The following is a 144,179-nucleotide window of genomic DNA, read 5'->3' as shown; positions in this document are numbered from 1 at the left end:
TCTTTGGTCTCTTTGACTGGATCTTGTTGTTCTTTTTATTATAATTAGGTATTTATGTACAGAAGTCATTTAGGGATACAGTTTTCAAAATGCAAAAAACATTAACGGAATGTCGATGATTGTAAACCGTACCTACAAACAAGTCATCCCTACTTTTGACAACAAATTTTGATTTCACGCTTATTACAATTAATTTATGATTCTATTTTTTTAGTAATTTTACGTGTCCCGCTCAACTTTGTTTCCTGTTTTCAGGCACAATAATTTGACTTTCATGTGTCCAAATACCAAAAATCAGCCAATCCTGTGTCACGCTAAGACCCCAATGAGACCCACTGTGATGACTGAAAGGCGTTATTACATACATGACATACATACATTGTTTCTTTGTAAAATGACCGGTTATTTCAACACAATTCATGACAGGAGGAGATATAAATCTATAAGAATTCCCCCAATAACAGTACTAGTATACCTGTTATTTTCTGAAATAACTTGTTTAAATTATATGTATACCTTTGGTGGTAAATAATAATGTAAAATCTTAAATATACACCCTATCGCTATTTGTCTGTAGGCCATTAATGGGCATCACACAGGTTCTCGTAAAATTTTGAGGTCATAATACAAAATATCTGACGCCACAATAGATAAAGTGATTATTGTATGACGTTCATAGTTCGAGCGGGACAGATTCAGGATTAGCGATAAGGTGTATTGTCTCATACCTGTGGATGAGGAACCTAACTTGATGTTAATAATCAGTTCTTAATTTTATTTTAATTTTCAAATACAAAGATTTTATATTGTATGCACACTTTTGATTCTATACGCATTATAAATCAGTGGCGGATCCAGAAATGTTCATAAGTGGGGGCCCACTGACTGACCTAAGAGGAGGCCCGCTCTAGTCGCGCTTCAGTGATTCCCTACATAAGCAACCAAATTTTTTCCCAAGGAGGGGGGGGGCGGGCCCCTTGCCCCCCCCCCTAAATCCGCCTCTGTAAGGGACGACATCAAAAGTTCAATGTAGGATAAAAAAACTTAATTCAGATAGTTTTTTTAATGACCCCCCTACCCCCCCTCTTAACTTACTTTGGAAAAATTGATTGACCCATATAGATATATGTAAAATCGATGTAGGATAAACAAAACTTACAGCAAGTTTAACCCCCACCCCCAAACTATTTGAATTAAGTTTTTTATCCTTCATTGATCTTTTGATGACGTCCCTAAATGAAGGTTCATACAAGCTTTTTAAAAAACAAGACTTGTTAACACATGACAAACTTCAGCGCCGCCTGGTGTCTTAAAACTCTTAAGGTGGTATGGGAGTCTAAAATAAAAATGATAGAACTTGTTCATACTTTGCCAAAATGTAGTATCTATTGATACATGTTAAAAAATATTATAAAAATGATAGGTCACCGTGCATTTTTTCAAGCTAGGGGTCGTGACAAAATGACACATTTTGTATGGATTATACAGGAAAAAACACCATTTTGTGAATAAAAACTAAACGAAATGATAGATTTGTAAAATAAATTAGGAAAATATAGCTTTCAAACAATGCTTTGATAATATCAAAAGAAAAGATTGTGTCACTGTGCGTTTTTTCCGGCTAAAATACAAAGTAGGAAAATTCCATGAACAATCCAACAGAAAATGCACTGTTTTAGAGTTACCTCCCCTTAAAATGACAATTTAAAAATATTTAAAAACAACCAAAAATAATCTACACTTGTACATATATTTATATTTATAAGTTATATTCTTATAAATTGGATCTTTTAAATGTAAAAACACATGAAATATCTGCATTCTTGCATCAAATTTTGCTAATTTGATAGAAAATATGGACCTTAGATTCTCTGTTTTTTACAATCCAAGATGGCGAAAGACACCCATACCACCTTAACACTTTTTAAATGCACTTTTTAACTTACAAATTTGTTTCCATAAACAATTTTACCTTGAAGAACATAAAATCACTTAGTTAAATGATTAATTAAACATTTCTTCTGTACTTGTTCAGAACATTTCGTCTTAATGCGAAGAAGAAGAGATATGGAAACCCGGAAATATGTCCATCGACCTGTTGCTGTGTCAAAAATGTAAAAAATATTTTTAAAATGAGCTAAAATGAGTATGTCATTTCTTCACATGAGTCAGATATAACAGAAATATTTAAAACTTACCCTTAAAAAGCCTTCGAAATGACGTCTTCTTGGTTAAAACGAATGTGTTGGCAGTTTGTCGATAGCAGCAACGCGGAAGTTTTGTCAAAACGAGACACTGAATATCGGGATTGGGACAAGTCGGACCAAGAAAACTCGGACCACTTTTAAAGAAACTCGAATTAGATTGAAAGACAAATCGGACCAGTTTGAAACAATGATTGGACCCATTTAAGGACGATTCCAAATATTTTCAAAGACAACTATGACCAATGTGAAACACTGATTGGGTCCATTTAAAACGGTTGATTCAAGGAAAAAAAGGGGGTAGAGGACGTAAGACCCGGCTGCCCCCGTTTGATCGCCAAAAATAATAAATAATTTTTCACGCTATATACAATTTTTTTTTGGAATTGGGGAGGAGGGTGTCGTAGAACAACTGATTCACCTCAGTGAGGGTCTGGAATGGGGGAGGAGGGTGTCGTAGAACAACTGATTCATCTCAGTGAGGGTCTGGAATGGGGGGAGGAGGGTGTCGTAGAACAACTGATTCAACTCAATGACACATATAAATTCAGAAAGTAAATTGGCAATGTTTTTTTGTAGAATAGTATATTTGTTTTGTACAAGTTCAACTTGTATGCGAAAACAGTCATGTACGTGCACTTAATTTTCTTGTTGGCTTTATTTCAAGAAAAAAATAATTTACGTGTTCCCTTGGTAAATGCAGGAATTTTCACTTCCGCACACAAAAGTCTGCACTTTCTGATATGTCAAATCCTCTGTTTGCTAAGAATTTATCTCCTGTTAAAAGTGTCGTTAACAGTCGACAATTTTCAGTTATTTTCTGTTTACTAGATCGTCCGACCTCACGTTCACCCAACCTTTAGACAGACGGTATATAAGAGGGTGTGGATGGGGTATACAGAATAGAGAATAATGGGCAAAAATAAAGAATAGAGTAAAATGGGCAAAAAAGAGAATAGAGAATAATGGGGTGCTAAAATACAATGAATAACTGCAAAATTTGAAGAATTTGGGAAAAATATTCTGATTACAGAAAAGAACAATGTTCCGTCAGAATACAGTTATCAAGGTATTACAGAATAGACATTATTGTTAAAGATTAAGCATAACGAGAAAAAACAAAAATATATATATAGAATACAGAAATGAACCCGTACCCTATCCAACCGTTGACCAACATATAATGACATAGCTAAACAAATCAAATGAACCGTTGACCAACATATAATGACACAGATAAACAAATCAAAAACTTCACAGTTACTTGACCAGGTCTCAGCACGGGCAAGTAAATTTTAAGGTCTCTAAAAAAACAGTAAAAACAATGTCACAAAACTAGGAAACTTTCCATGTCACTTACTTAAGTGACAAGTAGACTTGTTTATCTGACAAGTCGACTTACTTAAGTGACAAGTAGACTTGTTTATCTGACAAGTCGACTTACTTAAGTGACAAGTAGACTGACTCACACCACATCTTCCTATATCTATTGTGTATCTGACAAGTCGACTGATGTAGTTTCACAAGTCGACTTACTTAAGTGACAAGTAGACTATTGTATATGGAAGCTTATAATAGTCACGAGTTGATCAGTTCTCAACTCAACTTGTTGACATAAATAAGTGGTAAAGTTGCATTATATCAAACCTTGTGTTCTTGATTGTGTGTACTTGTTTAGTAATTTTCTAAACTTTTCGACTTTCACAAAGTGTACTTGTTAATTTCTTCTGAACAAGTTGACTTTGACAAAGTGAACAAAATCGCCTTGTGTACATGGTCTTTGTTCACTTGTAACATAAAACTAGTCTGATAGTCGCATTGCAACACATCTTGTATACTTCATTTTGTGTACTTGTTTAGTTGTTTTCTAAACTTTCCGACTTTCCGAAAGTGCACTTGTTAACTTCTCCTGAACAATTTTATATTAACAAAGTGAACAAAACGTTTATTCTCATCTTGTGGTGTTGTTTTTATTCACTTTTCTTGCTAATAATGTTTACTTGTCGAGTTGTTTCTTACCTTTCTCATTTACTGAAAGTATACTTGTATTGTTTGTTTCTAACTAAGTGAACTTTTCACAAATAAACTTGCTTTGGAAATATTTTGCTAGTTTACTTGTTGAAAGTCAACTTGGTCTGAAATCTGTCGGCAGGGCTTGATACTTTAACCACGTGGTCTCAGTGGATATTTTGCGTACAACTATATTCTGTATGGGCGTCAAGTTGGTTACCTATTCCCTATTCGTTGCCTATTCGTTACCTATTCCCTATTCGTTGCCTATTCGTTACCTATTCCCTATTCCCTATTCGTTGCCTATTCGTTACCTATTCCCTATTCCCTATTCGTTGCCTATTCGTAACCTATTCCCTATTCCCTATTCCCTATTCGTTACCTATTCGTTACCTATTCCCTATTCCCTATTCGTTACCTATTCGTTACTCATTTGACTTTTAGTATCCTTCCCCCTTTTTAATTATGGCATGGACTAGTTTAATATGGCTGCCGTTACCATGGATCGAAACGGCACAATTGTGAAAAAAATCAGTTTTAGGTTTTTGGTAAACTGTTTGGATATGCTTCACTCAGAATCATCATCTTTTAAAACAATGTAGGTGCCCACTATATACAGGTGTTGGATGATTTTGGCGATCATTGGAACTACTAAGTTGCCATGGAAACTACACCAAAATTTTCAAAATTCTCAAAATGCTCAAACTTCATGAAACTTCACAGTAATGATGAGCAACATTGGTAGATGTGGCATTTGAAGTTGGAATTTCCAAAATAGGTCTTGTTACCATGGAAACAATGCAAAGAGGTCAAAAATTTCAAAAATAAGAATTTTGAGTAAACTGGATGAAACTTTTCAGGAATGGTAACTGGCATAGGCAGAGTTGGATGTTGAAGTTAGAATGTTCAAATTTGCCACCGTAACCATGAAAACAGCAAAAAAATAAAAAAAATAAAAATCTTCATACTTAATGAAACTTTGCAAAAATGTTACTAGACATCTGTAGATGCTCTCTTTGACTTTGGAATTGTCAAAATGGCTGCCGCTCACCTGGTAATAGGGGGAAGGGTGCCATCCGTTATTGCTAGCAATTACAAATCTAGTTGTTTATACTCTTACATATGGTAATAGTTCTAAATTTGTTGAGGATCTTTTTATGACCTATTTATATGTGTTTGAACTCAACCGAGCCTTTTACTTCATATTCGATACGCATTTGTTCCTTACTTGTTTTTTATACGTTCTACCTTTTAACTGCTTTATGTCCGTATGTTTGAAGATGGATCTTGGTTCGACGGGATGAAATCACCGTGTTGGCGCTTGCATGAAAAAGAAGATGTGGTATGATTGCCAATGAGACAACACTCCACATTAAACCAAAATGACACAGAAATTATCAATAATAGTTTACTGTACGGCCTTCAACAATGAGCATAGCCCAAACCGTGTAGTCACCTATAAAAGGCCCAGACATGACAACCTCATACAATTCAAACAACAAAACTGACGGCCGTATTTCATATACAAAAAAATAAACGGAAATATATAACAAAAAAACAAACGATAACTACTTAATTGCAGGCTCTTGTCTAGGGAAGGCACATACTAACATAATGTGATGGAGTTAAACATGTTAGCAGGGTGTACATCGTTTGGGAGCATGCTATTACCTTGTTTAATTCGTTCCATCACTCGCTTATAATTCGCTTATAATACGAGTATCTTACGTTGCACCTTTTAAAACATCATTTTCAATTGTTTTGTTGTCTCTGGTGGAAGATTTGGGCTCTTCGAAGTGATATAACTCTAGTGCATTTGTATCCGTTCCAGCGCTTGGATAATACCCTGTTAAATATTTGTTACTTATTCGCTTTTAAAAAGTTTGCTGTACGTTGCACCTTTAAGAAAAGGATTTTCAATTATGTTCATATCTCTGGTGGTAATAATGTGTTCTTATTGATGAAATACCCCTATTAGCGTGTATGTACCCGTTCCAGCGCTCAGATAATACCCTGTTACTTATTCGTTCCTTATTTGCATTTAATGCACGAGGTATACGTTGCACCTTGAAATAAATCGTTTTTTAATTGTGTTCATGTCTCTGGTGGTGACAATGTGTTCTTAGAGATGAAAGAGTCACCTTTACGGTATATAAATATTTATTTTGTATTATTCTCATTTAATGATTTATTTACATTTGTACTGTCCTTTTATTTTGTCTTGTATACTTAGTGTACGAATTTTATTTCAAGTTGTATCTAATATAGACACCTTGATATAATCTTGGTTAGCAAAATGACTCAGTTTTCATTTTCATTTCAAATACCATAGATGAATATTACAGAACAGTCAAGGAATAACCAAAGAAATGCATGATAAATATAAAAAAAGAAGTTATGTTATGATTGCCCATGAGACAACTCTCCACAAGAGACTAAATGACACAGAGTTTCAAGTTCATTGGACTTCAACTAAATCAAAAACGACCTTGACAAAAAACTTTAACCTGAAACTTGAACTATCATTTTCTATGTTCAGTAAGTGAAATTGGGTTTAATAAAAAGTCTAACTATCGTAGGTGGGACATAAAAATAACGGAATACAAATACAACAACAAACGACATCCACTGAATTACAGTCTCATGATTTAGGAAAGGCACACACATACAGAATTTGGCTGGGTTAAACATGTGAACGGGATTCCAACCCTCTCCGAACCTTAGACAGTGGTGTTAAAGTAAAAGTGGGCCTATCAATTGCACAGGAAATATCCAAGTGATTGTACAGTGAATGCGCAAGCGATTGTACAAACAACTTAAATATCCGACATTCAGAAAACGGATATAGTTGGATTTCTACTAAGACAATGGCTTTGAAACTTTAAAACAGGTGAGACTATATATATCTGAAAAAGTACATGTGTAAATTCTGGTAGCAATGCTTGGTTTGTCGATGGTTATTTGACATTTTTGATCGCTGCTCTGTGACAGTTTTGATTGTTTTACTCAGAGCTCCTCCATTCTACGGAAAACGTTTGGATGCATACATTTTTTTTTTGGTTCATATTTCCATATAGAGTGTTTTAGCTACCACATGAAGCAGAAACGTTAAATAGTAACATTATAGTTCATCAAAGTTTTCGTCAAGCAACTTGTTATTTTTCAAATGTCGGAGCCCCGCTTGACAGTCTCTCGAATGACCAAGATATTAGAAAAGCGTACAGTTCCGTTCCCACAATGTAGTTTCTTTTGAAACACAAAAGGACATATGAACGCACATACAATGTAACAATATGTTATTAGTAGATGCAGCCAACTGCAATGATCCATCCGAGATCAAACGACGTAGATGTCAACATAAAGCCTTCGACAATAAGAAAAACCATACATTTAAAAGCAAGTTATAAAAGGTGCGAGATAATTAAATACCAAGCCACTTTAACATTTTGTTTCCATAATATTTGATAATTTATAATATTTATTATAGATCTTTATTGCAAAAAACATGAAAACCTGACGGGTTAAAATGCAAACATAGTACATTGTATACGCAAGTGACAAGAAACATAACTATACATGATAAATGTTTTTAAAAAGTGAAGTTGATATTAATAACATATATCTATATATAGATTTATATATTAATTGATCAATGTGGACCTTATTTTCGCAATTCCATAGATTGCTTTATATAGTCTACAACACTAGACAAAATATCTTTATTGGGATCTAGAATAGTTTTAAGTTTAGAGTTTGAGTCAAGCTGGTTAAAATTAGGATAATGGGTTTTAATTGCATTTATAAGGGAATACATTTTAATAACTACATGTAAGTTGCTTTATATATAATAGTTCAAGAACATTTTTTTTAATATTTAGCGCGTTACCTATTCACTTATAATACGTTTGTTGTACATACATTGCACCTTTTCGAACAGGATTTTCAAAAGGGGTATTTCATCTATAAGAATACATAATTACAACCAGAGATATGAATTTAATTTAAAATCTTTTTCTAAAAGGTGCAACGTACAACAAACGTACTATAAGTGAAAAGGTAACGAATAGGTAACGAATAGGTAACAGGGTATTCACCGAGCGCTGGAACAGGTACATGTGCCCTCATAGGGTCATTTCATCTTTTAGAACACATTGTTACCACCAGAGACATGAACACAGCTAAAAAACGATTTATTTCAGGGTGCAACGTATACGTCGTGCATTAAAAGCAAATAAGGAACGAATAAGTAACAGGGTATTATCCGAGCGCTGGAACGGGTGCATATGCGCTTATAGTGGTATTTCATCTATAAGAACACATTATTACCACCAGAGATATGAACTTAATTGAAAATTCTTTTCTAAAAGATGCAACGTACAGCAAACGTATTAAAAGCGAATAAGTAACGAATAGGTAACGAATAGGTAACAGGGTATTAACCGCGCGTTTGAACGGGTACATGCGCGCTAATAGGGTCATTTCATCTCTAAGAACACATTGTAACCACCAGAGGTATGAACACAATTAAAAAACGATTTATTTCAGGTGCAACGTATACCTCAAGCATTAAAAGCAAATAAGGAACGAATAAGTAGCAGAGTATTAACTGAGCGCTGGAACGGGTACATACGCGCTAATAGGGGTATTTCATCTATAAGAATACATAATTACCACCAGAGGTATGAATTTAATCTAAAATCCTTTTCTAAAAGGAACAACGTACAACAAACGTACTATAAGTGAAAAGGTAACGAATAGGTAACGAATAGGTAACAGGGTATTAACCGAGCGCTGGAACGGGAACATGCGCTCTAATAGGGTAACTTCATCTCTAAGAACACATTGTTACCACCAGAGACATGAACACAATTAAAAAACGATTTATTTCAAGGTGCAACGTATACCTCGTGCATTAAAAGCAAATAAGGAACGAATAAGTAACAGGGTATTATCCGAGCGCTGGAACGAGTACATATGCGCGTATAGTGGTATTTCATCTATAAGAACACATTATTACTACCAGATATATGAACTTAATAAAAAATTCTTTTCTAAAAGATGCAACGTACAGCAAACGTATTAAAAGCGAATAAGTAGCGAATAGGTAGTTTAAACATATTTATTTATAGTGGATTGGGAAACAAGTTTTGCAACTTATATTAATCCCTTTCCACTTTGCGGGTGCGAGTGCTGCCTTGTAGCGGCATTAGCCTACTGTTTTTCGAAATCTACAAGGGTGTCTTTAACGTGCAAGAGATGTGGCTCTCTCTTAACACGGGCCAGCCATTTATCGTCCCCGTCCGACGGACTATCATCGTTTCCTCAAGACCATACTCGCAAATGGTGTCAAGGGAGAGCCGAAAATTTAGTTTCTGAAATTTTCATCCCAAACGGGAATCGAACCAGGAACCTTTGTGTTAGTAGTTCGATGCACTAACCACTACACCACAACTCTCTATTAACGAATATGTAACGAATAGGTAACAGGGTGTCAACCGAGCGCTGGAACGGGTACATGCGCGCTAATAGGGTCATTTCATCTCTAAGAACACATTGTTACCACCAGAGACACGGACACAATTGAAAATCCTTTTCTAAAAGGTGCAACTTACAACAAACGTATTATAAGTGATTAGGTAACGAATAGGTAACAGGTTAATTACCATGCGCTGGAACGGGTACATTCGCGCTAATGGGGTCATTTCATCTCTTAGAACACATTGTTACCACCAGACTTATGGGCACAATTAAAAATCCTTTTCTAAAAGGTGCAACGTACAAAAAACACATAAAAAGTGAATAGGTAACGAATAGGTAACGAATAGGTAACAGGTTATTTACCGAGCGCTGGAACGGGTACATGCGCGGTTATATGGTCATTTCATCTCTAAGAACACATTGTTACCACAAGAGACACGAACACAATTATAAATCCTTTTCTAAAAGGTGCAACGTACAACAAACTTATTATAAGTGAATAGGTAACGAATAGGTAACAGGGTATTAACCGAGCGCTGGAAAAGGTTCATGCGCTCTAATAGGGTCATTTCATCTCTAAGAACACATTGTAACCACCAGAGACATGAACACAATTAAAAAACGATTTATTTCAGGTGCAATGTATACCTCAAGCATTAAAAGCAAATAAGGAACGAATAAGTAGCAGGGTATTAACTGAGCGCTGGAACGGGTACATGCGCTCTAATAGGGTCATTTCATCTCTAAGAACACATTGTCACCACCAGAGACATGAACACAATTAAAAAACGATTTATTTCAAGGTGCAACGTATACCTCGTGCATTAAATGCAAATAAGGAACGAATAAGTAACAGGGTATTATCTGAGCGCTGGAACGGGTACATACACGCTAATAGGGGTGTTTCATCAATAAGAACACATTATTACCACCAGAGATATGAACATAATTGAAAATCTTTTTCTTAAAGGTGCAACGTACAACAAACTTTTTAAAAGCGAATAAGTAACAAATATTTAACAGGGTATTATCCGAGCGCTGGAGCGGATACAAATGCACTTATAGAGTTATATCACTTCGAAGAGCCCAAATCTTCCACCAGAGACAACAAAACAATTGAAAATGATGTTTTAAAAGGTGCAACGTAAGATACTCGTATTATAAGCGAATTATAAGCGAGTGATGGAACGAATTAAACAAGGTAATAGCATGCTCCCAAACGATGTACACCCTGCTAACATGTTTAACTCCATCACATTATGTTAGTATGTGCCTTCCCTAGACAAGAGCCTGCAATTAAGTAGTTATCGTTTGTTTTTTTGTTATATATTTCCGTTTATTTTTTTGTATATGAAATACGGCCGTCAGTTTTGTTGTTTGAATTGTATGAGGTTGTCATGTCTGGGCCTTTTATAGGTGACTACACGGTTTGGGCTATGCTCATTGTTGAAGGCCGTACAGTAAACTATTATTGATAATTTCTGTGTCATTTTGGTTTAATGTGGAGTGTTGTCTCATTGGCAATCATACCACATCTTCTTTTTTATGCAAGCGCTAACACGGTGATTTCATCCCGTCGAACCAAGATCCATCTTCAAACATACGGACATAAAGCAGTTAAAAGGTAGAACGTATAAAAAACAAGTAAGGAACAAATGCGTATCGAATATGAAGTAAAAGGCTCGGTTGAGCACAAACACATATAAATAGGTCATAAAAAGATCCTCAACAAATTTAGAACTATTACCATATGTAAGAGTATTAACAACTAGATTTGTAATTGCTAGCAATAACGGATGGCACCCTTCCCCCTATTACCAGGTGAGCGGCAGCCATTTTGACAATTCCAAAGTCAAAGAGAGCATCTACAGATGTCTAGTAACATTTTTGCAAAGTTTCATTAAGTATGAAGATTTTGATTTTTTTTTTTTTTTGCTGTTTTCATGGTTACGGTGGCCAATTTGAACATTCTAACTTCAAAATCCAACTCTGCCTATGCCAGTTACCATTCCTGAAAAGTTTCATCCAGTTTACTCAAAATTCTTATTTTTGAAATTTTTGACCTTTTTGCATTGTTTCCATGGTAACAAGACCTATTTTGGAAATTCCAACTTCAAATGCCACATCTACCAATGTTGCTCATCATTACTGTGAAGTTTCATGAAGTTTTGAGCATTTTGAGAATTTTGAAAATTTTGGTGTAGTTTCCATGGCAACTAAGTAGTTCCAATGATCGCCAAAATCATCCAACACCTGTATATAGTGGGCACCTAAATTGTTTTAAAAGATGATGATTCTGAGTGAAGCATATCCAAACAGTTTACCAAAAACCTAAAACTGATTTTTTTCACAATTGTGCCGTTTCGATCCATGGTAACGGCAGCCATATTAAACTAGTCCATGCCATAATTAAAAAGGGGAAGGATACTAAAAGTCAAATGAGTAACGAATAGGTAACGAATAGGGAATAGGGAATAGGTAACGAATAGGTAACGAATAGGGAATAGGGAATAGGGAATAGGTTACGAATAGGCAACGAATAGGGAATAGGGAATAGGTAACGAATAGGCAACGAATAGGGAATAGGGAATAGGTAACGAATAGGCAACGAATAGGGAATAGGTAACGAATAGGCAACGAATAGGGAATAGGTAACCAACTTGACGCCCATACAGAATATAGTTGTACGCAAAATATCCACTGAGACCACGTGGTTAAAGTATCAAGCCCTGCCGACAGATTTCAGACCAAGTTGACTTTCAACAAGTAAACTTGGAAAATATGTCCAAAGCAAGTTTATTTGTGAAAAGTTCACTTAGTTAGAAACAAACAATACAAGTATACTTTCAGTAAATGAAAAAGGTAAGAAACAACTCGACAAGTAAACATTATTAGCAAGAAAAGTGAATAAAAACAACACCACAAGATGAGAATAAACATTTTGTTCACTTTGTTAATATAAACTTGTTCAGAAGAAGTTAACAAGTGCACTTTCGGAAAGTCGGAAAGTTTAGAAAACAACTAAACAAGTACACAAAATGAAGTATACAAGATGTGTTGCAATGCGACTATCAGACTAGTTTTATGTTACAAGTGAACAAAGACCATGTACACAAGGCGATTTTATACTTTTTTTCACTTTGTCAAAGTCAACTTGTTCAGAAGAAATTAACAAGTACACTTTGTGAAAGTCGGAGAGTTTAGAAAATTACTAAACAAGTACACACAATCAAGATCACAAGGTTTGATATAATGCAACTTTACCACTTATTTATGTCAACAAGTTGAGCTGAGAACTGATCAACTCGTGACTATTATAAGCTTCCATAGGTTTTACATGTCATGAAATGGGCAAAAACGCTAAAAGATGTTTTAATTTTTTACAAAAAAGTTTCATCTTATTATCTGACAAGTATACTTAACTAAGTGACAAGTAGACTAAATTAACTGACAAGTCGACTTATTTAGCTAATTATGACGACTTAACTAAGTGACAAGTGGGGGCAGATATATGCCACCATAATATGGGATATTCTCGCAAATAATTTTGTTTCATAGGCAGGCCAAGAACATTGATGCCACAAAGAAATCTTGCATATCTCAGTTTTTATACCTTATATTTCATTATGATAAAAAGTAGGATACCTTTTAAAGCAGAAAATGTCTTCTATACCACTTTTAAATATTTAGAAATTGACTCCTCTCAGTGGTAAATTACACATTTTTCTGGAAAACAAAAGTTAAAGGGTTATAACAGTCACTCGCCAGTCATTATGTTCGTCTCTTTCTGAGCTGGTAAGACTTTTCAGATAATATTAGACTATGGTGTATGATATTTTATTTGTTGAAAGAGTGTATAATTAGAAGTTACTGTAGATACATGTATAATACAGGATATTCTAATATCCATTAGGACTTCACTAAATCCTATAGGATAAAGCTGTATAATCCTATAGGATATAAAAGTTCCATAAAGGCTACATTATTCATAAAGGATAATTTCTTCTCCGAGAAGGATGTGTTTAGTTCCATTGAACTTGTTAGGCTTATTTCGTTTTTGACGAGCATTGGCGTTAAAGTTAAAGTGGTAAATCGGTACTAACGCGCGGGTCATATTTATGTCACATTAAGAGCCAGTCTGTGATAAAACCATGCAAAATGGTCCAAATCCAAAATATTCCAATCAGGCTGATATCTTGTATTTTAGATACCTTATATGAAATAACTATTTGTGCAAAATATTTTGAAAAAATATTCAGCCATTTTTTGTGTATGCCGAACATTTGAAAATTGTCCATGTCTGTACTGAAAAATTGCCATTTTAAGCCTATTTTAGGGTATTTTGACCTAATTTTTTGGGGTTTTACAGAAAAAATTCAGCTCAATGATAACATATATCTTAACAAACAACTTGAAATGAAAGGAAATTATGATAATTCAAAAAGTTGTGAGATTTCGCAATACCCCTACTGACAGGTTGAAATTGCATGGTTTTGAAAAAGTGCCGATTGAGCAAAATTTGTATATTTTTAAAGGCTTAAATCTTGTAAGATCATGTTTTATTTTCAATAAAATGTTATATTTCATGAAGCTTATATATTCATCTACAAAATGCTAGAAAATGGTGCTCGGCAAATGATACCTTATTACGATAAAATAACAATTAAAGATAGGCGTGATGGCCATTTTGCCGATTTTTTGATTTTTTGATCTGTTTCAATAGAAACTTTAAAAGTATGTGATAGTCAAAATATAAGAAAAATAATGACTGAACTAATTTTAACTGGTTATATTAATTGAACAAACCAAGTTCAACTAAGTTTAAATTAGAAAATATACTAAAGGAGTTAACACGAGGAGACTACTTTTTGCCATTTTTGGCCCCTAAACTGAGCTTTTTTACAATATGTTTAAAATATTAACCTATTCCAACGAAAATAACTTTAGTAACTTAAAAATGGGCTGTTTTATTTACAATACTATGCACACTCATCAGGTAATATCACCATGAGTTCTTCACAAATTTGGCGTTTTATAATAGTCTAGTTTTTAGACGCTTTTTGTCTAAATTCAAAGTGGCCACAATTGAGTTTAGTCTTAAATTTTTAAAACATGTTGTATTTGATAATGATTCATAAATGTGAAAGCCTTGTACAATTATGTAATCTATTTCCAGAAAAGAGGAAGATTTAATAGTTTTGTGAATTTCATAGAATTGTGCCTCTTACCTAGAAAAGGGCTATATTTTCTATATTATGATACAGCTTTATGCCAAATAACTACTCCTAGAAGTTCCTGATAAAACTGCAACTGAAATTTTGTGACACTGACATGAACCAGTTAGTTATCCCTATGTCAATTTTGGGAGAACAGTTTCCTCCTAGAATGTAATCTCTAGCAATTTGAGGCTTGGGAATAAGACATGTAAAATATAGTTGACCTATTACTACCAGCTGAGACAAACACAAATATTTCAAATTGCAATAAAATGTATTTCATAACCACATGTAATAACCAGATACTCCACAGGGCACAGCTTTATACGACCGCAGAGATTAAACCCTGAACATTTAGGGCAAGTATTGACAGAGCATTTAAGCTTGATATAGCTCTGAATTTGGATTGGGATTAAATAGTTGACACAACACAATGAGTGTGGTCTTAGAACTTAAACTTAAAAACTTTAAAAAAAATTAATTCAACATTTACCTAATATGGTCCAATATCCAAAATCTAAATGCATGGTTATATTCAGGATATCATAGAACCCCAAGAATTCAATTTCTTGATGTCAGAAATCATATGATTTTCAATTTTAGAACCTCAATTTGGACCAATTTGATAACAGGTTCCAAATATTAAAAAAACTAAATACATGGTTAGATTCAGCATATTGAAGAACTCCATATCTTCAATTTTGTTGAAATCAAACAAAATTTAATTTTGGACCCCGATTTGGACCAACTTGAAAACTGGGCCCATAATAAAAAACCTGAGTACATTTTTAGATTCAGCATATCAAAGAACCCCAAGAATTCATGTTTTGTTAAAATTAAACTAAGTTTAATTTTGGACCCTTTGGACCTTGATGTAGACCAATTTGAAAACAGGACCAAAAATTAAGAATCTAAATTCACTGTTAGATTTGGCATATCAAAGAAACCCAATAATTCATTGTTTATGAAAGCAAACAGTTTAATTTTGGACTCTTTTTGGCCCCCAATTCCTAAACTGTTGGGACCAAAACTCCCAAAATCAATTCAAACCTTTCTTTTATGGTCATAAACCTTGTATTTAAATTTCATAAATTTCTATATACTTTTACTGAAGTTATAGTGCAAAAACCAAATGTCTTAGGATGACGACGACGATGACAACGACAACGTCATACCAATATAGGACCATTTTTTTCAATTTTTGTGGTTGTATAAAAAACAAATATACACAGATAAATGGTAAAACTGTTGAGCAGACATACACTTACCCTACCACGTCCACTTGTTTTTTTCTCCATTTGATGAGTTAAGCCATTTTCAACTGATTTTTATAGTTCGTTCTTATGATTTACTGTTATACAACTGTCCCTGGTTAGGGGGAGGGTTTGGACCCCGCTTACATGTTTAACCCCGCCAAATTATTCATGTATGTGCCTGTCCCAAATCAGGAACCTGTAATTCAGTGGAAGTCGTTTGTTTATGTGTAACATATTTGTTTTTCGTTCATTTTTTATATACTTAAGACCGTTAGTTTTCTCATTTGAATTGTTTTACATTGTCTTATCGGGGCCTTTTATAGCTGACTATGCGGTATGGGCTTTCCTCATTGTTGAAGGCCGTACAGTAACCTATAGCTGTTAATGTCTGTTTCATTTTGGTCTCTTAATTGTAGACAGTTGTCTCATTGGCAATCATACCACATCATCTTTTTTATATTGTCATTAAAATGGTAAGATTTTACTGTTCATATATATACAAGTAATATTATTGTGGTCTACCGGCGTAAAGAAAAACGTGCAAAATGGTCTAAATACAAGTTTTTAGTCATGAATGAACATGATGAAGGTATTAGCAAAAAAGAGTAAAAGTATGATAGATCTAAAAAAAAGTTTCACATAATAAAGTCATCAATTTCTATTTTAACTAAATATTAAAGTTACAATTTTTTTAGAGTTGAACATTTTTTGATAAAAACAAGCATTCTGCGAGTAATATGTGGCAATACATAGTCTCCAACCCGTTACAAATTCATTGTAATGGAACAAAAATTTGATCTATAATTTGTCATAATGTAAACTATATAAAAATATCGAGACAAAATCTTCCAGCAAAACGTAAAAACTTGAATTCTGACTATCTAAGTGAATTTCCTATGTCCAAAGACCAAAACTCTGCACACAAATATCAAACTGGAAAAAAATTGAATCACTAAATACCAAAGAAAAGAAAAAAAACATTCAAAATATCATTTTGTCTTTAAAAAAATAGTTATTTCCGTTTGAACAGAAGTCTTCTAATGAATAAGTATTTCATCAAAAATTTAATTCTAGAGAAAGGGCTTCAACTGAAGAAAGAGAAAAGATTAAAGCGTGAATAATGAATTTGACCTGTAACTTGTCATGATATATCAAATCAAAATCTACAAGCACAACAAAGTCTGATTTGCCGAACTGACAGATATACAGACTGGCAGACACGAAGTGCAAACATAAGTTCACTTAGACGTTAGCCGTTAGGGGACTTAAAATCAAAATCTCAAAGTACGAAAGAGATGCTCTTTGGAGAGGGAACATTCAAGATAATTTTGGAAAAGCTTTCGATTTTTGAAGAAGTAGGGTTACCTCAAATGTCTTTTATCTTGATTTAATCTGAGGTATAAATCAAAAACTTGTATATGGCACATTATATATGCAAACATAATTTTTTTCGTAGATAAAAAAAAAAGGCCACAATCTTTTTACATACGCTCTAATAGACACAACTTTCTAATCAAGACACTCAATGAGTGATTGGCCCTATAATTGGTTGCATTCCAATCAAAAGTTTCAAAGAGGAAATTTTTTTGAAGTACACGTATGTTCACAACTCTGTTTCATATAACAAGCTTTTTAAAAGACTGTCATCAATTGAATGTATGTCAAAACCAGGTGCTCCGCAGGGCGCAGCCTTATACAACCGCAGTGGTTGGACTCTGAACAGTTGGGGCAAATTAAATATGGTCACAATGTTCAAGCTTGATGCTGGCTGAATTTGGATTGTGATTGAATTTTTGACAAAAAAAAAGGTTTTTGTTACAAAATAAATGTGGCCAAAGATCAACAAATCTATTGCACAATACTGTGCAATTGAAGATTTCTTCTTAAAAATTTTGAAAATTTGAAATTTGAAAAAAAAGAAAGAAAAAAAAAAGAAATCCCTTATTTTTTTTAACAAACTTATTGAAACTTATTGAAACTCCTAAATACCCAAAGATTTTGGAAATATATATAATGTTGCAAAGTTATTACTACCAATTTGGACGAAATTTGAGATTTTGCATGTTTTTATGGCAGACTGACTCTTAACATGTTCTCCTCCTCAATATACCTTTAATAGTTATCAATGTTAAAAACTGACTTTAAATTGATCCATTGTTATAGTAGTAAGAAGGCTGAAATAAATGTACACGTAAAATATGTAAATATTTATTTTCCCTAAATTATTTCATAAGAAAAGGGGGAGGGAAATAAGATCAAGCGGTTGCTTAATTGATATAAAATACAAATTTCCTTTTATAGTAAATGTTCACTGGTAACTTAATACTGTAATTAAAAGACATCCGAACAAGAAGGGATGTTCAGATCACCGAACCCGGAGGGCAAGGCTATTTAAACAGCCTTTTTTGTGATGAGGTCTTTTATTTTCAATATGATAAAATTGAGAATGGAAATGGGGAATGTGTCAAAGAGACAACAACCCGACCAAATAAAAAACATCAGCAGATGGTCACCAACAGGTCTTCAATGTAGCGAGAAATTCCCGCCTCCGGAGGCGTCCTTCAGCTGGCCCCTAAACAAATATATACTAGTTCAGTGATAATGAACTCCATACTAATTTCCAAATTGTACACAAGAAACTAATATAAAAATAATACAAGACTAACAAAGGCCAGAGGCTCCTGACTTGGGACAGGCGCAAAAATGCGGCGGGGTTAAACATGTTTGTGAGATCTCAACCCTCCCCCTATACCTCTAACCAATGTAGAAAAATAAACGCATAACAATACGCACATTAAAATGCAGTTCAAGAGAAGTCCGAGTCTGATATCAGGAGATGTAACTAAAGAAAATAAACAAAATGACAATAATACATAAATAACAACAGACTACTAGCAGTTAACTGACATGCCAGCTCCAGACTTCAATTAAACTGACTGAAAGATTATGATTTCATCATATGAACATCAGGCACAATCCTTCCCGTTAGGGGTTTATTATCATACCATCATAACATATATGAGAAGAACATAACCCGTGTCATGCCATGATAAAATTTAGTAAAAGTTTTGACTAGTTTGTGATATCGAAAACCCTGGTGTAATAATTTGTCAGTAATACATAAATTTCTCTCGTTAAAATCTAAAACATTGTTACAAACACGAGCGAATCGTACAAGTTGAGATATATAAACACCGTAAGATGGTGACAAGGGAACGTCACCATCTAGAAACGGATAATTAACGATAGGAAATGAAAAATCATCCCTTTTATCATAAATTTTAGTATTCAGCTTTCCGTTAGTGATATAGATATCAAGATCGAGGAAAGGGCAGTGGTCATTATTAGTATTAGCTTTATTTAAAGCAAGTTCAGCAGGATAAATTTCATTAATATACATACTGAAGTCTTCATTATTGAGAGCCAAAATATCATCCAAATATCTAAAAGTATTATTAAATTTGTTTATCAGATGTTGTTTTGATGGGTCTTTGCTTATTTTTGTCATAAATTGTAACTCATAACAATACAAAAAGAGGTCCGCAATAAGTGGTGCACAGTTAGTCCCCATTGGAATTCCGATAATCTGACGATATACGGAATCCCCAAAGCGAACAAAAATGTTATCTAGTAAAAATTCAAGGGCATATACAGTATCAAAGCATGTCCAATTAACATAGTTTTTTTGTTTATTGCTACAATGAACTTATCATTGAATTTTAACTGACTGACAATCCGTCAAAAAATAAGGAGATGTGTTATGAATGTCAATGAGACAGATAAACAATACTTAGCAGAAAAATGAGGGGATGTAGTATGATTGCCAATGAGACAGATAAACAGTACTTAGTATAAAAATAAGGAGATGTGGTATGATTGTCAAAGAGACAGATAAACAATACTTAGTAGAAAAATGAGGGGATGTGGTATGATTGTCAATGAGACAGATAAACAGTACTTGGTAGAAAAAAAGGAGATGTGGTATGACTGTCAATGAGACAGATAAACAGTACTTGGTAGAAAAAAAGGAGATGTGGTATGCTTACCAATGAGACAGATAAACAGTAATTAGTATATAAATAAGGAGATGTGGTATGATTGCCAATGAGACAGATAAACAGTACTTAGGATAAAAAAAATAAGGAGATGTGGTATGATTGTCAACGAGACAGATAAACAGTACTTAGTATAAAAAAATAATGAGATGTGGTATGATTGTCAACGAGACAAATAAACAGTACTTAGTATAAAAAAAAATAAGGAGAAGTAGTATGATTGCCAATGAGACAGATAAACAGTACTTGGTATAAAAATAAGGAGATGTGGTATGATTGTCAATGAGACAAATAAACAGTACTTAGTAAAAAAAATAAGGAGATTTGGTATATTTGTCAAAGAGACAGATAAACAGTACTTAGTATAAAAAAAATAAGAAGATGTGGTATGATTGTCAAAGAGACAGATAAACAATACTTAGTAGAAAAATGAGGGGATGTGGTATGATTGTCAATGAGACAGATAAACAGTACTTGGTAGAAAAAAAGGAGATGTGGTATGACTGTCAATGAGACAGATAAACAGTACTTGGTAGAAAAAAAGGAGATGTGGTATGCTTACCAATGAGACAGATAAACAGTAATTAGTATACAAATAAGGAGATGTGGTATGATTGCCAATGAGACAGATAAACAGTACTTAGGATAAAAAAAATAAGGAGATGTGGTATGATTGTCAACGAGACAGATAAACAGTACTTAGTATAAAAAAATAATGAGATGTGGTATGATTGTCAACGAGACAAATAAACAGTACTTAGTATAAAAAAAAATAAGGAGAAGTAGTATGATTGCCAATGAGACAGATAAACAGTACTTGGTATAAAAATAAGGAGATGTGATATGATTGTCAATGAGACAAATAAACAGTACTTAGTAAAAAAAATAAGGAGATTTGGTATATTTGTCAAAGAGACAGATAAACAGTACTTAGTATAAAAAAAAAGGAGATGTGGTATGATTGTCAATGAAACAGATAAACAGTACTTAGTATAAAAACGGAGATGTGGTATGATTGCCATGAGACCATCCTCTACCAGAGACCGAATGACATAGAACGTAATAACATGTAATATTTCCCATTTAAATCCGAGAAAAAGGAGGAAGATATCCATTGTGCTTTAATAAAAAAAAAAGGTGTGTGATTACAAGTTAAAAAGGTGTGTGTGATTACAAGTTAAAAAGGTGTGTGTGATTACAAGTTAAAAAATGTGTGTGTTATTACAAGTTAAAAAGGTGTATCTGATAACAAGTTAAACAGGTGTGTGTGTGATTGCAAGTTAAAAAGGTGTGTATGATTACAAGTTAAAAAGGTGTGTGTGATTACAAGTTAAAAAGGTGTGTGTGATTACAAGTTAAAAAGATCTGACTTGAAAAGTACACTTTACTTTTTTTTATTAACGGAACAATTAAATTAAGAAATTAAACGATTGTCAGAAAAAAAATATAGTTATATTCATCCCATATGCTTGGAATGTCGTAGCTTTGTGTGATATCGAGGTGTAACTTATCAGGCACAACAAATTTATTTCTATTCATATGAATCCTATTGCACAGAAATAACAAATTGCAGTGTTGCGCCTCACAAATTTGAAAATAAATGGCAGATTTAATTGTTATCCTCTCGTAATACAGCCTATTCACAACTTTAGAACCTCGGTGGAAATGAACAACTCCAGTCACAGTGGCGGATCCAGAAATTTACATAAGTGGGGGCCCACTGACTGACCTAAGAGGGGGGCCGCTCCAGTCACGCTCCAATGATTCCCTATATAAGCAACCAATTTTTTTCCCAAAAAGAGGGGGGCCGGGCCTGCCCCCCCTAAATCCGCCTCTGAGTCATCTGAAATATTTCTGTTATAGTTTGTGGTCTTGTTGATACTATTACTTTTCATAATCTATATTCATATTCGAATTAAAAGAGTTTTTGAATTGTTCTGGTTTAAATCACATATACGTTAAATACAAAGACTAAAGGTCGTTTTAATAAATTAAATTTACAAATGAACTTGAAGTTTATTTCTAAATTTAGCCAATCAGTTAACGCGAAAAGTAAACGCGCGTTTACTTTCAAGTGCACGTAAAAATACACTTATAATTCTGTAGTAAACGCCCGTTTACTTTTAAGTGCACGTAAAAATAAATTTAACGAATTCTGAAGTAAACGCCCGTTTACTACTGACTAAACGGACACAAAGTAAACGCCCGTTTACTCGGGTAGACATTAGAAATTTCCATTTCGACCGCGTTAACGTAATTATAGTAAACGGGCGTTTACTTGTAAACGGGAAATTTAAAGTTAACTAACGAAATATGTGCACGCGGCGTTAACTTGCGTTTACTTTATGTAATGCTTGGTCTGCACCCAACTGTAGGTGCCCTTTTATAATTATATTGGTGAGTCATATCCAGTGATTAGGAATATATCGTATAATATCATATTTATATGTCTCTTTTCAAACCCTTAGAATCAGAAAACATGTAAAAACCATTGGTTCTGGTAAATTATCTCAAACTTGGCCGAATGTGAATGTTTGAAATGAAATACAGATTCCCGTGCCTGTAAGATAGATAAACGAGACTTTCACTTGTTGACAACACAGACTTTGAAAAATAAAGAGCACATAACACTTCATTGAAAGCATAAACAACACGAATCCCTTTTTATCAAAACTAGGGATCAACGCAGGTGTTCCGGGAGGGTGTGTAGTTTCTGACCAACTAGTAGCTCTGGTGATGTTGTAGATATTCGGTGATTAGTTGTTTTTAAAATTATCTTGATTTTACCATAATCGAGGAAAAAGAAAGGACTGTGGCAAGGATAGGACGAAGATTTTCATTGTCAGTTGTGACTCACATGGTATTTAACGGTCAAACAAATTCTGATGGCGACTCGAAAACGTTCAAATGTTTCCATTTATGTGATCTTTGATTAAATTGTCTTGCAAGCAGCATCCATTTTTCATGGAAACGCAATCTCTAAAATATTGTACAAACTGCAAAATGCAATTTGATAGAAGTAATTTCATTAAAGCGTTGTGTTAAATTTGTTTCATTTTACCTTTTTTTATGGCCATTTTGAATTGTCCGCCATTTAAAAAAAAATAAAAGTCTCATATAATGTCATGACTTACTAGAAACGTTAGATTACATTTTATATGTTTTAAATGATTTGGTTTGGATATAATTTGTTTTAAGATGTTCATCATTATGAAATATGGACTGATTGTCGGACATCTTGAACATGGCCCCCATATTATATTTTTCATAGTGGGTCCATTGCTTAAATTAACTACCTAATAAATATCTACAATGTTGTTAAGTTTCATGATCTTATCATCAAACCAATCTACTGTAAATTAAGAAATAATTGCGTTCCATTATTATTGCGTTAACTGAAGAATTGCGCTTTCAGGAAAATCTGCATAGAGATATGGGATATCAGAATGCGAGTTCTTATTATTTTGACACTCACTCAGTCGAATTATTGGCATTGACAAACAAAAAACACAATAATCTCTGAATTCACAGTAATAAAAAAAATGTATTACAGCGGTTCTCATATGAACCCTCGTTTATGAAAAAAGTGGGTCCAGTGGGTTTCTTGTCAACAGCACATTTGGACATAGACTGCTTTTTTTTCTTTGTCCTTTCCTAGTGTTTAAGATATTCTTGCGTTTTGTATTTCTGCTACACTACTATCCCAGATAGGGGTTTTGGTTGAGTGCTTACAAACATGTTTAACCCCTTCACGTACCTGATTCCCTTGTTTATCATTGATTAACGTTGGTTTCTGTCTGCCATACCGGATTTGTTTATTGTTTACTATTTTACAGTTAGGACAGTAATTAGAAGAAAATTCACATGACCGATCTGATGATATATTAATTTGGTGATGTATTATGGTTAGATAGGAGTCAATTATCATTCCGCCATTGTGTGATACAAAACAAATCCGGGTTACAAACTAAAACAGAGGGAAACGCATCAACTATAAGATGAAAACAAATGAACAACCAGAACACTGAAGTGCAACAAAAACAAACGCCAACAAACATAGAAACGAACATTTTGATAACAACTGCCGTATTCCTGACTTGGTACAGGTTATTTTAAGGAAGGATGGTGGGTTGAACCTGATGTAATGGATAGCCAAACCTCCAGCTTTATGACAATCTTAAAACATATCGCTAAATTGACAACGCTACGTGACAGAAATACAGCACAAACACACGTCACTGAATATATATAACTTATCAACGTATTGTATAGGAGTAACACTTGTTTAGTAGGATCTGCTTACCCTTCTGGAGCAACTGAGATCATCCCTCGTATTGCTCAGTCTTTAGTAGGATCAGCTTACCCTTCTGGAGCAACTGAGATCATCCCTCGTATTGCTCAGTCTTTAGTAGGATCAGCTTACCCTTCTGGAGCAACTGAGATCATCCCTCGTATTGCTCAGTCTTTAGTAGGATCAGCTTACCCTTTTGGAGCAACTGAGATCACCCCTCGTATTGCTCAGTCTTTAGTAGGACCAGTTTACCCTTCTGGAGCAACTGAGATCATCCCTCGTATTGCTCAGTATTTAGTACGATCAGCTTACCCTTCTGGAGCAACTGAGATCACCCCTCGTATTGCTCAGTCTTTAGTAGGATCTGCTTACCCTTCTAGAGCAACTGAGATCATCCCTCGTATTGCTCAGTATTTAGTAGGATCAGCTTACCCTTCTGGAGCAACTGAGATCACCCCTCGTATTGCTCAGTCTTTAGTAGGATCAGTTTACCCTTCTGGAGCAACTAAGACCATCCCTCGTATTGCTCAGTCTTTAGTAGGATCAGCTTACCCTTCTGGAGCAACAGAGATCATCCCTCGTATTGATCAGTCTTTAGTAGGATCAGCTTAACCTTCTGGAGCAACTGAGATCACCCCTCGTATTGCTCAGTCTTTAGTAGGATCTGCTTACCCTTCTGGAGCAACTGAGATCATCCCTCGTATTGCTCAGTCTTTAGTTTTCTTTGATGTGTTTTGTATACTGTTGTTTGTCTTTTGATTTGTTTTTCCATTTTGCCATGGCATTGTCAGTTTTTTTCATACATTGTTGTATGAGTTTGAATTTCTCTTTGGTATCTTTCGCCATTCCTTTAAATAAATCGGGATATTTGCTTTCTTATTAGAATTATTTGACATTGTGTTCATATAACAAAAAAACATTTTATGGTTTGCCTTATCAACATGTTTGTAAGAGTACACATTTTCTATTCTAAGATTTTGGCAGATTGGCTATCAACGTGATGGTAAGGATATACAAATAAATGATCATTTCATAGAGGCCTTGTATGTAAGCTTATCAAAATCTTGGTAAGGCTATATAATTTTCATCTCAAAGAAACATTGAGATTTATTGTTTGGCTCATTAACATATTGGTAAGAAAAACATATTGATGGTAATAAATAGCTATATTTATTTTATTCTCTATACGGAAAATAATTTTCAAAATGTGAGCATATGTTCATTTGCAAATGAAAGCTGTTCATGATGTTTAGTTCCCTTTTCTTTAGAACTTAAATAGACATTCTACATTGATTAGTTCATGCTAGGCCTCTAGTAAGGAGAAGTTCAAACTACAGTTTTAATTCTACATTCACGGTAAAAGCTGTTGATTGGTGCAGTGTGATAATGTTTACCACGTTTAACCCAATATATTGACGTTTAGCTTAATAATCTGGTCAATTTAATTGAATAATAAAAAGTACAAGAGACCACACCTAATACCAGGAAACTGAAACTAAATATCTGACAATGACTAATCAGAAAAAAATGTATAAAACGTATCGATCAACATTCAGATTCATCAACCTACCAACAGACACATCGGGTAATGTTCTAGATAACGGTGACCGTCAAACAGACAAATCCACCAATCTACCAAAAGACAACTCGGATGATTTTATAGATAACTCGGACCCTCAAACAGACTGTAAGTGGTGTACATGTGTACATTGAATTGGAATTTAAAGAATTACTTAATATATAAACAGAATTGGTACTGTGTGTTATATACTCCAGGATAACAACATAACTTGTATTTCATTATACATTAAACATATAAAACGTTAAAGAATAAAGTAGATAAACGTCTTCATTCCATAAAAAAAATAATTAAAATAATCACTCGAGACGAATAAAGAAAGATGTTTCGGCGACAAACGGAAAACAGTTTTTAAATCCATGTTTTCACACAAACATAACGTTTATAGTTTGCATGTAATTAACGTTCTTATCATCAAGTTCACAATAATCTGACCGCATTTTCTAATCACGTGTGCAATTCTACTGAAAGAAAACATGTGTTATGGCTTAGGCGATCTACTGTTCCAATAAAGGCAACAGTAGTATACCGGTGTTCAAAAGACATAAATCGATTGAGAAAAACGATATCCGTGATACAAACTAAAACCGAGGGAAACACATCAACTATAAGAGGGAAACAAAAGAACAACAAGAACACTGGAGTGCAACACATACAAACTAAAACCGAGGGAAATACATCAACTATAAGAGGGAAACAAAGGAACAACAAGAACACTGAAGTGCAACTCGGATGATTTTATAGATAACTCGGACCCTCAAACAGACTGTAAGTGGTGTACATGTGTACATTGAATTGAAATTTAAAGAATTACTTAATATATAAACAGAATTGGTACTGTGTGTTATATACTCCAGGATAACAACATAACTTGAACATTTATCATAACAAAAATTGTGAATTTTAACATTTTTATCTTAAAATCTCTCGGAGTTGAAAACAGAAACGATGTTTTCTCTATAGAAGCTCAGTTTGACCCGATGCGTTGTATAATACAATGTATTTCATTATACATTAAACATATAAAACGTTAAAGAATAAAGTAGATAAACGTCTTCATTCCATAAAAAAAATAATTAAAATAATCACTCGAGACGAATAAAGAAAGATGTTTCGGCGACAAACGGAAAACAGTTTTTAAATCCATGTTTTCACACAAACATAACGTTTATAGTTTGCATGTAATTAACGTTCTTATCATCAAGTTCACAATAATCTGACCGCATTTTCTAATCACGTGTGCAATTCTACTGAAAGAAAACATGTGTTATGGCTTAGGCGATCTACTGTTCCAATAAAGGCAACAGTAGTATACCGGTGTTCAAAAGACATAAATCGATTGAGAAAAACGATATCCGTGATACAAACTAAAACCGAGGGAAACACATCAACTATAAGAGGGAAACAAAGGAACAACAAGAACACTGCTGTCCAACACATACAAACTAAAACCGAGGGAAACACATAAACTATAAAAGGGAAACAAAGGAACAGCAAGAACACTGAAGTACAACACATACACGCTAAAACCGAGGGAAACACATCAACTACAAGAGGGAAACAAAGGAACAACAAGAACACTGAAGTCCAACACATACAAACTAAAACCGAGGGAAACACATCAACTATAAGAGGGAAACAAAGGAACAACAAGAACACTGAAGTCCAACACATACAAACTAAAACCGAGGGAAACATATCAACTACAAGAGGGAAACAAAGGAACAACAAGAACACTGAAGTCCAACACATACAAACTTAAACCGAGGGAAACACATCAACTACAAGAGGGAAACAAAGGAACAACAAGAACACTGAAGTCCAACACATACAAACTTAAACCGAGGGAAACACATCAACTATAAGAGGGAAACAAAGGAACAACAAGAACACTGAAGTCCAACACATACAAACTAAAACCGAGGGAAACACATCAACTATAAGAGGGAAACAGTGGACCAACAAGAACACTGAAGTACAACAAATACAAACTAAAACCGAGGGAAACACATCAACTACAAGAGGGAAACAAAGGAACAACAAGAACACTGAAGTACAACACATACAAACTAAAACCGCGGGAAACACATCAACTATAAGAGGGAAACAAAGGAACAACAAGAACACTATAGTACAACACATACAAACTAAAACCGAGGGAAACACATCAACTACAAGAGGGAAACAAAGGAACAACAAGAACACTGAAGTACAACACATAAAAACTAAAACCGAGGGAACACATCAAGGAAACAAAAGAACAACAAGAACACTGGAGTGCAACACATACAAACTAAAACCGAGGGAAACACATAAACTATAAGAGGGAAACAAAGGAACAACCAGAACACTGAAGTACAACACAGACAAACTAAAACCGAGGGAAACACATCAACTACAAGAGGGAAACAAAGAAACAACAAGAACACTGAAGTCCAACACATACAAACTTAAACCGAGGGAAACACATCAACTATAAGAGGGAAACAAAGGAACAACAAGAACACTGAGGTCCAACAAATACAAACTAAAACCGAGGGAAACACATCAACTATAAGAGGGAAACAGTGGAACAACAAGAACACTGAAGTACAACACATACAAACTAAAACCGAGGGAAACACATCAACTACAAGAGGGAAACAAAGGAACAACAAGAACACTAAAGTACAACACATACAAACTAAAACAGAGGGAAACACATCAACTATAAGAGGGAAACAAAGGAACAACAAGAACACTGAAGTACAACACATACAAACTAAAACCGAAGGAAACACATCAACTACAAGAGGGAAACAAAGGAACAACAAGAACACTGAAGTACAACACATACAAAACTAAAACCGAGGGAAACACATCAAGGAAACAAAAGAACAACAAGAACACTGGAGTGCAACACATACAAACTAAAACCGAGGGAAATACATCAACTATAAGAGGGAAACAAAGGAACAACAAGAACACTGAAGTGCAACAAAAACAAACTAAAACTGAGGGAAACACATCAAGGAAACAAAGGAACAACAAGAACACTGAAGTGCAACACATACAAACTCAAACCGAGGGAAACACATCAACTATAAGAGGGAAACAAAGGAACAACAAGAACACTGAAGTACAACACATGCAAACTAAAACCGAGGGAAACACATCAACTATAAGAGGGAAACAAAGGAACAACAAGAACACTGAAGTGCAACAAAAACAAACGCCAACATTTATAGAAACAACTGCCATATTCCTGACTTGGTAGAGGACATGTAAAGAAAACATAGTGGGTTGAACCTTGTTTAATGGTTAACCAAACCTCCCGGTTTATGACAATGTTAAAAAAATTGGTTCAATTTTATCAAAATAAGCAAAGAAATATCGCTGATAAATTATTCACTTCGACCTCATTCTTATACAGGTAAAAATGTTAATTAACTTATTTTTTAACCTATAACATGAAATCAAGCAGACCTGTAAAAGTCCAATTGCACGAGGTCACAATGTATTTATATTATTGTTTATGTATATATCTGGTTATGTGACCATCGGCAGTATTAGAATGTCATCTTGATAGTTAATAAGTTGGCGTGAAGACTAAAACACACACGAAATCCGGATTTATATTATCGAGTGCATGCTTTGTTAACTGTTTATTTCAGACTTGTATTTTTGGATATGCGTTTTCATATGTTCTAAATCAAATATGAGAATTTGAGTAAAATCAGTGAACATGAATTTAACAGCTAGTGTCCCTTAAAACAGTATACATAAAAATTATATCGTTAATCAAAATAGCAAAAAAAAAAGGTTTGTTTTGGTATTCCATGTGCTATCATGAACTACGGTATGTATTTGAAGTTTTTATTCCATTTTTTATATATCAATTAGCTAAATATTCCTGACAAGCATTTACAAAACAATGTGTATTAATTTTTCTTAACCTCATAGTCATGGCCAGGAAGTATTAACTATATAAAATAAATTTGATTTGCAGCGCCACGTAGTGTTTTTTTTTTCAAGAGTAAAATAAGCACTTAATGTCGATAAAGAACGTAAATATGCAACTTTTTGATTTGATTTTTATGAAAATTTTCATTTAATTGTTTGATAAAAAATAAGATCTGCCAGTTATTCTTACTACATATCGACACTATCATAAGCATATAAGCATGTATAAGTTATCAGGAAGTGCGAAAATATACCAGTTATATTGTTCAAAAATTAAAAAAAATCTTATGATACTAAGCGAGATTAAATAAGTATAGTATCTCTGTACAAGAGTGGTAAAGATAAAAACAAATTGATTTACCATATACTTCTATTTCATTTATGTCTTGCTGTTCAAACGCAATTTCATGACTTTCGGTTCATGACCATCATATAAGAAAACAGGAAGAGAAAGTTTAGTCAAAACGAGGCAATAATCATCAGCTCTTATATCAGTTGAACATACCCACCAAGACCGCTAAGTCAAAAACAGTATTCTACTTATAATATAATTATGTATTATGGTAATTAGCATAGGAATATTAGAATAAAAGGAGAGGTTTAAGTTACATTTGCCAATAAAATCCAATATCTTAATAAAAGGTTAACAGCTAAGTAAATGTAACAGCAATTATACATTTTGTTAACTTATTAATAAATAGAATGTGTAAATACAACAAAAGCTTTATTGAAATATATTAATAGTAATTTGGATTTACTCTCCATATTATCTAGGGGAGACAATGGGACATCATTGTCAAATACATTGATAAGATAACCTGAAAATTAAGAAATAGAAATGAACCGATTATTAATTCATCATAGAAATGAGTGACATTGTCTTTGTATTGCAGATCTTATATTTCGTAAATAGGAAACTAACATTAGGATATAGACGTGTATACTATAATTGTTGATATATAAATGGTTGTCGTGACTGGTTTAATTATATCGATGGGCTGTTGGTATTGGTGTATTACTTTCAAGAAATGTAGCTGCGAGCATTTATGAATGGTTGTTGTAACTGTTTTCATTATTTCGCTGGGTTGTTTGCATTGATGTAATACTTTCAAGAAAAGTAGCTGCGAGCATATGTGAACGTTTAAATGGTGCCTATCTGGCACTATATTAAACTTACTACAATGTACAATTGAACATGAATAAGAGCATTGCAAATGTTTATGTATTGTGTGTGTATTTTTTTTATCAAACGGCCGCAGCTTAAAATGCGGTAAAGGTTTTGCATATTGTTGAAGGCCTATAGTTGTTAAATTTTACGTCATCTGGATTCTGGTGGAGAGATGTCTCATTGGTAATCATACCACATCCTCTTATTTTTATGATATCTTTAAACGTTACTCAACTTTTCGATTATACTGTAATATACTAATAAAAAGTATTGTCAATAAGGGATAATATTTTAAAATTTACGTATGGTTAGATGTAGTTACGGTAAAGGAATATCACGCTTCGGATATATGGAAAGCAGGTAAGGAGGTAAATCGCTATACTTTGTATACACAGGTGCAAACAATTGAGAGGGTTTAAGCGTTTTAATAGGCGCCAACCTTCGCCCTACCTAAAAGTCTTGGTTAAAGTTGAAGGGAAAACGTTACCAGATGGACATCAAAGATACTAATTGCCTTAGATATAAAATCATTCTCCAACAATTCCCTATTTAAAATAAATAGTTATTCAGAAACAAAAAATTGTATGTTCGATATATCAGTATCTTTCTTGACAAATGCTGGTGTTTTGCTTTCTAAGTTACGACAAAAAAAAAAAACCAATCAAAACATATTGATCTTTAGACCACACATACAGTATATATTAGCTCATAACACACATGACACACCATCAGATGGTATCAACTTGTCCTCAATTAGTTGATGAATTCAAGCGATGTTAACTAAGTCGATTGAACATGTCCATGAGTGTAAATAATTTGTGTTTGAAATTATTACTTCCAAGAAATATGCTTAACCTATTTTTCATCGGTGATGGACTTAATCATTTAATTTAATTTAAAAGTAAAGAGAAAAACATCCTGCTAAAAGGAAGTTGAAACTTTCGTACAAATGAAACTTCTATCATTTTGTTTTATATTTAAACTTAGAGATGAAAAGTTACTGATAACAAGTGCAAAACGCTTATTTACATTAAACATGTCAAATACGGAAGAAATTCAAATCACAACATCCCTGAAAACTAATTATAAACTCATAATCATTTCAACATAGTTCTAACAAATAAAAAAAAATACATTTCTTCATTTCAATCTAGAATCAAGAGTTCTTTTATGTCATTTAATAAAAGTTACTTACTGCAGTAATGAGATTTATTTGCATTATGCTTAAGGAAAAGAAGGTCAAGTATTGTAATAATGATCATATATATCAATTATTTATGAACACTGTTACGCATGTCGTAATTCAAATTTAGAATTGAAATGTCGATTAATTATTTTAAAATTAAAGTGTCATGGAAAAAACGATACCAGATTAACACAAAAGATGATAATTGCCATGAATATAAAACCACTCTACAACAATTCATAAGTTTTCAAATAATTATGATAACTTATGAAAGTCTTTGTTTCTCCGATATATCAATAATCTGTAAAGTCTTGGACATCAACTTCACCAAAAACTACCTTGACCCAAAACTTTAATCTAAAACGTAATAGAAGAACGGACATACACACACTGATACAGACACACCGACTAAAAACATAATGCCCCTCTACTTATGTATATGGGGCATAAATAAACAAGAATGCCATCCATGTTGTGCTAAGCTTATCCCTTTTCATAATTTCAAATAATATAGAATACAAAACACTTATAAAAGAAAGGATGAACAGCGTGATTTCAACATAATTTGGCTACGCATACTAGCAATGAATTCAATATATTATCTACAGCTGTCATTATGCAAACACACTCTGTCATATATATTTATTACAGATATGAATAGAGAAAGCAACTGAAAAAATCCCGCTGATTGGAGAAAGAGGTCAACAATTAAAAGAAAACTGTTTGATGAAGACACTGGTGAGCCCAACACAAATTAGTTCTGAGGGTAAAATTGGGGGTCAAAACCATAGACCTCATCAGTTGATATGACTTCTCCTTCATCATAAACTACCTTGACCCAAATATATAAAGGTTTACATATGATGTTGTGGTCACAACTTAGTTTTATTCTACAACAGCTGTTCATTCATAAAGTTCTACTATACAAACAAATAAAAAATCAGTAGATTTATATTTTTATTTCAGGTATTCAAAACAAAGAAAGTGTACTTGAGAAATTACTAAAAACAGACAAGAGAAATATGGTGGAGAACTTCATCAAAAACTAAATCAGAGGTATTTCTGTTTTTTTATACTTATTTTAAAAAAAATATTTAGCATTTTCATGTGCAAAATTTACATCTTCCCCATTATTGAAATCAGCAACTAGATGTAAAATAATGGAACTAATCAACTCACTCACAATATTCTCCACACCTGCTACAGTCCGTATGAATCCAGATCTTTAAATTCATCTTTCTATTTAACAACCAATGATTATTCTTTGCCATTAGGAGCATGTGCATTTTGCATTTCTTCAAAAACGACTACATTGAAATTCTTTCAGCAATTATCTGTATTAAGGGATGTTTATATAACCAGATGGCTGCCTATTTAACATGTGATATGAACATTTGTTGGTAGAAGACACTCACAATCAATTTTTAGTGATTCACTTTATGACTGACTTCTTGTCAATTTCAAGTTTTGTGTTGTCTTTTCTAATTCATTTTAATTAAAGTTATTTCTGATATGATGTTCATATAAGGGAATATGTTGATATGATTGGTCGAGAGGGCTTCTAATATTGGCTCTTGACGTTATTTATTTTTCGATAGACGACTTTATCCGAACTACTTTTTGTAACCAATATAAACAAGATGGCGGCGACGTTAAAAATTATATATTTTTTTTCTTTTTGTTCATTGTTAAATTTAATAATAAAGACAAACATGCATTTGAATGATTAAAAGATATTTTTGTAGTTTATCTTTCATCAGATAGCAAATTTCATGGAGTGCATTTGTTTTTAATCAAAATATGATTTCATACGCCGGGCCAATTCAATGACACAAATATACAATTTTCGTTTGATAGAGGTTACAAGTGCGGAAATTAAATTTCTTATTTCAAATTTTAAAGAACTATCAGGATTAAACGCCTTTTAAAAGAAATGTATTGGTGTATAAACTGGACCAAGTCACTCACAAACATATCATCTAATCCTTTAAAAAGGCAATACATCCTATTATAAGTCAACTTTGCATACTTTTTTTTGGAATTATTTGTTACGTCAGTTGTGGCAGATGTTCCAAACAAAGATCTGATATAGACTTATGTATAGAACTACTCGATGATACAGATAAAACCAAAAACATAAAAAATACCAGATGTTATGAGAAAACAATCCTGGAAAATAAATCCTTTGCCAGGACTTTAGATACATCTATGGCAAAACTTCAGACAGCAGAAATGTTAATGAAAAAATGGAACATATACTTCTGGTAACCAAAGGAAACTGAAAAAATATCACAAAATTTAAAAGCTGTAATAATGTTTATAAATTTCTTTCTTATTTTTTCACAATTTTCCATACTTTCATTGACATTTCTGCTGTGGTACAGAAAACAGTTGTCTGATTGAAGAATATATATATCCTACATTGACTCTTAAAATTCAAGAGTTTATCTTAAAATGAGGGTACTTTTTCTAAACATGACGGCACTTTTTATATGGCCTTTCAAATACCTTTTCGATCCCTAACGTCACTAAACAGACATTTACTGTCGAAATCCGGATCTGGTGTACTAAAAATATAGACACCTCATGTTTGTGGCATATTTGTTTTCTGTTTAGCATTAAATTTATATTAAGATCCATTTTGTTACATCTTGTGATAAATTTTATTTTGCAATCGCCAATGGCAATCAGCAGTGTTAAAAAACATCAGTCGTTCGACCTGTTAGTCAAATGCGTTTTGTTTAAATATACTTTTTTGGTGTTTTGGAAAATGTTGTTTGTGCTGTTTTTAGACCCTTCTACAACGAAATTAGTTTTACATGCACACGTATAAAAATTGCGGTTTTTATCCAACGCAATCATATGTTTGAACGTAGTTTTCAATTCAGACTCGTTTACATATATAATTTAAAAAAAACATTTTTAACATGTGGCCACGATGTTCTGCCACAAACATACGGTGTCAATATTTTTTAGTACACCAGATCCGGATTTCGACAATAAATGTCTCTTTAGTGATGTTAGGGATCGAAACGGTATTTGAAATGCCATATATAATTTACCCTCATTTTTAGATAGACTCTTGAATTTTAAGAGTCTTAGGATGAACGGATCATATAAACCGGAGGGAAAATATGATACAAGCCGAAACGAAAAAATATAAACAAGTCTAAATTGAAAACTACGTTCAAACCTATGATTGCGTTGGATAAAAACCACAATTTTTATACATGTGCATGTTAAACAAATTTCTTTGTAGAAGGGTCTCAATACTGCACAAACAACATTTTTCAAAAGACAAAAAATATGAAAGAGAATACTTAAACAAAACTCATTTGACTATCAGGTCGAATAACTGATGTTCTTTAACCCTGATGACTGCCATTGGCGATTGCCAAATGAAATTAATCACAAGATGTAACAAAATGGATCTTAATATAAATTTAATACTAAACAGAAAACAATAAACTTGTGGCCATGTTGTTATGCCACAAGCATACGGTGTCAATATTTGTTTAGTACATCAGATCCGGATTTCGACAATAAATGTCTGTTCAGTGATGTTAGGGATCGAAACGGTATTTGGAAGGCCGGCCATATATAATACACCCTCATACTTATATCGTATTTTGATGTATTTTTGTTCTCTGTGTCGTCAGGTTTCTGTCGCATTGACTTATTTGTTTTGTCGATGTATATTGGTTATGTGTTTCGTCAGTTTGCTGTCTCCTTGATGTATTTCGTATGTTGATGTACTTCGGTTATTTGTGTTGTCAGGTTGTTGTCTACTTGACGTATTTCGTATGATGATGTAAATGACCTTTTCCTATGTTGATGTACTTTGCTTATTTGTGTCGTCAGGCTGCTGTCTACTTGACGTATTGTGTAGGTTGATGTATTTAAGTTATTTGTGTCGTGAGGTTGCTGTCTTATTGACGTATTGTGTAGGTTGATGTATTTAAGTTATTTGTGTCGTGAGGTTGCTGTCTAATTGACGTATTGTGTATGTTGATGTATTTAAGGTATTTGTGTCATGAGGTTTCTGTCTAATTGACGTATTGTGTATGTTGATTTATTTTGGTTATTTGTGTCGTGAGGTTGCTGTCTAATTGACGTATTGTGTATGTTGATGTATTTAAGGTATTTGTGTCATGAGGTTTCTGTCTAATTGACGTATTGTGTATGTTGATTTATTTTGGTTATTTGTGTCGTGAGGTTGCTGTCTAATTGACGTATTTCATATGATGATTTACTTTCGAATTGGTTATTTGTGTCGTGAGGTTGCTGTCTAATTGACGTATTGTGTAGGTTGATGTATTTTGGTTATTTGTGTCGTGAGGTTGCTGTCTAATTGACGTATTTCATATGATGATATATTTAAGGTATTTGTGTCGTGAGGTTTCTGTCTAATTGACGTATTGTGTATGTTGATGTATTTTGGTTATTTATGTCGTCAGGCTGATGTCAAATTTACGTCTTTCGTATATTTTGGTTATTTGTGTCGTCAGGTTGCTGTCTAGTTGACATATTTCATATAAACCAACAGAAACTGATTAAACAAAAAAAGTACATATTTTGATTTTCAGGTGTTAGTTTTTTTTTGATTGAAAAGTGTGCAACGTAACAAAACTCATCTTCGTGAATGCTAAACTTTTTGTATGAAAACTAGAGGCTCCAAAGAGACTGTGTCGCTCACCTTGGTCTATGTGAATATTAAACAAAGGATGCAGATGGATTCATGACAACATTGTGTTTTGGTGATGGTGATGTGTTTGTAGATCTTACTTTACTGAACATTCTTGCTGCTTACAATTATCTCTATCTATAGTGAACTTGGCTCAGTAGTTACAGTGGAAAATGTTAGTAAAAATTTACAAATTTTATGAAAATTGTTAAAAAATGACTATAAAACTCCTTATGGGGACTTATTTTTAGGTCTTACTTTGCTGTACATTATTGCAGTTTACAGTTTATCTCTTTCTATAATAATATTCAAGATAATAACAAAAAACGGCAAAATTTAATTACAATTACCAATTCAGGGGCAGCAACCTAAAAATGGGTTGTCATATTCATCTGAAAATTCAGGGCGCATAGATCTGGACCTGATAAACAATTTTACCCATTGTCAGATTTGCTGTAAATGCTTTGGTTTTTGAGATATAAGCCAAAAACTGCATTTTACTCCTATGTTCTATTTTTAGCCATGGTGGCCATCTTGGTTGATTGGCCGGGTCACTGGACACATTTGTTAAACAAGATACACCAATGATGATTGTGGACAAGTTTGGTTTAATTTGGCCCAGTAGTTTTAGAGGAAGAGCTTTTTGTAAAAGATATCTAAGAATACGAAAAATGGTTTTAAATTGACTATAAAGGGCCATTACTCGTTAAGGGGTCATCTAACCATTTTGATCATGTTGATTTATTTGTAAATCTTACTTTGCTGAACTTTATTACTGTTTACAGTTTATCTCTATCTATAATAATATTCAAGATAATAACCAAAAAACAGACAAATTTCCTTAAAATTACCAATTCAGGGGCAGCAACCTAACAACGAGTTGTTCGATTCATCTGAAAATTTCAGGGCAGAAAGATCTTGACCTGATAAACAATTTTACCCCTTTTCATATTTGCTCTAAATACTTTGGTTTTTGAGATATAAGCCAAAAACTGCATTTTACCCCTATGTTCTATTTTTAACCATGGCGGCCATCTTGGTTGGTAAGCCGAGTCACCGGACACATTTGAAACTAGATACCCTAATGATGATTGTGGCAACGTTTGGTTTAATTTGGCCCAGTAGTTTAAGAGGAGAAGATTTTTGTAAAAGTTAACGACGACAGACGACGACGTTGACTGACGCCGGACGCCAAGTGATGAGAAAGCTCACTTGGCCCTTCGGGCCAGTTGAGCTTAAAAGGCATATTGTACTAAATTGAACGTCAAATATATTATCGTGCTATATGTATCTGACTTGCTAAAAGTACAAATTACAAAAAGGAAAATTTGGGTTAAAAATGGATAATAAATAAAAGATCAAATGAGTTTTATATTTTCACCGCAAACTGGATGCATATTGTTTTAACATTAAAGTTCTTTATTGTCAATACAGTTCTTTCATGGTTTTACAGACAAAAACACATCAGTATGAATAAGAATGCAATGATAGTTGTTGTTATTTCGTCATGTTGGTGGGATATCGATACAATGTCTTGGTCTTCTCATCCTATCGGACCAGATTTTTTAATAAGTGGTACCATTGGTTTGTAACTTTACTGGCGATCAACTCCGTCGATCGAATATCATTACTCGATATTGTTTGGTGTCATTGATGAAACGTGACTCTCTGGTCTTTGATGTAAAAATGTTAACATCTTCTCGTCCCTTTTCACACATAAAAATGTCGTTTTCAGAGGGCAAAAAATATAGCAAGTTTAACAACTCGTGACTGGACTAGACGGATTAAGAAAAAAATAATACCGCTCAACTGTATCAAGGATTTGATATTTATAAATATGTGCAACTTAACTTTTTTGTCAAGATTTATTTTCCGCCGAGATATTCATTAGGCGTCCAACTTAATGTTGAAGTTAGTTTTTCAGACTATTATTAAAAAAAAATAAAAAATCCGTAAGTTTCAGTTTGTGATCAATTCCCAGTCAAATGTAAAAAAAAACCTCATTATGATACCAGCAGCCAGATGAGTTAAGCAAGAATAGAGAAAAGTGCATTAAAAACATTAGGAATAAATAAATACATTTAGATAGATTAAGTTTATTTCAAATAGGGGACCCTTTATAGGCTTAGTCAGTTTATTAATTTTTATAACAAAAATTGCAATAGACAATACATAAGAATAGAAAAAAAAACACCAAAAAACATGAAATATGAATTGAGTGAATAAGATATGGAGTCACGTAAACCATTATGTTTTGTGTTTATTGACCATGCACCAGGAGCAGCATCATATCCATTATAAAAATAGTTTTTGAGTCAAGTACTTTCTTGTGGCTGATGCATCTGAACAAATAGTATTGGTGTTCATTTGCAGGAGTTACCAAGGGCAGATGCTTAAAGGATAAAGATGATTTCCGATTGATCTCGAGAACACGATCACCAGGTATTAATTGACGCATCAGGTAAAAATAACGGAATTTGATGAGACTGTTATTAAAGTGAGAGGGTCAGCGCTATAGAACCAGGTTTAATCCACCATTTTATACATTTGAAAATGCCTGTACCAAGTCAGGAATATGACAGTTCTTGTCCATTCGTTTTTGATGCGTTTTGTTATTTGATTTTGCCATGTGATTATGGACTTTCCTAATTGATTTTCCTCTGAATTCAGTATTTTTGTGATTTTACTTTTTTTTTATACAGGAGATTGACGATTGATCTGGAGGACAAAAAGTCAAGCGTACAATAAATTGTCTGATAATGGTGATTCCCGATTGATCTCTAGAACATAATAATAAGATATTGTCTGATAATTGTTATTTTCAATTGATCCCAAGCACATGATGACCAGACATTGTCTTATACTGGTTAATTCTGATTGCATACTTTGGCAATTGTTATATTATAGTTCGTTTCAGCGTGTGTTACATTTTAGTGTTGTGTTCTGTTGTGTGGTAGTTCTCCTGTTATATTTGATGTGTTTCCTTCAGTTTAAGTTTGTAACCCCGGATTTGTTTTTTTTCTCAATTAATTTATGACTTTCGAACAGCGGTATACTACTGTTGCCTTTATTTAACTCAATATTCGGACATTGTCTGAAAAAGTCGATTGCGTTTTCTTCTGCAAACAACAACGAACATCATTTGAAAAACTAACACAGTTCACTATATCCATGGTAATGTAAAACGAGGTCCAACCGATTAAAAGTATCTGTGTAATATCATATAAGTTATCATAAACTTATACTCTTTCAAAAAGTCAACACGCACATATTGCAATAGATGTGTCTCTTCATGGTTTATTGCTTGTTTTCATTTTGGTAAAACAAAAAAAAAACAAAAAAACTGCCAAATATTTCAAGCAATACATTGAATAATTAAGACTATCAAACAACTACCTATAAATTTTACTTTTATTATGAATGAAATAAGACGGTGGATATATGTAAAACAAATCTGGGATAAACACATAACAAAACAATATTCCAGCCGTAAAGGGGTGCCTAGATAATAAAGCTGTGAATATATATATAGCATCAACATCTGATGCCCTTATGGACAAATATTTCTTATATCTTTCTCATGAAAAACAAAGAGAAAATGCTTTCCTGTTTTGTCTTATGTTCCTCACGGCACTATACAAGTTTTCTTGATTTCACTGTAAAGATACTTATATATACAAGTTTATAAAGTTTCACACATATTTATTAAAGTATGTAAATAGCGATTATATGAGTAGTATATGTTATTAGCAATATCAATATAACAGTATTTGCTGCATGTGAATATTTTTGAAAAAAAAACAGTAATTATATAGTCACATATTTATCAAATCTTTAACTTTAGTCCAATATTTTCAGCTTGGTTCACATTCTTCATCTTGTTGCCTATAGTTTTATGAATATATAGTTTCAACCTGAATTTGACAGATTCATGTTTCTATTATAGATGATCGACTTCAAATCTGTTACTTTGGTAGACTGTGGGCTTCTTATGATATGTTTCTCTATTGTGGTTGAACATTGATTTAGTGCTCAATTTCAACTTCAATCGTCATTCCTAAAATAAAATTATATATACTAATTGAACGATTGTTGTTTAATGCCCAGTGGCATTTGTATAATGCACATTTACTGATTAGGACGAGAACAATTTACCAAAGTGCAATTGGTATGTCATTTAATAGGTGCTCCAATTTTACTGCCAGGTTTAAAGAAGAATAAACATGACAATATTTCTATTCCTGAGTAACCCTTGTTATAACTGTTTCAAATTATACTTCAAATATTTATCAATGGCAAAATCAGTAGGCGAAGCTAGAATGACTACTCATATCAGGTAACGGAATGCTTAAAATATATCGCAAAAGGGTCTTAGCAAATCTCAACGTTAATAAATTGTTAAGTCTGCATACACTTATATTTTAATACAAACAAGTCTTCATTTACCCTTATTCTTTTACAAACAAGTCTAGTCATGGTCATTGTCATTTCTAGGAAATCACGAAAATAGCCCAGATTATATTAATGAATATTAAACATTACAGGGAAAACGAAAAAGGCTAAGAAATACAAAAAAAAACGGTCTAAAGTATATGTACCTGATATTCCATTTTTAATTGATTTCACTTCCTCTCCAGAAATAGTTTTAGCCAGAATGTCCTTAAGCTGATCTGTATACAGCCTTGTTGGTGTGTTATGGCTATCGAATCTTTTTAAAAGGTCACTTGATATATTACTTAATTCATTGAAACGTATTTCGTCAAGTTTAAATATATGAGAATGTTGTAATTCGTTTCTTGTAAGTCTTATACGTTCAATATCATCTCCAATAGCTATGTCCGTATTCTGCAAGTCTTGCCAACATCCTCCCCATGGTCCAGGAGGACATCGTCGGTGGTTTGAATTACTTGGAACATGTTTATTAAGTTTCCTGTGTTCACTGTATAAGTATGTTATATCACAATCACACCTTGGACGTAGATGTGGTTTATCTGGTTTTAATAAATCATATAAAACATCAGCAAAAATATTCAATGCTATCATTCCCATCTTTGTAAAATTAATTTCCTCTTCTGTGAACTGGAAAGAAAATAAGAGTTAAGAATTGTGATGTAAAACAAGAACAAGATAATCTACAATAAGACTTCGCATAAGTTTTGGCTGAATCAATTGACAGTTAACTTGGTCAAGTACTCACAGAAGTTTTAGCAAGAAAACAAAAACATAAACAGTTTATATTAATAAGTAAAACTAAGGAGCTGGCACCAAAGCCGAAACTAACTTTCACTCAATTCTTTTAATCAAAATCTTCCTGATAATAATTCAGAAATAGTTTGTTTTGGTATCAATGATAAGGAAACAGTGTCAAATTTATGTTTTTTTCTTGGAAAACCATAATAATTAAACACATGTATCATTTATTGATTTTTTTTTGCATCTGGTCTAACAATTTAAAACATTCATGATAATATGATTGCTTCAACTTAACTAACAGCAGTATGATGACTATCAAAGGGGAAAGTTCCACAAAGGCAAGCGTTCAACCGAAAATATTATTTAATGAGAAAAAGGATTTATGTTGATGAAAAAAAAAGTAAAATCACAAAAATACTGAACTCCGAGGAAAATTCAATCGTAATCAAATGACAAAACACATAAAAAACGAATGGACAACAACTGTCATATTCCTGACTTGGTACAGGCATTTTCAAATGTAGACAAGAGGCTGTCACAACGACAGCAAACCGGATTTATTAATATTTATTTGTGTCCTGGCAATATCACACGAACCATTACTGATACATGGTGAAAGTGAAAATCGTCAATATTTAATTTGACATCCATTTTGTCATCAGTATCAACATATTAAAATTTGAAAAGCTTAGATTGAAGGGTTCATGAGTAAATTCAACAACGTGAATGGAAACGCCATTTTACAATTTTCAAGAACCATAACGCCTGAACGGTAAAAGTCAAAATCGTCATTCTTGAACTTGACCTCTATTTTGTCATCAGTAACAATATATAAAAATTTCAAAAGCTTTGGTTGAATGGTTCATGAGAAAATGCACGGACACGACTGGAAACACCATTTTTCAATCTTTCAAGAACCATAACTCCTGAACGGTAAAAGTCAAAACCGTCATTATTTAACTTGACCTCTATTTTGTCATCAGTTACAACATATTAAAATTTGGGAAGCTTTGGTAGAATAGTTCATGCGTAAATGCACGGACACAAATGGAAACTCCATTTTTCAATCTTTCAAGAACCAAAACTCCTGAACGGTAAAAGTCAAAATCGCCATTATTGAACTTGACCTTCATTGAGTTGTCAGTAACAACATATTAAAATTTTAAAAGCTTTGGCTGAACGGTTCATGAGTTAATGCACGGACAACATTTGATTGCCGCCCGCCTGGCCGCCCAACTGCCCGACTGCCTGACCGCCGTACATCCCCAAATCAATAACCGACATTTTTGTCAAAAAATCCGGTTAAAAATGGTGGATTGAACCTGGTTTTATAGACATGTAAGAAAGAGAAATAGAAATATTTCTGTCAACAATTCTATTTCAAGCGTTTGAATTTACATTCTAAAATTAATTCACATTAATTTTTGTGGAAGTCAACATTTGTTCAACTTTAACCATCGATAAAAGAATACTTACATTTAATCTTTTTAACAATTTTGTTCTTCTATATATATCTAGTCATTGTTCAATCTTTAAATTATTATGATATCGAATGGAAAACTGAACTTCTCCTGTTTTATCATTTCGATTTTTAGGAAATGAATATAGCACAAAAATACAATGTGGTGTTACATACCCCTGTCGAAATGGCTGTTCCTGTTGCCCTTTCATTGATATTTGAAAACTCCCTCTCACCAGCTTGGACACGGACACGTACCTCAAAAAAAAAAGTATGTCATTCATTTTCCATAGAAAATAGTTGGTAATATTCATGAAAGGTTTACGAAGACAATTTGTCAATGTAGGTGGCACCTATTCTTTTATTCTATTTTGATAAAGATAGGTTGAATAATCGACATAGCCAAGCATGCAAGTATGTCTTAAGATAAAGATAGGTTGAATAATCGACATAGCCAAGCATGCAAGTATGTCTTAAGATAAAGATAGGTTGAATAATCGACATAGCCAAGCATGCAAGTATGTCTTAAGATAAAGATAGGTTGAATAATCAACATAGCCAAGCATGCAAGTATGTCTTAACTCTTTGGCTATGTATGCATATTAGTAAAACAAGTTGGATTTCTCTTCAGAGATGAGTTACCTCATAAACTGGAAATAAGTATACAATTTGGAGTTTAGTATGGGGTTCATTATCACTGAACCAGTATATAATTTGTTTAGGGGCCAGCTGAAGGACGTCTCCGGGTGCGAGAATTTCTCCTTGTATTGAAGACCTGTTGTTGACCTTCTGCTGTTGTCTGCTCTATGGTTGGGTTGTTGTCTCTTTGGCACATTCCCCATTTCCATTCTCAATTTTATTCCTATAAGTTTCATACAACTCAAGGAAATGTTTGTTTTTTTTACATTCAGGGACAAAGGGAAACGGCGCAAAATCATAGAAATAGCCTACTCGGTCAGTCATGCTTAAAAATGCTAAAATGTGTAAAATGCTCAGTTAAGAGTATCATGATTTTATAACATGAATTGTCTCAATAGTTTGCATTTTGATGGAATAAACTATTACAAAGCATATAGTGTCAATCCAAAGACAATTGCTCGATTTGATGAATGCATGATATTTTCTTAAGAATTTGTTTTAAGTAAAATAAGTAATACTTATAAATTTATCTTATTTGACATTGCACTTTATGTAATACTTACAAAACTTTGAATTTTTCGAAAAACTTAGGATTTTCTTACCCCAGGAGTAGATTACCTTAGCCGTATTTGGCACAACTTTTTGGAATTTTGGGTCCTCAATGCTCTTCAACTTTGTATTTGTTTGGCTTTTTAACTATTTTGATTTGAGCGTCACTGATGAGTCTTATGTAGACGAAACGCGCGTCTGGCGTATAAAATTATAATCCTGGTACTTTTGATAACTATTTACACCACTGGGTCGATGCCACTGCTGGTGGACGTTTCGTCCCCGAGGGTATCACCAGCCCAGTAGTCAGCACTTCGGTGTTGATATGAATATCAATTATATGGTCATTTTATAAATTTTCTGTTTACAAAACTTTGAATTTTTCGATAAACTAAGGATTTTCTTACCCCAGGAGTAGATTACCTTAGCCGTATTTGGCACAACTTTTTGGAATTTTGGGTCCTCAATGCTCTTCAACTTTGTATTTGTTTGGCTTTTTAACTATTTTGATTTGAGCGTCACTGATGAGTCTTATGTAGACGAAACGCGCGTCTGGCGTATAAAATTATAATCCTGGTACTTTTGATAACTATTTACTACTAGTTATACAAATATGCTATACAATAAAATAATAGATTGTTACCTTGGTGGATTGAACTGTAGTTTGCGTTTGACTTGAGCTTTCGATTTGAAGATTAGATCTGGGAAAATTTTCAGAACTCTGTGACAATAAAAAATAATTTTTAAACAAAAGTTAATAACCACTATCGGTTGACCACTACTACCTTATATTTAATTAAAACATCACTCTACTTAAATCTATGAATTATTAATGAAAATAATCATAAATTTTATGTGGTGACAGCAAACCAAATTTAGAATTTACTTAACCCATACATATCGAAATCTAACATGATGTCCATTATACACTTAATGTACACACCCGTGGTAAAATATGAATATAATGTTCGGGCGGTTCCAATTGTACTCCCACGTCATATGTTGTTTTTTTGTGACATACAAGTAATTAAGCTATCATTTAAAAGCATTCAAATCTATCCAAATACGTTATTGTAATAGTTAAAGCATGCCACTAGTTCCATTTGCTCTGTTCTTTAACGTCTTACGTGTGCGTTATTTATGGGAACAGCAATTTTTTTTCTTCACCGAGAGCGCCTCCATCCAAAAGAATTGCCATATTCGTCCTATAAGAATAGAAATAATTCATGGGGGCTTGCATTTATACTGATTTTACCACGGGTTTGCCCTTTATGCTGAAATTTCACTCACGCAGTAAAATATTCGTCATAAAGAGCCAACCCGTGGTAAAATAAGAATAAATTCAAGCCCCCATGAATTATTTCTTCAATAACAAACAGTAACACACTGACCTGTTAAAGTGCAAAAAATATTTTTATTACTCAATAACTATAACTTTAGTACCCAGGAGAAAAGCAAGGAAAACTTGCATAGGATATAGGTAGATGGAAGGACTGAAACATGGTACTAAGTGTACAATATGATTACACATTTTCTATATAGAATACATGAAACATGTAAAATATGAACAAATCTTTAACTTACATCAGATGTTTTATGTTGTAGATCTGACCATTCACCAGTGAATGTGTGTATAGTAGTACATGTCTCACAATAATATTCGTTTTTCTGATCTTCACTTAAATCAAATGATCCTGTCACACACTCTGGTTTTGTTTGGCCACATTCCCACTTCAACTCAAATCTTACATTGGACATCTTGAATCTTGTACTTATTAACTTGATTATTTCCACTGTCACAAAGTCTGAAATGTATTTGAACAAACCTCTTTCAACAGTGACTTGCTTCCCAAACTGCCAAATCTGAATTTGAATAACATTTGGACCTTTCATAATAAGTAATTTTCTCAATTTTGTCGTTTTCTGTAACTCAAAGACAGCTGAGCTTCTGAAAAGAGTAATTTGTCTTTTCTGTTCCTTAGTGACAACTTCTGCAACGTTATATTTCCTGCAAAGTGACGCAATTAAATGATTCATTAAATGAGGTGGTAGAAACCTAAATATATAACATAACCAGGTAGACTTAGTACATACGTTTTCCGTCACATTAAACATTTCGTATATGTCACATTCGGGTTCTGATTTAATCATACAAGGAAGATAATAGAGAGGTTTGTCATCACCAGCATCTCCTCGAGTTTCCGATGTGTTAGGACGTATAATGATATCAAATTTCTCCATTACATTCAGGATATGATCCTTGTGTTTGGAAAAAATGCTTTCACTTTTTCTAAATATGTCGTCTAAAACCTCGCTATGCAATTTGCCTCTACTATATAATTCTTTCCATTTGTTTGTATTTCTTGTACTAAAAGCACTAAATTTTTTGGCTGTGACAATACATCTGAAAACATCAGACAACCACTGTGTGTCTAAAATAATATAAGAAGGAAGATCATTGAAATAAACTAAGGCTCTGATCTCATGGTGAAATTCCAGGAACAATCTAAGTTCTTCATCATTAAGTGGCTGAGGTGTATCAATAGCAACATTCTGAATTTCTTGAAAGGAAATAATAGGTAACACCTTCTTCTTTTCTTGAAGTCGTTTTTCAAGCTGAATAAATTTTAAAGGATAATCTGTATTCCATGTTCTCATTGTTCTTGCTAAATTTAGGATGTTTTCTCGTATTTGCTGGAATACACTGGAATCATCTTCTGTATTGGAAATGAAGTAGTCTTGCCTGATATGTCCTAGTTCATCGTCTGATATATTCTCTGTATACTTTAAAATATTTTCTCTGCATGCATCATCAATCTAAAAAAAAAAAAATTAATCCTCTTATCTACGTACATCCATGTAGGGTTTATTGTACTATATCATATTTCAGAAATTGTTGAAAGATCTTTTGTAAACTAATAAAACTGATTGCTTTTCCTATAAACACTTTTAACCTTACATGTGATAAAGCTTGCATTTATATATTGTCAATATATGTCATATGTGTTGGTCTGGTGAAACAGTAAAACAGGTATCTGTACAAATAAACACTTTGCTGTATGGGCTTTTCTCATTGTTGAAGGCCGTACAGTGATCTATAGATGTTAATTTCTGTGTCATTTGGTCTCTTTTGGAGAGTTGTCTCATTGGCAAACATACCACATCTTCTTTTTTATACAAACATCAGATTCTGACAACATTTGTAATTTCCAATACCTCTTCTACATCACAGATCAAGGCATCTTTCCAAGTGCCAACAATAACTATCGGTGGATCAAGATCATCTGATGTTCTCTTGTTGCCATCAGATTTATTTCTGTCCTCTTCCAATCTACTGTAACAGTGTATTGAATCCATCCATAATTGGAATAAATCTACAAAGAAATGTGTATTACATATATAAAGAATTCTTATGAACATTCATTCAAGATTAATGTCATAAATAAGGTATGATGGATAATGAGACAGCAATTCATCAAAGATCAACAGACCAGAAGATAAACAGCTAAAGGTCACTTTTCAACATTTTCAAATTATAGCAGATACCAGCAAAGGAGGAACGAATTCACAAAAAAATAGTTATTACAAGTTGTCTGGCTTAAAAATAACATTTTATGTTGGCTGTGGACTGTGTCAATCATTTTCTACTATTAATTGATTATTGACCTTCGTATTTACTGTTTCTATTTTACTTTATCATCAACATCATTGCCAAAGAAATTATTTCAGATGTAATTGTTTCAGATGTAATTTAAGTGCATTGTTCTAAAAAAAAGAAAAAAAAAGTGCATTGTTCTATCATGGGAAACAAGTTATGTATACTGTCTCTATTTGTCTGAAAATGTCTTAATTTTGTTTGAGTTTGTCTTACTAATTTTGTGCGTATGAGGCGCTTTTCTAGATAAAAATGATTAACCTTCATAAGGAATGCTCAAATTCAAAGATTTCGGAAGCCAAATGTATCAGACCTAAACACGTTCAGAGTTGTATAACCAAAAAACATATATCCTAAATAGAAAATGTCATCTAAAGTCTACTTAGACTGATGGATTTGGAACCTTAATTATTTCTTAATTTATCAAAATTGATGAAATTCTCAGTCAGCCCTTAAATTCACACACACATAAAAATCCCAGTTCAATGGTTTTCAGCACTCAAAATTATTCAAATCATAAATAAGTCACGAATTGGAGGTTTAATACCTTACTCTGAGAAGACCTAATAAGCAATATCTATGGCATTTGTTGGTTAAAGGTTTTATTTGACCTTGACCTAATTTTCAAGTTTGTTTCTAAGAAACTATAAGCAACAAATAAACTATATTTTGTGTATCCAATGATTGTAAGGTGCATATGTATTATGGTTTAGTTTATCCGACTTTTGCTTCATGTTCTTTAATTATGTTGAGTTAATGTGATACCTGTAGTAAAACTATATATTCAGATATTTAGGACTATCAACATAAAATCAATGAACATGCGAGACATTTCAGCGTGTTCACTCTTGTTATATCTGTTGTGTATCCACTTCCTGTTTGCTAACAGTTTATCATTTTACAGCACTCATTGTACAATGAAATTTGTCAAAGTTTTCTTGGCTTTTTTTAAGGGAATGATAATTTATATTTGGTGTGCAGCTTCAGTATGTTGAGTTGTAAAATATTTCCATACAACAAATACAGTTGACATATTGCATATAGTATTATAAAAAAAGACCAAACAAAAAAAACATTACCACTGAACCATGAAAATGAGGTCAAGGTCAGATGTAACCTGCCAGTTGGACATATACACCTTACACTCATTCTATACACCAATTACAAAAGACTTATTGCTTAAAGTATCTGATATAGGTGTAATACCACCAATTCATGGTACGTCACATCCGGTTCCATACGAAAGTAGGCCTAAAAAAATATTCCCTTGAATTTGACAGTTGTAGAAAATTAACCCTGCATTTCAATGCACTTAAATTTTTCTGAGTCGTAAATATGTATGTTTGGAGTCTGAAAGCATCATTCTTTTTTTATTTGATGCATGGTCTTATAAAATATTTTGGAACGTTAAGGTTACATAGTTACCAAAACAGGTAACCAGTAAATAACAGTGTCAAAATTGGGTTGTTTACTTCCGGCGATGATTACTTTCTTATATGCAATGAAATGTGTGAAATTTTCACTGTATCACTGGAAAGGATTAAACTTTATACATGCAAAGTATTTCTTTAGTTGAATTAAAGGTAAATACTGTACAATTTTTTTTAAAAGTGCCAATTTAACAAAGACTAATAGGGAAAAATCAATGGTGGTATTACACCTATTTAGGGAATCTACATGTGCACTATTGACCTTATTGTACTTTCATTTATAAAAGTTATTAATAAACCAGTTAAAACATTGTAAACATGGACTTTTCGTAATGAATTTAGACACTGAAAACACGTTAGAGGTAAAATTGCCTTGAAATGGGGGTTTACGGGTGCTTTCTAAGTCAAATGGGTGGACAGACAAAGCTGTATTTAGTTTACTGTGTTAAATTTTAAATTACCCTTACAGTTTTGTTTATACAACATGTGCATTTTTTATTTCAGTGTTAACCATGTTCTGAAGAGTATTCTGTTGAAAAATCTTATATGTGAATTGGTCTGCAGATGACACTTCAGCATTAAAGTAAGTATCAACTATTGTCATGTTTTTTTGTTGTTTTGGCCGCAAGTTTACAATTTGCCATTGTGCCGACTACATTTTGCACAGACAATAAATCATCTAAACACTTTTTTGCCCTGGATTTATACACATCAGAATCCAGTGTCACATACTTAAACTTTATAATTCTTACCAATATATTTTTTGTACCAGCATTCCAGGGGACATAACCCTTTGTAAAAACATTTTGAGGTATTTGTTTATTACTCTTTCTCCCCATTTTCTAATGTAAAATACAAGAAAGTGGACTTTTTGTGTAAATCTATTAGAAATATACTGTTGTGAGTAAATAAAAGGACTCTGATACCAGTAACAACAAATGATTGACTGAACGGGAACCGTTATTTGACACACTAGGGGAACAGACCAAAAACTCAAGTTACACATAAGGGCTTATCGAAACTTCCGTGTAGACAGTTAACATGTATAGAGACAGTTCTTTCAGCTAAAACACCTTAATTATTGATTTAACAATACATTTATTTCATTTTTGTGGGAACATAATCACATTTGTTTTATTTTTTAGACAAAAGATATCAAGTTTTGATGAAAAAGGAAGGATGGAGGAAAAATGGACCAATACAGACTAAAACAGACCTTCAAATGAACTCTAAAAGGGGCAATACAATTGTTTATCATCTTAAAGTTGTCTTTTGTATTCTATTTAATTGTTTGAATGCATACATCATGAGTTTATGATCAGATATTAGTCAACACTGCATTTTAGAATGATACACTGAAATTAGGATTTTTCGAAGAAATTAGACTGAAATTGCCGTAGGATATGGCCTTACATTATACTGATTTTCTCTGAAACTATAGCTCTGGCTGAGACAAAACTTGACAGTTATGCTTGAAATAACTTTCAATTGGAGGGAAAAAAATTACATTAAGTATATTTGACATTTAGGTGTTCTTTAGGTGTAATACCACCAAATCATGGTACGTCACATCCGGTTGCATACGAAAGTAGGCCTAAACAATATTCCCTTGAATTTGACAGTTGTAGAAAATTAACCCTGCATTTCAATGCACTTAAATTTTTCTGAGTCGTAAATATGTATGTTGGAAGTCCGAAAGCATATTCTTTTTTTATTTGATGGTCTTATAAAATATTTTGGAACGTTAAGGTTACATAGTTACCAAAGCAGGTAACCAGTAAATAACAGTGTAAAAATTGGGCTGTTTACTTCCGGCGATGATTACTTTCTTATATGCAATGAAATGTAGTGTGAAATTTTCACTGTATCACTGGAAAGGATTAAACTTTATCCATGCAAAGTATTTCTTTGGTTGAAATAAAGGTAAATACTGTACAATTCTTTTAAAAGTGCCAATTTAACAAAGACTAATAGGGAAAAATCAATGGTGGTATTACACCTATATTGACTAGACCAGGGAAACTTAATCTTCTTCACTGGTCCATGAAATTAGGCCGAGGTCAGATGAAAGCTGTCTGACGGGCATGAGGACCTTGCAATGACATTAACGGTACCAATTTTCCTGCACCAGATGCGCATTACGACAATACATGTCTCTTCAGTGATGCTCATGGCGAAACTATTTGAAATCCAAAGCATATATAAAATATGTAGAGCTATAATCCACCAGGTCCAAAAAGTATAGCCAAAGCTGTGAAAGAAATTAAAGCTTTGCATGAAGGAGATACGTTCCTTAATTTATAATAATTTTTAACATTTTGTAGCAGCAAATTTTAATAACACAAAAAAAATCCGTATTTTCATTCCAGTGCCGAAGTACTGGCTACAGGGCTGGTGATAATCTCGGGGACTAACAGTTCACTAGCAGAGGCATCGACCCAATGATAGTAATAACATTAACGGTACCAATTTTCCTGCACCACATGCGCATTTCGACAATACATGTCTCTTCAATGATGCTTGTGGCCAAAATATGTGTAATTCAAAGCTTATATAAAAGATGAAGAGCTATAATCCAAAGGTCTAAAAAGTATAGCCAAATCCGTGAGAGGAATTAAACTTTGCATGAGGGAGATACATGCCTTAATTTATAATAATTTCTAACATGAATGTACTACATATTGTTATACTAATATACATAATAAGAGAGAAATTTCAAGAAGTCACTGAACCCTGAATATGAGGCCAACTGGACAAGGGACATATGACAGACGGAAACTTCATAACATAAGGCATCTAATTATATACAAAGTATGAGCATCGAATTATTCCAACTTCTAAAATATAAAGTTTTTAAGTAGTTAGTTAACGCCATCGCCGCCGCCGGATCACTATCCCTGTGTCGTGCTCTCTGCAACAGAAGTTGCAGGCTCGACAAAAATTGCTTACTCGCTACAACTTATACTACCAAAGCTGCAGACAAAATATCAAATCACTCCTTTTTACAGAAGCTAAGACAACTATGTGATAGATTTCTTACGAACAGACGGGGTCGAGCCATTACTAGATCTGCTTCCATCTTTGGCGATGCAGGTAAAAACCGACAACAACAAAACAGACATAGTGCTGAAAGTGGTGTTAAAGACCAATAAATCAATATTTCAATCAATCAATGAAATAATTATATTATACAACTGGTATCAATGATCTTATTTTACCGTTTACAGTTTTAAATAATCTATAGGAGGTTTAGAAATAATCTGCATAATGATACACATTTGTAAAATAAAACTATAATCTAAGGGCAATAAATCCAACAAGAAGTCTGCTGAATTTCACACTTTTTCACTTTCATGTTGATCTCACAGAGTTGTATTCATAAGTTGTTAAGGTAGATTCATGGTATACCGCCATCTTGGATTGTACAATCACAGTAAAAAATCGGTCTAGTTATTTGCCTAAATCTGCAAATTTGGAGACATATTTGCAATTCAATGGTTAGACTCTTTTTTCTATTCAAAGAAAACTTGCTTATTAATCGTATTATACAAAATATTTTAACAAATATAATTTTTTTGGGTTTTAAAATCATTTTTTTCAAATGAGCCATTTAAGGGGAGATGACTCTTTTACTACAAAATTCATACTGTGCTAATAGTTTTTTTTTAAATTTTTACTGATAGGAAGAAAACAAGTTCAGTGACACCATGTTTTCTTTTTATTTTCTTAAAACATATTATGAAACCTTCCTTCTCACAATTTATTTCAAAATTCTATCTCATAGATTTTTTTTAATACACACTTATGTGTTTTTTCATGAACAAACTAACCAAATTTTGGCAATTTTCAACGCCTCATAGCTTGAAAAATTTGTAAGGGTTTCGCGGAACTCAGTGTCTCGCCTACTTTTGCTGTAAATCTCAGGCTCAACAAAAATGAGGAAAAAAATCAATAAAATTATCCCCTTGATACTATCTTATGATTGTAAGAAGCTTCTGTCCAAGTTCGTTAAAAATCTAGGAAAGTTAAATAATGAATGTAATAAATGTTTTGAAAACTTTAACTGCAGACTGTATGTAATGTTAACTGGAAGAAAACCTAAGTCCATTTAAAAGTAAAATACAGAAAAAATGGAGTTATCTTTTTACAAAATTTACTTCTGGATATTATTTTATGATCATAAATAAGCTTCTCAGCCCAAGTTTGGTAAAAACCAAGGATAGTTTAAGAAAGTTATTAAAATTTTAAAAACTTTAACCACAGAGTAAATGTAATGTTTCCCCGCAGAAAAACTAAGTCCATTTAAAAGTAAAATACGGAAAAATGTATATTTTTTTACATAATTTACTTCTGGGTACTATCTTATGATCATAAACAAGCTTCAGTCTAAGTTAGGTACAAACCAAGGATAGTTTAAGAAAGTAATTAAAATTTTAAAAACTTTTTTTTTTTTTTTATGAAGGTGATGATCGGTGATGGTGATTATGATGTTTGTTGTATGATGAGATGATTCGGTAAACTTCAGTTTTTTTTAGCGGAAATTACCGAATACAGTCATAATTGATAGTGCCCAACAAACAAAATTAAACAGTTATTAAAGTCATGTTATCATTAAGGCAGTACACAATATTTAAAACTGATTGTAATAAGGAAATTAAGAAGTATGATCAATTTACCACAAATTAATTCCACACCAGGGCAATTTTAACTTATTTGGATTATCATTTTCATCATATCCACAACTTAATATGTATATACTTTAAGTGTATAATAAATTGCTTCGCCGAACGCAGCTGGATATAATTTGAATTTATACTTATTTTTTTGGTTTTTCACTTCGCTGTTGCGAATTGCCCCACCCCCCTCCAAAAAATAAAATACCCCCCTTTTTGTTTTTGTTTTGTGCAATACACTATGCTGTTGCATATTGACCCCAACCCGAAAAAAAAAAGAAAAATGTATCCCTCACTTTTTTTGCCCAAAAAAATATATATGAAGAAATTATCTTTTTAATTTCTGATATCTGATATGAGAAAACATGTTCTTTACACATAATTTTAAAGCAGTGTAAGGGAGGCAATCAAACATGTCTGGATTACCTCAATATATTTGGATTACCTTCCTTACACTGGTTTCAAATTGTCTTAATTGGCCATTAACCAAGAAACCCTTGTTTCCCCCTCTTTTTTGCCTCTTATTCCTAAACGTTTTGAGCCAAAACACCTCCCCTCCACCCACTTTTCCAAACAAACCATAACTATCCCTTCGTGGTATGGAAACTTGTGGTACAATTTCAGAGAGATTTATACACTTAAGGACTGGAAACTACAACCAGATGCTCCGCAGGGCGTAGCTTTATACGACCGCAGAGGTTGAACCCTGAACGGTTGGGGCAAGTATGGACACAACATTCAAGCTGGAATTAGCTCTAAATTTGGATTGTGATTAAATAGTTGACACAGCATAGGTTTCTGACACAGAATGAATGTGTTCTAATGAACTTAAAATTATTGTTTTCTCTTAGAGCAATTCATTATGCTGTTGAATATTAAACCTCTCAAAAAAAATGTTTGAAGAAATTTTCTTTTTATTTATGAAATTTCAAATGAGAAAAATTGAACCCAATTTTTTTAATCACATCCCCCTTTCCCTTATTCGAAAACTAATCTCAATTAAAATTTCTAATGGAGTTTGCAACAATAGCTACTCATTTAAATACATCATATTGTTATCACTGAATGGTAAAGATTATTTTAATTTATCAGTTGGTAGTAAAAAGTGAATATACATTGTATATTGAATGACTGAATAAATAGTCAACGATCAATCTTACAGGGCGATGGATCATGTAATATGATTCTGTACACTACAAAATATAATATATAACAAGTCAAAAAGGGTACAACATCACATTATATATTGTATATAACAAAGATTTAAGTTGATTCTAGACAAAGAAAGATAACTCCAATTAAAAAAAAATCTTGCTATTGCACAATATTGTCCAATTAGATATTTCTTGCTTACTATTCTGGACAAAGAAAGATAACTCTAATTTAAAAAAAAATGCTATTCCACAATATTGTGCAATTAGATATTTCTTGCCATTGCGCAATACTGTGCATTTGAAAAGACTTGCTATTGCACAATACTTAATATAATAATTTTAGATCCTGATTTGGACCAACTTGAAAACTGGGCCCATAATAAAAAATCTAAGTACATGTTTGGACTCAGCATATCAAAGAACCCCAAGATTTCAATTTTTGTTAAAATCAAACTAAGATTAATTTTGGACCCTTTGGACTTTAATGTAGACCAATTTGAAAACAGGACCAACAATGAAGAATCTACATACACAGTTAGATTTGGCGTATCAAAGAACCCCATTTATTCAATTTTTGATGAAATCAAACAAAGTTTAATTTTGGACCCCGATTTGGACCAACTTGAAAACTGGGCCAATAATCAAGAAACTTAGTACATTTTTAGATTCAGCATTTCAAAGAAGCCAACCGATTCATTTTTTGTCAAAATCAAACTAAGTTTAATTTTGGACCCTTTGGACCTTAATGTAGACCAATTTGAAAACGGGACCAAAAGTTAAGAATCTACATACACAGTTAGATTCGGCATATCAAAGAACCCCAATTATTCAATTTTGATGAAATCAAACAAAGTTTAATTTTGGACCCTTTGGGCCCCTTATTCCTAAACTGTTGGGACCAAAACTCCCAAAATCAATACCAACCTTCCTTTTATGGTCATAAACCATGTGTTTAAATTTCATAGATTTCTATTTACTTAAACTAAAGATATGGTGCGAAAACAAAGATTAATGCTTATTTGGGCCCTTTTTTGGCCCCTAATTCCTAAACTGTTGAAAACAAAACTCACAAAATCAATCCCAACCTTTCTTTTGTGGTCATAAACCTTGTGTCAAAATTTCATAGATTTCTATTAACTTTAACTAAAGTTATAGTGCGAAAACCAAGAAAATGCTTATTTAGGCCCTTTTTGGCCCCTAATTCCTAAAATGTTGGGACTAAAACTCCCAAAATCAATACCAACCTTCCTTTTGTGGTCATAAACCTTGTGTTAGAATTTCATAGATTTCTATTCACTTTTACTAAAGTTAGAGTGCGAAAACTGAAAGTATTCAGACGCCGACGACGACGACGACGCTGACGTGATAGCAATATACGACGAAATATTTTTCAAATTTTGCGGTCGTATAAAAATGTTTATCTGATCCCCCTTTTTGGCCTCTAATTCTCAAACAGTTAAGACCATAACCCTAAATCAATCCCAAACTTTCTTTTATAAACCTTGTGTTAAAGTTGATTTCTATTTACCTATACAAAAGTTATTATTCGGAAACCATCTGTCTTTGGCGACCCCGACGACGACGTGATAGCAATATATATACGACAATTTTTTTTATTTTTTATTTTTTGCAATCGTATTAAAACATATAACGTGACAGTACCTAAATTGCTCCTATTTTGACAGTTTGTCACCTACGTTTTTTTAAGATCAAGAAAAAAAATGTCCGTACTGTGTTTATTTTGTAGCCCTATCCTTCTTTATTGTATAGGTTCACCAATTTAATTTTTAATCCATATTGAGTCATTAAAAAATGGGTTTGAATCAACCTCCAAACTATCCATGATTCTGTAATGAGGAGTACCCAAATTGCATCCACGCTTAAATTCACATCGTCAAAAGTCTAATAACCGAGCTTTTGTTTAATTTCTTCAAATATTTTAAACAATTGGATATTAGACCATGCTTACTCTTCATATTTTACGAAATGGATACTTATAATATATTATATTTGCTAATTTTAAAAAGTTGACGTTTTGATGACGTCGCATGATGACGTTTTCGTACATTTTGCTTTTTCAGTAAACAGTCCATCTTTTGATAAATAAGTAGTTGTGAACGTTTTGTGTCCGATCTAAATATGGTAACTTATGTTGAAAGACGTGCATAGTATCAAATCATAAAAATACAAACTGTTTAGTCTCTAGGAAATCTTGTAAGATTTTTGTTGCTATTTTTTTCTAAATAGGTGCAATTTGGGTACTCGGTGCAATTCGGGTACCCTTACGTTAGATTTATACACATTAATTGTGCATTTCTGATCATTTAACTCTAAATAAATATCTTCAGATTACTCGGGACTGCAGTTAAGGTATATTATGACCCAGTATTTTGTCAAGGAGAACCAAATAAATGTCAGAAGTATACTGTTCATTGCATTTTTTTTTGTTATTAATGTTGGGCAACGATGTTCTTCGAAATAGACTTTTACTTTAACATTTACGATTTTCAATCTTATTTTAAAAAGGCATGGCACAGCAATTTTTAGAGCAAAATAACTAGTTTGTGAATTTAAATCCTTATAAGTATATAATTCAGACTATGCTATACATAAAAGTCAAATTAGTTTCGACAATTTTCAAATTTTTACCCCGTGAGTGATCCATATATATGAGAAAGAATCCCTACAGAAACAATCAAGATCTATCTTCAAAAGTAACTTTCCAGATAAAGAAAAATATTCAGATATGAAATTTTCAACCTCTTACATTGATCCTAACATGGGATACGGAAACAAATTGTTAGCAAAAATAACAGAAATTCCCAGACTATATATATAGACATGCTTGTTTGTGAGAAGAATAAGAACGATAATAACAACAACGAGCAGAATTTACAGTAAAACAATACAATAGTTCATCTCCATTAATTGAATTATATTACAATTATATATTGACATAGTAATGAGTATCGTGGTTTTTTTTTGTGCTTCTGTAACAAAAATTGTGTGTGGACCTTCAATAAAATCAAAGAAGTGCTCAGTAACAAATAGCATTCCTCTTTTATGTGTTGTTGCTATCATCTGGACCTTAACACAAATTTGAATCTTTTTTCAAGATTCATTGTTATCAAATAAGTGCGATCTAAGAGATATCATTCTTCTATGACTTGTAGTTGATTAGAGTTTGTATCTTTATATATCTTAACCAGAATTAATTTAGGTCAAGATGACTCTTTTTTCATGGACAATAGTTACTATCCAATATGATAGTAAATCATTCTTTTTTACTCACAGTTTGTTTCAATCTTTACCTAAATGCAAAACTTAGATGCCTGATTTTTGTATTAGTTGTTAGTGGCTTTGAACTAGCTGTCAATAACTGCGAGTACACTCAGATCTGTACTTAGTGTCTTTCTTTTGTTGGGATATACATGTACACGGCCACGACCACTCTGTTTTTTGTTAGATGTATTTATATTTGTATCCATCTCATGAGTTAAGCCTTTTTCAACTGATTTTCATAGTTCGTTCTTATGTTGTTCTGTTACACCACTGTCCGAGGTTAGAGGGAGGGTTTGGATCCCGCTAACATGTTAAAGCCTGCCACATTCTGTATATATGTGTGATAATGTGTCTGTCCCAAGTCAGGAGCCTGTATTTCAGTGGTTGTCGTTTGTTAATCGGCCTAGCCAAGATCAGATGTGCATTTCATAGTGGGTCTATGTTATAGGCTTGTAAAGACAAGAAGATAATGTTTACATAAGTAATACATGTTTGAACTGAAGGAGAGAATGTAGGGCTTCACAATGAATATCAAATATCATGTATAGGTGTTACCGTTTTTAAATAAAACACTAAAATACACGCTGAAAATAGGCAAAATTTTACGTTATGTTGTTTCATTTAAAATTTCCCTGTTTTTAACAATTGATAGTTAATAAGTGAAATTAGTTTGAACTACATTATTGGTTTACTGTTATAGACAATTTATTCATCTTTCTTTTACTGGTTGTTGCAACAAAAAATCTCCAGTTGTTACAAAGTTATGATCAAAAGTTGAATACTATGGGTTTGTTATGAAATTTTGTACTTTTGTTTTAAGCTTGCTCAGTGTAGTGATATAAGAGATAAAATGAATCAAATTTATGCTATGATGTGTTTTGTTTTCTCTTTTAGTATATACTTTATCAAAAACTACCTCATTTATCAAAATTGCAGTACCCTAGCTGGAGATATATGCCATCAAAGTTGGATATACAAATGAATTTAAAAAAATTGTCTTGTCCGTAGACATGCATTCCCTAGTAAACTGGAAGTATACTAACGTCAATGATGCATTGCTAAGTTCCTGTTCTTTTGTAAACATGAAAACACTACTAACATTTTTTTCTACCATCTATTAATGGAGGAAAAATTTCAAAAATATGTCAGAATGTCTTGTCCGTAGACATGTCTTTTTATCAATATTGCTTGGCTGTATGGGTCAACATTAGTCCTATGCGTTGTTTAAACTTAAACATATCTTACTTTTAATTAATAAATGGTAATTTAAGTGTTCTCAATTTCTGTAAAATTACTTTACAGGAGTGGATTTTAAAAAGTGGCAGATCATCAGTCATAAAAAGCATACCTTATTTTACTTCAATATTGTTTATTCCAGTTGCTGCATACCTTAAAAGGTTAACTAAATCAACAGAAAAAGTATTTCCCTCTCTCTTACTTTATCTTTTGTATTTCAGTATTAACAGCAGATGAGGAAGTGTCTACGGACAAGACACTTGTACATAACAAGTATTGAATTCAATTATTTGTCTGCTATAGAACTTAATTCTTATTTTTAGGTGAAGAAAGTTATCCATTCAAATTAAGACTCAGTATTTTCAACATGAATATAGTCACAATTCATTCTAACAGATTTTTTTTTAACTGAAATTGTCTTGTCCGTAGACATTACCACAATATATTTTAGCCAATTTCCTCGAGTTCAGCCTAATTTGGTAGGTAACATGTATGTTATTTTTTCAAGAGAACACATTCAACTATGTCAAAATTGATTTATAATAAAAGTTTGATTGTTGTAAACAGTCAGATATATGGATTTCAGTTAAAAAAATGTGTCTTCATTTTGGCTCAATCAATAAATTTTTGAGATGTGTAAAGAATTATGGGTACATTTTTATATTTTCCAAAATTTAAAAAACACAATTTAAAATTTAATTGGTAACTTTTAATCTTAACTTTAACAATCATCTTTGAAAGCATTTAATTGAATATCAATAAAATGTCTCTTCCGTAGACATTATCAAAATGTATTTGTTTCCATTTTCCTCCCAGTTAACTCAGTTTGATAGATAAACCTGATAAAATGTATAGTTTTTTTTTCAAGAGAACACTTTCAGCTATATCAGAATTAGGTTTTAATAATACATTTCATTAAATATAAATACAATGTCTTGTCCGTAGACAAAATATATAAATTGTATTGCTATGTTTGATTGTTTATTGTAAGAATATGCATCAAGTTATTTTAAGGTTTAATACACCAAAAGAAAGGTTTGTTTTGGAAGTTTTGTTATTTATAGATAAGTTTAGATACAGTTTTATCAGATAAGATAAATAATCAAAGAAAGCTAATGTTGCTTGAAATAACTGTGAGTTAAACATGTTCTTGTCATTTTTTTTTTCAATTAAAATGTTTGATATTCAATAATTCTAAACGTATTTTGTTGTTTTTGTCATTGACCAAAAATCTGACACTGGTGACCATGTCTTGAAGGCAACCATTAAAGAGAATTATACAGTTTTTAAACACCATTTATTTCATAAAAATATAAAATATTTCTAACAAAAACTGCATGTATTATATAAATGCTTCCAGTGTTAGCCTAACGATGGAAATTTTCATAATTTAAACCATATTTGAACCAAAATACCAAAAGAATTTTGTCCTGAGGTGATACTAATTTTTGACTTCATGTGAAACACAAAATGCACATCTGATCTTGGCTAGGCCGTAATGTGTTACATGTTCGTTTTTTTCCTTTGTTTGTTTGTACATTAATTATACCGTTAGTTTTCTCGTTTAGAATGTTTTACGTTTATCATTTCGGGGCCTTCTATAGCATAGCTGACTAAGCGATATGGGCTTATATCATTCTTCAAGGCCGTAATGTGGTCTATTGTTGTTAATTTCTGTGTCATTTGGTCTCTTGTGGAAAAATGTTTCATTGACAAGCATATACCACTTTTTTCATATATTAACCGTGCAGACTGACGAGCAAACGTAGTAAACGTTTTATTCACCCCCATAAACTCAGTTTTCATACGAGATGATAACTATTAAGGAAAATGTTAAACTGGGTCTTGAAAGGGTAAATTTTTCTTATGAAAGATTATATCTTTATACAAGACTGCTGGTCATATTTAAAAGACAAACTGCTTGGCGTGCTAAAAAGCTTGTAAAAAATTGCAATAATTGATGTAAAAGTATGTTAAACACCTACAATGAAATGCTTTAAACTGCTTTTATTCAAAAGGAAATTTAGTAAGTCCAATCTACCTATAGAATCACATGAGTGAACAGATGATCACATGATGCAAATCAAAACTAGGTTGATCCTTTGTTATGCAAAGTTAGACAATTTATTCAGGAGACGAATATATATGTTAGTGTTTGGATAGTCAGGAATTGTTCGTAGTTTGAAAGTTTTACTAAAGTGATGTTATTCATAATTTTCATTTGACATGAAATTACTTTTGTAAATTATTTTCTTTGTTAAATGTGTGTGTGCTGATAGAGGTGGCACGTGTGTTTAGGAAATTCCAAACAATGGCAGAGGAATTTATTATTTTGGATCCAGGTGTGGAAAATTGCAATGTTTTCCAAGACCAGGCAATAGTGGTGAAGGATGATGGTTCTCTTCAGTTGATTCATACTGGAACTCCATCATCTTCACAGCCTACCCGTTTAAATTCTGTTCCGAAGCGAGCGACAGTTGAGAAAAACAAAAAGGGGGTGGAGCCTAACTATGTACCTTTTACTGCAAGTGTTGAAGTTAAACAACAGCAACCGGATTTGTTAGCTAAATACAATGAGAAATTGATAAACAACAAAAAGCTTTACTTTTACAGAAAGCTATTAATGAGCTAACCAAATCCGTAATTGAAATTTAAAAACGCGGTTCTCAACAAAACAGCTGATCCGATTGGGCCATTGCACAGACGCAGTTGAGAAACAATAAACGGGGCAAATCTCCGAATACTTTTTATGACAGTATGAGGAATCGGAACGGGACTATGAGTCTTCAGAGGATGAGGAGGATATGGCGGAGGAAGCACCTCAAAAAAAGAATAAAAGTTACGACGAAAATGTCCAAAATGTCCAAAATGAAAAAAAAAATTGTCTAAAAACCAAAATTAGGATCGCTTGTACACAAAGGAGATAGCAAAAATCGTTAATCAAGGGGCAGAGTCTGCCGTAGATCATAAAAATAAAGAAATTCAGGAATTAGTGGACAAATTTGTTCGGCCAGAGAATTGTGAATTTCTAGAGGTTCCTAAAGTAAATAAAGTGCTGTGGAGTTCTAAGGAAACATCTAAACGTCTGAAAGATAATGACAGATCCCTGCAAAGAACCGGCAGGGATATCTTGTTAAAGGGATGATACCGGTTGTTCAGCTGATGGAAAAGTCTTTGAAAAGCTCATCGGAAGAAACGTTTGAACTATCCCTAGACTCCCTAAAGGAGTAGGTCCGGTAAGGACCGATTTTGCCCTCAAATTTCAGTTTCACCTGACAAAAGATTTTGACCACTTTTTAAACATTTAAGTGTCTATTTCATATGATTCAATTATTTCATGTGCAAGATTTTAACTTATTTAGTCATTAAAAACGATCCGATTCAAGCTCAAATATGAAAAATCTACCAAATATGCGAAAAAATGACACTTTTCACATGGTTTTTGTCAAAAACAAAAGTGGCCGCATCCGTGTTCATCCTCAATCTTTACATATGTTATGTATTATCGTCAAATACAACTTCTATTTCAATATTTTGGATGAACACGAATGCGGCCACTTTCGTTTCACCCGGAAACCGTATAAAATTTAACTAAAATACTGGAATTTTGAGGATTTCAGTAATTTAGCACCACTTCATGGTGCAAGTACCCAATATATGTGCATTGTATTGTCAAAAACAGCCAATATTTGTGTAGCAGAACCATTTTACTATCCATTAACTAAGTAAAAATTTACATTTTAACAATTTTGTAAAACTTCTATATTTTGGGGCCAAAAAGAGGTCTTACTGGACCTACTCCTTTGTTGTTGTATGCTCATAGAGATCTGTCTAGTAATAGAAGTAAGCTCTGAGCCACGAAGATTAGAAAATTTCGCCGAACTATTTATTTGGGGACAAAGAAAATCTGGAACAACGGATGAAAGAAATAGACGATAGTACAAAATTGGGCAATAACATGAAAGTTAAAAGTGCATGGAACAGGGATAAGGCACATCTACCTGAAGTTAAGGACACTTATTCTCGGAATGATAATTTTAAGTCTGACAATGGAAGTTTCAAATGGAAAAGTGGTTTTAAAAACAACTTTTTAGCCAAAAAAGGCCCAGATACAACGAGATCAGAAGAAACCCTTCAACAAGAAAGGAAATGGAAATCTGGGCCATTAGAAATGGACACACATAGTAATAGTAATGTAAGTACATGTACATTATTAAATCTTAATTGTCTGCATAATACTACTGACAACTATGTTGCTGGGAAAATAGCTCAGTATAGTGAGACATGGAAAACAATTACAAGTGATAGAAACGTCTTGCATATTGTATGTCAAGGTTATCACTTGGAATTTGAATGTGAACCATGTTGTAAATGTTCAGGGGAAGAAATTAAATTTAATGAAAGTGAACAAATAGTTATCGACAATCTGTTAACAAAATGTTTACACAAAAAGGTTATTGAACCTGTAATTCATCAGTATGGGGAAGTATTATCTAATATTTTTATTAGGCCCAAAGCTGATGGTTCATTTATATTAATATTAAATTAAAGTTATCTGAATGAGCTTTTGGAATATAAACATTTCAAGATGGAAACTTTCAAGTCAGCATTAGAATTAGTAAAAAATAAAAATTTCTTTGCAAAGTTGGATATTAAAGATGCATATTACAGTTTAGGAATACAAAAGGAAGATAGTATTTTTTTGAGATTTACATGGAAAGGTCAATTATATCAGTTTACAGCTATGCCTAATTGTTTATCACCAGCTCCTCGTATTTTCACAAAGTTGTTAAAACCTGTGTTATCTTCTTTAAGGAAAGAAGGATATGTTAATTGTGCTTATATTGATGACGTTTTATTGGTAGGGGATACTTATGAGGAATGTTTAAATAATGTTCAAGAAACAATGAAATTGTTTGATAGCCTAGGATTTACTATACATAAAAAAAAAATCAGTTGTTGTGCCTGCTCAAAACATCGATTTTTTTAGGATTCAGTATAGACTCTGTGAGCATGGTAGTGAAACTAGCACCAAACAAAGTTGCAAATATTGTGGAATTATGGAGAACTTTGTTAAGGAAGTTTTCTGTTACTATACATGAATTTGCACAGTTAATTAGAAAGTTGGTTGCTAGTGAACATGGTGTCTTATTTGCACCAGTTTTTTACAAAACTTTAGAAATACAAAAGGATGTTGAATTAAAATTGAATAAAGGAATTTTTGATGCATGCTAGGATTATATTATCAAATGAGAGTAAACAATGTATAAACTGGTGGATTGAAAACATTCATGATAGTTATAAACCGATTGTTTTAAACCACCAGATAGAAAAATTGAATCTGACAGCAGTATGTTAGGATATGGAGCACTTGATGTGACAAATAATCTTACATTAGCAGGTGTTTGGAATTAGTGAACGTAATAAACATATATTTTTTTTTTAACTGAAAGCAGCTTTTCTTGCATTAAAAGCCTTTTGTGGCAGAACTCATAATGAACATGTACAATTATTTCTTGATAATACAACTGTTATTAAGTATTTGAATAAAATGGGAGAAGGAAAGAGGAGTTAAATAATTTATCTAAAGAGAGATGGTTGTGGTGTATACATAGACAAATTTGGCTTAGTGTTTTTCATATCCCAGGGAAGTTAAATATAAAAGCAGATGCGTTAAGCAGACACAAGTCTAATCAGATATGGAATGGATGATTATTGATAGTAGTTTTGAGTGTATAATGAATAAACTTGGTCCATGTGACATTGATTTATTTGCATCAAAACATAACAATAGATTAGAACAATATGTTTCCTTTGGCTGTTAATGCATTCTCTTTGACTAGGAATACATTTTATGCTTATATATTCCCTCCTTTCAGTGTGATCAGTGCAGTGTTACAGAAAATTTGTGAGGAAAAAGCAACCGCATTAGTTATAGAACCTTTATTTTCAACACAGCCTTGGTTTCCGCAGCTACTACAAATGATTTGCGATCAACCATATATTTTGCCAAAAGTGGAAAGTTTCTGACGAATCCCAAAACAAATCAAACCCATCCTTTGAAAAAAATGAGATTGGCGGCTTTCAAAATCTCAGGAATAAAATGTGTGAGGGAGGAGTATCAGCAGAGGCTGCCGACATCATCATCAATTCCTGGTGAGATTCTACCAAAAAAAAGTATGGGACATATATAAAAAACAGACTGTTTTTTTGTGACAAAGAAAAAACGGATCGATTTGATCCATCTATAAATAGTGTATTAAATTTTTGGTTAGAATTGCATCTGAACGGCTTAGGATAAAGTGCTGTTAATACTGCTAAATCAGCAGAATCTAGTTTTGTTTACCTTATTACTAATGTGCAAATTGGAAAACATTTTCATGTTAAACAATTTATGAAGGAAATATTTAATAAGAAACCTGTTTTACCTAGGTATAATTGTACCTGGAATGTGGAAATTGTGTTAAGTCTGTTAAGACTGTGAAACCAGTGAAAGATATTACATTAAAAAACTTAAAATTTAAATTGGCCATGTTATTAGCTTTAACAACAGGTCAAAGAATGCAGAATATTTTCTTAATAGATATTAGAAATTAGGAACTTGATACATACTCAGTTAAAATTAGATATTGAGACTTGCTTAAGCAAACTAGATACCAGTTACCAGAGATATTTATAGAAGCATTTAAGCCAGATTATAGGAGTTGTGTGGTTCATTCATTACATGAATATTTAGAATGCACAAATAAATTGAGATTTAAGAAAACTCAATTGTTTTTGAGTTTCCAAAAACCGTCTCAACCTGTAAAAAAGGGCACCATTGCTAAGTGGATTTAACAAGTTTTAATTTTGGCTGGAATATATATGACAATCTTTACACCTCATAGTACTAGAGGAGCTGCTATTTCCTATGTTAGTGGACGAATTCCAATAGCTACAATTCTTCGCACAGCTGGATTGAGGAAAGATAGTGTGTTTAGAAATTTTTATCAAAGACCAATTACTAATGACAGCTCCTTCAGTAAAGAAATCTTATTGGCCAAGAGGAAATAAGATAGTTTGTGTATATAAGAATGTATATAATTTCCGAAATTAAGAATTAGTAGTGTTTTCCAAGTAGTGAAATATGTAGTGTTTATAGTATAACTATAGCTACTTAACAAAGATTTTGACTGAAAGTGTAGAACTGAACACTAAAGACTCATGTGATTCTATAGGTAGATTGGACTTACTAAATTAACAAATTAAACAAAACTTACCTAAGTTGTAGTTTGATGTTAATTTGGTAAGGTCCAATCTACCAGAATCACTTCCCTACCCGAGATGTGATTTGTGCCCACCCTCATTATGGAAGTTTCAGTTCCTGACTTTCTCCACTCTGAAGTCTGATTTGCATCACGTGATCATCTGTTCACTCATGTGATTCTGGTAGATTGGACCTTACCAAATTAACATCAAACTACAACTTAGGTAAGTTTTGTTGAATTTGTTAAATAAGCTTTTAAAAACTGAGTACCAACTATAAAGTGGCACCTTGCTAAAATTCTTCAGTAGAAAATGAACTCGAGGCATATATCATACAAATTTTCTTAAGTTCGATATTTCATTAACTAAAACTTTCATTATTTAACTTACATTATGCCATGCGTATTTCTTACGATGAACATAACTAGTTCATTTGTCCACCTCTTAGTTTCATATTTTCCTCAGAATGAACTTCCAATAAATTAATAAAATTATATCTGTCCAATTGCAGCCAATAGCAGGCGTTATTTTTTTCTGATATAGTTTTCAATTGAGTTGCCTTGGTAACAAGACTTCAACAACTGTTTAAATTTGTTTGCGGGGCACTTTCATTATGACTGTATTTGGTAATTTTAAAAAACCCGAAGTTTACCGAATCATCTCATCATACATCAATCTCATCATACATCAAACATCATCATCACCATCACCGATCATCACCTTCATCAACAAAAAACGTATAATGTTGTGAGCACTTCATATAATGTTGTGAGCATTTCATATAATGTCGTGAGCACTTCATATAATGTTGTGACCACTGCATATAATGTTTGGACCACTGCGTATAATGTTGTGAGCAGTTCATATCATGTTGTGAGCACTTCATATAATGCTGATCATTAACATAAGGCAGTCATGGCGGTCCATATTAACATGTATTTTACAAGTTACGGTATAGGGCTAAACAATCTCCATGGAAATGAGATGTGCCAATGCTTATACAACTGCATTGACTTTTCATAATTCATTCCCTTTAAACAAAACTAAACACAAACATTAACTTGTAAACTATGTAAACGTTTCAAAATCAATGAACCATGAAGAGGGGGTGGTGTTATATAGTCTCCTTGGAAATAATACTTGCAAATGCCAATACATGTGCAAACCAAATATTATTGAGTTAACATTAGCTGTTCATCTTAATCTGACCTAATCACACACTAATACATGCCAACTAAGCTAACGTTTCAAAGTCAGTAGACAATGACTAAGGGGTAAAGACCAACTATTCACCATTGAAATGAGATGTGCTAAAATAAATGTGAATACAACTGCATACCAATTACCATTGACCTACCACTAACATTTCCCCATAAACTGACCTAATCACAAACTAATACAGGAAAACCAAACAAAGATGTTAAAGTCAATATAAACTATGACTGAGAGGTTGGCGCTAATAATCTCCATGCCTTAGTGAGCGCGCTCACATATCCCAAGTCCCCGCATGGTCACTAGAGAAATAAAATAACTGTAAGAAGAAAAAAATGTATAAGAGCAAAAATTGAATCATAATTTTCTTTCGATATGTACATCTACATAGTATGTCCTAATTCTCAAATTATTCAAAGTTTCATGACATTATGTTGTGTGGTTTCAGGGGAGTTGTGATGACAAACTGTTGCAGAGTTAAATTGAAGCAAAAAAGTTCAAAGGGGTGTAGTTCCTAGAAAAAAAATAGAATCGTAATTTCCTGTAGATATGCACATCTGCATAGTATGTTCTTTTTATCTAAAAAGGTTTTATGAAATTCTGTATTGTGGTTTGAGACAAGTTGCGATGATAAGAAACAGGATTAACAGACTGACGGACGGACAGACAGACGGGCAGACGGACGGGTCAAAAACATTATACCCTCCGCAATTTCGTTGCGTGGGGTATAATAAGATATACCAATGCCCATACAATTGCATGCCAAATATCATTGACATATACTAGTGGTTCCCAATACACTAATACATGTAAACTAAGCAAAGTTGCAAAGTCAATAGACCATGACTGAGTGGTTTGGGGCCAAAGAATCACCATGGTTATGAGATGCGGCGATGCTTATAAAACTGCACACTTAATATCATTTCAATTTCACTTATTGTTGACCATCAACTACAGACCTAATCACAAACTAATACATTGTTGACGCCCCCGACGCCGGAAACAGCATACATATGTCTCGATGTTTGACTCCGTAAAGAAGAGACAAAACTAAAAGGAGTTATTTCATTAGGTATAAACCAGTTAATAAAGTTGCATGAAAACAAACTATTTTTGAGTTATTGTCTGAAAACTGGAAAATCTCCTCTTTTTGATGAATAAAAATCCCAGAACTCTTAAACGTAAAATCTCAAATTTATCAAATCCAAAAGGTAGCTTATGTCATTAAATATAAACAATTCATCAAAGTTTCATGAAAATTGGTTAGAGACTTTTTGAGTTTTGTCCCATACAACGACGACAGACAGATAACGGTATAGCTGGTCTATGTTCATGTCAAACAAAGGACACTTTCCAACATTGTAGAGGAGAATAAACGTCATGACAAAAATATGTACATGTATTTTGTTAATCTTGTACTACTGATCTTTTAGTATGGTTAGTTTCTCTCTATATTCTTTAGTTTTTGCTCAAAACACAAAAGAGAGTAAACAAAATCCTCAATTAATGGCAATCACTCACATGAAGAGTGACAGCCTACTAACAATATCGGTGAAATTTGACTTTTTAATAGATCTTGTCTTGCTGATAATTTTTGTGATTTAAAATGTTTATTTATTACTTATAATTTAAATCGTATAAGGCATAACGGAAAAATGTTTCCCTCTAAATTTGGTTTTCATTATAATAGGCAAAAATGAAAAAAAAATGTTATGGGCATTAACTCCTATAACAATTTATCTTACTGTTTTGACGAATAAACAATAAAACAATTGGTAGAGCTCATTATGCTGAACATTTTCGCTCCATTAATATTTTCTCTATTTATAATGGTGCAAAAAATAATTGATCACTCATATTTTGTTCTCTAAAACATTTTATAGATATCTTAGAGAAACTAAGGCTTCAGAGCAAATGCGATGCGATTTTCATTACAATAAATATTTCAAAGAATTGTACATACGAAAGCGCTTACAGTGTAATTTTTTATAAAACAAATAATTCTAAGAGGCATATCTCTTTTTAAAAAAAATGTTCATCACTGATTTTCGACTTGATCCGAGACATTGGTGATATAAACCATAAAAATCTGGCAAGAATTGTACACATGAGAGCGTTAACTATGCAATTTTCCATATAATCAATATTTCCAAGGGGCATAACTCTTTAAAAAAAACATTATTGACAACGACTTACAAATTCGTCAAAGACATTGATTATATAAACCTATAATATAAATTTCATATTAATCTGGCAAGAATTGTACACATTAGAGTGCTCACAAGGCAATTTTCCATATGATTAATACTTCCAAGGGGAATAACTCTTTTCAAAATAATTGATCTGCACTGATTTTCGAATTTGTCCAAAACATTGCTGATATAAGCTTTTAATAAATTTCATAAAAAGCTGGCAATAATTGTACAAAGGAGAGCGCTAACGATGCAATTTTCCATAAAATTAATGTTTCCATCGGCATAACTCTTTTAACAAGAATGTGTCCCAAGTACACGGATGCCTCATCTGCACTATCATTTTCTATGTTCAATTGACCTTGTAAATGGGTTAAAAAACTCCGATTTGGCATTAAAATTAGAAAGATCATATCATAGGGAACATGTTTACTAAGTTTCAAGTTGATCGGACTTCAACTTCATCAAAAACTACCTCGACTACCAAAACTTTAACCAAATCTTTAACCAGAAACAGGACAGACAGACGAACGAACGAAAGAATGAACAGACGAAAGAACAAACAGATGCACAGACCATAAAACATAATGCCCATAAATGGGGCATAAAAATAATTGATTGGCACTGATATTCGAACTTGTCCAAAACATTGCTAATATACACCTGTAATATAAGTTTCATAAAAATCTGGCAAGAATTGTACATGTTAGCGCGCTAACAAGACCAGATGGACGGACGGAAAGCGTTGCATTTGGGACAATAAACACTAAACTCTTCGGGACAGGTGAGCTAAAAAGAAGAAGAATTTGGGTTATTTTAAAAAATGCGAATACAATTTTAGTATAATTTCTCTAACATTCTTTGAAATTCATGAAAAAAACCTATTCTAAACTATAATAAGTACAAAATTTCAATGGCGGTCAATAATTGTTGGTAAAATGAAGAAATATTTGCATTTTAGGCAACGCGTACAAAAACTTAATATCTGTTTCCTTAAAGTAACCATTTTCTATGAAGAACAGCCAATCGTGATGTACAAAAAATACTGAAATTATATGACGGTTAATAATTTGTATCAAAATAAATCAATAGCTGCATTCTTATTCAACATAAATAAAAGTTTAAGTATTTCAATTCTCATCATATCTCAATTCTGATTAGAATACTTGTCTCAAGATGGTAAAAATAACTGATTTCAAATAAAATAGTATCACTTTTAATAAAAAGAAGAATAATTTGGGTTACTTTAAACAATGCGAAAAAAAATTTAGTATAATTTCTCTACCATTCTTTGAATTTCATGAAAAAAACCTATTCTAAACTAGAAAAATTACAAAAATTCAATGGTGGTCAATAATTTTCAGTAAAATGAAGAAATATTTGCACTTTAGGCAACGCATACAAAAATGTAATATCTTTTTCCTTAAAGTAACCATATTTTATGAAGAACAGCCAATCGTGATGTACAAAAAACGCTGAAATTATATGACGGTTAATAATTTGTATCAAAATAAATCAATGGCTGCATTCTTATTCCACATAAATAAAAGTGTAAGTATTTTAATTCTCATCATATCTCAATTCTGATTAGAATACTTGTGTCATGATGGTAAAAATAACTGATTTCAAATAATTATTTTAATAAAAAGAAGAATAATTTGGGTTATTTTAAACAATGCGAAACATTTTTAGTATAATTTCTCTAACATTCTTTGAATTTCATGAAAAAAAACAATTCTAAACTATAATAAGTACAAAATTTCAATGGCTGTCAATAATTGTTGGTAAAATGAAGAAATATTTGCATTTTAGGCAACATGTACAAAAAATTAATATATTTTTCCTTAAATTAACCATATTTAATGAAGAACAGCTAATCATGATGTACAAAAAATACTGAAATTATATGACGGTTAATAATTTGTATCAAAATAAATCAATAGCTGCATTCTTATTTCACATAAATAAAAGTTTAAGTATTTTAATTCTCATCATATCTCAATTCTGATTAGAATACTTGTGTCATGATGGTAAAAATATCTGATTTCAAATAAAATAGTATCATTTTTAATAAAAAGAAGAATAATTTGGGTTATTTTAAACAAAGCGAATAAAATTTTAGTATAATTCCATGATATTCTTTGAATTTCATGAAAAAAACCTATTCTAAACTCTAAAAAGTACAAAAATTCAATGGCGGTCAATAATTGTTGGTAAAATGAAGAAATAGTTGCATTTTAGGCAACGCGTACACAAATCTAATATCTTTTTCCTTAAAGTAACCATATTTTATGAAGAACAGCCAAACGTGATGTACAAAAAATACTGAAATTATATGACGGTCTATAATTTGTATCAAAATAAATCAATAACTGCATGCTTATTCCACAAAAAAAGAAGTCTAAGTATTTTAATTCTTATTATATCTCAAGTCTATTTTTTTTAAAACTGATCTCGAGTTGTTTGATTTTAATTAAAAAAGCGTAATTTACTTAAATCAAAAGGACATTATACTTTCTGGTAGTTTTTAACAATGCCAACAAATTTTTAAAATGATTTCTCTGACATTCTTTTATACTTATTTTATGAAAAACGACCTTTTCTAAACTATAAAAAGTACAAAATTCCAATGGCGGAAAATTACCGGCATTTTCGTAGGAAAAAGTCGATCATGTTAACTGACACATGTAATTGGCCCGACACCATAATTAATTCCTCTATCATTTCTTCGTAACGTTTTGTCGCATTAAAAACATTTTGCCTTTTCTTTCTTTTTGTCTAATTTTTTGTGTGTGCAATGTACAGTACAAGTCCAAAAATATATGCAATTTTCAGAAAAATTGCATCATTACATCATACAAATTTGGCCAATACACATCCATACCCCTATAGGCAAGTCAAGAGATGTTCCGAAAAGTGTAAATATAACCTTTTCGCACCTGGCCTAATCACTCTTTTCTTATTAAAATCAGTTAAAATAAAACATCCAAAAGTTTATTTCAGCTCTCTTCTTTCATTTCCACCCCAGAAAAGCTAAGAAATGAATGAGAAAGGGAAAGAAAAAAAATAAAGAAAAAATACACTATAATTAAAGGGAACTATATTCGTGAACAACGAAAAGCGGGGTCATTAATTGTGGTCTTGGGCCATATTATGTAATATATATGTCTCTGATGTTTACAATATTTAATACAAAACTATTAATCAACGCAAACAATTAATGCTTTATGTTTGAGATATTGAGAGAAGACGTGGCACGGTACTTGTCTATCCCGAATTCATGTATTTGGTTTTCATGTTATATTTGTTATTCTCGTGGTGTTTTGTCTGATGATTGGTCAGTTTCTGTGTGTGTTGCGTTTTGGTGTTGTGTCGTTGTTCTCCTCTTATATTTAATGCGTTTCGCTCGGTTTTGGTTTGTTACCCCGATTTTGTTTTTTGTCCATGGATTTATGAGTTTTGAACAGCGGTATACTACTGTTGCCTTTATTTAATTTAGCATCTTTTACAATTTACTGTTATACTATTTTTTTACTTTTTACTAATTTTATTACAAATTAACGTGTAAATCATGGTGTCTTCGTCGAGGTCCGCGTTAATGGATTGTAAACACTGTTAAGTTCGGTTTACATAAGAATTTGAAATATATACGTATCCGTCCGATCCGTGCATAAATTTGAGTTACCGATTGATCGATGACCGTTGTCACGGTAACTCTCACATAGGTAATTTGACTGATCTGAGGGATACTATGGATCACCGATCACCGATCACTCATCGATCAGTCAAACATCCGTCACCGATCAGTCAAGTTCACGTCAAACAGTAACGCCTAAGGTTCGTGTAGGTCAAAGTACGGTCTTCAACACGGAGCCTTGGCTCACACCGCACAGCAAGCTATAAAGGGCCCCAAATATTACAAGTGTAAAACCAACGTTCTAATCTATGTAAAAAACGAGAAACAAGAAATACTTATGAACCACATCAACAAACGACAACTTCTGAACATCAGATACCTGAATTAGGACAGGTGCAAACAAGCGCAGCGGATTTACACGTTTTAATTGTACCAAAACTTCACTCTGATCTGATCTGAAACAATAGTTCTTGACAAAAACTTGCATCCTAAGCTTAGTAAAAATAAAATGAAATGTTAAATATTTCTATTCTCACTATATAAAATGTTACCTTTTGCTTTTTTATCGTCAGCCTCATTGAGTTTTGTAACGACAAGATAAATTGCATCTGGTGACAAAAATGTTTGATGTGTGTGGTAAAATTCTTCATCTCCTGCAAAATCCCATAACAACAATGTCGCATACTCTTCTTTGTCATTTAAATCAACATTAGATTTAAGCATGGTTTCAATATCCTTTTTAGCTTCTTCTATTGATTGATTTGGCTGCTGATTGGTTACTGGAAGTTTGATTGTAGATTCAGTTGATACTTGAGGTTTAACTGTAGATTCACTGTATACTGGAGGTATTTCAGACTGTCCCGATACTGTCTCTGATTCCTCACTTCGTTTGTACAGAATGGTTATGAGGGTGTTGTCCATCACAGCTTCATGTGTTTCGTCTTCTACTGATTCTTCAATTGTTCCTTTGTATTGTTTCAATAGTCTTGCGTGAATTTCAGCTTCTTCATTGGTTCCTATCATTAGAAAATTACAATAATATGGAAGAAATGAAGATAAATGTTGAGTAAGATCATATTATAAAATCACCAATACAAATACAACTGTCATAAGGCTAATTTTGACTTATATTATACTTTATTATTTTATTAAAAAAATGGACTTTTACAAAAATACTGTTCTTCCAAATTTAATAATTTACATGTCAAAACAAAATGTGAGTTAATAAGTGGCATTTAATATTTAAGGATTTGTGACAGATTGAGAATTAATGTGAGAGAATTAAGCATATAAGAGATTATATGTTAATGGGATTATATGAGGACTTATAATTATCTTTTATATTAATTATGTGAAAACTGTTACTTATTGCTAGGTGTTATGAAATGTCATATTAATTTGAGTATTGTTACAAATGAAGTATTGTCTGATTAATAGTATAAATATTGTGTGAAAATAAATGTTAAACAGTAGAGAATAGAAATAGTGTGGATAAAAAGTAAGAACAGAGTGTCGAGATAGTTACAGTTAGGAGTCGTACATTTGATATTGACATTGTCCTATGTTTATTTCTTGGACTTGGAATTAAATGATAATCAAAAGTGAATCTGTTTGATCTTTGATAACTGCAGCAACTAGTTCCTGTCATTGGTGTAAATGTTTTTCTATTGATTTTTCGCATAAAATTATGACCCCGTAGCAAGGCGCATCGACTGAGCCAGCAGCCCCTTTGTTACACAACAATAAACTTTGTGTATTGCATTTATTTATTTAGTCCAAATTGGTTTTAATTATATATATATATTACGATTTCTCACGTTTTTATTTTTTAGACATACATATCATGAACATTGCTGCTGGAAAAAAAGTGGCTGCTATCTTGATTGGCAGCTAAAAGTGGCTGCACCTGAGTCTGGTTCAAAATTCAATAATTGTATAATTATACATAGAATAGTGTTATAACAATATTCCTTATTTCTGTGCGTCATATCCTAGATAAAAAAATTTATGTACATCATCTTTTAATTACAACTTGTATAAGATTGATGTGTTTTAGGGCTAAACAGTCAAGAACACCAGTCTGAATGCTAGTTTTCCTACAGCTGACATTCTTTCCAATAGCTAAACAGTCAAGTACACCAGTCTGAATGCTGGTTTTCCTACAGCTGACATTCTTTCCAATTACTAAACAGTCACGGTCACCAGTCTGAATGCTGGTTTTCCTACAGCTGACATTCTTTCCAATAACTAACCATGCTGATTACATCAAACTCTGTTCGATGTCAAATTATGCGTTTCATGCATATGGATCCAAATGAGGTGGACCTATTGTCTCGACAATAATGTAACAACAAAGGCATATTTTTCTTGTGTTCACATTTTCTAATACTGTGTAAAAGCTAATAACATTCATGGTAGAATTTTACTGTACGAGATATGCATTCCTACCATAAATGTCTCTTCATCTAATTAACTATTTAAGAAAATAATTGACCTGGATTCATCATATTGATTGAAATGTAGCCTTTAATTGGATCTTTACTTGTGAGACTTCCCAATAATATTGCTCAAAAATAAGTGATTTAAACTAAAAAAATAAAATTGTTATAAACATTTTCCTATGAACAGGAAAAAAATATGTTAAGCATACACATCATACCATCTAATTTATTCCACACGCCATCATCAGACATTGCCTTGCATTTTATTGAGCGGATTTCTATTCCATTTGTACTGGTAACATCTGTATTATCTTCACCAAACAATCTTTTAATCAATGAAGTCTTTCCAGCACCCTTTTTCCCAACAATTACTAAACGTATGTCTCTCTTTTTCTCAGATCCTGACTGAAGTAATTTAAGGTACAATTCAACAGATCTTTTGTCTGTCATTGATTTTATTTCAGTTGGAACTTCATCTACAAAGTCAAAGATATGAAGTTTTTTTGGTGAAAAAGAACATTATCTTTCCAAATTGTATTATGATATAAGTGTTATAGTAAGCATATCTGTCATTGTTTGCAAATATAAAATCTTTAGATGTTTTCAAATTAAGATGGTTAAATCAATAGTTAAGTGATGTTTTAAACAGGTGATAATTTTGTGTATCTGTATGTGCCTCTTAAATGCCAAAATTTTAAAACTGTTTTTTATTTCACATTGAAAAATTCAAGCAATTCATAACAATATATAAACCAGATGCTACGCAGGGCGCAGCTTTATACGACTGCAGAGGTTGAACCCTGAACGGTTGGGGCAAGTATGGACACAATATTCAAGTTGGCAGCTCTAAATTTGGATTGTGATTAAAAGTTGACACAGCATAGGTTTCTGACACAGAATGAATATGGTCTAATGAACTTAAAATTTTTCGTTTTGCCTTTGAGCAATTCACTAACTATGCTGTTGAATATTAATCCTCTCAAAAAAATGTTTGAAGAAATTTTCTTTTTATTTATGAAATTTGAAATAAGAAAAAATGAACCCCCCCCCCCCCCCCCCCCCATTTTTTTTTACATCCCCCTCTTCTTTATTCCAAAACCAATCTCAATTCAAATTTCTAATGGAGTTTGCAACAATAAATACATCATAAATTATTAAAATGTAAAAACAGTGCTTGTTATCACTGAATGGTAAAGATTGTTTTAATTTATCAGTTGGTAGTAAAAGTGAATATACATTGTATATTGTATAATACAATGATTTAAGTTGATTCAACTACTATTCTGGACAAAGAAAGATAACTCCAATTGAAATTTCTTGCTATTGCACAATATTGCGCAATTAGATATTTCTTGCTATTGCGCAATACTGTGCAATTGAAAATACTTGCTATTGCACAATACTGTGCAATTGAAGATTTCTTACTATTGCGCACTACTGTGAATTTGAGAATTTCTTGCTATTTCACAATACTGTGCAATTGAAGATTTTTTGCTATTGCTGAGTACTGTGCAATTGAAAATTTCTTGCTATTGCACAATACTTAATATAATAATTTTGGATTCTGATTTGGAACAACTTGAAAACTGGGCCAATTATCAAAAATCTAAGTACATGTTTAGATTTAACATATCAAAGAAGCCCAATAATTCAATTTTTGTTAAAATCAAACTAAGTTTAATTTTGGACCCTTTGGACTTTAAAAGACCAATTTGAAAACGGGACCAAAAATTAAGAATCTACATACACAGTTAGATTTGGCATATCAAAGAACCCCAAATATTCAATTTTTGATGAAATCAAACAAAGTTTAATGTTGGACCCCGATTTAGACCAACTTCAAAACTGGGCCAATAATCAAAAATCTAAGTACATTTTAAGATTCAGCATATCAAAGAACCCCAAGGATTAAAGTTTTGTTAAAATCAAACTAAGTTTAATGTTGGACCCTTTGGACCTTAATGTAGACCAATTTGAAAACGGGACCAAAATTTAAGAATCTACATACACAGTTAGATTTGGCATATTAAAGAACCCCAATTATTCAATTTTTGATAAAATCAAACAAAGTTTAATTTTGGACCCCTTATTCCTAAACTCCCAAAATCAATCCCAACCTTCCTTTTATGGTCATAAACATGTGTTAAAATTTCATAGATTTCTATATACTTATATCAAAGTTATGGTGCGAAAACCAAGAAAAATGCTTATTTGGGCCCCTTTTTGGCCCCTTATTCCTAAACTGTTCGGACCTCAACTTCAAAAATCAATACCAACCTTTCTTTTGTGGTCATTAACCTTGTGTCAAAATTTCATAGATTTCTAATTACTTTAACTAAAGTTATAGTGCAAAAACCAGGAAAATGCTATTTGGGCCTTTTTGGCCCCTAATTCCTAAAATGTTGGGACCAAAACTCCCAAAGTCAATCCCAACCTTCCTTTTGTGGTCATAAACCATGTGTTTAAATTTCATAGATTTCTTTTCACTTTTACTAAAGTTAGAGTGCGAAAACTAAAAGTATTCGGACGACCAAGACGACGACGACGACACCAACGTGATACCAATATACGATTAACAAAATTTCAATGTTTGTGGTCGTATAAAAACTGCATTCCCAAATTTTCTTCACAATTTATAATCTTAAGCATGTTAAGGTGAAATACCACTTTTTATTTTACCCAATTAGTCTTTGTTAAATTTGCACTTTTAAAAAACAAATGTGCAAAATTTATCTTTGTTTCAAATAAACATGAAACAGAAATATTTGGCATGTGTAAAGTTTCATCCTCTCCAGTACTATAGACGAAATTTCAAATAACATATCATTGCATATAAGACAATAACCATCACTGGAAATTAACCAATAAAATGTTCACCTCTTTTTTACCCATGTACAACATGTACAAGCTTTAATAACCAATTGTGTTACTTCAAGTTTCTAAAATATTTATAGAAACACCAAATAAAAACAATGGTGCTTTGAAACACCCAAGATATATGTGTATGACCCAGAATTCTTTTAATGCAATGACATGTAGTATAAATTATCTACAACTGTAAAATCCGTATGCAACCGGATGTGATGTACTATGAATTGGTGGTATTACGCCAAAAATACACTAACGAAGCATCATCGACATGTGTTAAAGAGATTTTGCTTTATAACTAGTGATAGTATCAATCTTAAGTATTCGGTGATTAATTCATTGGTTGATTGGTGTTTAACGCCAATTTCAACACTATTGTCATAAGGTGAAACTTGCAAATTTATTTCTTATCTAACATCAGTATTTAATTGCCCACATTAATTTTCTATGCTCAAGCGTGTTAATTATTTGTAGATTTATTGTTTTCATGAACTTTAGGAGACTGTCTGATTGGCCGTTAAATTTATTGTATGATGCAGCTGTGTTTTAACTGTAATCGTTTCTAATTAGAAGCTGTATAATTCATGTCTCTGTTTGTTTATATTCTGTCCTTATACTTGTGTGATCTGGAGATAAATGACGATTTAATGTGTGAGAAAGTCATGAAAGTAGCCAGGGCCTTGGCAATAAAAAACCTTAGTGAATGTTGAGATTCGACAGAATTGACCACAGTTAGTGATAGAGAATGGACGTGTCTTTACATTAACAATGTAATGTAATGAGAGTGCATATAAGTGAACTTGTACATAATAAATATGTATGTATGAACCTGAATTTTTAAAGCCAGTGCCTTAGAAGAGCTCCGTGACACTATTGTGTTATTTTATGGCGGTCAGTGGTGCAGGACACCGGATTGCAAAAAACAGCAATTAAATATTGCCAAACAATATAACAACCTAAAAATTGTCAAACAATTTGTTTTTAACCTCTCAAATAGAAAATTAACAAATACAGAAATTATGACGGTGGGAAAAGGCTTAAAGTTTATACCTACGGACAAAATCTCTAGGACAAATATCCTCGAAGATTTCAAAAAATTCGAAAGAAAACTAAGATTAAAGCATTTCTTTCAGGAATACAAAACTATTCCGAAAATAAATCATTCATTTAAAGAAAAGTTTAAATTAAGTGTTCCTATTATAGGCGACAATCCTATAGAAAAGTACATATTCCACACAAAAATTACACTTTCAAATTATAAACCAAATAAAACCAAAAACATGACGAAAGAAAAAACGCATTGTCTACGTACTTTACGACACATTGAAACACTTACTATACATAAAGCAGATAAAAACAACATAACAGTAGTTCAAAATAAAAACGAATACGCCGATTAGGGTAAACGTCAATTAAACGACGGAATACAATATATTGAAATATCAGATATCAACATAAAAAATACCATGAGTAAAATTAATGAGATTGTGTACAACATGAACAAAGACAATTACTTAGACGAAATAACATTTAACTACATCAAATACAAAAACCAATATATAACAACACCCTGTGCCTACTTTCTGCATAAAATCCATAAACTGAATAACGAATTACTGAAAGATATTTATAAACAACAAACTGAAATTAAAATACAAGTACCAGCAAGGCCAATCATTTCACAGTGCAACGGTCCATTAGAAAGAATCAGGCGGTATTTGGATTTCTTCCTATTACCAATAGTTAAAACATAAACTACGTACATATCGGATACAGGTAGCTTCATACGTCTACTCGAAAAATCAAAGATAGAAACCAATACTTTACTGGTGGTTTATGATATCACATCCCTTTACACAAATCTAAGATTTAGCGAAATTATTGACGCTTTAAACAGTGTCACGGGGATATATGAAAACCTAGAATATAACATAATAAAACCCAGTTTTGACTATTTACTACAAATAACAAACTTAATTCTCCTTAATAATGAATTTACCTTCAACAAAAAATGTTACTGGCAAATTATAGGAGCTAGCCAAGGACATGTAGCAAGTCCTTTAAATCTCAGATATAGCCATAAAATTACCAACAAATAAATAAAATTCTAAATATCTTTCCACACAAAAACAAAATACTATTTCATAACCGTATGCAAGGTGATGGATATATTTTATTTCAAGTTACTACTGAAAAAGTTAAACTTCTTTTCGAAATAGCAAACACAAACAACATCCTAATGCAATTTACTAATGGAATTGACAATTTTAATGAAAGAATAGACATATTTACAGAAAAATTTATACAAGACGTTACAAAATCGCTTTTGTAAATAAAATATTAAGAAATATTTCCCATACAGAAAGATTAAACAAATTAACAAACAAAGAAACAAGCATAAACAAAAACACAGATAACTATAATTATATATTTCATTACACAATACCACGCTAATGCAGAAAATTTAAAAACCATTATAAGAAAACATTGGCATTTAATTCAAGACAACACACAGTTCAAAAACCTCTTCGATAAAAAAAAAACCTACAATAGCATTCAAAAGAAACAGGAACATTGGGGAAATCGCTAAGAACACTTGAAATAAATAAATGTCTCCCAATAGAAATTAATTAGATGGTTACACTAAAACCAAAGGAAGGTGCGCTGACAATGACAAATGCATATTGAAACGTATCTTAAACTTAATCTAATAACCAAAACTAGTGATCCATACCATGATAAAACGAACAATAATAAATAAAAGGTACAATAATAACATGAATACATAAAATATACAAAATAATAAACAAATAAACATTGAGAATAAAAACAAAACGGACGACCTCTGAAGAGAGTTACCTGGAATATAATTCCGAAAAAACTCGAAACATTGTACTCGTAGCACGTACATGTAATCAATGCAAGGTCGGAAATGTGATCCATACTATAAAAGGGTGGATATTGGATCAATATACCTATAATTTATACTAGTGTTATGAAAAGCTTGTTATTTTGAAACTGAGTAGCAAACGTCCTTAATCAAAACAAGAGTACTTTAAAAAAGTAAAAGCACGATATGAGAATAAAAAAAAATGACATTCATCTGACGTACAGTAACTATGCAACGACAGTCACACACAATTTTGAAAACCAAAGTGAAGATTTGTTCAATCAATTCGAATATTGCATAAATGTTTTGTTGCATTTAATTAATGCATTGTCATTCTCTAAACAGACAGATCTAGAGAGGCATAAACGTGAACAGAAAGACGGACAAGGATGTATCATAACACATCTCGACTATGCAGGGCAAATAAAAAAAACGAAAAAAACAAGCATTCTGAGAAAACTGAATGTCAATGCATAGACCACTATTGGTTAAAAATATCATTTAACTGGGAAATAATGCTAACTGAATTGGTAATGTTTGATGTTTTCCAAATTAAATAAATGCTCCACAGGACTACATAGGTCTAACTCTGAAATTGGGGCAAGTATATACACCTCATTCAATTTTGGTAGAGCTCTAAATTCAAATTGTGATTACACATTTGACAAAGCATACAGTCTACAGTCGTGGTGAACATTTCGACGTGCTAACAGTGAGCATTGGAATTGGGTGGACATATTTTGTCTATGCCCACCAATGGGTCCATTTGTTTGCTTTGGAGATTCTGTATATCGTCAAATCATTGGAATTCCAATGGGGACTTACGGTGCACCACTTGTTGCGGACCTGTTTTTGTACTGTTATGAGTTACAATTTATGACTAAAATGAGCAAGTAACCCATCTGATGCAAAAATTTAACAATACTTTTAGATATTTGGATGATATATTGGCCCTCAATCATGTCAATAATGCCGACTTCAGTATGAATACTAAAGAAATTTATCATGTTGAACTTACTTTGAATAAAGCTAAAAATAACAATAATGGGAAGCTAAATATTGATTCACTTATAGGGTCTTTGCATCGGAATTAAACACATTTATTATAAAACCAGTTGTTGGCATGAAACGGGTTATGTTCTTCTCATATATTTTATGATGGTATAATACTAAACCTAAACGGGAGGGAATGTGCTTGATATTCAAATGATGAAGACATAATCTTTCAATAAGTTTAATTGAAGTCTGGAGCTGGTATGTCAGTAACTGCTAGTAGTCTTTTGTTATTTTTGTATTATTGTCATTTTGTTTATTTTTTGTTTGTTACATCTTCTAACATCAGACTCGGACTTCTCTTAAACTGAGTTTTACTGTGCGTACTATTGTGCGTTTGTTTTTTCTACATTGGCTCGATTTATAGGGGAGGGTTGAGATCTCAAAAAACATGTGTCATATTTCCTATAAAGTCACTGTGGTCTTATTCTTATGATAAAGGAGATGTATGATATACAGCAATGCCTTGTGACATATTTCCTTTAAAGTCACTGTGGTCTTATTCTTATGATACAAGAGATGTGTGATATACAGCAAGACCTTTTGGCATATTTCCAATAAAGTCACACTGGTCTTATTCTTATGATACAGGAGATGTGTGATATAAAGCAATGCCTTGTGACATATTTCCTATCAAGCCACAGTGGGCTTATAGCCATAATTAGAAGTTTGATGCCAGCGATCTCTCTGTCATCAACACAATAAATGAGTATGTTAATGTTTTAATCTGTCAGAGTGTTGATATGTTGAAATGTCAACTTGTTCATGTTTGAGTATGTTAATGTGTTGATCTGTTTATGAGTTGATACGTCAATGTGTTGCTGTTTGAGTCTGTCAATGTGTTGCTGTTTGATTCTGTCAATATGCTAATTTGTAAGTGTGTCAATATGGTAATGTGTTGATATATGTATCTGTTAATGTGTTGAAATGTCAGTTTGTCGATATGTCTGTGTTAATGAATGCATCTGTTTGAGTCTGTTAATGTGTTGACATGTCAGTGTGTCAATATGCTAATGTGTTAATGTAGGAGTCGGTTAATATGTATATTTATTATACTTCACGTTAAAATGCCATATTTTGATTGGCTAATACCAGGGTGTTAATTTACTTTATCACATGACTGAGTGGGGGACAATTGTTTTGAATCCCACCCTCTCGTCCAGACCAATCAAAAATCAATTATTTAAAAGACAATGAATTGAATTTACATCAAGTTATTAAAGACAATGCTTAAGTTCTATTTTTTGGCTTAGATTCTATTATTTAACCGTAAAAAAAAAACAAAAAACATCTTGCTGAAGTTCTGTTGATTTTTCTAATATCCGTTACGTTGTTATGAACGTGACGTCATGGAAAATACTTTTGAATAAAATGCGTCTGTAAAAGACAATAATGATAGGACATTCAGTATAGTAATGAAATAAAACATAGCTGTGAGGGTGATAGATTGGTACCCATCGAAAAAGTATTGTCAACCTTGGCTTTGCAGCGGTTGACAATGTTTTCTTGGGGTACCAATCTGCTCTATCACCCTCTCAGCTATGTTTTATGTATATACTGTCAGTGTTTCGATATGCCAATGTGTTAAATCTGTTTGAGTGTCTGCTTGTCTATGTGTTGATCTGTCAGTGTGATGATGTGGAAGTTTGTTAATGTGTTCATCTGTCAGTGTGATGATGTAGAAGTCTGTTAATGTGTTGATCTGTGAGTGTGATGATGTAGAAGTATGTTTATATGTTGATCTGTCAGTGTGATGATGTAGAAGTCTGTTAATGTGTTGATCTGTCAGTGTGTTGATGTATAAGTCTGTTAATGTGTTGATCTGTCAGTGTTATAATGTACAAGTATGTTAATGTGTTGATCTGTCAATGTTATGATGTACAAGTCTGTTAATGTGTTGATCTGTCAGTGTTATGATGTAGAAGTCTGTTAATGTGTTGATCTGTCAGTGTGATGATATAGGTCTGTTAATGTGTTGATCTGTCAGTGTGATGATGTAGAAGTCTGTTAATGTGCTGATCTGTCAGTGTGATGATGTAGAAGTCTGTTGATGTGTTGATCTGTCAGTGTGATGATGTAGAAGTCTGTTAATGTGTTGATCTGTCAGTGTGATGATGTAGAAGTCTGTTAATGTGTTGATCTGTCAGAGTGATGATGTAGAAGTCTGTTAATGTGTTGATCTGTCAGTGTGATGATGTAGAAGTCTGTTAATGTGTTGATCTGTCAGTGTGATGTTGTAGAAGTCTGTACATGTGTTGATCTGTAAGTGTGATGATGTACAGGTCTGTTAATGTGTTGATCTGTCAGTGTGATGATGTAGAAGTCTGTTAATGTGTTGATCTGTCAGTGTGATGATATAGGTCTGTTAATGTGTTGATCTGTCAGTGTGATGATGTAGAAGTCTATTAATGTGTTGATCTGTCAGTGTGATGATGTAGAAGTCTGTAAATGTGTTGATCTGTCAGTGTGATGATGTAGAAGTCTGTTAATGTGTTGATCTGTCAGTGTGATGATGTAGAAGTCTGTTAATGTGTTGATCTGTCAGTGTTATGATGTAGAAGTCTGTTAATGTGTTGATCTGTCAGTGTTATGATGTAGAAGTCTGTTAATGTGTTGATCTGTCAGTGTTATGTTGTAGAAGTCTGTACATGTGTTGATCTGTCAGTGTGATTATGTACAAGTCTGTTAATGTGTTGATCTGTCAGTGTGATGATGTAGAAGTCTGTTAATGTGTTGATCTGTCAGTGTTATGTTGTAGAAGTCTGTACATGTGTTGATCTGTCAGTGTGATGATGTACAAGTCTATTAATGTGTGGATCTGTCAGTGTGATGATGTAGAAGTCTGTTAATGTGTTGATCTGTCAGTGTGATGATGTAGAAGTCTGTTAATGTGTTGATCTGTCAGTGTTATGATGTATAAGTCTGTTAATGTGTTGATCTGTCAGTGATATGATGTTTCAGTCTATTAATGTGTTAATCTGTATTTGTTAAAATATGTCAATGTGTTGATATATGAATCTGTTAATGTGTTGAAATGTCAATTTGACGATATGTTTATGTGTTGATGAATCCATCTGTTAATGTGTTGATGTATGAGCCTGTTTATGTGTCGATCTGTCAGTGTGTCGATATGTCAATGTGTTGATGTATAAATCTGGTAATGTGTTGCCTTTTACAACTAATTTTTATAGTTCGTTCTTATGTTGTACTGTAACACAACTGTCCAAGGTTAGGGGAGGTTTAGGACCCCGCTTACATGTTTAACCCTGCCATATGCTGTATGTATGTGCCTGTCCAAAGTCAGGATCCTGTAATTCAGTGGTTGTCGTTTGTTGATGTGTTACATATTTGTTTTTCGTTCATTTTTTTGTACATAATTTAGGCTGTTAGTTTTCTCTTTTGAATTGAATTACATTTGTCACTTCAGGGCCTTTTATAGCTGACTATGCGGGATGGGCTTTGCTTATTGTTGAAGGTTGTACAGTGATCTATAGTTGTTAATTTCTGTTTCATTTGGTCTCTTATGAAGAGTTGTTTTATTGGCAATCATACCACATCTTGTTTTTTATGTGATCTGTCAGTGTGTCAACATAGCAATATATCAATGTATGAGTATGCTTTTGTGTAGATCTCTCAATGTGTCAATGTGTAAAAAGCTTTAGAATTGTCAATGTAGCAATATGTCAGTTTGTTAATGTGTCAACTAATCATTGTGTCGATGTTTGAATTTGATACCTCAATTTTGATATGCTGATCTGCCAATGTGTCAATTGATTAATATTTCCATTTGTTAATAGGTCAACTGGTCAATGTGTCTATCTGTCTATAGGTCAATGTATTAATTTGCCAAAAACTACTTATTCTGTAAAATCCAGTTGAGCCGATGGCTGGATTTGGTTGTCAACTGAACAGGTTGAGAATGTTATATAAATCGGGTGAGAATGAATTTAAGGTTATTGTGATCTGTAATCAACAGGTTGAGGAAAGAACCGGCCCCACCCTCATATAAATATTCCACAGTCCCTAAATCGGATGAGAATGAGAGAAGTTTATGTTAAGGTTAATATGATCTGTAATCAATCAATCTTCATCAATAGCCTACTTTACTTTTCCTATTAATGTTATTTTTTTTAACATTATACAGGTTATATGCAGATATCAAGGTTTCCATATATAAGAAATAAGTAACAATACATCATTCATGTCATTCCAGCCAGTATATACAATAATTAACATAGACAATTGCCTTGTATGATGAACCAGTAGACATGATAGTACCGCCATTGTTAGCAGACATCAAGGTCTCCGTGATTAGAAACAAGTAATTATTATTTCAGCCAGTATCTGAATAATTAATATTAGATGATTACCTCCAACTACTGGTGCTACAGGTTCCTTTGTTTGGTTGTCAGGAGTCAATTCTTGGGATGTCTTTGACATGACAGTCTACAAAAGAAAAACATGTAATAAATAGTCTAATGCAATAAGTTTGTAACGACAATTTTCATTGGACGTTGACAAATATTTTGAGGGGTTAGATTCCACGTTCTACCAGTCCGTAACTAAGAAAGCCACCATTTTGAATTCTGATATGTTTTGGGTATGCAATTTCCTCGTAATTTATCAAAAAATAAACAAAATAGTCACATTCTGAGCATCAAAATCTTTTTGTCTATATTGAAACCATTCTGAAGCGTACGAAAGGTAGAAATACGTTAAGTATTCATGTTTGACAACCAGAGCATACATATGACGTCATATTGTTTAAATGCTAAAGACGATGCAACAGTTTCGCGGACTTTTTCATTTATGGCATTTTCAAGCCAAAACATTTATTAAATGAAATTTATGTTAATATATGACATTAGAATGGAGATAACTGTATTGTATTTTAAGCTTGGCCTTCGTAAAACTTGATTTTACTGTCGCAAATATCCGTTTACCTATCTCCGCTCCGCGTCGCTAGGTAAACTCAATTTGCGATAGGCTTAAAATACAATACAGTTATCTCCTAAGTAGAGTGACCTTTCATTGTTAATTTCTGGGTCATTTGATCTCTTGTGAAGAGTTGTCTCATTGCCAATCGATACCACATCTTATATCTATCCTAAAGACCTATTTTTGCCACTGACAATAAAGATTGTAAGAACAATTTCAAACTTGCCCATAATTTGCACATAATGTTTGGAAATGCACAAGATCAAGAAATACACACGTCAGACAAATTATTCTGACAACCAGTCTTTATGGAGAAAGAGGGAATAAAAGACCACAGACATGGTTGTGTTACGGCGATTGGAATCATCAATCTGAATAACTAAAATAAGGGACAACAAATAAAATTTTACTTAAATTTTGTAATATTCTTTCTTTTTCAAATAATTTAGGTTTATGTTTATTTATTTATTTTGATTTCTTTCAGGAGCAGATATTGCCAAGTTAAAAACAGTAGTTTTATCAACCATAATCATAATGGAGAAAATACATAATTCCTTAAAGTATGTGTTACTATATTTGTTTTTATTTCTCCCATTGTTTAATTGCAAAAGAAAGGACAAATTCTGGTGTTAGGCTGTTTTCTGATTTTTGTGATACCATGTTTATTTCTTTAAAGGTGTCAGATCACTAATTCTAAATCCCTGTCAGAGCCTGTCTATTCCAACAATTTTTTCAACATTTACAGCTTTATAATATTTTTAACTTCATAGAAAGCAGGTGTTACTCTTAGTATACTGAATCATACATGTATAATCTTTCTACCTGCCATTTATAATTCATGTTTAATGTCTTGTAGTAAAATACCAATGACCGAAGGTAACTACTAAACATAGCCCCTGGTTTTTCTGGAAATCTTAAATAAATATAGCATGGAGTGCATTAATCCTCAGTTTTTAATGCAAACTCATTGGCAAGTAAATTCTGTCTAAAAATGGTTTAAATATATTTCTCTTTCACAAAAAATTTTCATTTCTGCAAATTTGTTGGTTTAGTTTAAGTAATCAATGACTTCAAAAGGATATTATTTTTAGGGAAGGACTACTTTAGTATATAACTTTACATTCTAAATTGGAGTGAATGAATTGGTGGTCTGACATCTTTACCACATTTTTAATCGCCACAGTAATTGTTTTTCCTTCTAAGCCATATCACACGTGAGTAAAATTTACTGCACACGGCCTATTTAATGATGATGTGATTTATTTGTTTTTGTATGTAATTTAAAAAATATGTACAGGAGAGTTAATGTTACTGAGTTTACTCATTTCATAGAGGTTTTATCTATGTAGGTGGTTTTGTCTACCCGCTACATACTGAAAGCTTTAAAATCTATACACAGGTTGACAGTATACTAAACATTTTGTTAAGATGTGCTTTTTGTTTTAGTATATGATTATTACATATTTGCATAAACATGTAAATCAACTTTTCCGCACAGAGATACACATTATGTATACATAAAAGGAGATGATGTGATGTATATATCTAGGAGATAGCCAGCTGATGACACAAAATATAAGAGACATCCAACAGATGAGACACTGATTTCAAACATTTGTCTTTCGCATATGCCACATCTATATTAGGCAACAAGCTTGGAATTGTCAACTTACCGGGTACATTGTTAACTGACAACAAATACTACAATGACATTGAATACAACAGGCAACCGTTTCATTGTAACTTTTGTGTACCAAGTCTGTTGTGTCTCTAACAATCTGTCAACATATTTGTAAATATCTCTTATTAGCTAAGACAGAGTATTTACCTTTAGGAAGTCCATCACTTCTTTCTTCTTCCTTTTTTTCTCATCAGAATCATAGCTTTCCATTGTTACCATATCATAAGGAGTCTTACCCTGAAATACAATCAAAAACTCTTTTATCAATCATACAAATATACATCTTCTTTAAATAATAGGCAATTATTGTACCAATTTTACCTATACAATACTTGACATAAAACCAGTCAACCTAAACCAACAACAAATATGAAGTGACATAATAAAGAGATACATGAACAATATTTGAGATTTTACTGTTCATCTGTTTAAGAGCATGAATAATCTAGACATCATTGAGATGGGAGCCATCTCTGTGGGCCCCGCTGAAATAATGTATGGTAAAAAAATTGTATCTTTACCATAGGACATGGAGTTGTCAACTGAAACCAAAGTTTTTAACCTTGACTTTTGACACACCCTCTGGTGTTGGTTAATATACATGTCAAGTATAAACTTTGAAATCATAACGGTTCTCAAGATATAGAGTGGACACGATCTTTACCATAGGACATGGGGTTGTCAACTGAAACTAAAGTTTTTGACCTTGAACTTTGACCTAGTAATTTGAACATACATTATGACACACCCTCTGGTGTTGGTTAATATACATGTCAAGTATAAACTTTAAAAAGATAACGGTTCATAGATATAGAGTAGACACAATTTGTTACGGACGGACGAACGGACGGACAGACGGACAGACGAACGGACAGACTGATCACTATAGGGCGTCCACAAATTCTTATTATATGTGTAGAATTAATGTATTCCTGTATATTTACATTTTCTTTTTCTGTTTTCCTATATTGTACTCGTTATTTAGATTTTGAAAATATCGTAAACCGAACAGATATTATTCATTCTTATTATATAATTTAAATCGATGCATCTTATATTTTCGGTAAAAAAAAAACATTTACAATTATACCGACATTTAAAAGAGTCTGTAATTAAAAACATTTTTTTGTTAAATAATATAAAATGCGACACAAAATTCAAGCTTGATACAGCACTGAATTTGGATTGTGATTAAATATTTGACAGAGCATAGGTTTCTGACACAGAATGAATGTGGTCTAAGAACTTAAAAAAATTTAATTTACCTATTCAAACCATATCATTATTATTTGCTTTTAATATATAAATCAGAAATAACCAATTAAAAATGGAAAATTTTAAAGAAAAAAATTGAAAAAAAAATCCCCCCTCTAATTCTTTTAACCCCCTTATGATTCATCACCCCCAAACTCAATCCCAACCTTCCCTTTGAGGTATGGTACCTTGCAGTACAATTTCAGAGCGATCCGAACACTTGAACACAAGTTATTTTCTGGAAACTAGAAAAATGCTTGTTTTTTTGCCCCTTTTTGGCCCCAAATTCCTTAACCTTTAGAGCAATTACCTCCAAACTCAAACCCAGCTTTCCCTTTGTGATATGGAGCCTTGCAGTACAATTTCATAAAGATCCATGCACTTACACACAAGTTATTATCGTGAAACAAGAACTAGAGGCTCTTAAGAGCCTGTATCGCTCACCTGTTACTGTATTTACTGATGTCGGCCATCTTGGGTGGTAGGCGGGGTCATTAGACACTATTTTTTAAATACCCTAGTTATGATTGTGGCCAAGTTTGATTAAATTTGGCCCATAGTTTAAGAAAAGAAGATTTTTGTACAAGTTACAAAAATGACGAAAAGTTGTTCAATATTGACTATAAACAGTCAGAGCTCTGACATAAACAAGTCAGAATAAAATGACTTCCATAGGTCAGATATAATTTGATGTAAGTGTTGTCTCCCTTCTTGCACTCAACAGAATATGACTTGTACAGGTCAGTTTATGTCAGACTTTAATTTATCATAAAATGACTTCCACAGGTCAGCTTTTGCACAAAATATTGTGACTTAATATCGTCATATTCTAATTAGATTTATGTCCCTTTTTGATGCATTTTGACTAAGAGAGGTCATTTTTTGTTCTGACTTGAAGCAGTCATTACTACAACTTTGTTATCAATCTCCATAAAAATATAGTGATTACTTGTTTCCAATCAAAGAGTTTAAAAAGTGGGGCTCATCAAACCTTCTTCTTTCCAGAATCTTAGCATAAAATATTTATCTCATTAAATTTAATCATTTTAAAATACAAACAAAAACCAGGGGAAAAAAAATGGATCATACAATTTTCTGTCAATATCAAGATTTACAAAATACAATATTGGATACATTTACTTGTACCATGACAATACCTTCAATCTTCCAAGGAAAAAATAAAGGATCTATTCTCATCCACCTTTAGCTAAATTTATCAAGAGCAAAACATTTATTATTTTAATATTTCATTGAGGTAAATACTGCTGTGCTAACTGACTCAAATAAGTCACACTATGTTCTGACTTAAAAAAGTCAGTCAAAACTAAACTTATTTCAACCAAGTCTAGTTCTGTCATATTGATTTAAAAATGTATTGGAAAGCCAGATATAGCACAGAGGAAATAAGGTCCCCTCAAGTCACAATGAGGACAATAAAAAAAATATTTGGTGTATTCAATATTTAAATGCATTTTCTTTTAAACAAGTCAAATCATGTTTTGACTTTTAACAGTCAGTCCAAAACTAATTGTATTGCAATTTTTAGAATGGGGCACTGACATATGATATTAAATGAAAGTATGGGAACGTCAGAATATAGGAAATGTATCTTAAGATCCCCTAAAATAAATAACCATTTGACTAAATTGTTTCTAAACATTTATCAAATAATAAATTCGCAGATTCAGAAGCAGGGCTTAAAGGAACTCATTAATATTGTACACCTATCATTGATTTGAAAATTTGTTCTGCAATCTGACTTTAACAGGTCAAATCATGTTCAGGCAAATTGACTTTAACAGGTCAAATGGGCATGTTCAGACAAATTGACTTAAACAGGTCAAATCATGTTCTTACTTAAAAAAAATCAGTCAAAAGCTAAGTTTATGGAAATTTTGAAATTTTTAAGTCAGGCATTGCCATACATGTATGATATTAATGTTATGTATGGAAGAGTCAGATAAAAGACACGTAAACTACATGCAAGATCCTCTAAGATAAATGACCATTTGATTTAATTGTTTCTTAAAAAACTTATAAATAAATAAACTCAACAGTGGCAGATTCAGAAGGGGGCTAAGACTAAGAGGAAGATCACTTTAGCTTTGATTTGAAATTTTGTTCTTCAAACTGACTTGAACAGGTCAAATCATGTTCTGACTTAAAAGAGTCCGTCAAAAACTTATCATGATTGTGATGTAATAGTTAGAATGTATGGATACAAGTAGGAAAAAAAATCACAAATATTAAGTCACAATTGTAAGAACTATATAAAAGATAATTTGGTATATTTTTGATATCTTAATTTTTCATTGAGGTAAATCCTGTAAGTGCAAACTGACTTGAACAAGTCACATTATGTTCTGACTTCAAGGAGTCAGTAAAATACTATACTTTAATTAAGTATTGCAACTTTAAGTCTGGGATTGTCATATGCATTTAAGAATGTATAAGAAACTCAGATAAAAGACACCCAATAATAAAGTCACAAAAATGTGGACTATAAAAAAGTGTATGGTATACTAGTATTTAAAATTCAAATATATTTTGTTAACAAATTTCTTCAAATTATCTTAAAAAAATTATTATATTTCTGTATTTTCATGACTATTTTCTGTTAAATTAATATTTGGACTTTTGGTTTTAAAAAAAAACATTATTTTAAAAACCATTTGACTGAATTGTTTCTTAAAAAAAATTCAATCTTATTAAAATAAGTTTTCATCACTTGCTCCTCGATTTTTTATATGTCGCCGTGTGCGACATATGAAAAATCAAGGAGCAAGTAATGAGAACTTATTTTAATAAGATTGAAAAAAATAATGAATTAATTAACTCTACAGTAGCAGATTCAGATATGGAGGGGGCTTAAAGAAAGAAGACCTAGTTTTGATTTTGACATTTTTTCCCTGTCAACTGACTTTAACAGGTCAAATCGTGTTATGACTTCAAAGAGTCAGTCCCAACTAAACTTATTTCAACTTTATAGTCTAGTTTTTTCATATTGATTTAAAAATGTACGGAAAAGCCAGATAAAAGACAGAGGAAATAAGGTCCCCATACGGCTCAATAATGAGGACTATTAACAAGTTTATTTTGCATATTCAATATTTAAATGTATAATTTGCAAATTATGTTCTGACTTCAAAGAGTCAGTCAAAAACTTCACTTTAGCTAATTAGTACAACTTTTTAGTCTGGCATTGTCATATGCATTTAAGAATTATTGGAAAATCAGATAAAAGACACCCAATAATAAAGTCACAATAACAAGGACTTTAAAAAAATGTCTTTGGTATATTTTATATTCAAATATATTTTGTTTACAAATATCATCAAATCATCTTGAAATTATTATTATATTTCTGTATTTTCATGACCTTTCTTTTCTGGTAAGTTAACACATGGAACTTTTGGTTGTAAAATAAATTATTTTTAACCATTTGACTGAATCGTTTCTAATAAACCTATCAATTAATTAACCCAACAGTAGCAGATTCAGATAAGGGGAAAAAGGGGGGGGGGCATAGTTTTCATTGGATTTAATTTATCTCTGTTAACTGACTTTTACAGGTCAAATTCATGTTCTGACTTCAAAGAGTCAGTCAAAACTAAACTTATTTCAACTTAATTAAGTCTAGGATTTTCATATTGATTTTAAAATGTATGGGAAACCAGATAAAAGACCGACGAAATAAGGTCCCCTAAAGTCACAATAACAAGGACTATAAAAAAATGTATTTGGTATATTTTATATTTTAATGTATTTTGTTAACAAATTATATCAAATTAATATCTTAAAAATTTATTCTATTTCTGCATTTTCATGAATTTTTTACATATATAGAACTTATAGTTGTAAAAAAAATATTCTAAAAACCATTTGACTGAATTGTTTCTTAAAAAAGTTTATCAATTAATTAAAATCAACAGTAGCAGATTCAGATAAAGAAAAAGGGGGATGCTAAGATGAAGAAACCTAGTTTAATTGGATTTTCCCCCCTGTAAACTGACTTTATCAGGTCAAATCATGTTCTGACTTCAAAGAGTCTGTCAAAACTAAACTAATTTCAACTTTTAAGGCCAGGATTTTCATATTGATTTAAAAATGATGGAACATTTTTATTTGATATATTCAATATTCAAATGCATTTTGATTTCTAAAGATTTTCATCAAATTATTTTAAAAAAAAATATTGTATTATTTCTGTATTTTCATGACTTTTTTCTGTTAAATTAAGATTTGGTACTTTTGGTTTTAAAAAAACATTATTTTAAAAAACATTTGACTGAATTGATTCTTAAAAAAAATATGAATTAATTAACTCAACAGTAGCAGATTCAGATATGGAGGGGGCTTAAAGGAAGAAGACCTAGTTTTGATTGGACATTTTTTTCCTTTCAACTGACTTTAACAGGTCAAATTATGTTCTGACTTCAAAGAGTCAGTGAAAAACTTCACTTTAGCTAATTAGTACAACGTTTTAGTCTGGCATTGTCATATGCATTTAAGAATGTATTGGAAAATCAGAATATATTAATTTTAAACGATTTGACTGAATTGTTTCTAATAAACCTATCAATTAATTAACCCAACAGTAGCAGATTCAGATAATGGGAAAAGGGGGGGGGGGGCTTAGAAGAAGAAGACATAGTTTTCATTGGATTTAATTTATCTCTGTAAACTGACTTTAACAGGTCAAATTCATGTTCTGACTTCAAAGAGTCAGTCAAAACTAAACTTATTTCAACTTAATCATGTTAATTAAGTCTAGGATTTTCATATTGATTTTAAAATGTATGGGAAACCATATAAAAGACTGACAAAATAAGGTCCCCTTAAGTCACAATAACAAGGACTATAAAAAAATGTATTTGGTATATTTTATATTCAAATGTATTTTGTTAACAAATTTCATCAAATTAATATCTTAAAAATTTATTTTATTTTTGTATTTTCATGACTTTTTTTCTGTTATGTTAACATATAAATCTTTTGATTGTAAAAACATTATTCCAAAAACCATTTGACTGAATTGTTTCTTAAAAAAAAATATCAATTAATTAACTCAACAGTAGATGATTCAGATAAGGAGAAAAAAGGGGGGGCTAAGATGAAGAAACCTAGTTTGATCGGATTTTTTTCTTCTTCTGTAAACTGACTTAAATAGGTCAAATTATGTTCTGTTTTAAAAAAATGTTGAGGAGAAAATACTTAGAAAATCAGACTAAGTTTGGTGACTTTGTTGTCCTTCAAGAAGCGGTACATATAATACATAATATTTTCACTGTTTTTTAAATACATGTAAAAGTTGAAAGATAACTATCTATTGGGTGTTTTTAAATAGATTTTTTAGCAACATTTATAACTTTGTAATTATGTTCAATTGTACACTTGTTATTTTTAATATATATTTTTTGGGAACAAAATCTTGTCAGGATTTCTTATGGTACTAGCATGACAAGAGCATTCATATTCTAAAATACTCTTAACATTAAAAACAAGTCAGTATCTTCAGATCATTCTGAGTCTTATTGAATTAAAGTCAGAATAGTTATCAAAAGTACCAGGATTGTCATTTAGTATGCCAGACGCGCGTTTCATTCAGACTTTTATAAGTCAGAACATACTGACTTCCAATGTTCTTCTCACTTCTGTAGAAACAAAGACTATCTATATTTTAAATAAAAGGTTAATGCTTTATGTGGCTATGCATCTGGGGTAAGAATTATAGATGCGTACGGTAACTTCATAGGAAAACATATATGCCATGTAATTAATAAGAAGTGATTCATGTGAGAGGAAAATAATACTGAATAGACAATTCTGTTGTTTGCTGAAACACTGATCAATATAATATGTAAAGGTGGTCTCTCAGCAAATAAAAATAATTGTAACAGGATGCTGTTAGGAGGTCTCTCAAACAAAGCTCCAATAATTTGTCATTCCCATGGTCGCCTGACATTGAGCAAGTTCAAGTAAAAATTGGTTTGGTCTAGTAAAGTGATATGCATACATGTAGGTAACTTCTAGGGATTGACCCTGTATGTCATTCAAATCTTCTTGAAATGACGAACAGGAATATTATACGGTTAAGGAGTGGTGATCCAGACCATTTCAGAAAGGTGGATGGGGATGACCCCCATGGACTTTCCCTTTATTTTATTTGATTCGTTGTATTGTCCCATATAATAATATATAGGCTTAAGGGGTGGGGATCTCAACCGCTTACAAATTTACAAACATAAGGGAGTGGGGTGACCCCAAGGGACTTTATCTTTATTTCATTTGATTTGTCTTGTTGTCACTTACACTTATATATATGGTACAGTTGTGGGGGTCTTGACCATTTACATGTTTTCACACAGGAGGGGTGGTGTGCCCCCCCCCCCCAAGGGACTTCCCCTATATTTCATTGGGTTTGTTTTATTTTCCCATACAAGAATATATATGGTTTATGGGTGGGGATCTCGACCGTTTACAAAATATGAGAACATTCACAAATGGCAAGGGGGGGTTAAACCCAGAGACTAGCCCAGTATATTTCATTCAAATCAATTTGACATTATAAAAAGGAATATATATGGTTTAAAGGGGACCTTATCATTTTCAAGATGTAAGATTTTTCTCAAATGACAAGGGGTGGGGCGACCCATAGAGACTTGCCTGGTGTATTTCATGATACTTTACAGAGAGAACAAATTGAGTTTAGGGGGCAGGATTCTCGACTGTTCACAAGTTAAATGACAGGGGTAGGGGTTATCCCTTTGAGATTCACCCTACATTTCATTTGATTTATTTTTAATATCATATTCCATAATCATAACTGAAAACCCGTTTTGTGAATCTTTTAATGTTCTCAAGTTAAAATCATTTTTTTTTTTAAATAAAACTAAAAAAATATTTGGTTCTTTAGTTAAACCCTCCCTTCCTTTTTCATTTATTTAAATTATTCTGATTTTCATTTCATTTTCATGAATATCAATATTCAAAAGATCGTTTTTCTCATTGGGAGAAACGAAAAAACAAATATATTTAATAAGCCGCAAACTCGGAAAGGTTTAAAAGTCGATTCATGATTGAGTTTAAAAATAGAAAAATCACGTGACGATGTTCATCTTGAAGCAATAATTTCACTTTTAAAATTGCACTGACTGGTTAATAATGTTAATACTGTTTAAGACAACACGAGTTGTCTCCCGAAAATAACAGTTCATTATCATAACAACATTTTCTGACCTGAACAAGTCAGAATTGTCAGACACCAGGTCATCTCAAAGGCCACGCGTCCGTATTTACAGGTCACGCGCCTTCATGAAACAGCAACAAAATCACTTGCAAAGACCTTCTTTACACGTAAAAAATATTAAAATGGCCATGAAAATACGGAGGTAATATGAATTACCATCTGAAAATGACCACATTGACCTAGATTTTCACTAAAAAAACGTAAATAATCACTATATTTTCAATAACTTCTCGTTCGAGAAACTCCCAAAACAACGACTCTCAAACACGTGATCTCTCGCAAAAAACCACGTGATTGTATGTGTCTTAGATCGGCGGCAAATTCAAAATAACTTCTGGTTTGACGGACTCGACGGAAAACTACGCAAAACAAAAATTGACCCGTACAGGTCAGAATTTCAAAACATTTTCTGACTTGAAGAAGTCAGTTTATTCTGACTTGTTTATGTCAGAGCTCTGACTGATAAAGGGCAATAACTCCTTATGGGGTCCTGTAACAATTTTGATCATGCTAACTTATTTGTAGATCTTACTTTGCTGAACATTATTGCTGTTTATAGCTTATCTCTATCTATAATAGTATTCAAGATAATAACCAAAAACTGCAAAATTTCCTTAAAATTACCAATTTTAGGGCAGCAACCCAACAACAGGTTGTCGGATTCATCTGAAAATTTGTGAGGGGATAGATCTTATTCTGATGGACATTTAACATGTTTAAATCTTGAAAGATTTGCCCTAAATGTCTTAGTTTCAAAGATATAAAGCAAAAACTGCATTTCACCACTATGTTCTAATTTCAGCCATGTCGGCCATTTTGTTTGGTAAGCAGGGTCATCGGACAGATTGTTTAAACTATATACCACAATAATAATTGTGGCCAAGTTTGGTTAAATTTGGCCAAGTAGTTTCAGAGAAGAAGATTTTTGTACAAGTTACAAACAGTTACGAAAAGTTGTTAAAAATTGACTATAAAGGGCAATAACTCCTTAAGGGGTTGACTGACAATTTTGGTCATTTGACTTATTTGTAGGTTTTACTTTCCTGAACATTATTGCTTTTTACAGTTTATCTCTATTTATAACAGTATTCAAGATAATAACCAAAAACCTACAAAATTTCCTTAAAATAACCAATTCAGGGGCAGCAACCCAACAACAGGTTGTCCGATTCGTCTAAAAATTTCAGGGCAGATAGATCTTGACGCTGGATGCTTGTTTTTTGCCCCTTTTTTTGCCCCTAATTCCTAAAATTTGGAGGCAATAACCCCCAAAATCAATCCCAGCATTTCCTTTGTGATATGGAATCTTGTGGTACAATGTCAGAGAGATCCATACACTAACACACAAGTTATGTCTGAAAGTTACAAAAATGCTTATGTTTGGCCCCTTTTTAGCCCCTAATTCCTTAACTGTTGGTACCATAACCCTCATAATCAATCCCAACCTTCCTTTGTGATATTGAACCTTATTGTGAAATTTCATAGAGATCCATTCACTTTAACTAAAGTCAGAGTGCGAAAACCAATATGTCTTCGGACGACAACGATGACGACGCCAACGTCATACCAATATATGACCGCAAAATTTTGCGATCGTATAAAAATTGATATAGATAATGTTGACATTTGTTGAATTCATTGAGTAAACAGTTTAGTCTTGCTAAAAGTTGTAAATAAAGTAACAGCTCAAGAACTTTTCAAACTATGTAAATTGTAATACCGGTCAATGGTGCAAAACGTGCGTTGATTGTGGAAAAGCAGTGAATATCAAACGAAAATTGAAGCGTGGTTACTATTGTGTTACAGAATTATCGTGCTGTCTGCACGTACAAGAATTCTTGCAATAAATGAACATAGATTATGGAAAATATAAGATAAATTTCAGTCTGTGATAATGATGGTGGGTTTAACGACCTTGATTGGCTATTTAGCCCTCACACGGTCGGTCCTGGCTTACGCCTTTTGATGCACTTAAATAACTTACTTTTACGTTTGTGACATTTGATATAATTATACAGACCAAAAGTTGACAAACATTTTAAAACAAGAATAGAAATTAAACATTTCCGCAAAGTTGCAGTAATTTTAATGAACTATATTTTAGCGGTAATCACTAAAAACTTATTTGATTGGCTGATCTAAATAAAATATTTCATCCAGGTGTTGAAGTCCGCGTTGCATATTCAAATGAATTTCATTGGTCGAAACGTTTGCAAACTTTCAATCAAGGTGTTCTCATTGAAGTCTGCGTTCATGTTTCAATAGAATACTCAATATTGTAAAATTCAAACCGAGTTTCTCTACGAAGTCCACGTTAACAAAAAGAATTTAGAAAAATAACACTTTTCTGATTCTTCCCACACAACAAAACTGTCTTTTTCGAAAAGCAAAATTGCTTTCTACTGATGAACAATACTAATATCAGTGGCGGATTTACCGGGAGCACAGGGGGGGCACGTGTTTTATACAAACTTTACAAATACATTGTTTAGTGCCAAGAATGTTAGTATCGATATATGGCATATGTTTTCTTAACAAAATTCTAACATTACCATTTCTTGTGATTTTTTATTTTCAAATGTCGTATTTTCTTTTCCCTCCAATTTTCAAAGGAAACTAACAAATGCTATGTTAAAAAAAAAAACTCCCCTCCCCCCTTTTCCACAAAAAGTGGGTTGGGTTGACATTGTCTAATATATAATCATCAATGAAATGCCATTTTATTTTTATAAGACATACAATTTGAGAACATAATCTGGGACTAAAACACTTATCCATTAGTCCAAGCATACAATAATATATGATGGTATATTTTTCCTGTGTCAATTACCATGTACATGAACATGTATGAGGCTATGAATGCGCCACCATTTATGAGGATATGAATGGGTTTACTGAAAAGAAAATAATGGGATAAAAAATAAATAACAGAATAAAGAGGTGATGAAATATAAAAAATAGATTGATTGATTGTTGGTTGCTTCACGTCAAGTGGCAAATATGTCATGCATGTTAAGGACGAATTTGATAGAGACCAATTGGCAGAAGAATAAAGAATAGAGTGAAATGGCTCAAAAATTCAAAGATACTATAGAAACTGACACCTCTTCCCCCACCACCATTACACTCACATACATACATCTCTAAATATATATTTAATTTTGGTTTCATGGTGACCCCCCCCCCCACCCCCAGACATCAAGGTTCTGGGTTCTTCCATGACTATATTATAATAAAATACAAGCATAAATAAACTGTTATCACAGAGATATGTATCGCCTTTTTGTAATTTTCATAATACAAATGTTGAAATTAAAATAGCAATAATCTAACATGTAAGTTATGCAAATATTCAAAGTCGATGAACCATGACTGAAGGTACATGGCTAAACAATCTCCATGGAATGAGATGTGCCAATGCTAATACAATTGCATACCAAATACCATTGACTTAATATAAGTCGTTCCCTTTAAACAAACCTAAACACAAACATTAACTTGTAAACTATATGTAAAAGTTTCAAAGTCAATGAACCATGATCAGGGGTGGGGCTATATAATCTCCATGGAAACGATACTTTCAAATGCCAATACATTTGCATACCAAATATCATTGACTTAACATTAGCAGTTCATCTTAAACTGATCTAATCACAAAAAAATACATGTAAACTAAACAAAAGTTTCAAAGTCAATAGACCATGACTGAGGGGGCGGGGCCAAATATTCTCCATGGAAATGAGATGTGCTAATGCTTATACAACTGAACATGTTAACTTAGCAAAATTTGCAAAGTCTATAGACCAGGACTAAGGGGGCGGAGACAGATAATCTCCATGGAAATGAGATATGCCAATGCTTACACAACTGCATACCAAATATCATTCACATACCACTAGTGGTTCCCCATAAATTGACTTAATCACAAACTAATACATGTAAACTATGAAAAGTTTCAAAGTCAATAGACCTTGACTGAGGGGGCGGGGCCAAATAATCTATATGGTAATGAGATGTGCCAATGCTTATACAACTGTATACCAAATATCATAGACCTACCACTAGTGGTTCACCATGAACTAGACCTAATCACAAACTAATACATTGTTGACGCCGCCTTCGCACCGCCGCCGCCGCCAGAAACAGCATACCTATGTCTCGCTTTTTGCCTCCGTCAAGGCGAGATAAAAAGCCTGTTGTATTTGTCACAAATATATGGTTGATTTTCAATGTATACTTACATGTATATGACAATAAAGACTTATTCCATCCCCCCATTCCCCCTTAGAAAAAATTCAAATCGTACGTTAACTACATGTTTTAGACTCAAAAAGCTAGAAAGGGGATGAAATTACTTTGTAAATATATTGGGGTAAATTTTAAAGTAAAGAAGTGATTTGGTCCAGAAGAAAAGGTAAACAATTAGTATTTCTGAATTCGACGATATCAAACAAAATCCAAAGTTGCCACGGTCCATGTCCTGAGTTAAGGTTAATACAATATTCTATAATTTTGATAATATGCCCCAAAAGCAGAACAACACAGGGATGATACAGGATTTTTGAAGGGGACGTAATTCCCTAAAAGTGAAAATATACAGTCGAGCGATGCGAATTAAAAATTTTAAAATAATTTCATGCAAAAAAATAGACATATATATATGAGCCAGTCCATGCAAAAAGGTACAAAAACAAAATTCTAAAACGTGTGCATAACTATTGGTAGCAGACTTCCCGTATGAGAATATTAGGAGGATTCCGCTTAAAAATAGCAGGAACCCAGGCGGAATCCAAATCTAAAATTCAAACTAAATTAGTATTATCCCAACTCAAATCGGTCCATTTTATTCATTAGGAATGTATTTCTACTTGAAATACCAAGTACTTGTTGTTTGCCTGTTTACCTGGACACATGTCTTATTACGAAATAAGTACGGATATGGTAAATTCTGTATAATGTATCTCTGGACTGGGGTGTTAAAGATATTTTAATCTGACAACACGAATGCTTAGTTGTTAATTTCTGTGTCATTTGGTCTCTTGACGAGAGATCATACCACATCTCCTTATTTTTATATGTGTTTTTAGATTTACTTGTGTTTTATGCCCAAACAATGCAAAAGCAGAATGCAGAATCTTTAAAATGTGCTGCCTTAGATCGAGTCTATATCTGGAGACTGATTTTACCTACTATTTGGGTGTTTGACTAAGAAGCATTTTAATAAACAAATTGTGGCTTATTTCATATTTATAATACAGTTAAGATTCAAGGCCATATTTTTCTAAATTTGAAGATTAATTACTCTTAGTAAAAATTGCGAGAAGATGTTTCATAATTTGTATACAAGAAAAGTTAAGTAAAGACTCTCTTTAAGTTATGTCGGGTAAATATCTTTTTGATAAAATGATGCAACTGGATGCACCTCTAAATACAAAATAATAACCATAAATAGCAGGTATGCGTGAATCAGATAGTAGCATAAAAACAAGAGTGCACATGCTGAAATGTCTCGTTTTCTTTACTAACCATTGATATTATGTTGATAGTCCTAAATGAAAGCTTTGCTACAACTATTACATAAACTTAACATGATCCAAGAAAATGAAGTCAAGGTCATATAAACCAAACAAGAAATACATGAACAGTTCAACACCTTACAATCATTCAATACACTAAATATAGTTGACCTATTGCTTATAGTTACTAAGAAACAGACTTAACCACGAAAGCTAAACATTGACCAATGAATCGTGAAAATGAGGTCAAGGTCAGATGAACCATGCCTATTGCCAGGCAGACAGGAACAGCTTACAATCCTTCCATACAACAAATAAAGTTGACCTATTGCTTATAATTTTAGAAAAACAGACGGAAACACATAAACTTAACACTGAGCAATGAACCGTGAAAATGAGGTCACGGTCAAATAAAACCTGTGAGACTGACATGTACATCATAAAATATGTCCATACACCAAATATAGTTGACTTACTGCATATAGTATTAGAAAAAAGACCAAAACTCAAAAACTTAACTTAGACCACTGAACCATGAAAATGAGGTCGAAGTTAGATGACACCTGCCAGTTGGACATGTACACCTTACAATCATTCCATACACCAAATATAGTAGACATATTGCATAAAGTATAAGAAAAACGGACCAAAACACAAAAACTTAACTGTAACCACTGAACTATGAAAATGAGGCCAAGGTCAGAAGACAAAAGAGGGACAAAAGATACCAAAGGGACAGTCAAACTCGTAAATCTAAAACAAACTGACAACGCCATGGCTAAAAATGAAAAAGACAAACAGAAAACAATAGTACACATGACACAACATAGAAAACTAAAGAATAAACAACATGAACCCCACCAAAAACTAGGGGTGATCTCAGGTGCTCTGGAAGGGTAAGCAGATCCTGCTCCACATGCGGCACCCGTCGTGTTGCTTATGTGATTACAAATCCGGTAAAAAGTCTAACTCAGTAGGTCAAATTCATGAAAGGGAAGGGGATTGTAGTTACAACATAAGGAACATATCTGATATCATTTGTGAAACAGTTATTCCATAACGGTCAACCAACTTGTGATGGCGTCCGTAAAATTTACGAAGGGATGATTTCAACTTCACCATTTGGAACTCTTGGTTTAATAGCTTCCTTGTGAGCAGTAACCCTCTATCAAGAAAATCATGATAGGAAATGCAAGCACGGGAATATCGTTGGACATGATACAATCCTTCTATACACCAAATATACTAGACCTATTGCTTATAGTATCTGAGATATGATCTTGACCACTAAAACTTAACCTTGTTTACTGATCCCTGAAATGAGGTCGAGGTCAAAGGAAAACTGTCTGACGGGCATGAGGACCTTGCAAGGTACGCACATACCAAATATAGTTATCGTATTACTCATAATAAAGAGAGAAATTAACATTACAAAAAATCTCTATTTTTTTTCAAGTAGTCACTGAACCATGAAAATGAGGTCAAGGACAATGGACATGTCACAGACGGAAACTTCGTAACATAAGGCATCTATATACAAAGTATGAAGCATCAAGGTCTTCCATCGTCTAAAATATAAAGCTTTTAAGAAGTTAGCTAACACCGCCGCCGGATTACTATCCCTATATCGAGCTTTCTGCAACAAAAATTGCAGGCTCAACAATAAGGAGATGTGGTATGATTGCCAATCAGACAACTATTCACCAAAGTTCATATGATTTAAATGTAAGCAATTATAGGCAATCGTACGACCTTTAACAATGATAATAAAATGCATCGCTGAGCGCAGCCTTATACAACCACAGTGGTCGAACCCTCAACAGTTGGGGCAAATTTGGACACAATATTCAAGCTTGATACTATCTGAATTTGGATTGTGATCAAATTTTTGACATAATATAGGTTTCTGACACAAAATAAATGTGGTTAAAGATTTTACAAATCTAATGCACAATACTGTGCAATTGAAGATTTCTTCTTGAAACTTTTCAAAGATTTGAAATTTTGAAAATTTTGAAAAAAAATATGAACCCTTTTAAAAAAAAATTGGAAACCCCACTTCCCCCCAAACTTTTTGAATCCCCCTTTTAGCATTAACCATCAAACTTAATTGCAGCCTTTGCTTTGAAGTATGGAATGTTTTAGTACAATTTTAGAGAGATCCATACACTTAATCACAAGTTACTGTCTGGAAATTAGAAAAATGCTTTTTTTTTAACTATAAAAGCCCATTTAAATACATTTGTACATCATAAACATGATAAAAGTATTAAAATAGAAAATGACATCATAGTTATGGCTAAAATTAACAAGAGTGAATACACTGAAATGTCTCGCCTTCTTTACTAATCATTGATATTATGTTGATAGTCCTAAATGTAAAACTTTAATACAACTGTCACATAAACTTAACATTAACCAAGAAAACTAAACATTGACAGATGAACCATGCAAATGAGGTCAAGGTTTGAATAACCATGCCAGACAGACATGTACAGCCAACAATTCTTCTATACAACACATAAAGTTGACCTATTGCTTATAACAGACCAAAACACAAAAAAATAACACTGAGCAATGAACCGTGAAAATGAGGTCAAGGTCAAATAAAACCTGTACGACTGACATATAGATCATAAAATAATTCCATACACCTAATATAGTTGACCTATTGCATATAGTATTAGAAAAAAAAGTCCAAAATTCAAAAACTTAACTTTGACCACTGAACCATGAAAATGAAGTCAAGGTCAGATGACACCTGCCAGCTAGACATGTACACCTTACAATTATTCCATACACCAAATATAGTAGACCTCTTGCATACAGTATAAGAAAAACAGTCCAAAACACAAAAGCTTAACTATTACCACTGAACCATGAAACCATAAATACAGAGTATGAAGCATCCAGGTCTTCTACCTTCTAAAACATAAAGCTTTTTTAAAGAAGTTAGCTTAATCCGCCGTAGTCGCCGCCGCCGCATCACTATCCCTAAGTCAAACTTTCTGCCACAACAGTTGCAGGCTCGACAAAAAACTTCATCAGCATCAATTAATAGTAATATCAAAAAATAAATTTCTTTCATCAGCATTTAAAAGAAACTTCTAAAAATAAATTGACAGCTAGGACTTTGCAACCACAAAAACCCTTTTAAATACATCAGTATTAACAGTATTAACATAGAAAATGACATCATGATCATGCCTAAAATTAAAAAGCCTCCATGAGCAACATTAAATAGTAATATCTAAAAATAAATTTCCTTCACATACATAATCATAATAATCATGGCTAAAATAAATTATTTTTTAAAATAGAAAATGACATCATGATCATGCCTAAAATTAAAAAGCCTCCATCAGCAACATTAAATAGTAATATCTAAAAATAAAATTCCTTCACATACATAATCATGATAATTGATAATCATGGCTAAAATAAATTATTTTTTAATATGAAAATGACATCATGATCATGCCTAAAATTAAAAAGCCTCCATCAGCAACATTAAATAGTAATATCTAAAAATAAAATTCCTTCACATACATAATCATGATAATCATGGCTAAAATAAATTATTTTTTAAAATAGAAAATGACATCATGATCATGCCTAAAATTAAAAAGCCTCCATCAGCAACATTAAATAGTAATATCTAAAAATAAAATTCCTTCACATCCAAAATCATGGCTATAATTAAATAACCTTTATTAAACATTTTAAGAATAGTAACTTCTAACAGTGGCAGATTTACCGGGGGAGCACAGGGGGCACGTGCCCCCCCAGTTCAGGTCAAGAATTTTTTTTTCTAACATAATTTTATTGTTACTGAAACTTCTTATCTAGTGCGGAAATTGTCACAGCTTGATTAGACTTCTTAAAGTGGCCGTTAACTAGATATCATTGAGATGGGAGCCATCTCTGTGGGCCCCGCTGTCAATAACGTGGGGTAAATAAGTTGTATGGATAATCTGATATGAAGCATTATTTGAAGTTATTACATAGTCTCATGTGTGATTTTGATCTAAAATTTTAAGTTAAAACTGATAAATATTCTCATCTCACTTTCATAGTATAAAAGTGATATGACTGCATGATGTGAACTCATTGTTTACTACTCTAAGGTGACTTCTGGATATATGGATTGATGTTTGAACAATATGTTTAAAGGTGCTGCCCAATTGATATTTGTCACATATTTTTAGAATTATGCCTTCAATATATTATGACCCACCAAGTATAAAGTATGAAATATTAATGGTTCTCGAGAGGTAGAGCGGACACAATTTGTTAAGAACAACGAACGGATGGACAGACCGACAGACTGATCTTAGACCTAGGATGCATACATTATGACACATTCTCTTGTGTTGGTTAATATATATGTTAAGTTGAAAATGTTTGTCAGGTATAAAGTATGAAATAATAACAGCTGTCCTCTCAAAATATAATGTGGATCAAATTTTTTAGCGATGGACAGACCAACAGACAGACAGACCTTTGACCTAGGAAGTGGTACATACATCATGACACACCCTCTGGTGTTGGTTAAAATGGATGTCAAGTATAATATTTGAAATCATAACGGTTCTCAAGATATAGAGCGGACACAATCTTCACCACAGGACACAGGGTTGTCAACTGAAACCAAAGTTTTTTTGACGTTGACCTTTGACCTAGGAAGTTGTACATACATCATGACACGCCCTCTGGTGGTGGTTAAAATGTATGACAAGTATATACTTTGAAATCATAACGATTATCTAGATATGGAGCGGACACGATCTTCACCACAGGACACAGGATTGTCAACTCGAAACCAAAGTTTTTGACCTTGACCTTTGACCTAGGAAGTTGTACATACATCATGACACACCCTCTGGTGGTTGTTAAAATGGATGTCAAGTATAAACTTTGAAATCATAATGGTTATCTTGATATGGAGCGGACACGATCTTCACCATAGGACAAGGGGTTGTCAACTGAAACCAAAGTTTTTGACCTTGACCTTTGACCTAGGAAGTTGTTCATACAACATGACACACCCTCTGGTGTTGGTTAATAGTCATGTTAAGTATTAAGTATGAAATCATAACGGTTCTCTAGATATGGAGCGGACACGAAAGTGTTACGGACGGACGGACAGACGGACGGACAGACGGACAGACGGACAGACGGACGGACGGACGGACAGACTGATCACTATAGGGCGACCCGCCGTCGGCGGGGCCCTAATTAATATCAGCGTCCCCATGCGTGATTTATGACAACTTATCGGTGGGTGTGTAAATATTGACACCTGTGTGTAATGTCTTTATGAAAAAGCTTTTATGTAAAACACATTTACATGTTGATTGGAATAGTACAAATTTGTATTGGTTTATAATACAATACCGATTAAGATCGATTACCAGGTGAAACTTCTGATCTGTGTATTTGAAGAATAGGTACAAACATTTCCTGTAAATGTACGTTTTTTTCCAAAACTTTGTTTTTGTGAATTTATTCAGCAACAAATTAAACTGTTTATTTTTTGATAACTTAGAAGATATGTTTTTTAAACGGAATGTCATATTTCATTCCCCTCTTATTTTCAAGGGAAATCAACAATTTGTTTTACTCCCCCTCCCCTTTCCCCTAATGCCTTCCCCCGTCCAGGAAAAATGAACTGACATTTCCTATTAAATAATCATCAATAAAATGCTATTTGATTTTCGTTAAAATTAAGTTTGTAACAGAATCTAGGACTTACGCATTTCTCTCAAAGCCGAAGCATGCAGTTATATTGTTTTTATTGTTCTTGTTTCAATTACCATGTACATGTATGAGGCTATGCAAAAGGTCACCATTTATGAAGATATGAAGGTGTTTTGCAGATATTAGAATAATGTGCAAAAAAGTAAGTCTGGAAGTGAGGCCAAAACATATAGATAAAAGAATATAGAGGTGATGAAATATAAAGAAAATAGTGTTTGATTGTTGCATGGTTGTTAAACGTCCAGTGGCAAATATTTGATGCATGTTTAGGTTGAATATAATAAAGATCAATTGGCAGTAAAGTGAAAAAGCAAAAAAAACTTAAAACATATCGAAATACAGAAACCATGATCTGACCCCCCCCCCCCCCAAAAAAAAAAAAAAAAAAAACAACAAACAAAACAAACCTAGCACCCACTCACACTCGCACATATTTATATATATATATTTATATTAAAAAAAAATTTGTTCATGGTGCCCCCCCAGACATCGAGGTCCTGGATCCGCCCCTGTCTAAAATAAAATTGACAGCTAATCACCTAAAGACAAAACATTTCTTAAGCAGTGTAAGGGAGGTAATTTGATAATATGTGTTTGAATTACCTCCCTACACTGCTTTCAAATTATGTTTTGTACTTAAGTAATTGTCCATTAACCTGTAAACCTTTGTTTTCTCCCTTGTTTGCCCCTAATTCCTAACAGTTTGAGCCATAACCCCCCAAAGCAAATTCTTACCATCCCTTTGTGATATGGTAACTTGTGGTATAATTTCAAAGAGATCCTTACATCATTTCACAAGTTATTGTCTGGAAACTAGAAAAATGCTTGTTTGGGCCCCATTTTGGCCTCTAATTCCTGAACTGTTAGGACCATAACCCCCAAAATCAATCCCAACCTTCCTTTTGTGGTCATTAACCTTATGGTAAAATTTAATAGAAATCCATACACTTAAACAAAAGTTATTGTCCGGTAACCCATGTGTCCTCGGACGACGATGACAAAGACGACGTGATACCAATATACGACCGCAACATTTTTACAGTCGTATAAAAACCAATACCGTCGAGTCGACTATAAAAGATCCTGACATGAAACAACTTGAATTGAGAAAACTAAGGAACCCAATTTAGTACAAAACAATTTTCGAAAAACCAATATGACAGATACAACCAAGCAACAAAACTGTATACAGGTTTACCACTTAGCTTATGGAAAAGGGGGGGGGGGATATGTTTTATTTTCTATTTGTTTTGTTATTTCTATCGGAAAAGTGATTATTTTTTTTAACAACTTTACTTGAATCGAATGAAAAATGAAAAAAAGATTGTCTTTTGAATAGAAATACATTTTATTAAAAGATAATCAGGATATAATTATATACCCTCCGCAACCGACTCTCGCGTGAGTTACGTTAATGTTATTCAATAGAATGTAAGAGTTTCTTATTATTTGCTCATTTGATAGAGTAAAAGGTATACATAAATTAAAAAAAGTAAAGAACTGACACGAAGACGAATATAAATACATGTAGGTCACAGTATGATTTCCTATTCAGTGTGTATCGCTCTGAACATGCATGAAATATTTGGCACTGGACGTTAAGCAAGCAAAAATCCATCAACCTATTCAATTTGACTCAATTAGATTTTCAAAATCTTACACACGAATATGTTAAATCTGGATTTATTTTATGAAAGTCTACATTAAACTTCATCACATGTATATGAAAATGTTTCTTTATCATGTTTATTGTAGCGATAAATCCACAAAACTTCACGTTATTTGTTTCTAAAATTAAACTGCAGGACTACAATGAAAGTTTCTTTTACACCTATTATCGATTGATCTTTAAAAAAACAAATTTCTAAATCGGCATCAAAAAACTATAAGACGAATAAAGTTGTGAAGTAAATCATAGACTGTATGTTTATCAAGGAAAATAATGACCTTACACAGGTAATTATTGTATGCCTTGGAACATATATCATTGAAACTTGATAACGTCCGGGTTGATTCAGAAAAAGAATGACCTGACGTTCTGAAAGAAAATAACTCCATATAGGTATATAAAACTGAATATTACCTTTTCTGTTTTCACCCAAGGACTGCATCCTTGATCTAATAACAATTTTGTAACATCAATATGTCCATTCCCAGCAGCATGATGTAAAGCTGTGTATCCATTCTATAACAATATAAAAATATAAACATGTTAATGGTGTGTGATAATAAATCAAGAGAGGAGTCAAACAATTTATCAAAATGTAAGAAATATAACATCGAAGAAGAAAATATCCAATTATACTTATGTATAAAGTGATAAATGGTAGATTAAGATTATAAACTAAATATATATTTTCTGATTCAGTTCTACAAAACAGGAAAAAATAATAGCAAACCCCATTTAATATAAGTCTAACAAGTATTTGTTGTCCATTTAACATGTTTGATTAACAACATGATTTTATGTTGATTCAGTAGAATAATCAAAGTTGAAAAAAAAAAAATTCAAGAAACATTGAAACAAGTTATATTTTCTGATTCAGTGCGAAGAGACAAGAAAAATGAGACCCCACTTTTTATTATTCTGTCAATTTTTAGGTCACCATTAAAACCGTCTGATTAACAATGATTAAGTAGAATGAGCAACGTTGAAAAAAATACTTTTTTTCAAGAAACATTAAAACGAGTTATATTTTCTGATTCAGTACGAAAAGACAAGAAAAATAAGACCCCACTTTATATAATTCTGTCAAGTATTTGTTATTTTTAAAATATGTTTTACATTAGATCTGTAGAATTAACATTATCTGACTAAAGATGTTAACACAACTTTTTCTCATCAACTTCTCATTAAAATCAAATGTTAACAAAATAATTTTTCATCAAGAAACAAAATAAAACCTTTACTATCTGATTCAGTTCTGTGTTACGAATAAAATGAGACCCCACTTTATATAATTCTAACAAATATTTGTTGTCCATTAAACCTGTCTGATTAACAACATGATTTTGTGTAGATTCTGTATAAAGTGATGTTTGGTCAGAGTAAGATGATTATATCTATCATTACCTCGTCTGTGGCCTCTAACTGACTACCGTGACTGACCAGGTACGTCACTACCTCCAGGTGTCCTCCCACAGCCGTCCACATTAATGGTGTCCTTCCAGCCTGTAATATCAACATATAACAGACATCAAAACTTGTGTCATAAACTGGACAATGTTGTGTAATAAATATAAACAAAATATATATCACATGAATCAGTGGTCAAAACTGAATAAAATGACCAATCACACTTGTATTTATATTCTACATAAACAACAAATAAACAACATGTTTTATTGTGAGATGTCAGAACTTCCATCAGAACTGTCAGGTTAAAAAAAAAACTTTTTTCTAGAAACATAAACAATATTTATATCAATGGACTCAGCTGGACAAGACAACTAAAATAAGACCCCACGTTATATAATTCTGTCAAATATGAGTTGTCCATTAAATCTGTCTGATTAACAATGATAAAGAAGAATCATGAAAGTGAGAAAAAAAAACTTTTTTCAAGAAACATTAAAACGAATTATATTTTCTGATTCATTACAAAGAGACAAGAAAAATAAGACCCCACTTTATATAATTCTGTCAAGTATTTGTTATTTTTAAAAGATGTTTTACATTAGATCTGTAGAAATAATATTATCTGACTAAAGATGTTAACACAACTTGTTCTCATCAACTTCTCATTAAAATCAGATGTTTACAAAATAATTTTTCATCAGGAAACAAAATAAAACCTTTACTATCTGATTCTGTTCTGTGTTACGAATAAAATTAGACCCCACTTTTTATAATTCTAACAAATATTTGTTGTCCATTAAACCTGTCTAATTAACAACATGATTTTGTGTAGATTCTGTATAAAGTTGTGTTTAGTCAGAGTAAGGTGATTATATCTATCATTACCAAGGTTTCTGTGGCCTCTAACTGACTGCCCTGACTGACGAGGTACATCACTACCTCCAGGTGTCCTCCCACAGCCGCCAACAGTAATGGTGTATATCCAGCCTGTAATATCAACATATAACAGACATCAAAACTTGTGTCATAAACTGGACAATGTTGTGTAATAAATATAAACAAAATATATATCACATGAATCAGTGGTCAAAACTGAATAAAATGACCAGTCACACTTGTATTTATATTCTACATAAACAACAAATAACAACATGTTTTATTGTGAGAAGTCAGAACTTCCATCAGAACTGTCATGTTTAAAAAAATACTTTTTTCTAGAAACATAAACAATATTTATATCAATGGACTCAGCTGGACAAGACAATTAAAATGAGATCCCACTTAAGAAAATTATGTCAAATATGTGTTGTCCATTAAACCCATCTGATTAACAATGATTAAGAAGAATGATCAAAGTTAAAAAAAAAACTTTTTTCAAGAAATATTAAAACAAGTTATATTTTCTGATTCAGTACGAAAAGAAAAGAAAAATAAGACCCCACTTTATATAATTCTGTCAAGTATTTGTTATTTTTAAAAGATGTTTTACATTAGATCTGTAGAATTAACATTATCTGACTAAAAATGTTAACACAACTTGTTCTCATCAACTTCTCATAGAATCAGATGTTTTAAAAAAAAAAATTTCGTCAGGAAACAAAATAAAACCTTAACTATCTGATTCAGTTCTGTGTTACGAATAAAATAAGACCCCACTTTATATAATTCTAACAAATATTTGTTGTCCATTAAATCTGTGATTAACAACATGATTTTGTGTAGATTCTGTATAAAATGATGTTTGGTCAGAGTAAGGTGATTTTATCTATCATTACCCAGTGGTCTGAAGCCTCTAACTGACTGCCGTGACTGACCAGGTACGTCACCACCTCCAGGTGTCCTCCCCGAGCCGCCAACATTAATGGTGTCATTCCTCCCTGTAATATCAACATATAACAGACATCAAAACTTGTGTCATAAACTGGACAAAGTTGTGTAATAAATATAAACAAAATATATAACATATGAATCAGTGGTCAAAACTGAATAAAATGACCAGTCACACTTGTATTTATATTCTACATAAACAACAAATAAACAACATGTTTTATTGTGAGATGTCAGAACTCCCATCAGAAATGTCAGGTTAAAAAAAAAACTTTTAACAAGAAACATAAACAATATTTATATCAATGGACTCAGCTGGACAAGACAATTAAAATGAGACCCCACTTTATATAATTCTGTCAAGTATTTGTTGTCCATTAAATCTGTCTGATTAACAATGATTCAGTAGAATGATCAAAGTTTAAAAAAAAAAAAAATTCAAGAAACATTAAAACAAGTTATATTTTCTGATTCAGTACGAAGAGACAAGAAAAATAAGACCCCACTTTATATAATTCTGTCAAGTATTTGTTATTTTTAAAAGATGTTTTACATTAGATCTGTAGAATTAACATTATCTGACTTAAGATGTTAACACAACTTGTTCTCATCATCTTCTCATTAAAATCAGATGTTTTTACAAAATAATTTTTCGTCAGGAAACAAAATAAAACCTTAACTATCTGATTCAGTTCTGTGTTACGAATAAAATGAGACCCCACTTTATATAATTCTGTCAAGTTTCTGTTTTTTTTGGTTTTTTTTAAAGCTGTCTGATTAACAATGATGATCAAAGTTAAAAAAAAAAAATTTCAAAAAAAATAAAAACAAATTATATTTTCTGATTCAGACAGGACAGGAAAAATGAGACCCCACTTTATGTAATTCTATCAAATATTTGTTGTCTATTAAACCTGTCTGATTAACAGTATTTTGTGTTAATTCAGAATATTGATCAAAGCTTAAAAAGAATTAAGTGGTATTTCCATGTAAAATGTTTGTATTGTGTGTTGCTTCATATGATATGTGCTGTTGCTTATTATGGTAAAATAGCAATGCTGTATGTTGTGTTGAGTATAAGTGAAGAACTTCAATAAGCCGTGTTTTTACTTTTTGTTTGCGTTGCCTATAAATGTTGATATGTCACATGTTTGTGAGCAGTATAATAGTGTCATTGCTATGTCACTTGTTGGTGTTGAGTATAAGAGTGTCATTGCTATGTCACATGTTGATGCTGAGTATAAGAGTGTCTGTGATATGTCACATATTGGTGTTGAGTATAAGAGTGCCATTGCTACAATGTGCTGTCACAGGTTTCTGTTAAATATAAGAGTGGTATGGTTACATGTTTGTGAGCAGTATAAGAGTGTCAATGCTATGTGACATGATGGTGTTGAGTATAAGAGTGTCATTGCTATGTCACATGTTGGAGTTGAGTATAAGAGTATCATTGCTATGTCACATGTTGGAGTTGAGTATAAGAGTGTCATTGCTATGTCACATGTTGGAGTTGAGTATAAGAGTGTTATTGCTATGTCACATGTTGGTGTTGAGTATAAGAGTGTTATTGCTATGTCACATGTTGGTGTTGAGTATAAGAGTGTCATTACTAGGTCACATGTTGGTGTTGAGTATAAGAGTGTCATTGCTATGTCAGATATTAGTGTTGAGTATAAGAGTGTCATTGCTATGTCAGATATTAGTGTTGAGTATAAGAGTGTTATTGCTATGTCACATGTTGGTGTTGAGTATAAGAGTGTCATTGCTATGTCACATGTTGGTGTTGAGTTAAAGAGTGTCATTGCTATGTCACATATTGGTGTTGAGTATTAGAGTGTAATTGCTATGTCACATGTTGGTGCTTAGTATAAGAGTGTAATTGCTATGTCACATGTTGGTGCTTAGTATAAGAGTGTAATTGCTATGTCACATGTTGGTGTTGAGTATAAGAGTGTTATTGCTATGTCACATGTTGGTGTTGAGTATAAGAGTGTTATTGCTATGTCACATGTTGGTGTTGAGTATAAGAGTGTCATTACTAGGTCACATGTTGGTGTTGAGTATAAGAGTGTCATTGCTATGTCAGATATTAGTGTTGAGTGTAAGAGTGTCATTGCTATGTCAGATATTAGTGTTGAGTATAAGAGTGTTATTGCTATGTCACATGTTGGTGTTGAGTATAAGAGTGTCATTACTAGGTCACATGTTGGTGTTGAGTAAAAGAGTGTCATTGCTATGTCACATGTTGGTGTTGAGTTAAAGAGTGTCATTGCTATGTCACATATTGGTGTTGAGTATTAGAGTGTAATTGCTATGTCACATGTTGGTGCTTAGTATAAGAGTGTAATTGCTATGTCACATGTTGGTGCTGAGTATAAGAGTGTTATTGCTATGTCACATATTGGTGTTGAGTATAAGAGTGTTATTGCTATGTCACATATTGGTGTTGAGTATAAGAGTGCTATTGCTATGTCACATGTTGGTGCTGAGTATAAGAGTGTTATTGCTATGTCACATATTGGTGTTGAGTATAAGAGTGTTATTGCTATGTCACATGTTGGTGCTTAGTATAAGAGTGTAATTGCTATGTCACATATTAGTGTTGAGTATAAGAGTGTCAGTGATATGTCACATGTTGGTGTTGAGTATAAGAGTGTAATTGCTATGTCACATATTAGTGTTGAGTATAAGAGTGTCAGTGATATGTCACATGTTGGTGTTCAGGAAAATAGTGTCATGGCTAGGTCAAATGATGATGTTTAGTAAAACAGTGTCAGTGCTATGCAGATGTTGGTGCTGAGGATAAGCATGTCATGGTTATGTCACATGTTGGTGTTGAGTATAAGAGTGTCATTGCTATGTCACATGTTGGAGTTGAGTATAAGAGTGTTATTGCTATGTCAGGTTGGTATTGAGTATAAGTGTTTTTGCAATGTCACATGTTGGTGTAAGTATGTCATTACTATGTCACATGTTAGCAGGTTACCAATGTCATGTTTAGTATGTTGTATGATGTGGTGTCACCTGTCATGTTCAGTAGAGGAGTGGTGGATGAATGCTGTATGATCGGGTGTCACATGTCATGTTCAGTTCAGGAGTGGTGGATGAATGTTGTATGATCAGGTATCACATGTCATGTTCAGTACAGGAGTGGTAAATGAAAATTGTATGATCAGGTGTCACATGTCATGTTCAGTACAGGAGTTGTTAATAAATGTTGTATGATGTGGTGTCACATGTCATGTCCAGTACAGGAGTGGTGGATGAATGTTGTATGATGTGGTGTCACATGTCATGTTCAGTACAGGAGTGGTAACGAATGTTGTATGATCAGGTGTCACATGTCATGTTCAGTACAGAAGTGGTAAATGCATGTTGTATGATTTGGTGTCACATGTCTTGTTCAGTAGAGGAGTGGTAAATGAATGTTGTATGATGTGGTGTCACATGTCATGTTCAGTACAAGAGTGGTAAATGAATGTTGTGTGATCAGGTGTCGCATGTCATGTTCAGTACAGGAGTGTTCATTGAATGTTGTATGATGTGGTGTCACATGTCATGTTCAGTACAGGAGTAGTGGATGAATGTTACATGATCAGGTGGCACATGTCATGTTCAGTACAGGAGTGGTTAATGAATGTTGTATGATCAGGTGTCACATGTCATGTTCAGTACAGGAGTGGTAACGAATGTTGTATGATCAGGTGTCACATGTCATGTTCAGTACAGGAGTGGTAACGAATGTTGTATGATCAGGTGCCACATGTCATGTTTAATACAGAATTGGTAAATGATTGTTGTATGATCATGTGTCATGTCTTGTGTCATGATGATGCAAAATTTATGGAAAACCAAAGGATTTTTTTTATAGAATACCATGAAAGTGTATGTTAAGTGTCATAAAGTATAATAAAATAAATCACAATATTTCAGTTGTATGCAGTTAAGAAGTATCAGACGGCAACCCTTTGACAAACAAACATGAATGGTATTCATCAGTGTAATGAATAAATCACAATGTTTCAGTTGTTTACAGTTACAAAGTATCAGACAGCAACCCTTTGACATACAAACTGGAGTGGTATTCATCAGTGTAATGAAGTTAATCACAATATTTCAGTTGTATGCAGTTAAGAAGTATCAGACGGCAACCCTTTGACATACAAACTGGAGAGGTATTCATCAGTGTAATGAAGTAAATCACAATATTTCAGTTGTATACAGTTATGAAGTATCAGACAGCAACCCTTTGACAAATAAACTGGAGTGGTATTCATCAGTGTAATGAAGTAAATCACAATATTTCAGTTGTATACAGTTATGAAGTATCAGACAGCAACCATTTGACATACAAACTAGAGTGGTATTCATCAGTGTAATGAAGTAAATCACTTTATTTCAGTTGTATACAGTTATGAAGTATCAGACAGCAACCCTTTGACAAACCAACTGGAGTGGTATTCATCAGTGTAATGAAGTAAATCACAATATTTCAGTTGTATACAGTTATGAAGTGTCAGACAGCAACCCTTTGACAAACCAACTGGAGTGGTATTCATCAGTGTAATGAAGTAAATCACAATATTTCAGTTGTATACAGTTATGAAGTATCAGACAGCAACTCTTTGACAAACACACTGGAGTGGTATTCATCAGTGTAATGAAGTAAATCACAATATTTCAGTTGTATACAGTTATGAAGTATCAGACAGCAACCCTTTGACATACAAACTGGAGTGGTATTCATCAGTGTAATGAAGTTAATCACAATATTTCAGTTGTATGCAGTTAAGAAGTATCAGACAGCAACCATTTGACATACAAACTAGAGAGGTATTCATCAGTGTAATGAAGTAAATCACAATATTTCAGTTGTATACAGTTATGAAGTATCAGACAGCAACCCTTTGACAAACCAACTGGAGTGGTATTCATCAGTGTAATGAAGTAAATCACAATATTTCAGTTGTATACAGTTAAGAAGTATCAGACAGCAACCCTTTGACATACAAACTGGAGTGGTATTCATCAGTGTAATGAAGTAAATCACAATATTTCAGTTGTATACAGTTATGAAGTATCAGACAGCAACTCTTTGACAAACACACTGGAGTGGTATTCATCAGTGTAATGAAGTAAATCACAATATTTCAGTTGTATACAGTTAGGAAGTATCAGACAGCAACCCTTTGACAAACCAACTGGAGTGGTATTCATCAGTGTAATGAAGTAAATCACAATATTTCAGTTGTATACAGTTATGAAGTATCAGACAGCAACCCTTTGACATACAAACTGGAGTGGTATTCATCAGTGTAATGAAGTAAATCACAATATTTCAGTTGTATACAGTTATGAAGTATCAGACAGCAACCCTTTGACATACAAACTGGAGTGGTATTCATCAGTGTAATGAAGTAAATCACAATATTTCAGTTGTATACAGTTAGGAAGTATCAGACAGCAACCATTTGACAAACAAACTGGAGTGGTATTCATCAGTGTAATGAAGTAAATCACAATATTTCAGTTGTATACAGTTAGGAAGTATCAGACAGCAACCCTTTGACATACAAACTGGAGTGGTATTCATCAGTGTAATGAAGTAAATCACAATATTTCAGTTGTATACAGTTAGGAAGTATCAGACAGCAACCCTTTGACATACAAACTGGAGTGGTATTCATCAGTGTAATGAAGTAAATCACAATATTTCAGTTGTATATAGTTATGAAGTATCAGACAGCAACCCTTTGACATACAAACTGGAGTGGTATTCATCAGTGTAATGAAGTAAATCACAATATTTCAGTTGTATACAGTTAGGAAGTATCAGACAGCAACCATTTGACAAACAAACTGGAGTGGTATTCATCAGTGTAAAGAAGTAAATCACAATATTTCAGTTGTATACAGTTAGGAAGTATCAGACAGCAACCCTTTGACAAACAAACTGGAGTGGTATTCATCAGTGTAATGAAGTAAATCACAATATTTCAGTTGTATACAGTTATGAAGTATCAGACAGCAACCATTTGACATACAAACTAGAGTGGTATTCATCAGTGTAATGAAGTAAATCACAATATTTCAGTTGTATACAGTTATGAAGTATCAGACAGCAACCCTTTGACAAACCAACTGGAGTGGTATTCATCAGTGTAATGAAGTAAATCACAATATTTCAGTTGTATACAGTTATGAAGTATCAGACAGCAACCCTTTGACATACAAACTGGAGTGGTATTCATCAGTGTAATGAAGTAAATCACAATATTTCAGTTGTATACAGTTAGGAAGTATCAGACAGCAACCATTTGACAAACAAACTGGAGTGGTATTCATCAGTGTAATGAAGTAAATCACAATATTTCAGTTGTATACAGTTAGGAAGTATCAGACAGCAACCCTTTGACAAACCAACTGGAGTGGAATTCATCAGTGTAATGAAGTAAATCACAATATTTCAGTTGTATACAGTTAGGAAGTATCAGACAGCAACCATTTGACATACAAACTGGAGTGGTATTCATCAGTGTAATGAAGTAAATCACAATATTTCAGTTGTATACAGTTAGGAAGTATCAGACAGCAACCCTTTGACATACAAACTGGAGTGGTATTCATCAGTGTAATGAAGTTAATCACAATATTTCAGTTGTATACAGTTATGAAGTATCAGACAGCAACCCTTTGACATACAAACTGGAGTGGTATTCATCAGTGTAATGAAGTAAATCACAATATTTCAGTTGTATACAGTTAGGAAGTATCAGAGAGCAACCATTTGACAAACAAACTGGAGTGGTATTCATCAGTGTAATGAAGTAAATCACAATATTTCAGTTGTATACAGTTATGAAGTATCAGACAGCAACCCTTTGACATACAAACTGGAGTGGTATTCATCAGTGTAATGAAGTAAATCACAATATTTCAGTTGTATACAGTTAGGAAGTATCAGACAGCAACCCTTTGACAAACAAACTGGAGTGGTATTCATCAGTGTAATGAAGTAAATCACAATATTTCAGTTGTATACAGTTATGAAGTATCAGACAGCAACCATTTGACATACAAACTAGAGTGGTATTCATCAGTGTAATGAAGTAAATCACAATATTTCAGTTGTATACAGTTATGAAGTATCAGACAGCAACCCTTTGACAAACCAACTGGAGTGGTATTCATCAGTGTAATGAAGTAAATCACAATATTTCAGTTGTATACAGTTATGAAGTATCAGACAGCAACCCTTTGACATACAAACTGGAGTGGTATTCATCAGTGTAATGAAGTAAATCACAATATTTCAGTTGTATACAGTTAGGAAGTATCAGACAGCAACCATTTGACAAACCAACTGGAGTGGTATTCATCAGTGTAATGAAGTAAATCACAATATTTCAGTTGTATACAGTTATGAAGTATCAGACAGCAACCCTTTGACAAACAAACTGGAGTGGTATTCATCAGTGTAATGAAGTAAATCACAATATTTCAGTTGTATACAGTTATGAAGTATCAGACAGCAACCCTTTGACATACAAACTAGAGTGGTATTCATCAGTGTAATGAAGTAAATCACAATATTTCAGTTGTATACAGTTATGAAGTATCAGACAGCAACCCTTTGACAAACCAACTGGAGTGGTATTCATCAGTGTAATGAAGTAAATCACAATATTTCAGTTGTATACAGTTATGAAGTATCAGACAGCAACCCTTTGACATACAAACTGGAGTGGTATTCATCAGTGTAATGAAGTAAATCACAATATTTCAGTTGTATACAGTTAGGAAGTATCAGACAGCAACCATTTGACAAACAAACTGGAGTGGTATTCATCAGTGTAATGAAGTAAATCACAATATTTCAGTTGTATACAGTTATGAAGTATCAGACAGCAACCATTTAACATACAAACTAGAGTGGTATTCATCAGTGTAATGAAGTAAATCACAATATTTCAGTTGTATACAGTTATGAAGTATCAGACAGCAACCCTTTGACAAACCAACTGGAGTGGTATTCATCAGTGTAATGAAGTAAATCACAATATTTCAGTTGTATACAGTTATGAAGTATCAGACAGCAACCCTTTGACAAACAAACTGGAGTGGTATTCATCAGTGTAATGAAGTAAATCACAATATTTCAGTTGTATACAGTTATGAAGTATCAGACAGCAACCCTTTGACATACAAACTGGAGTGGTATTCATCAGTGTAATGAAGTAAATCACAATATTTCAGTTGTATACAGTTATGAAGTATCAGACAGCAACCCTTTGACATACAAACTGGAGTGGTATTCATCAGTGTAATGAAGTAAATCACAATATTTCAGTTGTATACAGTTAGGAAGTATCAGACAGCAACCATTTGACAAACAAACTGGAGTGGTATTCATCAGTGTAATGAAGTAAATCACAATATTTCAGTTGTATACAGTTAGGAAGTATCAGACAGCAACCCTTTGACAAACCAACTGGAGTGGTATTCATCAGTGTAATGAAGCCAATCACAATATTTCAGTTGTATACAGTTAGGAAGTATCAGACAGCAACCATTTGACAAACCAACTGGAGTGGTATTCATCAGTGTAATGAAGTAAATCACAATATTTCAGTTGTATACAGTTAGGAAGTATCAGACAGCAACCCTTTGACATACAAACTGGAGTGGTATTCATCAGTGTAACATGTGTAATGAAGTAAATCACAATATTTCAGTTGTATACAGTTATGAAGTATCAGACAGCAACCCTTTGACAAACAAACTGGAGTGGTATTCATCAGTGTAATGAAGTAAATCACAATATTTCAGTTGTATACAGTTATGAAGTATCAGACAGCAACCCTTTGACAAACAAACTGGAGTGGTATTCATCAGTGTAAGGAAGTAAATCACAATATTTCAGTTGTATACAGTTATGAAGTATCAGACAGCAACCCTTTGACAAACAAACTGGAGTGGTATTCATCAGTGTAATGAAGTAAATCACAATATTTCAGTTGTATACAGTTAGGAAGTATCAGACAGCAACCCTTTGACAAACAAACTGGAGTGGTATTCATCAGTGTAAGGAAGTGTTTCAAGTTTGTTTGGGGCTGTTGTTTGTCTTTTCGTCTGGCCATGGCATTCTTCTTCTACTTCATGTACTTAATGTGTTTTTTTCCGCTGTTTAATTTGGGTATAGGTGTTGGATACATTGATGTCGTGTACTGATGTTTCTCACTGTTTGTGTTGAATACAGGAGTTGTATATATTGGTGTTGTGAAATTATGTTTTGCACTGTTTTTGTGGAATACAAGAGTTCTATATACATTCGGGATGTGTAATAATGTTTCTTAATATTTTGAAGACTTTTTGCAATTAAAGAACCTTAGTGATCACGCTCACATACCCCACGTCCCCACATTGTCATTGGAGAAATTAAATAAGTGCAAGAAAAAAAAATTGTATAAGAAAAAATTAATTTCCTGCCAATATGCACATCTAAATAGTACGTCCTTATTATCTACAAAATTTCATGAAATTCTGTTGTGTGGTTTCAGAGGAGTTGAGATGACAAACTGTTGCAGAAGTACATTGAAGCACATAAGTTCAAAGAGACGTAACTCCTAGAAAAAAAATTGAATCGCAATTTCCCGTCGATATGCACAACTACATAGTATGTCCTTATTATCTGAAAAGGTTTCGTGAAATTCTGTTGTGTGGTTTCAGAGGAGTTGCGATGACAAACTGTTGCAGTAGTACATTAAAGTAAACAAGTAATCCTGTGTTAGGATGCTAACACAAAAGTCACCAAAACGGACCCCACATCATTGTTCTGCGGTATCATTTAAGCCAAATAATGTGTGCGTAAAGTTTTATTCAATATGAAGAATTTTATTTTTTTGACATTTTTGCTGTTTCCATGGCAACGGCGGCCATTTTAAAAATTTCAAACTCAAAAGTCAAGTCTACATAAGTTAGACAACATTTGTTTTAAGTTTCATGAAATTTGAAGCATTTTGATTTTTTCTTATTTTTGCTGTTTCCATGGTTACGGCGGCCATTTTGAAAATTCCAAACTCAAAAGTCAATTCTACACAAGTTAGTCAACATTAGTTATAAGTTTCATTAAATTTGAAGCATTTTGAAATTTCTCATATTTTTGCTGTTTCCATGGTAACGACGGCCATTTTGAATATTCCAAAGACAAACTGCTGATGCAAATTGTTCTCTCCATAATTATATACCATCATATACCATTAAATGTGTGTAGAATAAATTTAACTTTGATGTTCTGGAATGATCCATGAAAATTCACCCCCCTAAAATTATGCCACGAGACCCCCTACTGAAATAAAAAAAGTTCCATGTTGAAGCAGACATGTGTCTGTAAATATTCATAGAAGTAATCATTATTCCATCTACTATACATACAGTAGGAAATTTAAGAAATGTAAAAAAAATTTGACCCCACCCATCTTTGAGCCCCCCTAATTATGCCAAGATGACACCCTGGAATCACGGACATTGGGTTCTGCAACCCCCATGATGCAGACCTATACCCATAAAAATTATAAAGTTTCCATCCTCTACTGCTTCCTAGTTCCAGGTGGGACAGTTTAAGGGGTCACAAAAAGAAGTATAAGAATAATAACTAGAATTGCCATTGCAAGCAATAGCGGATGTCACCCTTCCCCCATTGCCACTAAGAAGTAGCCATTTCAAAATAATAAAACAGTGAATACAGATCTATGAATTGCGATATATCTTTTTGTAAATTTTGAGTTCATTTAGAGGATTGTCAAAAGTTTCACATTTCTTCTGTTTCCATGGCAACGGCAGCCATTTTGGAAATTCCAAAGTCAAAAGTCTAATCTGTACATGCCAGTTAACAATAATATTAAATTTCATTAAGTTTGGAGCATTTTGAAAATATTTGACATTTCTGCAGTTTCCATGGCAACGGTAGCCATTTTGGAAATTCCAACTTCAAAAATCTCATGCAGACCTGACAGTCAACAATCATATTAGGTTTCATCAATTTTGGAGCATTTTGAAATTTTGGAAATTTTTGACATTTTGGTTGGTTACTATGGTAACAAAGACTTTTCCAAAATTTTAGTGGCAGATACCACATTGATTCATGGGAGGGAATATACCATCAGAGTTTAAATGGATTTGACCTACCATTTTAAGAAAGTAAATGCCACTTTTTAAGGTTTTTGAAGCATTTTTACCATTTTTGCATTGTTTCCATGGTAACGGTAGACATTTTCGAAATTCCAACGCCAAATTTCACATCTTCCCGTGTTGCTCATCATTACTGTGAAGTTTCATAAAATTTGGAGCATTTTGATATTTTGGAAATTTTTGGTGTGGTTTCCATGGCAACATAGTAGTTCCAATGAGTGCCAAAAATCATCCAAAAGAAGTATATAGTGGGCACCTACAATGTATCAAAATATAATGATTCTAAGTATAAGCATCTCCAAATAATTAACCAAAACCAAAAAGTGGAATTTTTCACATTTGTTCCGTTTCCATGGTAACGGCAGCCATTTTTAATGGTCTTAAGACCCACTGCAACCCGAAATTTTTTGTTCCTCATTATAGTTTACTATAATCAAGAGTCAGGTTTCATTGTCTCCAAAAAAGCTGCAGGACAAAAATCATTGGAAGAATAAGAATAATAACTAGAATTGCCATTGCAAGCAATAGCGGATGTCACCCTTCCCCCCATTGCCCCTTAGCGGCAGCCATTTCAAAAACTGTTAACAGTGAATGCACATATTTGCATGGCTATACATTTTTCTGTAAATTTTCAGTACATTTAGATCATTTTTAAAAACATGACATTTTTGCTGGTTAACAGTAAATGCACAGATATGCATGGCTATTCATCTTTATGTAAATTTTCAGCATATTCAGAGCATCTTAAAGTATTTCACATTTATACCGTTTCCATGGCAACGGCAGCCATTTTGAAAATTTCAAAGTCAAAAGTCTCATCTTTAATTGTCAGTTACCAATAATATCAAATTTCATTAAGTTAAAACCATTTTGAGAATTTTTGACATTTTTGCAGTTGCCATGGCAACCGTGGCCATTTTGGAAATTCCAACTTCAAAAGTCATATGCAGACTTGACAGTCAACAATCATATCAAGTTTCATCAATTTTGAAGCATTCTGAAATTTTTGCTCCTGTATCCATGGTAACATAGTAGTTCCAATGATTGTCAAAATCACTCAAAACCTGTATATAGTGGACAACTATATTGCATAAAAATTTGATGATTTTAAGTTCAAGCATACCAAAGTTATTCACCAAACCCGGACGTTTTTGGAGCATTTTGACCTTTCTGCATTGTTTCCATGGAAACGGCAGACATTTTGGAAATTCCAACGCCAAATTTTACATCTGCCAAAGTTGCTCATCGTTATGCTAAAGTTTCAAAAAAATTGGAGCATTTTCATATTTTTGAAATTTATGGTGTAGTTTCCATGGCAACATAGTAGTTCCAATGATTGCCAAAATCATCCAAAACTAGTATATGGCTGGCACCTTCATTGTATTAAAATATAATGATTCTGAGTTTGAGCATCTCCAAATTATTCACCAAAAACAAAAACTGGAATTTTTCACAATTGTTCCGTTTCCATGGTAACGGCAGCCATTTTTTATGGTCTTAAGACCTACTGCAACCCGAAATTTTGGGTTCCTCATTATAGTTAACTATCATTAAAATTGGTTCCATTGTCTCCAAGAAAACTGCCGGACAAAATCATTGGAAGAATAATAATAATAGTAAAGAAACAGAGGAAAAGCAATATGTCACCCGACATTGTCGATCGGGTGACATAATAAAAAGAAAAAAAAGAAACGTAGAATAACAATATGTCACCCCAACTCCGTTGAGGGTGCCATAATAAGAAACGGGACAAAAACATAAAGTCTCCAAAACTCCGTTTTGGTGACTTAATAAGTTCAACATGTTCAAAGGGGCGTAACTCCTAGAAAAAAAATTGAATCGCAATTTCCCGTCGATATGCACAACTACATAGTATGTCCTTATTATCTGAAAAGGTTTCGTGAAATTCTGTTGTGTGGTTTCAGAGGAGTTGTGATGACAAACTGTTGCAGTAGTACATTAAAGTAAATAAGTTCAAAGGGGCGTAACTCCTAATAAAAAAATTGAATCGCAATTTCCCAACGATATGCACAACTACATAGTATGTCCTTATTATCTGAAAAGGTTTCGTGGAATTCTGTTATGTGGTTTGAGAGGAGTTGCGATGACAAGAAACAGGACTGATGGACGGAATGACGGACGGACTGAAGGACGGGTCAAAAACATTATACCCTCCGCCACGCAACGAGTTGCGTGGCATATAATAACCAGAAATTAACATTGAATCACTGAACACTAACAAGAGCAATGTTTAACTGATTCATATTGTGTGTACTATATATAATAAATACATTTTACTTCACTTACCAAATCATCAGTTCTACATTCCAAACTAGCTCTGTTCTTTACACATGATTCTACTTCTTTTATATTCCCCTTCTCTGCAGCTGTAAGAAGTTTCTGTAAGCAAAACAAAGTTTTTACAATTTCCTCTAAAATATACAAATGTATTATAAATGTAATAATTGAATTTAATAAGCTACATGTTTATAGTTTTAATAGCTTATATTAAATACAATGACTATGAAGAGGGAAAGAAATTGTCTATAAATTATAATTTCAGATTTTTTTTTAGAAAAATCTTTAGACAATTGTATAATGCATCAGTTTTTAGATGGAGCCTCAGTTTTTGTTGGGGTTAGTATTGTAGGGTCTTTAATTTTCTATGTAATGTTTTGAAGAATGTTTATTTATTTGATTGTTTTTCATTTTTTGCCACGACGTCGTCAGTTTCTCTTCGACTTAAAAGAGTTGTGAATGTCCTTTGATATTTAATGTCTCTTTTTTTGTGTCCTGGAATTTTGAACTAGTATATTGAAATTCTTTTCACTGTAGTCATTTTGATTTCTCCTGTTCTCCCCCTAAGAATACTGCACGCCTGTACCTTTCTGTACATTTAATAAACAACATAGGTCACATGAACACTGACTTTTAAGAAGAAAAACTTACCTCATCCCAACTTGCCATTATATGCTGTAAAAGAAAGATAAATCATAGTATGTTTATAACAATAAGGAGATACAGTATGATTACCAATGAGACAACTATCCACTTATGTTAAAAAAAGTGGATGTAAGCAATTATAGGCAACGGTAAGGCCTTCAACAATGAGAAAAACCCATACCGTATAGTCAGCTATAAAGGCCCCAACAAGAAAAATATGAAGCAATTCAATTGAGAAAACTTACGTCCTAATTTATAACAATTTAACCAATTTACGAAAGACATACAGTGTTCTCCCCAGAAATTTTGGATAGCATCACATTTTGCGTAAAAAAAAATAACTGTTTTTTTTTTAATGTCATTTGTCGCGTCGCGTTGATGCTCTATTTCCTTTATATGTTTTAGTTTATATTGTTCAATTCATAACTGAGAATACAATTAAACTATAAACACAAAAACAGTTGTTTCAGATTATGTTTTCTTTTTTCATTTATAGTTACAGATTTTTTTTTTCCTCTTGTGCCAAATAAAAATAAATATGTGGTTTCAGTTACCCAACAATAACATGAATAAGTCAAATGAATGAATGGTTCATTATAGATCAACCTGTATATGGACCATAATTTGCTATTGGGCTCCGTTTCCTATAACTATAGAAAAGTGATAAAATGTGAATTACTGTAAGAAAAGTTGTAACTACATCTAAAGATGCCATTATTTTTATCAACATACAAGTGTATGCTACTCTTCCCTAGAAAAAAATTTAAAATATACGAATTTCAAAGATTCTGCAACCGTATTTTTGTGTCGTTTCTCGCGTTACTTTTTGCTTCCGAAGAGCCTAACGCTGACTGATTTATAGATAATCATCATCAGCAAATTCGTAACTTTTGCTTTCAAATAACAAAGAACATCGACCAATAAGAATAGTGAGAAGAAAATGCCGAGAACTATAAGTATTTATGTAGCAGATGTAAGAACAGTGGCGTGATTTTTGTGTCCGATTTCGTTACGCAATTTTTAGATGATGTAATCTGCTTTGTTGTAGGGTGGAATCAGAAAAAATGAAGATTTTAACATATTGGGGCATATTGTTTGCCCCATTATATTTAGGAAAGTAAATTAAATGTCAAACCAACAAGTTCAATTCCAGCTAACTTGCAGCCAAATTTCATTTAGATATCTTGTACCAGCCAAAAGTTTTATTAAAAAAACATGTCAAATTTGTCAGGAGTGTGACGCTTTTTGTGTGACAGGATTTTTTTTTAATAATTTACATGTTGAGTAAAAATTATTATGATGAATGCATGTATATGAAGATGGTTTATAATCATTCTTCAATACTAGGTTTTGTAGATTATAGATTGGTGTTATCATTGCACAAATATTATGTAAATAAATATACATAATGAAAAGGTATGTACCAAAAATTAATATTGGCAAAATTTGATAATTTCTAAATTAAAGTGTTATGGTTGTATTTTAAAGGAGTATTTGTGTGTAAAACTGGTAAGTATCTATTGTATACATGTATAAGCTATCCATAAAAGGCTATACAGACATCCTAAGGTGCATAATTCACATATTGGATTAACTTCTATACAAGCACCCAAAAATGTCAGGAGTGTGACAACTGTCTTTAAACATGTACCAAATTTATATAATGCTTTTCATCTTACATTGTTATTTATTTTTCAGAAGCACCTGTTCCATAGAGAAGAAAAACATTTATTGCAGCTGTGATAATTTATATGTTGAATCTACACACTTGATTTTTAGATGTCAGGAGTGTGACACTTTTTTATACATTCATTGACATTGTTTAAATTTTAATTACATATTAAAAAAAATGATCCATTGTTACTTGGTGTCAAAATTTTGATAGAAGAAGGTTAGTAAATACAAAATTTAAACAATATATGTCATTGAATGTATAAAAAAAGTGTCACACTCCTGACATCTAAAAATCAAGTGTGTAGATTCAACATATAGATTATCACAGCTGCACTAAATGTTTTTCTTCTCTATGGAACAGGTGCTTCTGAAAAATAAATAACAATGTAAGATGAAAAGCATTATATAAATTTGACAGTTGTCACACTCCTGACATTTTTGGGTGCTTGTATAGAAGTTAATCCAATATGTGAATTATGCACCTCAGGATGTCTGTATAGCCTTTTATGGATAGCTTATACATGTATACAATAGATACTTACCAGTTTTACACACAAATACTCCTTTAAAATATAACCATAACACTTTAATTTAGAAATTATCAAATTTTGCCAATATTAATTTTTGGTACATACCTTTTCATAATGTATATTTATTTACATAATATTTGTGCAATGATAACACCAATCTATAATCTACAAAACCTAGTATTGAAGAATGATTATAAACCATCTTCATATACATGCATTCATCATAATAATTTTTACTCAACATGTAAATTATTTTTAAAAAATCCTGTCACACAAAAAGCGTCACACTCCTGACAAATTTGACATGTTTTTTTAATAAAACTTTTGGCTGGTACAAGATATCTAAATGAAATTTGGCTGCAAGTTAGCTGGTATTGAACTTGTTGGTTTGACATTTAATTTTCTTTCCTAAATATAATGGGGGAAACAATATGCCCCAATATGTTAAAATCTTTATTTTTTCTGATTCCTACCTTATGTTGATTAAAAAAAAAAGAGAACATATTCTATATATTCAATAATTTCATGAAATTTCGATAGAATTGCCTTCTGGTTTTTGATACTTTTCTTCCAACATGTGATAAATGCATTCATATTATATATTTTTTGATATATATGATATGTGTCAAATATGTCAGGAGTGTGACAAAATCCCAGAAATGGATGCTTTTCTAAAAAGATGATTACTTTAAAAGTGTAGCGTATATTGGTATATTTTTTTTTGCTGATTGTTACCAAAAGTTGCGTCTTTAATGGAAAGGTGTTTTTGTTAATATTCTTAAGTAATTTTTTTCTGTATTTAAACTTTTATAACCAGGTCATTCATAATCTGCCATACATAAAGTGCTAAAACAGGATTTTTTTCAAATTGATGGCGATAATGTATAGAGAATTTGGTATCCAAATGTTCCTTAATCAACCTGGCATTAATAGGAAATATGTTTATGCTTTTAATGTATTCTTAATTGATGTAAATCATGTGTATATGTTTAGTTGTATTTGTTCAAATTACTGATTTTGTTAGTTATTAAAAGTTAAAATTATTCTTAATGTCTTAATGCTTTGTCTGGACACTTAAGTTTCATAAAATAAATGATATGGTGAAGGTGGTGAGACAAATCCTGAACCCCAAAAAATATGTTTATTTTTGACCATGCTCGTCACACTTTTGCCTCATTTTTTCTGATTCCACCCTGTAATAGAATTCTTCAAAACAATATGCAAATATGAACTCTCGCGAGATGTTCAAACAGGTAAATCCGAGATGATTTACATAATTGTTTTGATCTTCGTAATAATTAAGTAAGAAAATTACGTTATCGTTATGCGTTACATTTCACACGAAACAGATATCCAGTTATTTATTAAAATTGTTATTGTCCTTAAGTTCTAATCATTTCCGGTCATACGTGAAACATGTGACTAACATGTGATAACGTCATTACGGCCGGATGTACGAAATACTAGGTCTAAACGTTGTTTTTGTTTCCAACGGGATGTTAGCAAACATAATCTGTAGACTTGTTTCGTCTTGTTTAAAAGAGGAAAATACAATTGTCAAAGAAATTGCGCCAGTGGTCTGTTATTTTTCCTATGTGCATAATGTTACATACGATCCTGTGTGAAAATAAATGCCCTTGTGACTTGACAAAATCGATTTCATATTTAACAGACGTTAGAACACACTTCGTTTCCCGATAATGATGTGAAGAGTCCTTGGAAAAATCAATCGAAATTACGTCTCTTATCATTGTACCAATCCTCGTTGGATTGATTTAACTTCAGCAGTAAATATTACTGGATATTTTAGGTGAATAAATATAATTTAATAAAAAATACATGTTAATATACCGTTACACTTGGAATGTACAAAGATGGAATCTTTGTCACAGTTTTTAATTAATATTTTTTATTCATGTTCTGCAAACACTTATCAGAAACGCAATAAACTTGTCAAAGGAGAAGTAAACTTTTACCATGCATGACTTGAAAGGAAGTACTTTATTGATTTTAGCCCACTAAAGTAGGTTAAAATGTGGAAACCATGTAGATGGTGTACAGGTCACAAGTATCACATTGTGCCTATTTTAAAGATTTTAATTCCAAGTTAAAAGTTTTTTTCTTTACTGGATTTAAAGAATGTTACATTGCCAATGATTTGGAATAAATTGTATATAACTGGAATATCAAAACCAAATATAAATACATTTTTTGGGTTTAAACATCAAGATACATGTACAACGATTATGGTATCCTGTATCAATGAAGAAAATATGGAAAATTCTGAATAAATTGTACTAATTGTTTTCAAAACAAGCACATATTTAGGAGTTTTATAATACTGTTACATTTAAGATGGATTTTAAGAAAAAGTATACTGTTCAGATTATTTTAAGCAGATTTTGCAATAAAATAAAACTAAAAAAATGCTTTCAGTTTCTTATAGTTTCCTGTCAGGTTTAAAAAAAAACTTTAATATAACATTGAAAATAGATTTTAAATATTAACATGAAGCAAGTAACACTAGTAATGGTGTTTATTTATGCCTTTTGAATTATATTGTGCAAAATAAAGAAAATAAAGATTGGTTTCCTGTTTGGTTTCATGTCACGTAAACGGTGAATCAAAATGTATTAATTTTTTCTCGAAAAACTCAATTGTTCCATTCATACTATTCTAACACCAACACAACCCACAAAATAAAAGTTAAAATTTTAGAACTTATAAAAAAGGATACAAAAGGAAACCAAAGGCCGAATACCAAATTATGGTCCATATATACAAAACTAAATATATCGTACACAAAATTAACTGTTTTTTATATTATATCAAGTAAAGATAAAGAAACAAAAAAAAAAATCAATTTAAATTTTTTTTTTATCATGTTTATGAAATTCATTGTTTCATGGCACTCAACATGCTCAATGAATTAGTCCCAGTTGTTTCTTATCTTTACATCAAAATGATTTGTATTTTTAACAAAGTTATCTAACAAATAGTCTGTTAATGCGTAGTTTTCTCTCTTGGTATATTTTTTCTGTCTACTGTCCATCTGTTGTCATTATCGTGAAAATGCGTTTTTTGGTCATATCTGTTCCGGTTCCGATCCGTAGTTTACACAAAAATGTGCAATGGCGGCTGTAGAAAAATTTACGATAATGAGTCAGAGAATAATATTGTTTGACAAGAGATTGTGAATGAATAAGACGCTTTTAATGCATTAAATGGATTAAACATAAAATTAAGCCAATTATGATAACTTTTTAAAGAAGTATTAAACTTATTTAGCTCTAAACCAAAATTCTTGCTCTCATATTACCGGAAGAGAAAGAAAGTAATTTTTGGAGAGTTGAACAAATAAACGACCTTTTTTTAAAAGAAAAAAAATCGTTTCAATCTTTGAAATTTCGTAATACAAAACGTAGATTTCGAATTGTTTTGTGATTGCATTTTTCCATGTCGAAATTGGCGATTGCAGACACGTGGTTTTAGTCATGCCACAAGTGTCAGCTTGGGATATTCGCATCCTAACAGTTATCACCCTGAGGGCAATTAACACCTAGCTATTTAATCTCTAAATTGCCTTTAGTGTCCGACTTAAAGGGATTACAATGAAAGGTGATATAATTTTTATGATCATAATCGATAATAGATGAAAGTTCAAAATTGAGGACAAGTAAAATGGCATCTTCAAAATAATTATAGCGCCGCGGGAATTATTATAGCATCACGGTGAAAAAATATAGCGTCGCAGTACCGCGACGCTATAACAGCCTGGGGAGAACACTGACATATATGACAGACAAGAACCAGTGATAGCCATTGAACTACAAGCTCCTGACTTGGGACAGGAACATAAAGAATGAGGAGGGGTTAAATATGTTTGTATACAGGAGTTGTAATTTTACGAGGAATATTTCAATTGTTGTTGAAATCATGATGTCATATTTAGTTTGCCCCAATACCTTTAAATATTAATGTTGATAAAATCTGTATTTTCTCCAAATTATGATTATCCTCTAACCTTGTCCTTTTACTACATTCCACCATATACAAGTAAATTAGATAAACTTTAAAACAAAATTACTCTTTTTTAAATAGATGCTGTAAAAATGATGTACAAATTTTGCTTACATTTTAATGTCATTGTTGAAACAATCAAGGGCCATAACTCCTGAACAGCATAAAAGATGATTTGCACTATCACACTTAATCTCCATTGTGACATGAGAAACAACAAATATGAAAACTTTAAAAGGTTTGGTTAAATGTTTTGCAAGTTATTACACAGAAATGTCATAAACATTGATTTTTCAATCAATCACAAGGACCAGAGCCATGATAGCACTTAATCCATAATATGAAAATGTAAAAGTGCTGGTAGCAACCATTTGTCGAAATTGGGTTTGTCAGTCAGAAATGTTTTTTTCTTGTTTTTGTAAAATACTGTTAAAAGTAAGAAGATGTGGTATGATTGCTAAAGGGATGACTCTTCACCAGAGAGCTTTCAATAATGAGCAAAACCTTAACCAAACAGCAATCTATAAGTAAGGCTCCAAAATGACAAATGTAAAGCACTTCCAACGAGAAAGGACTGAGAACACACTTATTTCGTAGTGCATTTCTTTTAGACAATAAATTCAAATTAAAAAAATCGCATCTCCTGCATTTCAAAAAGTTTTTACAGTGTAGTGCTACTTTTGGGACAAATAATATCAGAATTATAGAAAAGTCTACCAGCTCTTACTTAAAATATGGCCAATTCTATGTTATAAGGGGTCTATAATTCAGTTTGACAGCTTCAGACATACTAATTCTTGACCTTCTTCAACTGGACAAAATCATTACTTTACATTACAATTCATCACCCAAATCTTTTTTTCACATGTAATATCATCCTCATACTTTATATTTCATGCATAACATAAACTTATAAAGGAATAAATTTGGAAAGTGTATCAAAAAAATGTTCAAGTTATACACTGTTCACACTAGGGACTATATTTGTAGACAACGAAAATCAAAGGACGATAATTGTATCCTCGGACCAACTTAAGGCCAGATTTTTGTACAAATCAAGAAACAAAAAAAACAATATGATATATACATGTACAGCAACTAAAGACATTACCACTGAATTACAGGCTACTGGCTTGTGACCATTTGAAATTGGTTTTTTTTACAATTTTTCCTTAGACTTATATAGTAAATCCCTATGTTCTATTTTTAGCCATGTCAGCCATGTTGGTTGGATGGCAGGGTCATCGGATATATTTTTCAATCAAGATACCCTATTGAAAATTGTAGCTCACTCACAGAGTTTAATTCTATTTGGCCCAGTATATTAAGTGAAGAAGATTTTTGTAAAAGATTGCAAAAATTTATGAAAAATATTGTTAAAAATTGACTATAAAGGGCAACCAGATGCTCCGCAGGGCGTAGCTTTATACGACCGCAGAGGTTGAACCCTGAACGGTTGGGGCAAGTATGGACACAACATTCAAGCTGGATTCAGCTCTAAATTTTGATTGTGATTAAATAGTTGACACAGCATAGGTTTCTGACACAGAATGAATGTGTTCTAATGAACTTAAAATTTTTGTTTTCTCTTAGAGCAATTCACTATGCTGTTGAATATTAATCCTCTCAAAAAAATGTTTGAAGAAATTTTCTTTTTATTTATGAAATTTCAAATGAGAAAAATTGAACCCCATTTTTTACTCACATCCCCCTTTCCCTTATTCCAAAACTAATCTCAATTAAAATATTCTAATGGAGTTTGCAACAATAACTACTCATTTAAATACATCATAAAATATTAAGATGTAAAAAAAAACTGCTTGTAATCACTGAATGGTAAAGATTATTTAAATTTATCAGTTGGTAGTAAAAAGTGAATATACATTGTATATAACAAAGATTTAAGTTGATTCTGGACAAAGAAAGATAACTCCAATTAAAAAAAAAATCTTGCAATAAGATATTTCTTGCTTACTATTCTGGACAAAGAAAGATAACTCTAATTTAAAAATCAAAGCCTGAAAGGCTGTAAAAGCAATTGCTGCCATGTTTATGTTTTGGGGACTTTTTTTTCATCCACATATATTTAAGAATTAAACCTGACAGGAGTGTTGTCTAGTGAGAAGTAAGAAGGTTTTAACTTTATATCATTTAAAGACTTTAGCAGAAAGTCATTTTTAATATGTTTTATATTTCACAAGGAGACAACACGTTTGCCAGGCTAAAGTTGGGGTCAAATATACATGTGCTGAAACATATAACTCCAAGAGAAATTATTATGGATTATCCCCTAGTAGTGTTTGTAACTGGGCAATAATTTCTTTTATTGATTTAATTTTCATAATTAATTTAAATTTAACACTTCAGTTAAAACATTTCAACTTTCCAGACGCAAATGTTGAAAAACGGGAAAGAAACAAAATATTTTACAAGACATAAACATGTAAAAAATAAATATATATTTCAGCTGACTAAAAATATTTTCATAATGTTACTTTGTCATCATTTCTTAAAAACTAAGTCCCAAACATTATTGCTCAGTTGATATGTGTCATCATCATGCGGTACGAGATAACTATAATTCTCATGCAATCCCGAAAAGACGGGCCATCACAGACAAACATGACATTAAATCGTCATTTTACGAACAAGAACAAACAGCTCTAAGTTGCTTTGATATTTATCCAATTTTCAGGAAACATTGTGAAAGTGATCTTCAATATTTCGAAAACATGTGAAATAAAATTGCAAACACGGTGGACCGTCGAGGGTCAACAAACGTAGTAGACTCGTCCATTGGAAAGACGAGGATAATGGTTTCATCATTTGTCATGCATACCCAGTTTTGAATATGATATCCAAAAAGGATGTACTTTTTTTTAATCTATGAAACTAGAAAATTCCAAATTGTAAATATCTCTTCATCTGGACTTGGCATCTATCACGTTTGGACGGGTCCATTTCATTAGAAAGGTGATCGATAAATCTTACGGAGTTATGACAAAAAAGGAAAACAAACTTATTGTTATGTGTTTTTAACAAGGGTTTCGTTCCTCCAAATTATTTGCGCAAACAAATCAACAAAATAGGTCAGTTAACTTTGTCTATTTTTAGATTACAGGTAATCATTTGACACTACGTATAACCTGATAACCTGTGTAGTGATTTTGATTTTACGATAAATTTATGAATGAACGACAATTTTATGAATGAACAAGAGCACCTGACCTCTTTCTTAAAAAAAACACCAATTAAACATATAAAACCGTATATTATAAAAGATAATTCAGTCAAATTTTCAATACTAAATCAACAACTGAAATGATTCCATATTTTGTTGAAACATCGTACGAACGGGAAACGGAATCGCAGGTATAAAAATGCATTTTTTTCACTCGGACGTCTATGTTTTTTGATAGTCAAACGGTTGTCCCCCTAAATACAAAAATACATCTACAAGAACGTATGCTGAAACTTCTTAAATCCACTAACTTTTTTCAAAAGTTTCAAGCTATGTATTGCATTAGAAAACATACATAGGTGTTTAAGAATGACAGACCAGGAGCCTGTTTAACAAAATACTATGGCTTGATCTGGGCGGAGTCTCTGATCTGGGTCACAAAGATGGCCATACGCGACGGCATGAAAGCAATTGCTTTAAAAAATTGCTATTTCACAATATTGTGAAATTAGATATTTCTTGCCATTGCACAATACTGTGCAATTGAAAAGACTTGCTATTGCACAATACTTAATATAATAATTTTAGATTCTGATTTGGACCAACTTCGAAACTGGGCCCATAATCAAAAATCTAAATACATGTTTAGATTCAGCATATATCAAAGAGGCCCAAGAATTTAATTTTTGTTAAAATCAAACTTAGTTTAATTTTGGACCCTTTGGACCTTAATGTAGGCCAATTTGAAAACGGGACCAAAAATGAAGAATCTACATACACAGTTAGATTTGGCATATCAAAGAACCCCATTTATTCAATTTTTGATGAAATCAAATAAAGTTTAATTTTGGACCCAGAGTTGGACCAACTTGAAAACTGGGCCAATAATCAAGAATCTAAGTACATTTTTAGATTCAACATATCAAAGAACCCAACCGATTCATTTTTTGTCAAAATCAAACTAAGTTTAATTTTGGACCCTTTGGACCTTAATGTAGACCAATTTGAAAACGGGACCAAAAGTTAAGAATCTACATACACAGTTAGATTCGGCATATCAAAGAACCCCAATTATTCAATTTTGATGAAATCAAACAAAGTTTAATTTTGGACCCTTTGGGCCCCTAATTCCTAAACTGTTGGGACCAAAACTCCCAAAATCAATACCAACCTTCCTTTTATAGTCATAAACCTTGTGTTTAAATTTCATAGATTTCTATTTACTTATACTAACGTTACGGTGCGAAAACCAAGAAAAATGCTTATTTGGGCCCTTTTTGGCCCCTAATTCCTAAAATGTTAGGACCAAAACTCCCAAAATCAATACCAACCTTCCTTTTATGGTCATAAACCTTGTGTTAAAATTTCATAGATTTCTATTCACTTTTACTAAAGTTAGAGTGCGAAAACTAAAAGTATTCGGACGACGACGACGACGACGACAATGACGCAGACGACGACGCCAACGTGATAGCAATATACGACGAAAATTTTTTCAAAATTTGCGGTCGTATTATAACTCCTTAAGGGGTTGACTGACAATTTTGGTCATGTTGACTTATTTGTAGGTTTTACTTTGCTGAACATTATTGCTGTTTACAGTTTATCTCTATCTATAATAGTATTCAAGATAATAACCAAAAACTGCAAAATTTCCTTAAAATTACCAATTCAGGGGCAGCAACCTAACAACGGGTTGTCCGATTCATCTGAAAATTCTAGGGCAGATAGATCTTGACCTGATTAACAATTTTACCTCATGTCAGATTTGCTCTAAATGTTTTGGTTTCAAAGATATAAGCCAAAATAGACATTTTACCCCTGTGTTCTATTTTTAGCCATGGCGGCCATCTTGGTTGGATGGCCAGGTCACCGGACACATTTTTTAAACTAGATACCCCAAGGATGATTGTGGCCAAGTTTGGTAAGAAGAGAAGATTTTAGTAAAAGTTTACGGACGACGGACGCAGGACGAAGGACCACGGACGCCAAGTGATGAGAAAAGCTCACTTGACCTTTCAGGTCAGGTGAGCTAAAAATGAAAAATGGTTAAGGATGATTTTTAAAGAAACGTGTTAAAATAAAGTCCATAACTAAGTATCAATACAATTAAATACCCAAAGTGAAATCTGTTGGTACAAGTTCTTCAACCGTCAATATGGGATTACATGTGGGCCTTCATCAAACTGTAATTGCAACTTCAGCATGTTATTATTAAGTCTAGATCTGTCTGCAAGGTCTTAATGCCACTTTATATAACATACCCCTTCTGCCACCAGTCAATCAAAATCTGAAAAAAGTTTTAAAATTTAAAACATGTAAACGGATTAAACAGAATAGAGAATGGAAACAAGGAATGTGTCAAAGAGACAACAACCAAAACCAGAGAGCAGAAAACAGCCAAAGGCCAACAATGGGTCATAAACACAGCCAGAAAGTTCCACACCCAGAGGCACACTTCATCTGCCCTCCCCCCCACCCTTTAGTTATTACAGACATACATGTACTTTTTCTGTAATAACATAGGTGTACTATGCACATGATGCATGATTGGCAAACTATGAACTGTTATATCTTTCTATAGTTGAGTATACATGTACATAAAGACAATAGTAATATCAATAGAACTTGTATACATTTTAACAAAACTAATGATGTATATTGTTCCTTTGAAACATGTAAAATACATATGTTATCACAGTTCTTTGATTTTTTACTATACAAATCCTTGTATTTTCTCATGGCTGACGTGTTACTATAGGGCCCCAAGATTTTTGTTTCCCAATAACCCGAATAATTCAGTCCCTCCCCGTGATCGACTCTCCCACTCGCGAGGGCCTGAACTCTTAATACGAGTTAAAACTTTTGCATGAATACGACAATCTTTCGTTTATCGGAGAAAAGCTGTCAATAAAAAAAAAACAGCTACATTTTTGGCCAAAGCGTGGGAGGCAAAACATGACAAAAATGCCCCTAAATGAACAAAAATAAATTCCAGAAAAAAATGAACGCCTTACCTCTTGAATCCACCCCTGAATTATGTACTCATTGTCCATGCCAAGTTGGCAAAACATATATTTTGTTTTTGAATTTCTTAAATACTTCCTGGGTACAGCAATTAGTTTTTCACAGAAGGGTACTTGGAAGATATTGCCAATATATAAGATAATTTTTATTAACCCCAATCATGGTGCCCAAAATTTGAGCTATACAATCAAATGAATGAATTACAAAATAAAGCACAGAAAATGATTAGAATGATTAAAGTACATTTAGACAACAAAAAACAAAAACAACACATGAATACACATTTACACTAATTAACCTGATACAAACCAAGTTATTGACAAAACATAGTTGTTATGGGTGCCACTGTGACCTGGAGAAATAACATAATTCTTTATAGTACTAGGTCTATGGGAGACAACTCCTGATCAATTTTATTTCCTATAATTATATATCTATCTATATTTTTCTTCTATTTATTTCTTTTTCTTTTTTTTTTAAACAACATGCAATATTTTCTATAATTTTCTTTCGTTCTTCAAAATTGGAGTGCAATAAATTAGATAAGTTCGATCTTCAGATGAAAGAATCCAAACAAATTTCATTTCATCAGATAATCTTGAAAATTTTTTGAATTTGGAATTTAAATTAGATAGATGTTGAGATACACAGGTGCTTGAGGACAGGATCCTGTATGAGCCCCATATAGTCCCTCCCCCCCCTTTTTTTTTAATCATAAATCTCAGATTTTTCTATATATATCACTTATTTGTACCATATATATACTAATATACCATATTTATACTCTAAATATGCATGTTTACTATCATCGTGAATCTCGACTATAGAGCGAAGCGAAAGGTTGCCAACTTCGTTTCAAGAAATTGGGGCAATGGTCAGGAAAAATCGTTTTAAAATCTAATAAAATGTCTCTTACCGGTCTAATCAACGAGTACTTCCCACATAATTATCCTTATCGAATATCAATATCCTGACATAATATATTACTGTTTAAACACTTTTAATTAGTTTTTTCGTTGGCGGTGTTGCTGTTTTTTGGTCCATTCAACTTCGATCAACGGAAGTTACAAAACAGCGACATCTGTGTGGTCTTCAGCTCAAGAAGGATAACTCCACATGAAAACGCAGGAAATTAGAAGAGTTCCGGGGTATATGCAGGATAAGAAAACATAAGAGAATTTCGAATGTAAACATTTCGAAAATATCTGACTTTTTCTACCCCGGAACTCATCTAATTTCCCGCGTTTTCATGTGGATGAGGAACCTAACTTGATGTTAATAATCAGTTCTTAATTTTATTTTAATTTTCAAATACAAAGATTTTGTATTGTATGCACACTTTTGATTCTATACGCATTATAAATCAGTGGCGGATCCAGAAATGTTCATAAGTGGGGGCCCACTGACTGACCTAAGATGAGGCCCGCTCTAGTCGCGCTTCAGTGATTCCCTACATAAGCAACCAAATTTTTTCCCAAAAAGGGGGGGGGGGCAAGGTAAATCCGCCTCTGTAAGGGACGACATCAAAAGTTCAATGTAGGATAAAAATCTTAATTCAGATAGTTTTTTTAATGACCCCCCTACCCCCCTCTTAACTTACTTTGGAAAAATTGATTGACCCATATAGATATATGTAAAATCGATGTAGGATAAACAAAATTTTTATCCTTCATTGATCTTTTGATGTCGTCCCTAAATGAAGGTTCATACAAGCTTTTTAAAAAACAATACTTGTTTTAAAACACATGACAAACTTCAGCGCCGCCTGGTGTCTAAAAACTCTTACACTTTTTAAATGCACTTTTTAGCTTACAAATTTGTTTCCATAAACAATTTTACCTTGAAGAACATAAAATCACTTAGTTAAATGATTAATTAAACATTTCTTCTGTACTTGTTCAGAACATTTCGTCTTAATGCGAAGAAGAAAAGATATGGAACCCGGAAATATGTCCATCGACCTGTTGCTGTGTCAAAAATGTCAAAAATATTTTTAAAATGAGCTAAAATGAGTATGTCATTTCTTCACATGAGTCAGATATAACAGAAATATTTAAAACTTACCCTTAAAAAGCCTTCGAAATGACGTCTTCTTGGTTAAAACGAATGTGTTGGCAGTTTGTCGATAGCAGCAACGCGGAAGTTTTGTCAAAACGAGACACTGAATATCGGGATTGGCACAAGTCGGACCAAGAAAACTCGGACCACTTTTAAAGAAACTCGGATTAGATTGAAAGACAAATCGGACCAGTTTGAAACAATGATTGGACCCATTTAAGGACGATTCCAAATATTTTCAAAGACAACTATGACCAATGTGAAACACTGATTGGGTCCATTTAAAACGGTTGATTCAAGGAAAAAAAGGGGGTAGAGGACGTAAGACCCGGCTCCCCCCGTTTGATCGCCAAAAATAATAAATAATTTTTCACG

The 144,179-nt window shown here is 32.5% G+C and overlaps 1 protein-coding gene and 1 long non-coding RNA gene across 2 annotated transcripts; both read right to left on the bottom strand.

Moving 5' to 3' along the window:
• Positions 1-40,471: 40,471 nt before the first annotated feature.
• LOC134684946 (uncharacterized) lies at positions 40,472-127,161 on the bottom strand. Its single transcript, XM_063544266.1, has 15 exons — positions 127,138-127,161; positions 115,130-115,231; positions 114,240-114,341; positions 113,349-113,447; positions 112,359-112,460; positions 90,644-90,733; positions 88,248-88,323; positions 77,285-77,542; positions 75,177-75,641; positions 48,126-48,283; positions 46,494-47,726; positions 45,553-45,630; positions 43,899-43,979; positions 41,668-42,148; positions 40,472-41,126 (listed from the first exon to the last, which is right to left on the bottom strand). Exons 1-15 carry the CDS (start codon positions 127,159-127,161, stop codon positions 41,095-41,097), a joined length of 3,381 nt encoding a protein of 1,126 aa, XP_063400336.1. The 3' UTR covers positions 40,472-41,094.
• A 1,512-nt stretch (positions 127,162-128,673) lies between these two features.
• LOC134683425 (uncharacterized) lies at positions 128,674-143,923 on the bottom strand. Its single transcript, XR_010101016.1, has 4 exons — positions 143,811-143,923; positions 140,837-141,009; positions 129,321-129,344; positions 128,674-128,771 (listed from the first exon to the last, which is right to left on the bottom strand). It is a non-coding gene; the product is annotated as an uncharacterized LOC134683425 (long non-coding RNA).
• Positions 143,924-144,179: the final 256 nt, after the last annotated feature.

Source organism: Mytilus trossulus, chromosome 9 (genome assembly GCF_036588685.1).
Source record: "Mytilus trossulus isolate FHL-02 chromosome 9, PNRI_Mtr1.1.1.hap1, whole genome shotgun sequence".
Taxonomy (NCBI): Eukaryota; Metazoa; Mollusca; class Bivalvia; order Mytilida; family Mytilidae; genus Mytilus; species Mytilus trossulus.
This window is presented reverse-complemented; position numbering and strand designations above follow the sequence as displayed.

Coding starts and splice junctions, on each gene's coding strand:
- LOC134684946 (XM_063544266.1), bottom strand. CDS start 127,161: ATGGCTGCCGTTGCCATGGAAACG. Junction 114,342..115,129: donor TAGAGGCTTCAGACCACTGG/GTAATGATAGAT, acceptor TTGATATTACAG/GCTGGATATACACCATTACT. Junction 42,149..43,898: donor GAACAGCCATTTCGACAGGG/GTATGTAACACC, acceptor TTTTCTTTCCAG/TTCACAGAAGAGGAAATTAA.